At 38.6% G+C, this 144179-nt stretch overlaps 1 protein-coding gene across 1 annotated transcript; it reads left to right on the top strand.

The window, feature by feature from the left end:
* Positions 1 to 28661: 28661 nt before the first annotated feature.
* LOC129765671 (uncharacterized) lies at positions 28662 to 118640 on the top strand. Its single transcript, XM_055766080.1, has 4 exons — positions 28662 to 28722; positions 37238 to 37402; positions 42883 to 42986; positions 117309 to 118640. Exons 1-4 carry the CDS (start codon positions 28662 to 28664, stop codon positions 117762 to 117764), a joined length of 786 nt encoding a protein of 261 aa, XP_055622055.1. The 3' UTR covers positions 117765 to 118640.
* Positions 118641 to 144179: the final 25539 nt, after the last annotated feature.

Raw genomic sequence — 144179 nt, 5'->3', positions numbered from 1 at the left:
TCTAAATGCTTTTTGAGGAATGGATCATGCAGTTTGACGAAAAACTTCTAATGGAAATAGAAAGGATTTTCTGGAATTATGTGTTATGGTATAGTATCATACTTATATATATTTCTTCTCAGAGATGGTCATGTTCGTTGATAACTATACAGCGCACCCAAAATCTCTCCGACCATAGCTCAAATCGATAAGGTTACAATTTTTCCACAAATCTTTATTTCCGTAGCTCAGCAACTGGACTTCGACATAATCAAGAATCTGAATCAGTACTTTCGCCATCTTCGATTAATTAGTTCGATTAGTTAAACGAAGATTGCAAGAAATGAAGGATATTTGTCCTTTTCAACCTTCGCGTTATTCAGCATTCTTACTGTATTTCAATGTACTCTAGGACCCTTCAGATATACCGGTATTGGATGCAATTGAAATACATTCATGGCATAATTAATGCGTCGTGAGCTTGCTGATGTCGACAGTACAATACCGTTCGATTGCTCAATGTCTTTTAATGATTAATGCAAAAAGGACCAAAACCGTGATTTGCTGTGATTTGATGCCAGATACCGATATACTGGAAAGTGTTGAAAAAGCTGAGAAAAACGCTGAAGATTGTAGTTCTATTGAAATGAAGAATATTCAGGAAGGTTCAGATGATTGTGTCGCAATTACATTTTCGAACGTCAAATCAAACCTGAAGAATATGTCCGGAATATTGAAATCAACTGAAAATGTTCCTGTGAAGCTATTCGAACATTTATTTGTGATTGAACAGTTCCTGCGTGATCGTTACAATTTAGTTTGAATAACATACCTAATCCATATTTTCTTTATTAACCTAGTTCTTCATCCAGGTTGGACTCGATTATATATGATTCGATTATATACAGTTTGAAAAAAAAGTTTGTTTTATAATTCAAATATGAATAATTTCAAGAAAAAAATTTTCACCATAAAGAGAAAGTTAAGTGGCTTTTATAAGTACAGTGGGTTAAAAATCGCGATTTTTGATTGAATTTTCATAAGGAATTGTTTATATCGATATTGCAGCGAAATTAAGAGAGATATAAGTTGGGCGTCAAAAAACAAATTGTAGAGGGGTTAGAGAGCTTCAGTTTGATTGATAGAAACAATCAAGTTTTGTATGAATTTGGGATAAAATAAATAATTACAAATTGAAAAAAAAAATAACTTCAAAATTTTCCACTTCCAAAATGTTATTTTAATCCACTAGCTTAGATGTTCCACTACTATATCCTGTACTAATTTTTTTCATCTTTCAAATGAAAGCAACAGAATCGGATTACGTAGCGTACTTTTCAATGTAGATTCAGTTTGAGCCAACAGAGTCTGGAACAAAGAAAAAGTTCTACAACTCTGTCATCGTTGAAATTCGAACAAGAAGTATTAGAAGGATTTTTTTCGTGAAATATAACCGTTTGTCATCTCCTGAGAGATTCTGGAAATTTTTTTTTTTTATATGAGAAAGGTGTTTTTCCACTTTAAGGAAATGATTCAAAAATTCAATTTCATACCATAATTGGGACACTTACCCTAATATATAATAATTTGTGACATAAAAAAAAAAGTCACAGGATGCTTGTGTCCGAGACACGACCGCATAGTTGACGTAGGATTCCGTTAGGCTATCTGTTGATTTTGGATATGTTTGAAGAATTACATCTTTAAACTCTTTGATAATGATTTGGTGTCCCTGGAAAGAGTCATTTTATTAGGTTGTTGGGTATTGTTTATTCACTCCATCAGTGTTTACCGAGTGATGATGACAGAAGGATGGTAAACAGTCGTTGGATGGTTCGTATCAGATAAAAGATACTGAAGTGGAACGAGATATGATGAAAACCGCCCTCTGATATCCTAGACGAAATGCCTCCTGTGATATGTATGGATGAAATAAAGAAAAAAAAAACTCACCAATGTGATATAAGATAATTACCAATACCGAACACAATTATCATTTTTTCTCATCATAAAAACATGCTTCTTTAACATAGAGAAAACATATTTGGAATGGAAAAGGTAATTTTCTTTCATAATTTTTACTTTCTTCTATACTTTTACTTTATATGCGAATTTTAATTGGACTAACAGCACTTAACACTATATATAGACCATATGGGAAATAACTTTTTCTAATATTTCTTCACTTTTCCAATTTTTCAAGCCGTATAAACTTTCTTTGAGTGAAAATGAACACAACAAAACAGACAGCTCGTTCTCGAGCGGGAACACACCTTGTTTTTTATTTATGAAAATTGAAATAAATCGTTTCATATATCAAGTCATTTTTGACACAACTACTAACATATACAATTTTACACTTACACTTGTGCTAAATTTTTCACAATACACTATCGGTTATTGATATGAAATTTCACGAGGCAACCAACATTAAAGTTCCAAATTTAAATTTCATTTGCTAGAATTAATCTTATCACTCACCTTACTTGCAATACAAAAATGTCTCCGACTTGCATATATTTGCAATGCCGATTTCCCCCAGGCAGCTTGGTTTTGATGTCTCTGTTAGGGACCCGCCGCATGTGTCGTCAATTTCGACCAAACAGAAGTGGATATTGCCGTCAGGATAGGGGTTGAGATTTTTCAATTGTTCGATAGTTAGTTTCATGACATATATTATTTTCGTCAATATAAAAAATTGTTATGGAGTACCGCAATCGATTGACGCAAAAAAATTATCAATCCATCATGAAATGACCGAGCTATAAACGTTTGAATTTGGACAATTTTCACGATGTACTCGATTTTCGATTTTCAATTTGTACCCCAATATGTTCCCGAAAGACGTAATCCTACGTCAAAATATGAAAAAAATGTTCTGTATCTCGATACCTCCCTAACTCGATGGTCCCTTTGAATATCGAGTAAGGTAGAGTTGACTGTATTACGTTTACCGAGAGAAATTTCGTTTTTTTATGGTTCGATTATTCGGAGGATACGATTATCCGGAGTGAAGAAAAACAATACTCCGGATAATCGAGTCCGACCTGTATCAGTGTATTTATTAGTTTCACCATCATAGGAATCTATTAATGACAGTGAAAAAAAAAATGAAGACTGTCGAGTCCGCCCTGTATATATTTTCCGACATAGCGAATATTTTTGATGGTGCAAATTTTTGGTACAGTTTTTTGAAATAAAAAGTACAGATGAAATATATTTATCTCTGGAAAGTACTAATGAATGTGTGGCAATACTGTTCATTTCATCTTTTTCTTCTTCTTCTTTTTCTTAAATGTCACTAACGTTCCAAGAGGAACTTCGACGTATCAACGTAGTATTACTTGAGTCATTTTTATTAGTACTTAGTTGAAATTTCTATGCCAAATAACACGCCTTGAATGCATTCTGCGCGGCAAGCTCTAGGATACGCGTAACCACAGTGCAAGTCGGAGGATATTTTTTTTTACGAACTGAAATATAAATGATATATTTCAAAGCAAAACTTAACCGGGCAAACGTATGCCGTCCGACCTAACTAAAGGATCGTTGCCTATGTTTCAAACTAACCGGGCGATCGATGGAACACGGGTTTGTTTGCGAAAGGCCGCCGCTTCCGACGGCGGGTCGGCGGCCGACTCGGACTGCGCCACCTCAGCGACTTAGGGCCGCCTCTGTTCCCTATCCTCGATTGATGGGGGCTGCGTCCCCGTTACGTTGACCTCAGAATAAATTTAATTGAGAAAAATCAATTCATAATGAAATTTGCGCTCCGGTGGCGTTTATACTTAAATACCCCAAATCCCATAATACGCATTTTTGTAGCACTAAAAAATGACAAAACACTGCATACAACAAGGCAACAACAATACAAATAATATTTGAAAGCCAGTGCAAACAATAAAAATGCGCTCTATTGTATTTCGGCTCCGGTGACGCTAATACGAAAGTACCCAAAATCATCCGTGTCTAATTGTGCCATCCGTGTCTAAAGAAAAACCACGAACTCTTAATTCATCGCAGCATATGGTCAAGTGAAAGTATCAGCAGCACAATGTACATCGTATCATTGCACTTAGGTTCTAACCGTGTCGAACAGCTCGTGGCTGGCATCGAAGCAAACAAACAAATTATGTTTTCAGATACCACATGCCACCGAACCCGACCAGCATTAATGCCAATCAATGCCAGTTTCCTCTTTCCTACATTTCCACATATCCAAATTTGTCACATCACTCTCATTCCCACAGCCAGCGCACGTGTCGAAACACTTTCCTCTGTTTGTGACAATGTTGCATACGCTACATACACTCTGTCACGCGCTCTTCAACTCACCACAGCTAAGCTCTCAAGTCAAGGATATTCACCACTCCCTCGCTCACGGAAAATGGCGAGCCACGCTTTTGACGTTGTTTCTGTTTTGATCATGGTTTTCTCTTCCGTATTCTTCGCACGAAGGATTGATGTGTTGGTTGGGAACTCCATTGGTAGCTTGGTATTGGCTGTGAGACTGTGAGAATTCATTTTCGATACCCCGCGGTGAACTCCTCCGATTATGAGCGCTGTGCAACCGTTTACTCCACCCGTTCCTTACACGGCCGGAACCAGCGCCATTCAGCTACAGTGACTCAAACTCGTAATCGTACTCCACCATGCAGATCTCTTTTCCCTTCTTTTGAAAGTCGAGAACAAGCTTTCGGAACATTCTGTTTGGACAAAATTATAGTATCATATGAGAGTTAAAAGGTTTGCTATCTGTTTTCAGAATAATGTTTTTTTTCTCTAAAAATGGCGAATGTATGTGCTAATGTATGAAAGTTGACTCAAACTCATAATCGTACGCTAGTTGATATCTCTACTCCATTTCGAAGGCGTTGGTCAATTTCCGTATTCCATCATTAGTTTGGTATCTCTTGTTCATTGCAACTATCTTTAGCTCTCTTTAGCCTTATCTACGATTTTTTTGTGTATTCGGAAGGAATATTTATAAATTTTTTCATTGGGTGGTTTTTAAAATCGTAATTTTTTTTTTAAATTTAATGGTTTCTAAATTTCCTACACAGATAACTTCCTTAGTTTTTTACTGGAATTGATGTCGGAAGATTGTGGAGGAATATCAAAAACTTTTGACTGATTGTAATGTAACCATGTGCGAACTTCATATGTCTTGAGTTCTGGGTCAAAACTTGAATCTTCGATTCCATCTCATTTTGTTCACACTTTGCTACATACTACACCTTTAGGATGTTCAAGTGAACATTCTGATCCATTACACCATCGATAAAACCGAATTGAGCAAACAAAAAGTTTGTAATGAGCCTAGGAAGGGCAGCTTGAATGCCCGAGCACAGAGGGACAATCCGTTTCTCAGCAAAAAATTATGAGAGGTTGTGTCCAAGATACGACCGCATTGTTGACGTAGAACTACGCTGTTATTTTATATTAGTCGCTTGTTTATACCTTCGGATATTATTCTAAATGCTGTGAAACTTTAGAAACAACTGCATAGTAGATTGATTTCTGAAATGGTTTTTTCATTGTAGAATCAGTTGACGATAATTGATTGATGATTCATTCTTGCCCTCGCAAAACAATGCACTAGCTGATCGTATGTCGCAATTTATTTCTTGGTTTGCATTGGTGGCTTGAAACTACTAGGAATATAAACACTTCTAGCATTTTGCGTTATTCTCAAAAGAAATGCCTCTGTTAATATTACTGGCCTCGAAAAGAGTTACATAACTTTCTCATGCTCTTGAGAAGCGCAACTGTCACCCTTAGTGGAGGAAGTTTTGCTACTGGCAAGCAAAACCTAATCACATACAAAATTCCAGAACATTTGCTTTCTTGGTGACTAAACAAGCAAAATAAACTCTTTTTGTTAATAATAACCTCGAAAACAGTGTCAATGCTTCATTATTATCAATATTAGCGCAAATGCAATCCTAGTTGAAGGCATTTTTACGACTGGCACGCGAACCCAAATAACTTATAACATTCCAGTAAGACATTCAAGATGCTTGGTATTCCCCAAATATTTTTTTGGCGCACAACCTTAACGTCTGCTTCGACATAACGTCAGTTTAATGCATTGATGCATTCTCAAAGGCACCAACGAAGCCCTTATGATGACGGAAAACCAAATGTTAACTGCTTGGAAAAATACTGAATTATGACACACAGCTTGTACTCTGCTGTAACACCCATCGATGCGAATTCGTTGATGAGTTTGTCAAGAGCGACCGCCTTCACCACCAGCGGAGGAAGCTTGATTTTGATTGCTGCCTGGGTAACGGCGTTTACATTTTCGACCGACGCGCCGAAATCGCCTACTTCGATGTTGTTCGATGTGGTGTCACACTCGCGAAGGCTCGGTTCAGTGCGAGCACTTTTCACTGCACCAACATCGCGTGCATCCTTAGATGACGCTTGCCTCGAAATTTTATTGCCCCTGACAATGCGTTCGTTTTTTGCAGGGCTCGAGCCTGCCTTCCTCTTCTTCTTGCTCATCACACACTATGCGAAGCGTCCAATTTATGACGCGGAAAGAAAAGCACTCAATACGAATAACGCGAACAGAAAAACCAAACGACGATATCCAAGTTGGATTACCACTGGTGGGGTCCAATCTTAGATCGAAGCGCAGCGAAAGCAAAGTGAACTGGATTGCTCAACAGTCCGATGCCGAATGAGAGTTTGACTCGGCGAGATCCACTGTTTATACTCTAGGCAAGTTTTCCCCTTCATTCTTCTACTTTTCTTTTGTTCACGGAGACATTAAATCCTACGATTTCCCCTCCGTTGGTCGTCGATAAGTTGCTCGGTATTGACAGTTCTGTTCGAGAAAGCACACAAATAGACAGAACAAATGTATGGGAAAATGGAAACGCTTAAAGTATTCATGAATTTTAACCATTTACAAACCAGGGGATTCTAATGTATAGCATAATAAACAAATCTTACGGAATTTCCGATTCGTTTAGTATGTAAATCGCCAAAATCCGTTCGTGGCAAAAATTGTTATTAATGTTAACTTTATTTCATAAAAACGTGACCTGTTTTCTGATTTGGCACCCTTAATGAAAGACGTAGTTCTACGTCAAAAAGATCAGTAACTCCAATTTGATTATTTCAAACAGCATAAAACACATCAAAGTCTTACTGGTAAGATGTTATTTCCATAAATGGGTCCAAATTTGATATTTTTGACTTCGATGGCTATCGTTTCGTATGGAGGAAGCTTACGATGAATTAAATGTAAAAAAAAATATCTAAAAGCAATGTTTAAACATGGTGGTGGTGGGGGGATAATATGAGAGTGTATGTATGAGGAATTATTTGGTTTTCATCGACGGTGTATTGGGTCAGAATTTTTACTCGATCATCCTGAAGGAAAATATGAAGCAAAGTGTGAACAAAATGGGATAGAATTGAGGATTCAAGTTTTGCCAAGACAATGACCCAGAGCTCAAGACATATGAAGTTCGCACATGGTTACATTACAATTACTCAAAAGTTATTTATATTCCTCCATAATCTTCCGACATCAAGCCCAGTAAAAAGATAAGGAACTTATATGTGTAGGAGATTTAGAAACCATTAAATTTCTAAAAATAACGATTTTAAAAACCACCTTATGAAAAAAAATATAAATATACCTTCCGAATACACAAAAAACACTCGTTGATAAGGCTAAAGACAGCTTAAGATAGTCGCAATCAACAAGTGATACCATAATAACGATGGAATTAGGAAATTGGCCAACGCCTTCGAATTCAAGTAGAGATTTCAACCAGCGTACGATTATGAGTTTGAGTCAATTTTCATACATTAGCACATACATTCGCCATTTTTGGAGAAATAAACATTCGGAAAACAGATAGCAAACCTTTTAACTCTCATATGGTCGGTGTTAAGTCAGAGGGGACCAAGTCGCAAAATTGAAAATTTCGAGTTATTGATTACATTAGGTTAAGCATCTCGTTAACTACATACCACATTAATCAGATTTTGAAAATCACGCGCACAGAAGGAATAACGTATCGAAATTGTTTCGAATGCTCAATGAAAACCCCTTATAGCACCAAACTTCAAGCGCGTTTTTCTCGAAATCATAAAAATGTCACATGGCCCGGTCTGACTTAACACCGACCATATGGAACTATAATTTTATCTAAATAGAATGTTCCGAAAGCTTGTTTTCGACTTTCAAAAGAAAGGAAAAGAGATCTGCATGATGGAGGACGATTACGGATTTGAGTCACTGTACGGGTTCTCAAAATCGGATGGTAGAATTGATGTGTTCTAAACGAGAGGATGACTTAACATACGGATGCATTAAATCATAACATACTTAAGAGGATAGTCTGCTTTAGGAGCTTTGAAAAAAAAAATCTTCTGATACTTTAAAGGGAAATAATAACTGGCTGATATCAACAGATTCACATTCAATTCATAGAAAGGTGTATTGCAGCAGATTTCCAAAAACGTAAGGCAATTTTGTCTGTAGCAACTAATCGAATATAATATTAATTATCATATTTTTCTTCTCAAAAAAACTAAAAAAGACAAATGTTTAATGTCGTGAGCGAATACATATTATTAGAAACAAATTTCGATTTTATTACTACGAAACTCGTTAATTATGGTACAAGTAAAAGAATGCTTAACAATGTATGCTACTCCTATAATATCAAATGCACCATCACCCACACATTTCATGAACAAATTCATTCAAATTCCCCTTCCTGTATATAGATGTAATCATTTGAAACCATGAATAAGAGAATTCATGATTATTCATGAGATAAGTTCAGTTCAGCAAATTCACTCCGAATGACCTGAATCCCTAATATGAGTTCGAATCTGCTCGAAACGTTCACTCGATACAACCATCTCCTTCGGCTTCGTGATTTCATCACAAATAAATTCATCCCGTCCCGGTGAACGTGGATGGATTTCCCGGCTGTTCACTCAGGCTGCGCACATACCGATAGTACGAACAGGACCAATGCGAATTGAGACGTCGTTCGTTTGCGGCACTGATGTTTACAGCAACAGCATCAGCCAGTCTATCGCGTGAACTTTGAACAGATCGGATCGGTCTTCGAAAATTTGCGTTGTAAAATAACAACAACAACAATGTCAACACAGTTCTAGTCTCCTCGGTGCACATGGTTTCGTTGCTGCTGTGCCACATAGCTACATGCGCCAGTGCAGTTGCATTCCTTCCGGTCTCGTGCCGTTCGCTGTCAGTGGAGGGGAGCCGAGAGGCGCAGCAGCAGCGCTGGTGATTGATGACGATGTTTGTGAATCACTTGATTGTTGTTCGCATAATTTCCTCGTCTTACTGAGATGTAATCCAATGTCTACGATGAATGAAGTCTGCATGTAGAAGACGACAGACGCGAAGACTGCGCTTTTGTTTTGAACTTGAAGTTATTTAGGCAAACTTGAAGTTATTTAAGGAATCAGGAAACTATCGAAATCGTCGTGTCGTGTACGTGGAATAGATAGCCAAATAGTAAGAGAATGAAAAAGCTACAAAAAATAAGGAAAAAACTCCCCTCGAGTGGTCAGTTCTCTAATTTAGCAACTTCCGGGCGGAAAAAAAACTATTTTGAAGATCGCGAGAAAAAGCAAGAGAACTGGCGTTCAATATTCCCTAAACGTTGTCCTCATCGATAAGCCACATACATCCACTCGTGTATAGAAATTCTCCGGAATGAAAGCAAGTATCTTCATTGATGTAAAGTGGCAAAATCATAGAATTGAGAATTTCGTCCGGAATGCAAAAGATGGTCCGGTTGAAACGAGTAAACGAGGAAAGAGTGCTTCGAATTATGTGGATTAGGATAGCTCTAATTCAATTTGACTTGTTAAGATAGCGTCCGCACAACACTCACCCACAGATAGTAGGAGATGTTATGGAAATTGTGGATAAAATATGTGCTGTAGTTTTAAGCTACCACAAGCTGAACTGTTGCGAAGTTATCTAAGGTAAGCAATGCGGGGAAAGTTTTATGATAAATACATCCATACATTTACATAAACACAGGGATGTCGGAACATAATATATAGGGGAGACATTCACATTGCACATTCGGACACTTTTATTTCCTTAATTTTGAATATTTTTTGGAAACTTGAAAACAAATCCTGAACTCATCCTGGTTGTCATTTGGACATCAATGTATCATATGAGCGCATTAGAGGTGTGCGTTGATGCGATAACGAATAGTTTATTCGAATTTTTGAAGGTTGCCTGTTTGTCCGAATGTGCCCCATGTGTGGGGCAGTTTCGGACAGTCCTGGGGCACTTTCGGACAACGAAAATAAAAAAATTTTACGTTTTTCAACAATTATTTCCAATTCCTCTTATTTTCAGCATAGTCTGCATTTTAATGTTTATCAGTATTTGTCTGAAAGGAAACTGCTTGCTATGAGAGTCGCTAAAAATTCGTGATTTTGCTTTCTTCCGTTTTCGAGTGGTGGTTTTCCGCGGTGAATTTTTGGAAAAGGTTCAACATTTTCCGGGGACAAAGTTGCCAAAGTAAAATCTATATGTGCTGTAGACGCAATGTTTTGTAGCATTGTTGTATCACCCGATGAGTCAGTTGCTACCGTCGCTCCAGCAGGTGAAATCATTTGAGCCTTCAAAATCCTTGTCCGAAAAAACCTTTCTTGAGAATGGATGGCAACTTGTCATTTTGAATCCAGCCAGGATATTACTCAGATTAAAAGAAGCAGCATTAGCCGATGCAACTATACCTGAAAGGTTGTGTATAGAAATAGTTCTTCCAGGATGGTTGAGTAGCCAATCGTTCTGGGAAACTGAGAGCTTTTGCTTGAAAGGGCCCATGAGTGAAACATCCAGCGGTTGTAAGCGATTTGTGACATAAGGTGGAAAAGATACATGAATTGTGCAATTTTCTCGGCAATATCTAATTGTTTCCAAAGTGCAATGACTTTTTGATAGATTTTAGATTTTTTGAAATTGATTCGTTTACGTTTTTTTCTTGCTACCTTTTTCAAATGTTCCAGAACATTGAGAAACAGTTTTCCCGTTATGCAACCGTTAGTTGGGAAATTAGCAAAGACAATGGACCCAGTTGGACCACCTGAGAGCTAGAATCATGAAAACGTTCTATTCTAAATTAGTTCGATGGCTCTTGCCATCTCATCTTCGTTGATGCTGGTTCTATCGGTTTTCTTTTTGAAGTTTCGAACCATCGATGTTTTTTAGTGAACCACACACAATCATACACAAATTTTATGAGGTATTAAACAGTGTCCAAATGTGCCTCGCGAACGATGTCCGAATGTGCCCTGCCACCAGCCGAAGACAAATTATAATTTTATCTAATAAATAGACCTTCATTTCCCCGTTGTATGACGTTTTTTTCATTTCATATTAGTTACTAACTGAGATGGCGTACTTAAATTTCTAAATCGTTCACAAAGGAATTACGGAAATACTTACAAACTTCAAGCTCAAAAGTTTCGAAACGTGTATGAAAAAGGACACTGCGTTGTTTTCGTAAGTAATAAACGACCAGGAGATGTCAAACCATATGACAGCTGTTGGTGGAAGGGCTGTTAACTTACTTATATTTTTAATTTGGTTGAAAATTGTACCACTTCATTCTTACAAGCGTTGCCCGAAACTGCCCCCCTTTCTCCTATATAACAAACACATGCTGAACAGGACGATTGTCAGAGTAAAATTTACCATAAATACTAATTCGATTGCAAAATTAAAGAAAAACTTATTCACAATAGAAAATATGTGAGGCACAAACGTGAAATATGGTAGTCAAAATAAGAATTAAAACATACGACACATACTGCAGGGTCTTCCAGATTAAACGCTCACGCAAAAAAAAATCGAATAGCTCCATATAATTTTTTTTCGCTCCGTCGATGGTAACACTGCATTCCCCACTTCGGGACAATGATATTCGGCTACTCGTTCAGTCTGATCGGACGGTTTTTAGTGTCAAGATGTACAATTTACAAGAACGTGTATTTTTAATGAAATCGTGTTACTCGAGCAACCGTAGCCCTAATGAAACTTTGTCCTCTTACGGTAAGAATTTCAACATTTCTCGTCGTCGATTACTTCCTCTGGACTGAAGGACTGTTGCTATGTGAATAAGCCACAAAAATTGGAGGAACTTGAAGAAGAAATAACTCGAATTTTCAACAGCATCGAAGTCGTAATGTTAGAGTTGTGCATGAATAATTTAGCTCACCTTTTAAAACGCGTTATCGAAAAAGGGGTGGTCACATCGAAAATGTCCTAAAATACGCTTTGTTTTTGTTTTTTAAAAATAAAAATCGGTTCACTTTCGTTATTAAAATTTGTTGCGTGAGCGTTTAATCTGAAAGACCCTGTAGCATAGCACAAACATAAACATGTGTGAACAAACACGATGTTTATAATTCAAGAACATCATGTACGAACACACCACCCGTTGTCGCAGTATTCATTGCTTTCGTTTCATTTCTTTTCATGCACGGGAAAAAAATAATTCCTCCTAAAAAATTTCTTTGTAGAGTATTTTTTCACAGAAACTAACTATAAATTTAGTTCGTATTGCAAAAATTACATGAACTCAGAGGCTATGTATTCATGCACATTTTGCAAGTCTGATTGAATAATCCATAGCTATTTCCCGCGAAAAAAAAAACATTATCTGAATAGAAAGTAGCATTCTATGATTTTTTTCTTCTCCGTGCATGTTGCCAATTGAAGTTTCGGGAACCGAGTCTCCGAAAAATGTAACGTTTATTAAGAGTTTTCAAATGCATATTAAGCAGAATCGTTCTTACGATATATGTTTGAATATATACCATTAGACGCATTTTTTCGCCTGAGACATCAACAGTGGAAACAATGAAACAAGTGAGCAATTTAACAAATAAAAGAGGTATGTTTTGCAAGTGGATGCGAAGGTAAATAATGCATTATGCCTTCTTTCTTCCATCTTCGTTCCCATGAATGTTGTATGTAACACAAAATTGCGTGCAATAATTCGTTCTATCTAACAAATTAGCAAGCTGTTAAAGTAATCAGATGCAAAATTTCATGCATCACTCAAACTTCATGCAAGATTTCATCATACCAACGAGTAAAGTGTCACCTATACAGTGATCGATCATTAATTAGGAGGAGTCATTGAGATCGGCATATCATCGCAACACAAAAATGAAACGAAATGAAATATTAATATTTTCAATGACTCAATTCCTTCTATGATAAATTGAGCAGTAGAACTAATACGACTTGATTGTGATAGTCTGCAAACGAACATTATTTCACCGAAAAAGCTACTGCTCCCGATGCCTAATAATAAGAATAGACAATGAAAAGAAATCACAATACCAATGCTATCTATTAAAAATAAAGCAACTCCATGATTTCATGTGTATTTTACCTCAAAATATCACGAAACCGTGAGTTTTTTCAACTTGTTTTTCCGTTTCTTCCCCATAAATTTCATATTCAATGTAATCAATGACGATATATTTTTTTTTGTTTACCGTTTCACATATACTTAATCTACCATTTCATCCTGTTATGTGTCCCACTGATATTCATTAATCATTTTCAGTTAGACAGTTGAACGTCCTGCCAGAAGCTTATTGTCTTTCTTTGTTCTTTACAAACCGTTTGAAGGGCTACTATTTAGAGTTTCAAAAGAGTTAAACTAACAGATTTCTGAACAACGAAAAGAATTTCATTCAAAATAACCGAATGTTCTGAACAATCAAAGCCCTACGTCAAACTTCCGTCCATGCCCGTTGGCTCAGACCCTTCTACTTTTTTAACTTTTTCAAGTTTTCATAGTGTACTACCCCTTTAACGGACATAAAAAGACACATCGAATGCTTGTGAAGCTTAAACGATCGTATACAACACTGACTTCTTTTTTAAAATATAAGCATCATCATCAACGAATACGTCTCATCTTGTGAAAAAAACTTGGTTTCCCGGTGTAAAATTTACAAGTTGGAATGAGTTCAGATAAATCGCACTACAAAATAGATGGAGTACTTTTTTGTATTATTTTAAGAGCTGAAATTTACATGGACCAATCGATGCTTGAATAAAAATGAAATGTAAACCTTCGTCTATATGTTGCGCGAGACGAGGTGGGAAAAAATGAAAAGGTGTATGATTATGTGTGTCTAATGAAACGTGCAGCAAGGCCGATTCCAAAAAAAAAGATCCTTACTATAATTTTATACCTCGTTCGTTTGGCAGAGTGCCCCGCTTCACCGCACAATAGAAGAAAGTTTTCGAAAAAGTTCCTTATTCGGTCAAATTTATCAAAATTGAGATTACATTCTAAACACGTGAGTGAACATTTCGAAAATTCATTGAATTAGTTTGAGAGTTAATATAATCAGAACAGAAATATGTTGTCATGATATGTTCTTTCATCTACATAATGACGGCAAATTTTACCAAGAGAGAAATTTTCTGAAAAAAATCTGTATATCTGTATTTTGCGGCAAACACTCTGTATCAAAAAACTAACGGAAAACAAAGGATTTCTGCATTACTCGAAAACTAATCAAGCAAATGAAACCAAATTAGGCATATGGAGATTTTAAGGTGCAATAAATGTTCCTATGGTGGTTAGATACCCCACCCCTTCTCTAAGGGGGGGCTGCCATACAAATGAAACACAAGTTTCTGCATTACTCGGAAATTCTTAAGGCAAATGAAACCAAATCAGGCATATAGAGGTTTTAGGGTGCAATAAATGTTTCTATTGTGGTTCGACATTCTTCTCTCCTCTCTAAGGGGGACAAATGAAACACAAATTTCTGCATAACTCAAAAACTAGTCACTCAAATGGAGCCAAATTTGGCATGTCAAGGTTTTTGAATATGAGAAATGTTTCTATGATGGTATGACACCCCTCCCTCTTCTGAAATGGAGAGGAGATCCTGTAAAAATAAAGGGTGTGTCACATCAAATTGCATCACGGAAAAAACGCTGTAGAAATTCGCCCAGTAGACCGATTCTTTTGAAAATTTTAGACAGTAATATAAAAACTATTAAACAACTTTTGGCATTTTCTTTTTATTCATACTTCGAGCCCAAGCCCGTATGCTCGCACCTTCCTCTTTACCCCGTCCATAAGGTTCTGTACAACGTCAGGTTGTAGTTTTTTTTAACAGAAATCCATTTTCTCTTGGAGTCCGCCTCCGATTTGACAACTTTTGGGTTCTTCCGGAGGGCCTGCTTCATAATCGCCCAATATTTCTTTATTGGGCGAAGCTCCGGCGCGTTGGGCGGGTGCATTTCCTTTGGCACGAAGGTGACCCCGTTGGCTTCGTACCACTCCAACACGTCCTTTGAATATTGGCACGAAGCGAGATCCGGCCAGAAGATGGTCGGGCAAGCAGCATTCAATAGTGGTAGTAAGCGCTTCTGTAGGCACTCCTTAAGGTAAACCTGCCCGTTTACCGTGCCGGTCATCACGAAGGGGGCGCTCCGCTTTCCGCAAGAGCAGATCGCTTGCCACACCATGTACTTTTTGGCAAACTTGGATAGTTTCTGCTTGCGAATCTCCTCCGGAACACTGAATTTGTCCTCTGCGGAGGAGAACAACAGGCCCGGCAGCTGACGAAAGTCCGCTTTGACGTAGGTTTCATCGTCCATTACCGGGCAATGCGGCTTCGTCAGCATTTCGGTGTACAGCTTCCGGGCTCGCGTCTTCCTCACCATGTTTTGTCTTTCGTCGCGGTTAAGAGCCTTCTGAACCTTGTATGTACGCAGGCCCTCCCGCTGCTTGGTCCGCTGGACGAATGAACTTGACAAATTCAGCTTATTGGCGACATCCCGGACCGAACTTCTCGGATCACGTCTAAACTGCTTAACTACGCGCTTGTGATCTTTTTCACTGACGGAGCATCCATTTTTGCCGTTCTTCACCTTCCGGTCGATGGTTAGGTTCTCGAAGTATCGTTTTAGTACTCTGCTGACCGTGGATTGGACGATTCCCAGCATCTTACCGATGTCCCGATGTGACAACTCCGGATTCTCGAAATGAGTGCGCAGGATTAATACACGACGCTCTTTTTCGTTCGACGACATTTTTCCAAATTTACGAAAAATTGACAGTGAAGCATGGCCAACGTGTTCTATACACTCTTATCTGATTATAAGCGAAAGCTGAAGATATAATTCCTAAAAATTAAATTTCTACAGCGTTTTTTCCGTGATGCAATTTGATGTGACACACCCTTTAATACACATATTTCAACCAAATATGACAATCGATTTTTTTTTTAATGTGATAAAACGCACTCCTATATCTTCTTCTATCGATATAAATAAAAATGGATCACCGAATGTGTTGATAATAGCAAAACTAGAGAAAGGAATTGTCCGATTTAGGGCTGTCTTTATTCTATCATATTTTCTGTATCAAACATTTATTCCATGTAACGGAGAAACATGTTATTTGCAAGTGGTTGAAAAATCTCGAACGAGGATTGTGTCTGAAAATAATATGATATTATAATGACGAGTTTAGGAACTAGGAATTTTATAGTAAAAGGTAATTTTAAAGGGTAGATTTTCTAATCAATGAACAGCTCTGCGATTGGATCTATGAACGTGCGCTTAGTAAAAAATGGGTGTGTTATATCTATAATATAACCGCAAAGTTGACGTGGGACTAGCTCAGCTTAGCAATCATTTGTTTGTATTGATTAAATTTTTGATTGAATGAAACAATTACCGAATTCAATATATTTGCTTTGTGAGTAAAGAGATTGAATAAATTCCATGTAAGGTGAATTTATGCATTGTGATAGATTATGTTCTTCGTTTTTGACGTGGGACTACGTCTAACCGGAGTATATGGGGGTAAAATGAAAACCTAAACACAGAAAATGCAGGAGAAAATGAAAGATTCCGAATGCTTATAACTCGAACACTTCTTACTGGATCGGAAAGATGTTTGCATCAATTGATAGGGAATATTTCTACGTTTATATCGCAATTAATAAAGTTTTATTTTTCATTAAAGAAACAATTGAATAACTGTGTAATGTTAAGTGTTATCTAAACGCCCTAACTGCCTTGTTTTGATTGGCCCGATTTACGGTTGCCCCAAGACAGCCATCAAAACCAAGCAGTCTTGGGGAAATCTGCATTGCAAATACATGAAAGTTGGAGGTATTTTTTCCGACTGAAATCTGTTTCCCTAACACAGACTTCAAATCCATAAAGCGTGGGGAAATTGGCATTGCAAATACATGTAAGTCAGGGGCATTTTGTTCCGACTGAAATGTGTTTACCTAACAATGTCTTCAAAACCAAGATGCCATCATACCAAACGTAAAAGGATGACAGTCCTAAATATACTTGTAATGATGAACATATATCACAATGCATGAATTGACTTTACATGGTATCATACAATCTTTTAACTCACAAAGCAAATATATTAGATTCAATTGAATTCGGAAATTGTTTCATTCAATCAAAGATTTAATCAATACAAATATATGATTGCTAAGCTAAGGGTGTCCCACGTCAACCTTGTGGTTATATCTTAGATATAACCCAGCTATTTTTTACGTTTGGTATGATGCCTAGGACAAAATATGAGAACGGAAGAATTATCAAACGAATATTTTATTTTACATTTCCCTCTGAAGTTTGCATCTCTCAAGTACTTCTCGAACCGCGAATTTGTTTGATTTGATGAAATTCAGGTACTCAGTGCCAGAAATTCAGTGAATAGAAGATATGAAGGCATATCCTTCCATGCAATCTTGAATAACCGAGCCAAAGCGTTGTGTTAGTACCCGTTTTTGTAATCCGTTTTAGGAAAACACTTTTTGGAGTGCAAGAAAACATGCGGGTGCCCCCCCGACTTGCATGAATCAACAACTTCAACTTGTACCACGTTCAGGAAACATTCTAGCATGCACAAATGCAAGCGAGTACAAAAGTACTCGCAGTTTGCATTTATTTGCAAAACTGATTTCCCCAGACACCTTGGTTTTGAAGTTTGTGTTAGGCAAACATATTTCAGTCGGAACAAAAATACCCCCGACCTGCATGAATTTGCAGTTCCAATTCCCCCAGACACCTTGGTTCTAAAGTCTGTGTTGGGGAAAGTCGGAACAAAAATGCCCCCGACTTGCATAAATTTGCAATGCCAATTTCCCCACGCTCCATGGATTTGAAGTCTGTGTTGGGGAAACACAACAAAAATACCCTCGACTTACATGTATTTGCAATGCCAATTCCCCCACGCTCCTTGTAATTAAAGTCTGTGTTAGAGAAAACACATTTCAGTCGGAACAAAAATACCCCACACTTTCATGTATTTGCAATGCCGATTTCCCCAAGGCTGCTTGGTTATGATGGCTGTGTAGGGGAAACCGTAAATCGGGCCAATCAAAATGAGGTAGTTAGGGCGTTTAGATAACGCTTAACATTTCACAGGTATTCAATTGTTTATCTAATGATAAATAACATTTTATTAATTGCGATAGATGCGTAGAAATATTCCCTATCAATTGATGCAAACATCTTTCCGATACAGTAAGAAATGTTCGAGTTATAAGCATTTGGAATCTTTCATTTTTTCCTGCATGTTTTGCGTTTAGGTTTTCATTTTACCCCCTATATACTCCGGTTAGACGTAGTCCCACGTCAGAAAACGTGAATGTGATAACGAAAAATAATTTTTGGGCGGGACGAAGTTTGCTGGGTCAGCTAGTAAATCAGAGAAAGGTTTTCTTAAAATCCTCTAAATTGTATAATGTTTATTAAGGGTAGTAGCGAAAATGGTAATGTCAAATTTCAAACCGACCATGTACATTTTGTTTTTTTTATTGGTTTTTGTTGGTCCAAGAAAATGACCTATGTTCAGCTCAATCGGATATGATCTAGGGGTGTCTCAAAATGCCCAAAGTGTTGATTTTTTGAAATTAGGAAAATCGATAAAAATGTTTACGATGCCAAATGACTTCAAAATGCAAGAACGTACATGGTCGGTGCATGTCCCAGAAGGTCAATTTTCGGCCAAATTTTTGTTTCGAGATGACTCCAGATCTCGACATTTTATCAATTTTTCAGTCATTTGTCATCGAAATTTTGCATTGGTAATTTTTTGGACCAATAAACAAAATGTACATGGTCGGTTCTTTGAATTCGATGACGAATTTTTTTCCATACATCCATTACCACCTTTACCATTATACATGGTTTTGTTGAACTTTGCCTTCATGGTACAACATTCTACAAAAAAAAAAAAAAAAAAAATGGCACTGTAATAAATTTAATATTTCAAATTGATATTTTTTTAAAATCTGTAAAACAGGTATCTTTGCTGAAAATCTGTAATTCTGCATATACAGATCCTGTATCTAAAATTTTGAAAAAATCTGTAAAATACAGAAAATTCTGTATATGTGGCAACCCTGGGGAGAGGTAAGAATCAGGATTCACTGAGGTGAATGATGTGATTAGGAATTTATCCATTTCTTTCGTTGCATAATTACCATGAAAACAGCTATTAAAACCGTCCTCCTTAGGGGCTTTGGACCCTCTGCTATGGTTCTCAATGGTTTCAGGTTCTTTTTCGGACATGCTACTATAGAGATCCGTCACTCGCAGTTGGAGTTAAAACCAAACATTCTGTACATAACATATTTTTTGAAAATTCCACCATGATTGTAGAGTAAGCTTCATGACAATTGAATCGCCACTATAGGAACTAGGCCTCTTAGTTGAGGAACCCGATATATTGTTATATTAAGTCACGTTCTATCGATTACCTTAAAACAATGTATGGTTATATTGGCTAAACTCAATCATTCACATTTCATCATTTCTATATTGACATTTCCATTGTCGAAAAATTGTCGAAAAAAAAACAAAACAACAAAAAGTTCAAATGAATGTCTTCAAGAAAGATATGTCCTCAATGAGCATCACAATCAGTGTCGGTAGGAATTTCGCAACATCGCGACCGGCGACTTTAAAGAATTGATCTACATGTTCTCATGTTCTATCTCCCACTCCCTTTTCTCCATTCTGCGACATTTCCATTCAAATTCAACGCCATTTCAACGCTAAACGAACCAACCCAATTTCCACCAACAGTCTGCGTCATATCACGGAATCGCTTTCAGTTTTCCTCGCACGCCTTAAGTGTTGGCTTCCGAAGCCTTTTTCCCACATACTCTCCACTAGCTGCCATGAGGGAAACACCACATATCATCATCACCGTCGGAGCCGAGCGAAGACCAGACAGACCCCACCCGAAGGACTAATGACGGTTCTTCGGGAACAGACGCAGAACACAACCAACGCCAGCCCGAGTTCAAAGTTTCGTTTGGAAAACGTCGAATGCCTGACGGCGCTCTCTCGGTAAAAGCAATAGTCGTGCCGGCGTTGGCAATAAAACCAAATTATATCATTATGTGCCTCACGCCACCTGTGTTGGCGTTCTGTATGTATGTGTGTGTGCATTTCTGCTTGAAGTTTCAAGGAGAATCCCCTACCCCTTCAAAAATGGGATAATTTCCAACAACAGCGCCGAATGAAATACGTCTTTATATTTCGAAATTCCAAACGGTAATATCATAATCATCATTAGTAATCGCTTTGTGTGTTCTCTGTGCTCCGACTTCAACTTGTGCATATTTGGAAATTTGTCCGGAACGGTACATTTTTTGTTGTTGTACAATGCGTCTCGCCAACTTTATTCCAGTCCCCCGCATCCAATGGTGCGCTCAGAAAAGCGGGCAGATGAATGTGTTTCATATTCATATTCTGCACGATGACACGGGACCCCTTTTTTCGTATCATATCAAGCTTACGAGAGAACACGAGGTGCAGCTCGGGATAATTTATTCAAGTTTTGAAAAGCTGAAACGAGAAAACGAATTATTTCGCTACTCGGAGGAAGGTGTCTCGATTCCGAATGCTCTCGTCGCTCGGGACAAAGTTTTCTCTGTTCAGGATTTTAATTGAAATTTTCCTGAAACTTTGCAGATGACACGAAACGCAAAAGTATTGTGAGAAAGCATTTCGCTCGCGTCATGTTGGTTCCCATAGAGCGATTCTCCCTCGCACAAATAAAAACTAAATATTCACTTTAATTATAATCAACATAATCTTCTCCGGGTCGTCTTCAGCTGTTTCATGTCATCGCCGATAGTCTTTTTTTTTCTTTCCTCATCAAATTGTTATGTGCGTTATTTGTGGCTTGAAAGTGGCTGGAAGCAACCAAGAACAGAACCACTCTTCCTCGGCTTGGCAAATATCCATTTCTTTCACTTATCTTCGGTCGTTCAGAGAGTTTGTGTTAATTAAAATTAATTGAATAAATTAGCTCATACTTTTTCTCCAGCTTCATCTTGGGGTGGCTCTGCGCTCAGAAGACTGCCACTCTTCATCGTATTCAAAAAAGCTGAAAAGGTCATTCCCAACACTTTAAACAATCATTGTCCTCCTCCTCCTTTATCTGCGGAACGTCCTTGTCGACGATGAGAGATGAGTTTCGAGGTTCATTTTTTATTCAGCCAGCCATTTTTTGTTTTCTGTTTAAGAGAGCAAACTCACCCGCAATCATTTAGGCGAACTTCTTGATCACTGACTTGAATGATTGCAAGGTTGGAGAACGACGAAAGAAACAGTGGAAAACGGAACTCTGTGAAGATGTATCTTTTCTATCGTGGGAATGCTGTAGCTTTCCGCCCCCAAAGTTATCAAGGCCAAAAAAAGTTCAAAGCGAATTGTTTCATCGGTTCCAGGATAGTTTAACAATTATGCACACAGGATGACTGTTTCTCGAGGTTATGGTACGCGGCCGTTGTTGAACATCTATTAATAAATTATCAAATCAAAATTCAGCAGACGTCACATTTATACACCTTCAACCCCTGAAACTTAAACTAAATCTCAAATATTGATATATGTTTATCCAATGATCCATTCGTCATATTTTCAACCTTATTTGAAGTTTCATGTGTTATAGAAACCGAAAATCGTATTCAAGCGGAATCTATTGAGTAAAAAGGATCTTCAGAGAAACATCAAACCCAAGCGATTTCAAGAACCTTTTGAGCGAAAAACTGTTCTTCTGACATGCTTCCGTTGGGTTTTTTTTCTGTTCCTTCGAACAATAAAACCCAATACGGAGAATGCATTTTGGCAGTCGAAAAATATAAACAATTTTTCGTGAAATGTGATCAAACGATGGCAGAAGTGCGTTGTAGTCCATGGGGAATACTCTGGATGAAACGTAATTAATTCTGATAACTAAAATTGTATATTGAGTTGGATGAATTATATTCTAGGGAGTTTTTGCTTGAATATTCACCAGTAATTGTTTATATTTATATTGCAGCCAAATTAAGAAAGATAGAAGTTGGGTGTCAAAGAACAAATTGTAGAGCGGTTTGAGAGCTTTAATTTAATTGATAAAAACAATCTAGTTTAATATAAATGTTTAAGATGTAATTGATAATAAGACATTAAAATTGTTAACTCTTAAGTTTTTCACTTCCAAAATTTTATAAAAAACTACTAATTTAGATGTTCCACTACTATATCAGTAAAAAGAAATCAGAAATTGTATATAATCGAGTCCGCGCTGTATTACTATTACTATTACTATTACTATTACTATTACTATTACTATTACTATTACTATTACTATTACTATTACTATTACTATTACTATTACTATTACTATTACTATTACTATTACTATTACTATTACTATTACTATTACTATTACTATTACTATTACTATTACTATTACTATTACTATTACTATTACTATTACTATTACTATTACTATTACTATTACTATTACTATTACTATTACTATTACTATTACTATTACTATTACTATTACTATTACTATTACTATTACTATTACTATTACTATTACTATTACTATTACTATTACTATTACTATTACTATTACTATTACTATTACTATTACTATTACTATTACTATTACTATTACTATTACTATTACTATTACTATTACTATTACTATTACTATTACTATTACTATTACTATTACTATTACTATTACTATTACTATTACTATTACTATTACTATTACTATTACTATTACTATTACTATTACTATTACTATTACTATTACTATTACTATTACTATTACTATTACTATTACTATTACTATTACTACAGGTAAACTTCGATATAACGTACACATGATCAAAGTCTAAAAAAATATTTTTTTTAATATTTTTTTCCTGAAAGAACAATAGATTATCTGTATTTTGATACTAAAGCTTGTGTTGTAACTTTAACCAATCCCGAAATACTACTGTTTTGTGATTCCGGATTCTAAATGAATAAAACTTCAATCAACAGAACGAAGGGAAACATCATGAGAAAAGTTGGCTTCGTCTTCCTATTGATTTTATTCATCAACCTTACTCAAACAGCAACACAATAAAGTAATATAAGTTAGTAAGTTAGTAAAGTAATATAGAGTTCTTTATTATGCTTCGATATAACGTACATTTCGATACAACGTACAATTTTGAAAGTAAAATGTACGTTATATCGAAGTTACCCTGTATTACTATTGCTATTACTATTACTATTACTATTACTATTACTATTACTATTACTATTACTATTACTATTACTATTACTATTACTATTACTATTACTATTAATATTACTATTAATATTACTATTACTATTACTATTACTATTACTATTACTATTACTATTACTATTACTATTACTATTACTATTACTATTACTATTACTATTACTATTACTATTACTATTACTATTACTATTACTATTACTATTACTATTACTATTACTATTACTATTACTATTACTATTACTATTACTATTACTATTACTATTACTATTACTATTACTATTACTATTACTATTACTATTACTATTACTATTACTATTACTATTACTATTACTATTACTATTACTATTACTATTACTATTACTATTACTATTACTATTACTATTACTATTACTATTACTATTACTATTACTATTACTATTACTATTACTATTACTATTACTATTACTATTACTATTACTATTACTATTACTATTACTACTACTATTACTATTACTATTACTATTACTATTACTATTACTATTACTATTACTATTACTATTACTATTACTATTACTATTACTATTACTATTACTATTACTATTACTATTACTATTACTATTACTATTACTATTACTATTACTATTACTATTACTATTACTATTACTATTACTATTACTATTACTATTACTATTACTATTATTATTACTATTACTATTACTATTACTATTACTATTACTATTACTATTACTATTACTATTACTATTACTATTACTATTACTATTACTATTACTATTACTATTACTATTACTATTACTATTACTATTACTATTACTATTACTATTACTATTACTATTACTATTACTATTACTATTACTATTACTATTACTATTACTATTACTATTACTATTACTATTACTATTACTATTACTATTACTATTACTATTACTATTACTATTACTATTACTATTAATGTTACTAATATTAGTGCAAGCTGTATCTGTTGAGAGAAGTGGTTTTTAAAAACTATATGACATTAAATTGTCGAACGTTATAAGTGCATTTACTTTTGCTATCTCTTCTCCCGTAGGCCCAAATTCTCCTATTCTCTTCATTTAAACGAATTGTTTGCTCGATGCTGATATTCAAAGGATATGAAAGATTTACTGCAGGATTTAACAAAATTGTTAAGTTATAAGAGATAATATTGCATTGGAAATATGAGTATTATCAATAATTGGTTAGGCAAACTATGCGAATTAAAATATGAACATGTCAGAAAAAAAAGTCCGGCCTTCCGCTTGTTCTCCCGTTGATAGCTGTGTAAAAGAAGTTGTTGTAAGAGTAAGTTGTTAAATTTTGGTTTGATTTTTCCGAGAAAAAACGATGTTCGGAAGGGTTTCCCAAATATGGAGTATGGAAACTATAATATAATATCTGTGAAATGACTCTATTCTCTATTCTTTTGGCTAGTTCAAACTCTATTCGTTACGAAAGAGATGAGGGACATGAAATAACAATTTAGCTAAAGCTAAAGTCCACAATGTGGATGCACCATCATGCGAAATTCGACACAGATATAGACATAGATGTTCAAAACGAACAATGATATATAATTTCCAACTGAAAAATAAGGATATGTTAATTGAGATGAGCCAGCATATGGCTGAGAATCTATTTAATAAGAGGTATTCGAATCTAGAATCTAGAAAATATATACTTGAAAATAAATGTCTGAGGCTTTCGAAAATTTAAGAATTCGGATGCTTTAGAACATGTAAAACCATGCGAGAATCTACAGAATTTTAAAAACACTGTCAACTGTCATCGCGGATGCTCCTATAACTAATTTTGGGAAAAAAAACTCTTTATTAGAAAGTTTCGGTGATCCTGAAATGAGCCGATGGTTTGCTTAGTTTTGTAGAAATAGCTAAAGATAGCTGATACATGATACATGATAAAATAGCTAAAGATAGCTGATCTTGATTGCCCTCGCGTGAACAATACACAAGTTAGTCATATGGCTGTGTATTATAAATTGTAGAAGAAGTGTCAAAGAGGCTTTACACTTTTTCAGTTAATCCCCACAAGCCCGGTGACTTATCAATGCAGACTGACTGTGTATTTGAAAACAGGCTTATTTAACCCCGAAAAGATAAAAACGGGCGGAGCTTAAATTGCAATATTTTCCCTAAAACGAACGCTGCATTTATATTGCAAGTGATCAATTTATGCACAGCATATTCGCAGTAGTATATAAAAGTTTGGCTTCGCCACTGCATTAGTTGCTCGTTATTGGTAATACAGAAATGCACATAATAAATGTATGAGAAAAGCTTTTATTTTTGTAAGTTTTTATCATGTACGAATTATGACATCGTTATTTTCAGCATTTCAGACAAATGATCGATTCGAGCCCCAAAAACATCTCATAATCAGGACAAGCCCTGCTAAATCAGGTCAGATGGTATCCCTACATTTGATCAATCCGGTAATGGCCCTTCTTATGTTGAGCTACACAAATTTTATTGTAAATTTGTATGAGGATGGATATTTCGATCATTTTTTTCCAATTTTATACAACGTTGGGTTGTCCGGAATGTTCCTGTATATTTTTAGGAAAAAAACCAAAAGCGTTATTACATACATTTATTTACCTAACTATATTTGCACCGATTTGATAAACAATCTTCAACGTGGTTTTTAAAATCCATCCTCCCACAAAATGGTTGGTTTCTCGTCGAAAAAATGAGCAAGGGGCTGTTTAGCCCGTCCAAATAGCCGAAGATCTTGCTTTTAATTTTTTTTAAAAGAAGTTGCTTATAAAATTTGCATGGGCATGGACAAGTGATCATCTCAAGGTGTAATATTTGGTTAGTAGGGCGGGTGTGAAATCCCATCCTATACTCCAACAATTTGTGCCGGGCTGTAAAAGAGACATGAAGTCTGGCATTGCATGGATTTGTAGCCTATAATTCATTCAGTTGGGAGCAGTAAAAGTTGGTAAAAGTTCATGTTACAAAGTTCCAGGATAATCAGCGAAAATTCGCGACAAGGTTTGCGTAAAAGCGCTTAAAATTCGCGGCTGAATTCGACGTCGAAAACAAGAAGTATTCCGACAGTATTCTTTTAAAGGGAACGAGAAGCTATAAAAAGAACATGTTACGTGTTCAATTGGTTTATTCGAAGTGAAAGTATAATTTCTTTGTGGCTTTTGGTCAATCTCGGCAATTTATTATAGGTTTTGATAGTGCTAGACAAAGGTTGTTGATTTTGTATCGATTTGTGCAACTCGAGACAATATTTTTTTTGGGTGGTGCGCTGAATATTTATCATTTCATTTAATTTCAAATCGACTTTTATGTTTAATTCATGTTTTGAACGGTAGGTGTTCAACTCATCTTTGAAGGCGTGGATCTCTTTTTTGCAGTCACTGTATTTTCTAAGTATAATTATTTCGATTTAATATTTGTCTTCCAAATGTCACTTATAATTCTCAAAGTAAACACGATTCTGAGAAATTATCTATCGGATCAGTAAACCAACCTTCGTAAGCTCCTCATCCCCACACAGTGAAAAACAAATATCAAAAATGAAACACTACCGAAGCTATGTTTTCATTGACTTTGTATAACTCTTCCTTCCAACCGAACGCTCACTTATTTATCTTGGTCTAATGTTTTTTAAATTTATTTAATTTCTCTTCAGTCGGGGGTTTTCCCCTTTGTTTGTGTTGCTTGTTATCCACCAACTTCAATGGCATTGCGAACAATCCGTCCGGCAAAACTTTTTCAAGCCAAATACTGTTGCCGTTGTCGATTTTGCTGCTGGAAAGGATGACGTTGAGGTGGGAAGGGGGGCCGAGAAGATTCCAGTCGAAAAAGGGGTCGAATTAATTAGAAAAGTTTTCTGTTCCGCAAAATTGTCTCCCTTGAACTTGTATTTACACAGAGGTATCGATGTCGAGCATCGAAGAAATTGACATTCCAATGTTCGGTTCCATACACCAACTCACCGTATACACGTGCTGGGTCGCTGTGGGTCACGTGCCGAGCGACCGTGGGAACCTTGTCATCGTCATCGGATAATTTCGATAATTGCGGTATATATTCATAGGGAGTGTATTTTTTGTAGGGTCAAACGATTACGTTACGGAGAATATCAAATTTTGTTACCTGACAGGTTGTGCGTTTTGGATGCCGCCTAAAACATATTCATTGAGCAATGGATCCCTATCCAAATTCGATCCATTTCCGGTCACTGTCGCTTTTGTTTTCACCCCTTTAGAATTAGTTGACAATATTGGGCGGAAGCACCGAAGGGCTTCGTGTCCGTTGGAGAAAAGGGTCGAATAAAAATAAAGACCGGGATGCTACTTCTCCGGGATCAAGTGGTGAATTTTTATGCGGACCCAAAAGTCATTCCCGTCCGGGTCAATGATCGTCATCATCGTTGCGGCGGAAGACGACCATATGAAGCAGCGCTGTTGTACCCCAAAATAACTGATAACTCGCCCACAAAAGTCCGCCTTGGGAAACCCATAAAGTATCCGTCTTTCTCCGAACGCACTCGACCGGAAGTTACTACACAGCGGAGGGACAAATAGATGACAAACGGAGGAAGGATTCAAGATTAAATCAACGGATAATTTGTTCGGAATTGCTTGCTGATTCGTAAGCTACGACACGGCTTTGGGGTGGGGATGTAAAGTAAAACTTTTAGGATTACTCGTGAACCTATTTTTATAATCATAAACAGAGTGGGTAATAGACGCTGTAAATAATTTATCACTGAGTTAAGCGATATAATCTTACGCAATTATTCTGGGAATGAATCGTTGGAAAATTTTCACTAAAGATCCTTCCTATTTAATGGTTTTTCGTCCTTCTCCCATCTACTGATGGAATATTCCATCCGTCAGTTGGTGGTGCCATTCTCCCCGTCACGGGACGAACAAAATAAACACGAATGAACGTTGAATTTGTCATGTGGGCTGCAGCGGATGCGAATAGACGTATCAATTTGAAAAACATTTTCCTCCCGGGAGAAACGATGTGGAACCAGAATCAGATCGAAATCCGAGCCATCATCGGTGGTGACGTTGTCGCCAAAAGTAATTACTGCGCTTAATGAAGCGCGTCACCACGGTTCTGTTCGGAGGAAAACATCCGATATTATCGAATGAAGTTCGCAAAAATTAATGATGATGCGCACGGGATGGGGTGGGAGAGAAAAAAAATTGTTAACTTTTTCGACAATGAGCGAATCCCAATTGCTCGCCGGCATCGGTACACGTGACTGCTTGAGAATTAATTCAAGCGAATCCATTTGCTTGAGAGCATGTTTTTGATGGGGGTTGTCAACCACCCAGCGAACATCGATCTTCGCCCAAAAGCGCTTTTTATGCTCAACTTTAAGAACCTCATCGGATGCGCAATTCGAAGAATAAAATCAGGAAACATGGACGCAAAAAAAGTACCATGTTCACGTTGGTGCAGCGCTGCATAGTCGCAGGAAGTCCAATCAAATTGAAAGCCATTCGCTTGTGCAACGATGGCCCGAAAATGGACACACCAAAACTGACCGCTTTTATTTGATTTTCTGTTCGAAGCGATTCCTGCTGGCGTCCGCTGGAAGTGGCAGTAGCAGCATCCATAATGTGAGAGAAAAAAAAGCATTTTCAATCGTAAGAAAAAAAATCACCAAACGATACAACGCTCGGTAGAAGGGAGGTTGTTTTCCTCGATCCAAGCGATCCGAGCGTTCAATAGGAAAAACAAAAAAAACACCACTTAAAGCAAATCGCCGTTTGCTGTTCGGGAAAATGCTCAATATTGCTTGCTTTCAAACTTGGTTTTTCCGTCTTTTCTCGCACACACGCTCGGCCACTATTATTCACGTGATTGGAAGCATTTCTGACAAGCGACGAACAAATAATGCTTATTTATGATAGCTGGCTCATCAGCTTGCCACGTACGAACACAACAACGGAAAGATAAATACATAAACAGCCAAAGGGAACCCACTGCTCATTGCGAGGGAAACGGAATTTCCCAGGAGATCTTCACGTCGGAAGCTTTTTGAACTTTCGCTAATCGATAAAAGAGCATCGAGTGTAATAAATGTGGAAAATTTCAATGATCGCCAAAAGTACAGAGTTGACCGAATATTTAATTCATTAAGTTTTTGTGGGTATGACCTTACCTTACCTTACTTATGCATATTTGCAGTCTCTTCTCAATGTTTTTTTCAAACAATGGTGATGATGGTCCCACCTCATACCCCTACAATGGTTTGAGCCAGAGATCGAAATTCTCGCTCGGCTGCGCGATACATATTCATTCAATCAATCTAGTTTTCGATGAACCGTGTATTGTTGATATTTTCGTCTCTTCCTTTTCACCGAAATCTCTTTTTCAGAGAGAAAGAGATGTCGAAAATCTCTATCTCGGAAGTTCAACGAGAATGTTTTTTTGTCTCTCATTTGGTACTGAAAATATGGAGCTAAAAATCAAAGCTAACTTTACCAACACTAGTCTGTTAGAGCAGCGTCCAAACGATCTGCATTTGGACAGCATGTGAATTGTACAAATATTAATCCATCTCATATTCACTTCACGATGAAACCCAATATTGCCGCATGCTTTCAGCTGTACTGAAGAAGTGAAAAACCATTATCGGCATCAAGGAGTCACTGAAAACGAGACCATTTTTCGGCAATCATAACTCACCGAAAAATAAAAATCGGCTCTGCGTTTCTCGCGAGAATCGAAGTGAGCGTATAATATTCTCTCGCCTCCTATATTTTCAGCTATGTTTCTCTGTGGGTGAAAATGGATGTTTTTCGTCTCAAATCGGTGAGCATTTCGATCTCTGGTTTGAGCAGGACGATTTTTCATTAAGGTAATTTTTAAAATTTTTTAGCATTTGGTGATTAATCTACAACAGGGAAAAATTGTGAAAAAAGTAAAAGGGTAATCCTAGCGTTTTTATATACCTACTAGCTGACCCGGCGAACTTCGTCCTGCCCAAAATTTATTTTTCATTACCACATCCACGTCTTCTTACTAAGCGCACGTTCATGAGTCCAATCGCAGAACTGTTCTTTGATTGATCTTCTAATCTACCCTTTAAAATTATTTTTTACTATAAAATTTCAGTACTTCTGCCAAAACGAGACAATATAATATCAGATTATTTTCAGACAGAATTCTTGTGCAAAATTTTTCACCCACTGGCAAATAACATGTTTCTCCGTTACATAGAATAAATGTTTGACACAGAAAATATGCTAGAATCAAGACAGCTCTGAATCGGACAATTCCTTTCTCGAGTTTTGCTTTTGTCAACACTTTGGGCGATCCATTTTTATTTATATAGATAGTGCGTTTTATCACATTGAAACCCATTTCCACTTTCGAACGAAGATCAATTTCGTTACCGCAAACGTCAAATGGACTAACAATGCTTGCCAATATGTAATTGTAGAACACATGCGAATTAAATTTTTCGAATTTTCCAATTTTCCTTCAGAGTTTTCCGAAAAATTTCAATTGTCAACCATTCCAGAGAGGGAAGGGTGTCATACCATCATAGAAACATTTCTCGTACCCCGAAATCCTCACATCCCAAATTTGGCTCCATTTGCTTGATTTGTTCTCGAGTCATGGAGAAATTTGTGTTTCATCTTAGAGAGGGGGCGGAGTGTCTCACAAACAAAGAAACATTTATTGCACCCTAAAACCTTCACCTGCCAAATTTGGTTTTGTTTGCTTGATTATTTTTCGAGTTATACAGAAATTTGTGTTTCATTTGTATGGCAGCCCCCCTTTAGAGAGGGGAGAGGAGTGTCTATCCACCATAGAAACATTTATCGCTCCCTAAAACCTTGCTATTCCAAATTTGGTTCCATTTGCTTGAATGGTTTTTGAGTTATGCAGAAATTTGTGTTTCATTTGTATGACAGCCCCCTATTAGAGAGGGAGGCGGAGTGTCTTATTACCAAAGAAACATTTATTGTACCCTGAAACCTTCACATGCGAAATTTGGCTCCATTTGCTTGATTATTTTTCGAGTTATACAGAAATTTGTGTTTCATTTGTATGGCAGCCCCCCTTTAGAGAGAGAGGAGGAGTGTCTATCCACCATAGAAACATTTATGGCACCCTAAAATCTTGCTATGCCAAATTTGGTTTCATTTGCTTGATTAATTCTCGAGTAATGTAGAAATTTGTGTTTCACTTGTATGGTAGACCCCCCCCCCTTAGAGAGGGGGAAGAGGTCTCGAACTGTCATAAGATCCTTCCCCGACCCCAATAACCCCTACATACCACTTTTCATGTCGATCGGTTCAGTAGTTTCAGAGTCCATAAGAGTCCAGACAGAAATCCATTTATATAGATACTAGCTGACCCGGCAAACTTCGTCCCGCCCAACATTTGTTTTTTGCTATCAATACTTTCAAACATTCACGTTTACTTAATATGAGCAAGTTCATGGGTCCAATCGCAGAACTGTTCATTGATTGATCTTCTAATCGACTCCGTTGAATTTAGCTTTTACTATAAAATTCCTAAGTTTTCTAACAAAACTAATCATTATAATATCAGATTGAAGGGGGTCTCCGTAACCACATTGGTTGCGCGTTCGCTTAGTAAGCGATCGATCGTGAGTTCAAAACTCAGGGCCCTCATTGACCATCTTTGTGTTGTTACAGAATAGCTACGTCCACGCAACAATCATCAGCGATGGAGATCGATCCACGGTCGAAATAAGATCGATTCATCCATACAACAACTGCTCTGCTCTGCCAGACACATCGCGTTACTGTTCTATAAATAACTCAACAATGATCAATCAACTGTCTCCGCTGTCCGGTGGTCCAACTGTGGATAATGGAAGAACAGAAAGAAAATACTCTTACGCCTAAATGGCTACTGTGTGAATGTACCATATGTAATGATATAGAAGGAATACTGGCGAATGGCAACTGTGTAATGTGCTAATTATAGATATGATAACCATGTGACATGTACACGATTAAAATTCGGCTCTGTTACAGCTAAAATGCTAATGAGCCTAAAATAAATAAATGGGATAAAAAATATCAGATTGTTTTCAAACACAATTCTCGTTCAAGATTTTTCAACCACTTGAAAATAACATGTTTCTCCGTTACATGTAATGAATGTTTTATACAGAAAATATGATATAAAAAAGACAGCCCTAAATCGGACAATTTCTTTCTCGAGTTCTGCTCTTATTAACACACTCGGCGACACTTTTTATTGGTATATATAGAAGAAGATATAGAAAATGCGTTTCATCACCTGCAAATCCATTTCCAGTTTCGAACAAAGATCAATTTCGCTAGCGCAAACATCAAATGGACTAACAGCACTTGTCACTATGTAATTGTAGAACATATGTGAATTCAATTTTCCGAATTTCCCTTTTCTCCTTCAGAGATTTCCGAAAATTTTCAATTGTCATGTTTGGTTGGAATATTTTTGGTTGAAATATGTGTAATATTGATTAGTTCTTGAGTTATGCAGAAATTTGTGACCTAATTGGCCCATTCCATGAGGTTTTGCATCAACGAACGAAATTTCAAATCAAGTTTTAGGAGAAAATTGAAAACGTTATCTGAATAAGCACGAGTTACAACATAAATTCTTTGAATTGAATTTAATTTTTATGCACAAATCTCTGAGTATTTCAGGTTTCCACTATTTTTATGTCTCTTGAGGTAGGGAAACACAGCTCGGTTGGAACAAAAATACCCTCGATTTACATGTATATTTGTAAAGCGGATTTCCACAGGTACATCGATTTTGTCTGAGTTGGGGAAACAGTAAATCGGGCCAATCAAAACTTGGCAGTTAGAGCGTTTAGATAACGATTGACATTGTTCATCTCATGAAAAATATCATTTTATTAATTATGATAGACGCGTAGAAATGTTTCCTATCAATTAATGCAAACATCTTTCCGATCTATTAAGAAATGTTCGAGTTATAAGCATTCGAAATACGGGTAGGGTTAGCACACAAAACGGCAGATCATCGATCGATCGATCTTTTTCCTTCGATTTTTTCGATCTTAGAAATTCTTTTTAATGTGCATCGGCTTTAATGTCACTACCTTACAACTACCAGTGGCTTATATGATCACTGAACTGGAAGAAGAGACATTTCTCTTTCAGGGAAGATAATCTCAATGTTGAAAAATCTAAGAAAAGTATGTTGGAGGTTTATTTTTGATTTTTTTCGGAATAATATTACCTAATATGTATGATTTCAGAAAATTGATTCAATGTGTCCCACCACAGAACAAGTCAAATAATTGAAGGCGATGTTCCTGGTACAACAAAAACAGGAATTCATAGATATTCAATCGATGGATACACTTGGCATAGCTACTTTGATAGATCCTCGTTTTAAGATGGTCTATTCAAACTCATTAGCATATAGTTGAGACCGGAAACATAAAACCATCAACTGCTCCACAGACAACTTGTTTCTTGTTTGAATATTAAAGTATTCCACCACAACTTTCGCGACAATTTAAATTTTTTCGCAAATTTATTCCGAATACGAAAATTGAAACGAGCGATTACATTGAACATTTATTTGAACAAATTTTTGCTATACTACATTTATTCAATAAAACTACTAATTTTACTTAGACTACATTTAATTTTACATTACTGCAGAAACAGGACAATTACTACTTTTCACTTAGAATCTAGGATAAAGACTGGACTATAGGACATTCAAAAATACATAATTGGCCGTGATAAATGAACCTATTGTACGGTATCTTCTTCGCAGCATCACTTAAATAGTAGCGAGGGATTGGCCATCGTACCTTATGCTATAATCTACTTATTTAAAGTTTAGTACACGTTGCACGCAGGCAACACACTAACGCTCACTTCTACACTCTATTGGTTTTGAGTTCGCTTGTTCGTAATCACAACTTCAACGCCATTAGTGTTTGAACATCTTTGTGGGAGTACCATAATGAAATGGTACGTATTCCGTTTGATAATTCTTGAATTCAAAACTATTGTACTTATAAATACGCGAATCGTTGGATAATCAAGAATCTAATTCCTCAGGAGTTATTACCGGAGAACTTCAAACTTCCCTACTTCAGAAGATTGTAGATTGACACTAGATTCAAATCCTTTGACTATTTGGGATTCGACCCAAATTCGAGTTTAAGCAAAGCTATATGTACAATAAATGTAAATTATGAAATCCGTAGCCCACCCAGGATGTTTATCGTCATTGTTAGATTAGGAGTAAAAGTCCTGAATGTAAATGTAAGCCTGTAATCAAGCAAACCATTTGTCATGACAATTGTCATGCGAAAATGCGAAAACAGAATAGAAACTGAGAGAGGTTGGCGTCGACATCATGCCTCATACCGTATGTTTCTATTCTGTTTTCGCATTTACGCATGACAATTGTCATGACAAATGGTTTGCTTGCCTGTAATCGTTCATTTTATTTCATTAAGATTTCCCGTTAACGTGTTCCGAGGTAAATGTGCAAAGTTTTCTTAGGTGATTCTTTGTTTCCCAGATGGCCGTGTCGGTCTGGTGGATTGTTTGTTGAGCATTGCCTGTGATGAGAAAACCCTGTAGTGGTTTTCCGTCACATTCGGAGTGATTTTCGGTTGTTGGTAATTTTCCTGGAGTTCTCTACGCATGTCTTCTGTCAGCCTTCGCGAACTTGAATTGATACAGCTCGACCGTTCTCCAATCCTTGTAAAAGGACACAGATTGGGTCTGTGTGTCAGGCCTCTAGCTGGGCCACGAACGCGGCGATCAGTCCCTAAAAGAGGTGGCGCTTAAGCCAGTCGTTTAAGAGAGAACGGGTGGGAAAGCTAAGCCTTTAGCTTTCTTCGAGCTGACCGTAGGTTCCGGGTTGTCTTTGGAAACCCGGTCCGCTACAAGATAAATAGAAAAAAAATGACATTTTGAAGATCGATTCTTTGGCACCGATTCAATCAGTGAATCGATCCGAGAAGATCGATCTTAATTTAGTTGAAGCAATCAAGTTTAATATGAATTTCTGAGATAAAACTTATAATGACACATTGAATCCACTAATTCAGATGTTTCGCTAATATATTCTATACTAAATTTTCACAGCTTTCAAATGGAAGCATGGAAGAATCGACTTACGTAGCGTACTTTTTAATGAAGAGCCAGTCGAGGCAACAGAGTCCGAAAGAAAAAAAAAAGTTCTACAACTCTGTCATTGTTGAAATAAAAACATATGGGTACAAGGATCTTTTTCCACAAATATGATCGTCTATCTTCTCCTGAGAGATTCTGGATAAATTTATTTTTTTCATGTGAGAGTATTTTCTGACTTTAAGAATCAAAAATTAAAAATATACGTATAACAACGAATAAAACAATTTTTATTCGACTCGATTTCATACAGGATTCGATTATATACAGTGAAAAGAAATCCGAGAATCGAGTCCACCCTGTATATGTATATTTTGCGAATTTTCCGCGGTCAAAAATCTCTGGTCACGTCTTTCTTTTAGAAGGAAGGATCTTTATAGTGATCAAACACTTTAAATATTTATAAACCAATAATGTTTTTTCGCATAGAAACAACAATGCAATATTCCTACAAAAAGCGAAGAGAAACTTTTCATTCTCTCCAAATTTTGCTCTCGTATCGGGAAAATGCCCTCGTGCGAACGAACAAAATATGACAGCATCAGATATTGCTTATATTGAAAATAGCAAGAAGATTGAATTTGGCCGTTAGAGAAATTGATACATGACCTACACCATTTACGTTAGCTCAGTTCACATGATGTTCCTATTCTCATCATCCACATACAACAGCACACTGCAGATATCCTTTGATGCTATCCATGATTGTTTTTATTCCTTTCTGTTTTTATTTATGCTTTCGACAGGGAACACGCTATCTAGCTACAGATAGTTGCGAGTTGGGAAGGATTGCGGACTTTGGAAGGAAAATCGTGTCGGATTTGCTCGATGTTTTTAACGTGTTTCACTTTCTATCTGATTTAGGGAGATTTTTCTTGCCTTTTGGATAACTCATTGGGGCCACTAAAGTGTCGAAAAGCTTTGCTAGAATGTTGCCTAATTAGGAGAACAATTATAATATATAAGTTACGGACAGGTGTGTCAGAGAACCCTACAATAGATTATCAACAGCAGCTGCATTGCCGCCACCCATGGCGGTATCAAATTCGAACGGCATAATTGCCGCCAACAGATAAGCGCGCGAGGTGCAGATTCAGCGATCCCGGAGACTGGAAATGGGAACATAAACATCTCGACAGCATCGGTTCGCATCATCGGATAAACATAAACAACGGACGGACAACAACAACGGCATGGAATGCTGACGAAGTGTTTTGTGATTAATAAAAGCTTTTGGAAAATAAAATCTAGTTAGTTCTAGTTAGGACCTGGCGCAGTCAAGTGTTAGTTTTTTAAAAAAAACCCGAACGTTGCCCAGCAACTATAACTGGCGCGTGTCGGTAGTTGGTGTTAAAAGTTGTGTTTCCAGCGTTGCAGCTATTTTCGGCGGATTACCGAAAATTTGTGGAACAATAACAAGGCACCCGAGCCACGCTCTATCAGCCACCGCGACGACAGCATATCGCCAAAGTGAGCAGTGATTTCGTTGGAGCTATTTTCGGCGGCTTACCGAAAATTTGCTGGACAACAACGAAGCATCCGAGCTACGCTCTATCAGCCACCGAGACGACAGCATATCGTCAAGGTGAGCAGTAATTTGTAAGTCATTTATTAAGATTAGCTTATGTAAAAGTGCTAGTGTTAAGTTTTCTCCCAACCGAGTGAAAATTGGTTGTATTTTTTTTTGTGCAGAAATAATTGATTACTGATTGATTGATTTAGAGTGTTAGTTATTATTACCGAATTGTGTGAATTTTATCAATTTTCGAAGAAAAATGTTGCAGTTAATGTAATTAGTTGTGATTATTTTATTCAACGATTTTTTTGTGAACTTCGAGAATTATAACTAATCAATTCAAATTTTCCGGTGAATTTCGTGAACGGCATTAATTTTTTTTTAGTTGCTGAATGAAACATTATCTTTTTTTTTAAAAAAAGTGAATTCAATTAAATTTCCCTTGGTGAAAAAGTTTTATTCATTCTGAAATAAACCACATACGGTCTGTTTTTTTTTGTGTTGTTATTCAATAAAAGAAATTCAGTGGATTCCTCGAAGTTTTTTTTTTCGTTTGCTTTTACTCACCAGTGCATTGAATAGTGGGAATTTATCAATTTTGTTCTCCGCACGCAAACGTTCCAAAGCATTATTTGTACTGATATAAACAAAACTCCAATTTTGAAAAATGGATCCTTACCAGCTCCAACAACGTGTAGCTGAATTAGAAGCCGCGGTTCAGGACCGGGATGACCACATCCAGCAGCTTGAAATAGAAGCAGCAGGTGCCGCTCACGCTGTGCAAGCTGCTCGCGTAGGTCAAGCAGCAGCAGCAGCAGTACCTAACATTAATCAAGAATTATCTCCAGTGGAGAGGATTTTGAAATCCTTACAGACTCCACAGATAATTAGGGATTTGCCATGCTTTGATGGCAACCCAGTTAAACTTCATAGCTTTATTAAAGCAATTGATAATCTTATTCCTCTACTTGAAGCCGCTAGGAATATCCCCGTGTATAGGACCTGGAAAAAAAAAATATCATAAAAACTATTATAATATCAAACTTACTTCCTCGAACAACATTCTAATGTTTTTTTTATTTTATAGGCGACGATAATCATGGACATCAAGCTAATTTTATATCTTGTATTTTGTAGTAGCCCACTATGCGCAACCAAGATGGTTATCACGGATCTTAGCAACAATCCCGGATTGCTCATATTGGTAACAGGAAATAGCTTTTTAAAAGACGGCGATCACAAAATCTATCATATGATAGACTTAGAGGACTTTCGGCCAAGTTTCGATAAACTGCAAGTCATTATCGATGGACTCGCCTCGTTTAAAGACTATTCAGAACTTACGAATATTTTAAAAACTAAATTTAGTAATATTCAAAGTCTCTATTTCGGCCTTCTCCCAAGAAAACGTACCAAAAGAGGGTTACTAAATTTTGTAGGAACAGGAATAAAGGAAATCACAGGAAATATGAATCACGAGGACTTCATTGAAATCTCTAACGATTTGAATAAACTGAAATTCAACAACCCAGAATTAATCACAGAAAACAACAGGCAAATAAAAATCAATTTAAGGATGCAAGATAGAATAAACGACATTATAAAGCAATTGAAATATCAGCAGGCATTGATAACAAAAAATTTAGTAGGGAGTAGAAACGAAACAGGCTACAGTAGGGATTTGAAAGTACTCAAAGAAGTGCTCAATATCAATGTAAACCTCGATCATTTAAAATTCCATATTGAATGCATCATAGAATCGATTCATTTAGCAAAACAAAAAATAATATCAAAACACATTTTATATCCAGATGAATTAGAATTTGCTTTAGAAAAATTAGAAGAAAAGGGAGTTGCTATCAACAACTATGAACAAATTTATGATTTTCTAAATATCATCGCTTATTTTAATCAGTCAAAATTAACATTTGTTATAGAAATTCCAGTAATTGAAAAAGAACCTTATAGTTCTTTAATTTTAGAAACAATACCAAGAGATCACAAGACACTTAAGTTACCATCGAAGATTGCCATCATCAGCACAGGAAAGACATATTTCATCACGAAGGAATGCGAACAAGTCGAAGGAAACAAAATCTGTACTAAAAATAGCGTTTTGGACTTCAGCAAAGATAATTGCTTTTCGAAACTTCTACGTGGATTACCAGGTAACTGCACTTTTGAATCATGCAGCACGGACAATGTGATTAAATCCATAACAGATAATCATGTACTAATCAAACAAGAAACTTATTCACATGTGACATCCACCTGCGGAATTACTGGAAGAAACCTAACAGGAACGGCCTTTATCGAGTATCATAACTGTTCCATTCAAATAAACGACACTAAGTTCTCAAGCCTAGAAATTACGGAGAAAAATCAGCCATTCGTTTTACCTCTCCAAGGATTGCAAATTTCCGTACAAAAATTCGAAAAAACGAAAACGATAGATGACCTGCAAAATGAAAATAGACATTTTTTAGAAGATATAACACAATTTGTTTATTGAAAAACAATAATCTCAGAATCAGGATATTTACACAAAAATCCTCAAATAATAATCAGGAGCCACAACTCGATATGGAACTATTGAGTCAAACGCATCGGGACGTTGCGTCTCCAAGGGGGGGAGTAGTTACGGACAGGTGTGTCAGAGAACCCTACAATAGATTATCAACAGCAGCTGCATTGCCGCCACCCATGGCGGTATCAAATTCGAACGGCATAATTGCCGCATAAACAACGGACGGACAACAACAACGGCATGGAATGCTGACGAAGTGTTTTGTGATTAATAAAAGCTTTTGGAAAATAAAATCTAGTTAGTTCTAGTTAGGACCTGGCGCAGTCAAGTCAAGTTTTTTAAAAAAACCCGAACGTTGCCCAGCAACTATAACTTATATATATATATATATATATATATATATATATATATATATATATATATATATCTATATATATATATATATATATATATATATATATATATATATATATATATATATATCTATATATATATATATATATATATATATATATATAAACTAGCTGACCAGGCAAACGTTGTTCTGCCAAATAAATTATTTCTAGTGAATATTTTGGGTGTTGAATAAAACACACTAATGTATTGTAAGTGTGTTTGAATTTTTTAACGATCTTTAAAATAAATCGAATGTGACCGATTAAAAAAACGAATTAAATGATTTGAACGAAATATTATATGATGTTTCTTGGTGTATTTCATTAACGTAACTGACATGTTTGATCTCTTAAAAGTTAAACGTCAACTGAAAAAAAAATAAAATAAGTTTGTCGTAATGTAGAACAATTGAAATATAGAAAATCAATATTTATTGCTGTCTCCTTGTTAGAAAATACGTGCATGTGATTTTCAACATGGCTTAGTTTATAACAGCTTGGTCTCGTTCATAAATTGAAAAACAACGATACGCCAGCTAACTTCAATGGAGCTGATTAATCGGCCTGTTTGGAATTGCGTTATTTTATCGTTGTCATTCAATCGAGGAATATTCACATCGGTAATCTAAGTTTGAAACACAGCCATATTGCTTCCTTTATTCATGGATGTTTTTATTACTCTTCACCGATTTGTAGAACTCAATATTCATATATGCATATGAGTGATCGGATTTTACAATTCGATCGAAATCGACTTTTACACTCTTAAATTCGTTCGCCTTGTCGCGAAACAATGGTTAAAATAAGTCATCCGTATTTGTGGTTCAATTTACTCTCTATCTGATCGGCATAATTCCGGAAATAATTCTAAATTGTTGAGATTTTAATGAAAATTATTATTCGATTTCGTTTGGATGCTAAATTTGTTTTGAATGTGTTTGAATGCTAAATTTTGCGTGTTTATTCCACCCGAAAAATCATTACTATTTTTGCTTCATAGAAATGGAACATGGAGCCCAATGTTGTTTACGTCGAATTGCGTGGCAAGGTTGTCTCATTTGCTCAACTCGATTGGACTTGAGCTTGAACAGAATGCAAAATTGCGCTTTTTCCATTCAACAGAATACAACCAACAATATGTGGGGACGAATACGATCGAATTTCATTTTGTGTTTGAATACACGCGCAATGTCATGACAATGCATTGCGCTTTGGCCTGGCTATAACTAAAGCTGTGTCGGCGTTGCTCATGATAGTGTCTCGCAAGTGAATGTATTATTCCTCGCACCGCTTTTTTTGATTGTGTACTAAGAATTGCAGTCGTTCAATCTCTACCTTCGCGTATATGTCGACCATAAATTGTTGGCACAGCTTACGATATCTTGAATTGGCGTTTCTTGACCATGTCAAATCATGATATGATAAACATAAAAATCCTTCGAGCGCGCCCTCTGTTTCGTCGCATGTTCATAAATATTAAATCGAAATGAGAAATGATGTTCATAATGAATTAAGTATCTGTGACGGGGTCTCGTTGGTCTAATGTTTATGCAAGAGATTTTTCGTTAAAGAAACCCTTCTGACTTGCACTGTAGTCACGCGTATTTTAGAGCTTGCCACTCCAGAATACATTCATGGTGTATTGTTCGTCATAGAAATCTCAACTATTTACTAATAAAAATGACGCAAGTAGTACTACGTTGAGAAGGCAAACCTTGGGAACGTTAGTGCCATTGAAGGAGAGCATAGCGAGGATCGTATGAACGGTGTGTGTCAACGATGAATTCCAGATTATTGTTTTTTCTTCACATTAAATTTCTCGTGTCACCGTGCTATCATGATTCCAGCAGCGCTTGTGCTTTGGATCTACACACGTGCTCTCCAGCTGATGTTTTATCAGGGTTGATGGCAATAGCGTGATTGTCATTTTGAAGTCCGAGCAAATGTGATTTGAAGAATTTCGATAACTCATTGTGCTCATTCAAAAAGGGTTCCAGCTCGTCGGAGATGCTCCCTGCTTTAGATGAATTGATGTTACTTGTGTATTTGTAGATGGATGTTCAATGAAGCGGGCGTTACGCCATCAGTCATTGAACAACTTAAATGAATTCGTTCTGTTGAAAAAACGAACAACGTTTAAATTATTAGAATATTTTTGACACAAAAATAATAAATTCGCAATTGAAAATAGGAAATTGGGGTCAAAATTTAAGGTTATATGTATGGTATGAAGTCAAATTTTTGAATTTTTGGTGTAAATTTCATATATATATATATATATATATATATATATATATATATATATATATATATATATATATATATATATTGAAGGACGTATAAATGAAATTTACACCAAAAGAATCTAATCTTATAATTTTCACTCGATAGTACCAAAAATTGGGAGAATTTAAGTTACTCCTTTTTGCATTCCCTACATCTATTCTAATGAATTTTTACTTCGCTTCTCGCTGCCGTCCCTTCCTTTTAGGTATGTACCCCACTCTGCTCCACCGTCGGCACGCGAGCGAAAAAGTGGGAATGAAAGTCCACACCATATCAAGAGGAAACGGAGCTCAGCCAACCAACCAATCTTTTCATTAATTCAATTACACTTGCCCACACAGAAAAAAAAACATCTACACTCCGGTTTCCAGCATCCCGGTGGCCGCAGACACTGAGCGAGCTGCTCTCGTTTCCGGATGTTTTCATTCGGGAAAGGGTTAGAGAGGTAAGTTTTTATTTCGGAAGCGACCACTGCTTCTCAATCGAGGGATGCTGGGAGAGGGGATACACATACAGCTGGAAGATTAGGGAAATGAAAAATATTTTGGAAGTAAATTTATTCACTGTTTATTCAGCGTGGAATGGTAACTCTTCCGGTTCCATCTTTTTTGGGGGTCTCCCATTGGCTTCTCAATGTTTTTAGTTTGAACTGGTCGGTCTATTTTTCGTCAAATCGTTGAAATTTGATTTGCAGCAAAAACTTCGGATTATTTGTGCTATTAATAACATAAATGTGAAACCCTCATAACAACTCCTTCTTCTGTGCGGACCAACTGAACAATAGAATGAAAGGATTAAAAACCTGAAATTTTATTGTGATGTGTCAATGGACGTCTTATTCATCGAGGAAAACAAATATGCCTTGAATTTCAATTCATTTTCATTAAATTTGTTATGAATAAATCTCCGATGGAAACAATGGTTGGCAACGAAAACATAAATAATCAAATTGAAATCAACTATTCAATGAGCTAACGTTGTTCGTTCGACTTTTCTGCTGTACAAAATAAAAATTCCCCAACACCACTGGTCGAGCACATCTGACACAGCGTTTAAACCGTTTAAAAAACGGTCGCAAAACAAATTCTTCACGTCTTGAACAAAAAGTTCCCATTCGTTGTTTTATTCCCCAAATCAGACAATATTGTGAATCTGTAGCAAACGCGCCAAAATAACAAACTGGATGGCCGGTGGGAAAGTCTTTTCCCGTCCCCTCTCCGGCAACCATTCTTTAGTCGTTCAGTGCGGAAAAGTGTGAGAAAACTTTTCCCGGCCCATAACTTCACCAATAAAACTGCTAAGCGCTGCTTTTGCCGCTACCGTAGCCGTTGTTATTTTGCTGAGAGTTTATCCTACCTAATGTCTTCGTCCCCCACTTTTTCGCCACAGAAGAGTTTGCTCAGATTGCAGGCCCAGAAGACGAGTCTTCCGTGGCTTAGATCAGATTTGATTGGAGAACAACATTAGTTCACCAGCTAGCCAGTTAGCCAGTCGGGCAGCCTTGGACAGTGGTGAATTAAATTTGCTTCAATTGAATTTAATGGAATTTCTACTCTTTAGCAAATTCGGTTGAAAGGCAGCCGGTTTCATGAACAGAGATAGCTACCGTCCAACTCTTCTAAGGTGCCTGTTGGAAGCTTCGTTCTGCTCTGTCTGGTGAAGCTAGGGAAGAAAATTAATTGAAAATTTATTTAGTTACTAGCCACTGTATTATTGTGCATGCAATGGTTTGGATTTGTGTGGGAAGAATGGGGAAAAGCTAGTTAGGAAGCTAACCTTGTTTGGGATAACAGAGAATAAAACTGTGTCTGTAGTGTAGAGGTTGTCTCAAGGAAAAAGCTACAAATCTTGCAATTTAATTTACACTTTTGTTCAGCACTTAGCTTTACTCGGACTTCTCTGGTGAATTCATGAGAAACATTCGATGTTTATATTAGAAAATCTCTATAGGTGGCGCAGTTATATTAGATAACTTTAGAAGTACAAACAAATCGAACCGAAATAATGTAGAGAAATATTCAAGCAACACATTTTATGAATATTATAAAAGTGCTAGTCGTAAATGCATTCAAACGTAAAGCCATGAATAATAAACCGATCGGTTGAAATTAGTTTTGGAAACATTTGAAAAAAAAAAAAGATTCTAAAAATAGTTTATTGTGTTCGACGGGTTGAAATAACGATCAAATTAAATATTAGCTGATAAATTTAACGGCTATTCCGTAAATAGTATTCAACTGATAAACTAATGCATTGTAGAAATCAATAAACCTAAGGAATTAATACACTCTTAAGGAGTATATTATTTGTAGGATGGATTACTCGCTATTCATCACTTTTACTGAAATTGAAAATTTGTTATTTGTTGCTCAAATTGGCTGACATCGTCAATATCTAAGACAGAATAATGATGAAATCACGTCATTCCCCTGCAAAAGTTCAAACCAACACGCAAAGTAAAAGTAGAGAGAACATATGACGCTAAATATTTCATGACATATAAGGTGAATTCCCATTTAGAGAAAACCTTTGACCAATCGGGAATTGAATCCAATTCAGAAAGGGCCTGGCCGGGTAAGGGAGTAGAAACCAAATCACCAAATGTGTAGCGAATATTGTATAGGATATTAAATAAAGAATTTTGGCGGTTTCATTAAACCCCTATGTGGTTTAACATAGGATCTATAGTGAAAAACGTACTTTTCGTCCTCAAAAGCTTCGAGATAAAAATTAAAAAAAAAAAACTGAATGTGCATCTCACTACGGTGTATGTAGAAAAAATATAAAAAAATTTCATCAAATATTTAAGTACTAAAAAAATATTGAAATTTAGAAAATTTTCCTTTGGGATTTAGAGATTCAGTACTACTCTAATTCATATTTGAATGTGCTCCTACGGCTTTTCTAGATATGCGTGACTTTTTTCAGTGCGCAGTACAAAAAAATATTTTTTTATATTTCCAAAGGGTCTGGCTGGGTAAATGAGTAAAAAGTCCCTCCAAACCAAATCACCAGCTGTATGGAAAATATTGTATAGGGTAATAAATAAAACATTTTGGCATTAGTACCATATATTTGAGTCCTTATATGGTACACCATAAGATCTATGGTGAAAAATGAATTTCCGTTGTTTTCACACCATTCTCAATAGCTTTGAGACAATTTATTCTTAGAAAAAATGCTGAAAGTACATCTTACTAAGGTATATCATAAATATCTTTTTCATCAATAAATCTAATAATAAAAAAAATGAAATACGCAGTGCAAAAAACATTCCATGTTTTCTGGCATTTCGAAATTTTGAAAAAAAAATATAACTTTGAGACCCACTTCTACTCATTTTTTTTTAAATGCGTTCGTATGTGTCTTTCTTTCTACATGTGGCGTATTTTTTTCAACATTTTTAAGAGCATTGCGAGACACAAATATAATTTTCTTCATTATTATTTTTATTTTCTTGAAATCGATTATTTTATTGTATTCGTAGTTTTCGATTGTAAGATTAAAATAAAAAAATAATAATAATTTGAATTTTTTAAGTGTTGTTCTCATTAATCCGAATGATCTTTCCACATAGACTTTATTTTTTCTCACAGAGCACTATCGTACTGCTGACTCCTATGAATTTGGTAAACCATCTAAATCCAATGTAAAGATAATCTCATATATTTTAAGATACGAGAAAAAAATCTTCGTACAGCGCAATGCTCTCAAAATACCGACAAAATTTAGGCATATGAAAAACAAAATTTAAATAAATATATAGTAAAGCAGTTCTGGGTCTCTAAATTCTAAAAAATGCCAAAGTCCAAATTTGTTTTTACACATTCAACGCAAATTCAAGAAAAAAATTGCTACATGTGGAAAAAAATAACACAAACGAACGCATCTGAATAAAAATTCGAGCCAAAGTGAGTCTCAAAGCATTTTTTTTTCAAAATTTCGAAATGCCTAAACATATAGGGTAGAAGTACCTATCACCGCAATAGTACCGCACCACAATTATGGTAATACGAGTGCGTTCTTTATTAGCTTAGAAAGCATAAATTAATTTTAAAGGTGCTAATACGATTTTAAACATCAGAAATCTCTTCTTTATCGCTATAGATACATGATTCCATGCGAAACATTGTTCTTTTGTTGAAAAATCTACTTTGAAAATAGTGTGTCCCATTGATGCTTGCTTCTTAGCATTTTGCTAAGGAATATGTGATCAAAATAATGAGATTTTCATACTGTGAAGCGGCTGTTTTGATGCAAATACAGTGTAGACGCATACATTACAACCTTCTTGTTGTTGTGATTCGACCAATTTACACGATTTTATCGAAATAAACTTGTATTTTTGTATTACTATAATTGGTACAATTTGACATCTTCGTGCCAATTGTCGCAATATCGGAAGCTGCCCTGTTCCTATCATGGTTGAACGAAATCGCTGCAAAATTGAAAAGAAGAGCTGAAAAGCAGATCTGCTATGTTCCTATTATGGTTTTACGTTGTTATGTTATGATTGTAAACGCTCAGTAGTGTTGTGAAATAGCACTATGCGTGTCCGACCGAAGCATATTTGTTTAATCCACTCTGTTGATACTTAAAACTTAGATTAATGGGTTAATATCCTTCGTTCAGTTCCTGGAGAGAAGCGAAAACTGCGTCAAAACCCTCACTTCAGAGAGAGGTTTATCAACGAGGAGCAGGCAGTTATTTTCCGACCGGGAAGCACTCTACAACCGTCTATTCTAGAGATGAAACGAATATTCGGTAACTATCGGTATCCTGCCTATCCGGCCAACATTTGGTAGAAGAAACAATAATTTCTCATTAACAGAAGATAAATCACAACCGGAACTTGTAATGGTTGTTATTTTTTTTTTAATTGCAGTTCATTAAGTTTACCCTCCCTCAGATTCTTTTCTGAAGTTCTTAGTTGTTTAATCTTGAATATAAATAATTGGTTGATGTTCTTTGCATATTGAAACTATGTGGCACAAAATCCATGGTTATCGTAGGAGAAAGTCAATGGAGATAATTGTTCAAAGCAAAAGAAAAAAAAATAAGCAAAAATTTCCGAACAATGGATAATAATTAATGAGCCTTGTACAGAATTTATTGGAATTTTCCAAGCCGCCTTCTGATTTGGGGAATAATCGCATTATTAATTGATTATTCATTAGAAAAAGGGAAATTTTTCATTCTATCAAAACTTTTTCCTGTAGTAAAATAACCTACAGGAGCCTTCTTGGAATCAAATGAATGCTGATTGATAAGGATAATTGGAATAACTATTGACATGGGTAATAAAACGCTATGATGAAAAAAATTTTTTTTTTCTTTCCAATAATGTTGTTCTCTACACCTGCACACAAAAAGACATTCAAGTGTTACATCTCAAAACTCAAAATGAAGCTTCAAATGATGTGTATCCCATCTTCATGCGTTGGTTTTTCACGAAGTTACAGCATTTCTAAAACCTCTCAAAAATTCCGACTATTAACACTTTTCCCATGTTACACCGCTTATTACCATAATAGGTACACTTATTACGAAACTTCAGGAACACTATTACCATAATGGGTACATGGAAGTGACATTTTCAAACATGTTTTTTACACAATTTAGTCGATTAATCATTAAAATATCAGTGAGAATCTTCAAGAACAGAGCTCAAACTGCTAGAAATGAATTCAACTGAATTCAAATAGAGTATTTATTCGGAAATCCCTGAAAGTTGATGACATATTTCCTCCATAATTGGTACACTTACCCTATATATTTTTTTTTATACCGCGAAAAACACTCTAAAAATTCAGAAAAAAAATCACATATACCTAAAATTGATGTAGGATGAAATATGAATCCAAACTAGAGTAGTACTGAATCTCAAAATAAAAAAAAATTATTTGAAATAAAAATAAAAATTAATTTAAATTTTTTTTTAGTATTTGATTTTTTTGATGAAAAAGTTATTTGAGACTATTGATCGATACACCTTAGTGAGATGTACTTTCAGTATTATTTTTTCATATTTTTGTCTCAAAGCTATTGAGAATGGTGTGAAAAAAACGAAAAGGTGCATTTTTCACCATAGATCCTATTGTGTACCATATAAGTACTCAAATATATAGTACTACTGACAAAATGTTTTATTTAGTACCCTACACAATATTTTCCATACAGCTGGTGATTTGGTTTGGGGGCACTTTTTACTCCCTTACCCGGCCAGGCCCTTACATTGACCGAGATTTTACAGGGGAATTACTGCCTTACTTAGACCCCCGATAACGGCCTGATAGTGCAAACGTTCATGTAGAAAATTTTGTATGTTGAAAATTTTGCAAATTTTCCTACTGGGTTGGTTCGTCTCAGAGAAAACAAATATCTGATCGATCAGGGATTGAACTCAATACTTATATCAGTATTAGCCGTGAATTTACAAAGGAATTCCCGCTTACGAGTGGAACGAGTTGCAGGAAACTGATAAGGGTTTGTTATTTTTTGGTAAACAAAATTAAAAATGACTCTATACTCGAATTTCAATTATCAAGTAAAAAAAAATCTTCATAAAAGTTTACATCACTTCGTTCAAATTTTCAATATCGATTTATACAGAGCAACTCCCCACCCAATTAACAGGCCGCTATTCCGACCCTCGATTTGGGTTTTTATCAAACGAGCAGACCAGTTTAGAATGTCCTTGTCTCATGATTAATAAACCATGTCATGGTTGTCCGTTTTTTTTTTTTAATTAATGCGTTATTTTGTTGGATTACTCAAACATCACATCAATCATCATTTTAATGCAAACACAGCAGCAATTGATTCCAGAGTATGATGCCCTCCTGACTTTTTATCCTTCGGAAACTTCGATATAACGTACATTTCGCTTTCGAAATTGTGCGTTGCATCGAATTTTACGTTATATCGAAGCACAGTAAGGAACTCAGAAACATAGCTCATATTACTTTATTATGTTGCTGTTTGGGTGGAGTTAGTAAATAATGATGAAAAATCCAACTGGAAGATGAAGCCAACACTTTATGATGATTTCCTTCATACTGTTTATTGAGGTTAAGTAGATAAAATGACCACTTGATTATTGAAAAAAAAACATTTTCCTGGTAACAGTGCCCTTGCTCCGATGTATGGGAGACTTGTTGGTAGTTGTATGGACTATTCAGATAATTATCGTTCCGAATTTAAAAAAAAAAAATTTGAGAAATATTTCTTTCAATTTTTAAAATAATATTTTTCAGCGTGATTTTTATAATTTTTTTTCTTTTTTTTATATTTTTTTATTAAAGATTAAAACATTTCTTATATTTCTTTCTCTGACTAAAATTATGTTGGTCTAAATGTTTTTAAGTTATTTTTTTTAAAGTTTACAAAACATAAAATTAAAAAAAATACAACTCAAAAACTTTTTTTCGGAACTACAGGATTTTGATCAGCCAATGAAATATAAGAAGTTGTTCAAGTTTTTATTAAAAAGGCAAATAATTTTTCAAAACAGAAAATAAATTGAAAAATTAAAATTCGTTTTTCTCGAAAATTAATTTTTTGAAATTCTGAACGAAAATTATATGAATAGTTTGTATAACTACTAAAAAGTCTCATATACCCTGTTACTGTTTTTTATTTTTTGTTTTGAGAATTTATGAAAATACGTTTTTGAGAAGAATAAATTTAAATTTTTTAAATACTTTTTAGGCGTGATTTAAAAAAAATGGATTTTTTAATGTAAACTTAAAAGTTTCGTACATTTTATTTTTTGACCTAAATTTTGTTGGTATTATAGGTTTTGAGTTAGAAATTTTTGAAAATAAAATTGAGAAAGAAAATTTTGTCCTTTTCAAAATGTAGTCTTGTAGTTTTGAAGATTTCAAGTATGCACAGTTACTCAAATGACTAATGTCTTTACACCCACAACGTTTCCTGCGATCTGAGATGGCGCTTCCAACACGTCGGCATGAAATTCATCCCAATGAGGTACATATGAGGTGGAGCAGTAGGCAGAGTATATTTGGTTTGGTAAACAAAATATGGTGTCGTTATTATTTGCATTCAATATGTAGTGTATATGGAAGAAACAAAACAATGTTTAAATAACTCACAATTTGATGATGTCATGAGCCAAAATGTTCATGAAATCTTGTAACTGATTGTTTTTAATAGATGATAATTGTATTGTGTGAGAGAACAGTCGCATTCTCAGTTCTCGGAAATAGCAGATTTTCCAATGAAATGTTACTCAATTTTAAACTATTTTTCTCAAATCACATACACCGGTACTGGGAGTCTTCAAAATATCATCATAAATATCAACCAGAAAATAACGAAAGTTTGTTTGTTGACACACAAAAATATCACTTTAATTCACCTTTTCCTACATTATTTCACAAATATCTACTGCAAACTGTCACATTATGCGCATATTCAGTGGGAACACCACGGAAAGGTCTGTTTTTAATTGATAAGAAACTTGGCGAAAAAAAACGTTTTCACATGGATGTGGAAGGCAATTGAAAGTAAACACAAATACCGACGTCACAATGTGAAGAGTAGCAATGGCAGCGCATGCTATCACGCACACTACGCTCACAAATTCTGCAGTCGGCTCCACCTAATAATTCATCATTTGAAAATGTGTAAGTTATATCGTGGGTACGTTATAACGAGGGTACGTTATATCGAAGTTCCCCTGTATAAAGCCCAACCTAAACCATCAAACTTCCACCTTCAAAATTTCCATTGGTTCCATCAACGTATGTATAACTTGCGTCATTTGTATTAGTAGTAGGGATAGTGGGGGTAATGTGGTCACGTGGGGTAAAATGGTCACCTGCTTGTTTGGTAGTATAACTATTGACTATTGACATCGTATTGATAGTCATCTTATGTTTGAAGAAGATCATGACTTTTGAGTCACTCTGTACTGCAGTAGAGCTGTAGCATATCAAGAAATAAATAGAAACGAAAAACACTCTTCGGCCGTAGTTTAGTGCGTTTCGAATTTAAGGAATTTCTAGTGAAATTTAGTTTATTTGACCTGATATTTGCGACAAATCAACAGTTTAGACGACTGTTCACATATTCTAGGGGAGGTGAATTTTGTTCAATTTCAGCGATTATTTCGCATTTTTCGCATTTCGTTGTTTGGGGACCAAAGTGGTCAGTGGAGGATTACTACTGACAATGTTCTGTTTTCAAAAGCTGATATACCTTATCACCTTCTGCTCCTAAAGGGGTCCCTTTTGTGGTTTTGACACAGGAAAATATGCCACCCCAACCAAAAAACATTATATGTTTCCTACTACGTTTTTGTACTTATGGGAAAATTTCAATTACGACTCTAGGTGAATAGGCCTAGCTCATTCCATACATGTACCTACTATTTCAATAATGATTTGAACAAATTTGGCCAAGAAAATACGCAAAAATCTACCTCTTCTAGCGTGATATGTGCAAGTGACTACTTTACCTACTCATTAAAAAAAGGTTCGATTTTTCAACCTTTTTTTCTAATAATGAAAAATGTACTATTTTAATTCTTCATGATAAAAATCGCTTACTATCTTGAACTACAATAAGTTGAGCTTCAATATTATTCGACGAACGTGAATTTTAGTGGTATGTGGACACAGGAAAGCCCGTGGCCGAGTGGTTAGCGTCCCACATTATCATGCCGGGGGTTCGGGTTCGATTCCTGTTCTGGCCGGGTGATTTTTCGTCAAAGAAATTTCGTCCGACTTGCACTGTGGTCACGCGTATTCTAGAGCTTGCCACTCCAGAATACATTAAAGGCGTGTTTTCCGGCATATAAATCTCAATTAAATAATACTAATAAAAAAACGCAAGTAATACCTACGTTGAGAAGGCCAAAGTTCCACTGGTGCCTTAGTACCATCCAAGAAGAAGAAGAAGGACACAGGAAATCGCCCCCAGTTCCCCTACGACGGTCGTTCAAAAAATAAGTTTCAGTGCTTCAGAAATCACGGAAAAATAAAGTTAGGACAAAAAACAAGGTGATTTTCGTAATCTACGTTTCATTTTCAATTTTTCTACATAATCGCTGTAACGTTCGAGGCATTTCTCATAGCGTGGCACGAGTTTTTCTATTCCGAGCGCGAAGTGCGTAGCGTCCAACTTTTTCAAGTACGATGTATCTGCGTCACGAATTTTCTTCAGATCTGGAGAATACGGTGGATGCGGAAGCAATTCGAAGCTCAATTCATGCCATTTTACAATCAATACATGAAATTAGGATTTTTCCATTTTTTTTTTCACAATAACAAAAGTTGCTTCACTCTCAATGCTGTAAATCACGAACCAATTGACCGATTGCTGTCAAATTTTGACACGTTTTCATTGAAAGATGGTGCTTTGTGATAGTCGAGTAGATTTTTGCAAGAGGCGCCATCTATGCGTCAACCTTATGAACTTTTCAGTCGAACTGTTAGAATATATATTTGATACGGAGAAGTAAATTTCAATTAATAATTCTTATTTTCATTGTGTGTTCAATTAACCAATCCATTGTCATTATCCCTTTCCAATAACGAAGCACAAAGTCGAAACAAATAACGTTTATTCGTTTGAGTGACAATTCGGGTGTGTTTTGGTCGATCCGTAACTAGTAATACATTACAACATTTAGACGATTTGAATAGCGCGATGATGTCAAAATCGGTGAATTTAAAACAAATCGTTACTATTAATAAGGCTATCATTTCTATTCTCAAAACATGTAATAGAAAATTGAAACAAACGTAAAATTAGATTTAAGCGATAAATATAGGGAGGGGTATAAGGAATGTCCACGCTTGTCTACGGAGGGGGAGGGGAGTGTCTAAAATCATGCTTTTATTGTCCACGTGTTATGTGGACAGCCCCTAATTACTCTTTAGCTTCACAAGTTCTTCTTCTCAGTACGATTGCACATTTTCTTTCCTTTTTCGTTAAAAATTTTGTTGATTGTGATTTTATTTCAAAACTGGTCTCGAACAAAATTACATGTTATTTGTATTGCTAAAAAACTGTGTTCTCAGTGAGATCCAAAAATATTTTCTTGCACTTTTTTCGACCAATTATTCCTCTCTTCCCATTATTTTCAATATTCGACTCGTTTCAATAATGCGATGAATATGTGTACCTATTTGTTCGATAATTATTTCGTCAATTACTCGAACCATGTGTCGCACTCGGTGTGAAAAAATACCCTCATTGGCGGTATTTTATCAAATCAAATTGCACCCACCGAATGACACCTCCAACGTCCGGATTCAGTCACGGCAGCTGTGGCCAAGCGTACGCAACCAGACATTCCGCTTATGCTGCAAAGCATATGTTTACTTCCGCACAAACACACTGACACTCTATTTATGGAATCTGTGGCATATTGCATTGCCCTGGTTCCGTGTTTAATTTTGGCAGCAGCATTCATTCAAACAGGTCCACAGCAGCCGGCGGTATGCGCCCAGTGGACAGTGGAAGTGGAACACCCAAAAACGGAACTTGGGTTGACTTGGCGCCGTGTCCGCTCTCGCCACTCGTTTATACATACGCAGCATCGGGCATCAACGTCACGGCAGCGTAGTGTAGTTTGGCGCGAATAAATTTGCAAATTAATTTATATGAAATACGTGTGATACTATTTCGTTTCGGATCACATGCCATCCCGCGTCGCATAAGGTGGCATAATTTATAATCCTGCAGAGAGCACCTCTGCTCAGAGCGCGCAATTACTCAATGAGTGTGACTTGCAGGTGTCCCGGAGCGCGATATTGTTTTGTTCAGCGACCCAAACGAGCCTCGACAGTAAACAATTCATCCATCATAACAGCAGCTGAAACCCCATGGAACGGTTTTCTTTTGTGCCCAATTTTCCCCGGCGAAGTGAATACTTGTCGTTAACGCGGTCATAAAATTTTCACTTTTTTCATCTGCCTAGAAGAGAAAAACAAATCATTACACATCCATCCATCAAACAATCCATCGAGAAACCAAATTCTGAAAGAGGGAGCAATTTGAGAGGGAGGGAGGACCCTGGTGTCGGTCAAATTCAAGTTTACAAAACATAAAATTAAAAAAAATACAACTCAAAAACTTTTTTTCGGAACTACAGGATTTTGATCAGCCAATGAAATATAAGAAGTTGTTCAAGTTTTTATTAAAAAGGCAAATAATTTTTCAAAACAGAAAATAAATTGAAAAATTAAAATTCGTTTTTCTCGAAAATTAATTTTTTGAAATTCTGAACGAAAATTATATGAATAGTTTGTATAACTACTAAAAAGTCTCATATACCCTGTTACTGTTTTTTATTTTTTGTTTTGAGAATTTATGAGAATACGTTTTTGAGAAGAATAAATTTAAATTTTTTAAATACTTTTTAGGCGTGATTTAAAAAAAATGGATTTTTTAATGTAAACTTAAAAGTTTCGTACATTTTATTTTTTGACCTAAATTTTGTTGGTATTATAGGTTTTGAGTTAGAAATTTTTGAAAATAAAATTGGGAAAGAAAATTTTGTCCTTTTCAAAATGTAGTCTTGTAGTTTTGAAGATTTCAAGTATGCACAGTTACTCAAATGACTAATGTCTTTACACCCACAACGTTTCCTGCGATCTGAGATGGCGCTTCCAACACGTCGGCATGAAATTCATCCCAATGAGGTACATATGAGGTGGAGCAGTAGGCAGAGTATATTTGGTTTGGTAAACAAAATATGGTGTCGTTATTATGTGCATTCAATATGTAGTGTATATGGAAGAAACAAAACAATGTTTAAATAACTCACAATTTGATGATGTCATGAGCCAAAATGTTCATGAAATCTTGTAACTGATTGTTTTTAATAGATGATAATTGTATTGTGTGAGAGAACAGTCGCATTCTCAGTTCTCGGAAATAGCAGATTTTCCAATGAAATGTTACTCAATTTTAAACTATTTTTCTCAAATCACATACACCGGTACTGGGAGTCTTCAAAATATCATCATAAATATCAACCAGAAAATAACGAAAGTTTGTTTGTTGACACACAAAAATATCACTTTAATTCACCTTTTCCTACATTATTTCACAAATATCTACTGCAAACTGTCACATTATGCGCATATTCAGTGGGAACACCACGGAAAGGTCTGTTTTTAATTGATAAGAAACTTGGCGAAAAAAAACGTTTTCACATGGATGTGGAAGGCAATTGAAAGTAAACACAAATACCGACGTCACAATGTGAAGAGTAGCAATGGCAGCGCATGCTATCACGCACACTACGCTCACAAATTCTGCAGTCGGCTCCACCTAATAATTCATCATTTGAAAATGTGTAAGTTATATCGTGGGTACGTTATAACGAGGGTACGTTATATCGAAGTTCCCCTGTATAAAGCCCAACCTAAACCATCAAACTTCCACCTTCAAAATTTCCATTGGTTCCATCAACGTATGTATAACTTGCGTCATTTGTATTAGTAGTAGGGATAGTGGGGGTAATGTGGTCACGTGGGGTAAAATGGTCACCTGCTTGTTTGGTAGTATAACTATTGACTATTGACATCGTATTGATAGTCATCTTATGTTTGAAGAAGATCATGACTTTTGAGTCACTCTGTACTGCAGTAGAGCTGTAGCATATCAAGAAATAAATAGAAACGAAAAACACTCTTCGGCCGTAGTTTAGTGCGTTTCGAATTTAAGGAATTTCTAGTGAAATTTAGTTTATTTGACCTGATATTTGCGACAAATCAACAGTTTAGACGACTGTTCACATATTCTAGGGGAGGTGAATTTTGTTCAATTTCAGCGATTATTTCGCATTTTTCGCATTTCGTTGTTTGGGGACCAAAGTGGTCAGTGGAGGATTACTACTGACAATGTTCTGTTTTCAAAAGCTGATATACCTTATCACCTTCTGCTCCTAAAGGGGTCCCTTTTGTGGTTTTGACACAGGAAAATATGCCACCCCAACCAAAAAACATTATATGTTTCCTACTACGTTTTTGTACTTATGGGAAAATTTCAATTACGACTCTAGGTGAATAGGCCTAGCTCATTCCATACATGTACCTACTATTTCAATAATGATTTGAACAAATTTGGCCAAGAAAATACGCAAAAATCTACCTCTTCTAGCGTGATATGTGCAAGTGACTACTTTACCTACTCATTAAAAAAAGGTTCGATTTTTCAACCTTTTTTTCTAATAATGAAAAATGTACTATTTTAATTCTTCATGATAAAAATCGCTTACTATCTTGAACTACAATAAGTTGAGCTTCAATATTATTCGACGAACGTGAATTTTAGTGGTATGTGGACACAGGAAAGCCCGTGGCCGAGTGGTTAGCGTCCCACATTATCATGCCGGGGGTTCGGGTTCGATTCCTGTTCTGGCCGGGTGATTTTTCGTCAAAGAAATTTCGTCCGACTTGCACTGTGGTCACGCGTATTCTAGAGCTTGCCACTCCAGAATACATTAAAGGCGTGTTTTCCGGCATATAAATCTCAATTAAATAATACTAATAAAAAAACGCAAGTAATACCTACGTTGAGAAGGCCAAAGTTCCACTGGTGCCTTAGTACCATCCAAGAAGAAGAAGAAGGACACAGGAAATCGCCCCCAGTTCCCCTACGACGGTCGTTCAAAAAATAAGTTTCAGTGCTTCAGAAATCACGGAAAAATAAAGTTAGGACAAAAAACAAGGTGATTTTCGTAATCTACGTTTCATTTTCAATTTTTCTACATAATCGCTGTAACGTTCGAGGCATTTCTCATAGCGTGGCACGAGTTTTTCTATTCCGAGCGCGAAGTGCGTAGCGTCCAACTTTTTCAAGTACGATGTATCTGCGTCACGAATTTTCTTCAGATCTGGAGAATACGGTGGATGCGGAAGCAATTCGAAGCTCAATTCATGCCATTTTACAATCAATACATGAAATTAGGATTTTTCCATTTTTTTTTCACAATAACAAAAGTTGCTTCACTCTCAATGCTGTAAATCACGAACCAATTGACCGATTGCTGTCAAATTTTGACACGTTTTCATTGAAAGATGGTGCTTTGTGATAGTCGAGTAGATTTTTGCAAGAGGCGCCATCTATGCGTCAACCTTATGAACTTTTCAGTCGAACTGTTAGAATATATATTTGATACGGAGAAGTAAATTTCAATTAATAATTCTTATTTTCATTGTGTGTTCAATTAACCAATCCATTGTCATTATCCCTTTCCAATAACGAAGCACAAAGTCGAAACAAATAACGTTTATTCGTTTGAGTGACAATTCGGGTGTGTTTTGGTCGATCCGTAACTAGTAATACATTACAACATTTAGACGATTTGAATAGCGCGATGATGTCAAAATCGGTGAATTTAAAACAAATCGTTACTATTAATAAGGCTATCATTTCTATTCTCAAAACATGTAATAGAAAATTGAAACAAACGTAAAATTAGATTTAAGCGATAAATATAGGGAGGGGTATAAGGAATGTCCACGCTTGTCTACGGAGGGGGAGGGGAGTGTCTAAAATCATGCTTTTATTGTCCACGTGTTATGTGGACAGCCCCTAATTACTCTTTAGCTTCACAAGTTCTTCTTCTCAGTACGATTGCACATTTTCTTTCCTTTTTCGTTAAAAATTTTGTTGATTGTGATTTTATTTCAAAACTGGTCTCGAACAAAATTACATGTTATTTGTATTGCTAAAAAACTGTGTTCTCAGTGAGATCCAAAAATATTTTCTTGCACTTTTTTCGACCAATTATTCCTCTCTTCCCATTATTTTCAATATTCGACTCGTTTCAATAATGCGATGAATATGTGTACCTATTTGTTCGATAATTATTTCGTCAATTACTCGAACCATGTGTCGCACTCGGTGTGAAAAAATACCCTCATTGGCGGTATTTTATCAAATCAAATTGCACCCACCGAATGACACCTCCAACGTCCGGATTCAGTCACGGCAGCTGTGGCCAAGCGTACGCAACCAGACATTCCGCTTATGCTGCAAAGCATATGTTTACTTCCGCACAAACACACTGACACTCTATTTATGGAATCTGTGGCATATTGCATTGCCCTGGTTCCGTGTTTAATTTTGGCAGCAGCATTCATTCAAACAGGTCCACAGCAGCCGGCGGTATGCGCCCAGTGGACAGTGGAAGTGGAACACCCAAAAACGGAACTTGGGTTGACTTGGCGCCGTGTCCGCTCTCGCCGCTCGTTTATACATACGCAGCATCGGGCATCAACGTCACGGCAGCGTAGTGTAGTTTGGCGCGAATAAATTTGCAAATTAATTTATATGAAATACGTGTGATACTATTTCGTTTCGGATCACATGCCATCCCGCGTCGCATAAGGTGGCATAATTTATAATCCTGCAGAGAGCACCTCTGCTCAGAGCGCGCAATTACTCAATGAGTGTGACTTGCAGGTGTCCCGGAGCGCGATATTGTTTTGTTCAGCGACCCAAACGAGCCTCGACAGTAAACAATTCATCCATCATAACAGCAGCTGAAACCCCATGGAACGGTTTTCTTTTGTGCCCAATTTTCCCCGGCGAAGTGAATACTTGTCGTTAACGCGGTCATAAAATTTTCACTTTTTTCATCTGCCTAGAAGAGAAAAACAAATCATTACACATCCATCCATCAAACAATCCATCGAGAAACCAATTTCTGAAAGAGGGAGCAATTTGAGAGGGAGGGAGGACCCTGGTGTCGGTCAAATTCCCTGATTTTATGGTGGAGGCTTTGTGAATAATGACGTTTCATTGAAATCATAATTGTATAAATGGAGGCGTGAGGCCACTCCATTCAGAGCACTCCCACGTGGATAGTGTTGGAATTTAAGCATGAAATAAATGTGTCATATTCAACGCAAACAAACCTGTTTCGTTTTTTGAGTGAATCGACGCTGTTGTCATTATTATATCACTTCTCTGGCCACCATTTAAATCAATTCCAATGAGCGCTTTAATTAAAATTCATTTGTTTTAATTAAACAAATCAACGTCACCGAATACAGTTTTTTTTTCTGTTATTATACATTGACGTTTATGACAGCTTTAAATCTTCCATGTACTGAATCCATGTGTTCGAGTTCATTGTGTAATTTAATTGTGCAAAGATTTACCCAAAATTCAACGCTTCAATTTTGTTCAGATAAAAATATTTCAACTGCTGCCGAGAAGTACCCATATTTGGACCTGACACGCCCGTTACGAACTGAATTTAAGTAAATTACTTCATCGAGCTTGAAACTCACCTTTGGAAAAAACGAAAGTATCTGAGTACATTACCGTTGTTAAAGAAACTGATAAACAATTCTAATCTAATCGAAATATTGTCTTAGTTAGTTGCAACTGATTGCACTTGAAGATGGAAGTTTTTAGATCAACCTCTTATGGTTGCTATGAACTTCTCTAGATATTATTCACCAAATCAGTAGTAAAGGGTGTGTCACATCAAATTGCATCACGGAAAAAACGCTGTAGAAATTCGCCCAGTAGACCGATCCTTTTGAAAATTTTAGACAGTAAAATAAAAACTATTAAACAACTTTTGGCATTTTCTTTTTATTCATACTTCGAGCCCAAGCCCGTATGCTCGCACCTTCCTCTTTACCCCGTCCATAAGGTTCTGTACAACGTCAGGTTGTAGGTTTTTTTGAACAGAAATCCATTTTCTCTTGAAGTCCGCCTCCGATTTGACAACTTTTGGGTTCTTCTGGAGGGCCTGCTTCATAATCGCCCAATATTTCTCTATCGGGCGAAGCTCCGGCGCGTTGGGCGGGTTCATTTCCTTTGGCACGAAGGTGACCCCGTTGGCTTCGTACCACTCCAACACGTCCTTTGAATAGTGGCACGAAGCGAGATCCGGCCAGAAGATGGTCGGGCCCTCATGCTGCTTCAATAGTGGTAGTAAGCGCTTCTGTAGGCACTCCTTGAGGTAAACCTGCCTGTTTACCGTGCCGGTCATCACGAAGGGGGCGCTCCGCTTTCCGCAAGAGCAGATCGCTTGCCACACCATGTACTTTTTGGCAAACTTGGATAGTTTCTGCTTGCGAATCTCCTCCGGAACGCTGAATTTGTCCTCTGCGGAGAAGGACAACAGGCCCGGCAGCTGACGAAAGTCCGCTTTGACGTAGGTTTCGTCGTCCATTACCAGGCAACGCGGCTTCGTCAGTATTTCGGTGTACAGCTTCCGGGCTCGCGTCTTCCCCGTCTTGCCTTTCGTCGCGGTTAGGAGCCTTCTGAACCTTGTATGTACGCAGGCCCTCCCGCTGCTTGGTCCGCTGGACGAATGAACTTGACAAATTCAGCTTATTGGCGACATCCCGGACCGAACTTCTCGGATCACGTCTAAACTGCTTAACTACGCTTAACTACGCTTGTGATCTTTTTCACTGACGAAGCATCCATTTTTGCCGTTCTTCATCTTCCGGTTCATGGTTAGGTTCTCGAAGTATTGTTTTAGTACTCTGCTGACCGTGGATTGGACGATTCCCATCATCTTACCGATGTCCCGATGTGACAACTCCGTATTCTCGAAATGAGTGCGCAGGATTAATTCACGACGCTCTTTTTCGTTCGACGACATTTTTCCAAATTTACGAAAAATTGACAGTGAAGCATGGCCAACGTGATCTATACACTCTTATCTGATTATAAGCGAAAGCTGAAGATATAATTCCTAAAAATTAAATTTCTACAGCGTTTTTTCCGTGATGCAATTTGATGTGACACACCCTTTAGCTTCCACATTAGATTTTGAAGCCGCAGCTTTGGAGATATCATTTTTATGGTTTGGGGAGAATTTTCTCAAAAAAGCCTGGTCTAGGTAACTTCCCATCAACACGAATGAAAAGCAGAAGTGCAAATAATGTACTTCAGAATCATTTACTGCTGTTTTTACATCAAAAATATTGTGATAATTGGGCCATGGCATGGTTCAATGAATAGGGGCTTCAGCGTCTGGACTGGTCAGTTTATTTATCAGATCAAAACTCAATCAAGAACTTATGAGGAGTGATCGTACGAATGAGTATGAGTATGATTGATTTGAAAAGCTTAAACGAGCAGTATCCTCTGCATAGAACAAGATACACACCACAACATGCTTGGTAGCTTGGTCAAAACCACCCCGAACAGATTGAGAACTAAAGATTACCTACGAATCAGAAAGTTATTGTAATTCATGTGAAATTGACGTTAATTTTGTAAAGGAGTGAAAGTTTTTCTATCTAGTTCTATAGTTATGAAACACTGGAATTTTTGTTTTTTGAGTGTTTCGCTCCTGAACACAACAATATTGTTCAAATGGCCAGTCTTTTAAATGAAAATAGTTGTTATATACTACACTATATACTTCAATTCAACCGACTTCTTACATATCTCTGGAAACTCAAAAAAAAAGAGTGGTTCTATAGTTGTGAAACGCAGTGTATATTAATATAAAATTGAAATTTTCATGATTTTATGGATAGATTTTCACGAAATCTATTGAGTTTTCATTTATTCACGTTTAATGTTCCTCTCACAGACATCCGATCGGTAGAATTTCTGTGCCAATGATATCTGCTGCGTGAATGGGAATGCAACGAGTACATGTTGATTCTGAGAGTTAATTTGTCAATTTGCACAGATTGGCTATTTATCACTTTGTGAGTCGTTCGCGCGTTCAGTGCAAGCATTCATTCAGATACCCTTGTATGTGTTACTAAGTTTTTTTACTAGAGAAATCATTCTGAAATTGCTATAATGCATATCCTCGCTGACAATAATTTCGTAGTACTACGTCGACAACGCGGTCGAGTCCTATACATCACGCTTCTAATTTTTACAACCCTTCGGTTGTCAATCATATCCGCAAGATCTTGATTCCCTGGTGTAATGAGGAAGTATGGATTCTGGGTCATGAATTGAGATAGCCAAGTAGCTAAGGGAGGAAGTTTGAATCGAATCATGACAGCTCACTTCTTCATTGTAACATAAGTGAACGTTTCCGTGAAGGTGCGAAAATTTTGAGACAATCTTGGACTCATGAAGATACTATAACGGGAATCATCTTGAATATTCTGAAAATACAGTTGAAAATTAGACGGGTAGGCTCAATTAAAATAACATAGCACTATCAAAACATAATTTCAAACAATTTCACTAACAGTTTTACTTGAATCTTTTACTTTTACTTTTCTCGTATCATTGTTTCAGAAGTCAAATGAAGTACGAAGTCAAATTTGGTTAAAAATAAGTGATAATTCGTCAATCCATCTGACAATTGGGTCACTTTCAGAGCATTCGGATTATTTATATGTATCCAAGTATTCATAAGGTACTGCAAGTGTAAAGTTTTTCCATCTTCACATCACGCCAGAATCAACTGCGATGAGAGGAATTATCTCCCAAACCGAGTAGCCAAACAACCAATTAAACAAGTGCATCGGACGGGAACAAATTTCCAGTTCCTCGAAAGGCGAAAAGAAAAGCAAAGCTGAGCGGAAATAAAAGCAACCTCACAACCGAGATTCCTAGATATTTTATCCACGATCGTCGGTTGACGAGCATTTTGCCCAAAGAGGATAAGCTCGAAACGATGTTATCTGGAAGCAGAACAAACAAACAAATATCCGACGGAATAGATGATATCCCTGAGTTTTTTTCCCTCGCCAAAGCTCTACTGTTGACATATAATCGTCGGTTTCACCGCTCCGCCGCAAGGATACTTTGGTTCGGTGATGGAATGGTTTGATGCGTCTCAATTTGGAAAGAAAGGGTTGTCATCTGTATTTAGCTTGACTTCAGCAATAAAGTAATATCGCTTCGAATAACCTAAAACCTGCCACGTCGCATGGGTTGTTAAAGGATGGAATACAACGCACAATTATTTCCATTGCCTCCCAAAGGTAACAGCTCATCCGGTAAAAGCTACTGCAACATGTGATATTCAGCATGCATTCTCTTAACTTCAGCTCTCTGGGATTTCCACTTCATTAAATGGTACGGCTTGGCATCACTCAAACTGCTCCACAGAAGTGATTGGAAGTTTTGGCTGCCGTTTCCGCCGTTTTTTTTCTCCCTATCATGATCAAGCTGAGCCAGAACCATGTTCTGATCCAAGGCCTACCTTAGTCGAAACACGTTAGTGGCTGAGCGTTTGCCATATTATGATTGTGGGTTTCCAATGGTTACAACATTTCCAGCAATTGTACATTCATTCCTTCCCAAATTGCCAAAAATTTGATATGGGCCGATCCACACTCTCACAGGGAAGTCAATTGCAAAGGAGGCATTACGAAGCTGCTGAAAAAAAAAACCGAAAAACGATTCTACGCAAACGAAAAGCGTTTTGTTTCGAATTTGCGATCCTTCTCAGAGGCAGGAACTCGTTGGTGCTTCTGCTTCTTCATGAAGGAAATGAGCGGGCTTATCGCATACGGGCAGCAGCCCTTCAACCTCCGCCTCGTTGGGAAATTCTGCTTCGCCAAATGTTTCACAATCTTGGGATTTCCCGTAACGATTCCGTGAATAAACAGATCCGTTCTCTAGAAGTGGAAGCAAGCAATCGAAAGTATCGACCAGGAGAGGGAAAGCTGGAAACAAATACAGCGAATCCTTCCACGCTGGGGATGTGTGTTTAGCGATAAGAATGATTTTGCATGCCCAGATCAGAATTCGCACTACAGGTCGGACTCGATTATCCGGAGTATTTTATTTTTGATTTTCGGAAATTTTGAATAATTTGTATAATAATTCTATATTGAATAGCTTATATGGGTATCAAAAGAAAGAGCTTGACTAGTAGAATGCAGTTATTTATGAAAAATGCAAATCCAAGATGGCGGCCACTACAAAATGGCGGACTATATATTTTCTCAAAACCTTATTAATATGGGTATCAAATAAAAGAACTTGACTAATAGAATACGGTTATTTATGAAAAATATAAATCCAAGATGGCTGCCACTACAAAATAGCGGACTACATATTTTCTCAAAACCTCATTAATATGGGTATCAAGTGAAAAGGCTTGACTAGTAGAACACAGTTATTTATGAAAAATGCCAAAAATGTATCAAAAGAAAGTTCTCGACTAGTAGAACATAGTAGATAATGAAAAAATACAATTTCAAGATGCCCGCAGTTCCCAAACAACTGATTACTTTTTGAATGGTTTCATTCAGCTTGACTTGTTTCTATGTATGTTTGAATGTTTGTTGGGTTGTCCCACATTAATGGAAAATTGACCCCGTTCCTGTTGAATGATTGATCTGAAATTTGGAACATACATTTAATTCTACTGTCATTATAAAACTGCGTTCTCCATGATCTTGAAAAATTCAATTTGGCCGCCGCAAAAAAAATGGCTGAATGGCTTGATTTGGAGAATACACTACACTATGAATAACATAAATTCGCAAAGGTCGCCGCCACAAAATGGTCTACTATGTATTGACGTAGGACTACGTCTAACCGGAAGATATAGGGGGTGAAATGGAAATCTAGGCACTGAACAAGTAGGAAAAAATGCAAGATTTGGAACGCTTATAACTCGAGCATTTCTCAATAGATCGCAAAGGTTTTTGCATCAATTGATAGGAAATATATCTACGCATCTATCATAACGAATAACATTTCATTTTTCTTGAGATAAATAATTGAATAATTGTGAAATATCAAGCATTGTCAAAATGCACTATGTGCCCATTTTTGATTGGTCCATTTTGTGCTCCTCAAATCGTACTGACCAAAACGGGCAACCAGAGCAGCAGCGAAATAGAATGAAGCACGATTGGAAAGGAAAAAGAAAAAAATGAACGAAACATTGGTCGCAGTCTCACACATGCGTAATTCTCGAGCCAGCCAGTCAGCTTAAAAATCCCCGTTCCGCTGCCGTAACGATCATTCTCATTCAAACCGTACACCACATCGGTTCGCATCACAACACATCAACAAACCAACCCAAGCAGCCATGTCTGGACATGGTAAAGGAGGAAAAGTGAAGGGAAAGGCAAAATCCCGCTCGAACCGTGTTGATCTGGAGTTCCCCGCAAGGGTAGCTAGGCCGAGCGCGTTAGTACCAGTGCACCAGTCCACCTAGCCGGCGTTATATAGTTTCGGCCGCCGAAGTGATCGAGTTAGCTGGCAAAGCTGCTCGCAACGATAAGAAAACCCGCATTCGGAACAGAACACATTCGGTTCGGTGCACATCAAGACAACAGGCAGTTGCAGCGAGTGGCGAGTGGCAAACGCAATCGCAAAACGGCAGCTGGTAGCAGAAGAAAAAAGTTTGTTCTTTATACAAACTGCTTTGGTGGCAAATCTAGAACAAGGCGGCATCGAGGGCGTTCGAAATGGTTTTTTTTTTAAACCACGTGTACTAAGTTTTCTAAATTGGAACCATTCCATAAAACAAGGCGCTTTTCAGGGCCATTAAACCTTCCAAAAAAGAGTTTAGGAAATACAGTTCAATGCTTTCTAAAACATTATCCAAAATAATAATAAAACACAAATTGATTTTTTCATAATTTGTTTGCCAGGATCTGATGAGTATGTGAATTTGGCAGTTGTTCTGAGCTTATTGATAGTTGGGGACTTTCCTGATTATTCAATTTTCACCAATTCTTAAATTGTTTCCAGATTGAAATTACAGTAATTTACAATTAGTTCGACATTTAGCTAATTGGACGGACATGTAATGCGACTTATTATGACCCCACATTGAAAGTCGACACTGTACCACTGTCATCGCAAATGTTCAATTACAGGTTAAAATCGCCTCCAATGCGACACTGAGTGGCGCTTCGGCACGTCGCATTGAATGTAATTTACTGTACAACATGTCACATAGCTGGATGGGATGAAATTTTCCAACTGTGAAAGCTGTGGCGAGTGGCAAACGCAATCGCTAAACAGAAAGGTTTAGCCGAACAAGATGGGGATATCGAGTGATAACAATACAATAAACTCTTTAGATTGAAGATAATTTTGTGATCCTGAAAAGGACCCTTTTTAGCCTGCATGTGAATCCAACGAGCGAACAAATCGTAATGATTTTTTTTTGCCATCGCTCCCTTTTAACGCTCATTCGTTCGTCTCGTTGGACTCGCCCCTCTGGCTGAGTCTGCCGATTTGTCTCTATCCTGTGAGTGTGTACCGCTAGAGTATAAAACACGCGGACCCCAAAAAATATCTTATTTTCTTTCAAACCGTAAACCCGTGTGGTTGTACGGCATCGGCATCGTGGACGTAACAAAGGAGGACAAGTTAAGGGAAAGGCAAAGTCCCACTCGAACCGTGCAGGTCTCCATTTCCCTGTTGGTCGCAATCACTGATTGCTCCGCAAGGGTAACTAGGCCGAACGGATTGGTGCCGGAGCACCAGTATACCTAACAGCGATTATAGAGTTTGCGGCTTGGCTTGCAAAGCTGTGGCGAGTGGCAAACGCAATAGCTAAACAGGAAGGTTTAACCGAACAAGATGGGAATATCGAGTGATAACAAAAACACGACACCAAAGGTTCTTTTCAGAACCATCAACATGTTCATAAAGAGTAAACAGTAAACTAATCCATTTTTCACGTGGATAGATAGGTATTCACGTAGGAGAAGAAAATAAAACAATATATTTAAAATATATATTTAACAAAAGCTGTCCCTTTTGTATAGTCCTACGTCACTCCGGTTATGTCCCCGACATTACCCACCCGTCTTTTTTTTTGCAATCCCCTCAATATTGGTATCAAATGAAATTATTTGACTAATAGAATATAGTACAGGTCGTACAGGTTGGTTGGTAAATGACTGGACTAAGCGTACCATCGGTACTTCGCGTACCTGCAGGCATAAAATAGACCCCATTCGTGGTCCTTAGCTTCCTGTCCAGTAACTCCTATCCCTACCTCCCCGTGGTACCGGCTGGGGTACGAGTAACCATAGTGAAGATCGGGTAACCAACTCCGGTGGGATCTTGGTCGTATGCTGACAGGGAAGGGGGCCTATCCGAGCGTCTGTTCACCATGGAGGTGCGGCTCAAAACAGCGTCTGATCCCCATGTTAGGGGCGGCTGATCACTGTCTTCGTGCCAGCGGGGACTCTAAAAAGAGCTGTGCACGACGGTCCTCCGGCGAGACAGGGGGTTGGTGCAGGCCCTGCAAGCCATCCGTAAAAATAAAACGCACAGGAAAATCCACAAAGAAATTCGAGACAGGACAATCGGACTAGACCTACGCAGAGAACACGGACTAGAGATTGGAAACTCGGAACATGGAACTGCAAGTCTCTCAATTTTCTTGCGAGTACCCGAATTCTTTCGGAAATATTGAGAGCCCGCAATTTCAACATCGTAGCGCTGCAGGAGGTGTGCTGGAAAGGTTCGATGGTGCGATCGTTCCATGGTGGATATACCATCTATCAGAGCTGCGGCAACACACACGAGCTGGGTACAGCTTTCATCGTGATGGGGGAGATGCAAAAACGGGTGATTGGTTGGTGGCCGATCAATGAAAGAATGTGCAGATTGAGGATGAGAGGCCACTTCTTCAATATCAGCATTATCAACGTCCACAGCCCCCATCTAGCTAGCACCGATGACGATAAAGAAGAATTCTACGCGCAGCTAGAGCGTGAATACGATCGCTGCCCAAAACACGACATCAAAATCGTCATCGGTGATTTGAACGCTCAGGTCGGCCAGGAGGAGGAATTCAGACCGGTAATTGGTAGGTTCAGCGCCCATCAGCGAACCAACGAAAACGGCCTAAGACTTATCGACTTCGCTGCCTCCAAGAACATGGCCATACGTAGCACCTTCTTCCAGCACAGCCTCCAATACCGTTACACCTGGAGATCACCACAGCAAACAGAAACACAAATTGACCACGTTTTGATCGACGGTCGGCACTTCTCGGATATTGTAGCATACTCACAATTCTTCTTTTCATCAAAACTCACGATGAATCAAAATCCCTTCAACATTTCAAATCCCAAACCAATGAGTAACTTAGTCATAAATAAACTCAAAATCTTCAGAGTAAACATTCCCATATGACTAACTCATCAATACCATCTTTTTCATTATTCCAAATAACGTCTTCTACATTTTTATTACTCAACAAAAAGTCCAGAGCTAGCACGCTTTTCACGGCAATAAAAACTAGCTCACTCATTATTATTATATAATAAATCTAGCACGCGCGAGCCCGTGGTTCAAGTGCATTTGTTTTATGCCAACCACCCAAGCGCTGCTCGACCAAAACAAAACCCATTTTCCTTCCTATGAATCAAGCGCTGTGTGAAGTTAAACGATGACACATAGCGCTAGCCCCAATTTATTACGCTGCCAAGCGAGAGCGCTGGTAAGCATAATAGAAGCATAATAGAATGACCCCATTCACAGCGATCGATTGTACTCGATCGCTGACTGAAAGTGTTTATGTTTTTGTTCTGGTTTTCTTTCTCGATGAGGAAATTAGAATTAATAAAAGACCCGCTGCCGGGTGCTAGAGTCAGCAGTGTTCATTCAGTTACTCAGTAAAGTTAAGTTAGCTCGTAAGTCAGTTTTTTCTAGTGCGTTTTTATCAGTCAGTTGTTCAGCTGATAAGTTAGAGTTTTCTCAAGTTGACTTCAGTATAAGCAGTCAGTTATCAGGCATCAGTTCTCAGTAGGAATGCCAGTCCGGGAAAAAAGTGTAACGATTAAGGAAAATTAGCGTCGAGCCCGAATGCTCGTTCGAGAAAGTGAAAGAATGTAAAGTGTTTCAAGTCTAAATAAAATTTACATCCAATGAATTCAAAAGTGTTGTTATTTGTTTTTTTTGTTCGTTGTGGCAAAATGAATCGAATATCTTACATGGCCAACAAACCTATCAAAGAAAACTTATTCAATATGTGATAACTATTATATGGCAACCGTGGATGTAATAAATATTATAATATCATCGACGTCAGAACCTATCGTGGCGCTAACATCGATTCAGACCACTACCTGGTGATGGTCAAACTGCGTTTCAAACTGTCAGTCGTCAATAACATAAGACACCAGCACTCACCACGGACCACCTACGACGACTACAGGAGCCGAACGTTGCTGCAACATATTCGCAGCGTCTTGAAGCTGCGTTACCGGGGGTAGACGAACTGGATGCTGTTCCCCTCGATGAACGCTGGAACTCCTTAAAATCAGCAATTAGCAGCACAGCAGAGACCGTCATCGGGTATGAACAACGAGGACAACGGAACGAATGGTTTGACGACGAGTGCCGAGCGCTCCTGAACGAGAAGGATGCAGCACGCGCAGCCATGCTGCAACGAGCGACTCGACAAAACGTGGAACGATACAGACTGAAACGAAGGCAGCAAACACATCTCTTTCGGGAAAAAAAAGCGCCGCCTGGAAGAGAAAGAGTGTGAGGAGATGGAGCTGCTTTATCGTTCTCGAGAATCGCGGAAGTTCTTCAAGAAACTAAACGCCTCGCACAAAGGCTTTGTGCCGCGGGCCGAAATGTGCAGAAACAAGGAAGGAGGCATCTTGACGAACGAACGCGAGGTGATCGAAAGGTGGAGGCAGCACTACGATGAACACCTGAACAGCGCGCAGACAGGAGACCTAGACGGCGTTGAGGAGGACTACACCGGTGCAATGAACAACGACGACGTACCACCCCCGACGATGGGTGAAGTTAAGGAGGCCATTAATCAGCTCAAGAACCACAAAGCAGCTGGTAAGGATGGCCTCGTAGCGGAGCTCTTCAAGGGAGGTCCGAGAAAACTTGTAGAGTGTATGCACCGGTTGATAGTCAGGATCTGGGACACAGAACAGCTACCGGAGGAGTGGAAGGACGGGGTAATCTGCCCCATCTATAAAAAAGGCGACAAGTTAGATTGTGGGAACTATCGTGCCATCACAATCCTGAATGGTGCCTACAAAATTTTGTCTCAGATCCTCTTCCGCCGCCTATCGCCAATAGTAAGTAGATTTGTGGGAAGCTATCAGGCCGGATTCATGCCCGGTTGCTCGACGACGGACCAGATTTTTACACTGCGGCAGATCCTCCAAAAGTGCCGCGAGTATCAGGTCCCTACACACCACATCTTCGTCGACTTCAAGGCCGCATATGATACAATCGACCGACGACAGCTATGGAGGATCATGGACGAACACGGCTTTCCCCGAAAGCTGACAAGACTGATTCAGGCAACGATGAACGGTGTGCGGTGCAGTGTGCGGATCTCAGGTGAGCTGTCGGAATCATTTGAGACTCACAGGGGACTTCGACAAGGCGATGGAATCTCCTGTCTGCTCTTCAACGTGGCGCTGGAAGGTGTTATGCGGAGAGCGGGCTTCAACATGCGGGGCACGATTTTCAACAAGTCTAGTCAGTTTATCTGCTTCGCCGACGACGTGGACATAATCGGAAGAACACATGCGACGGTAGCCGACTTGTATACCCGACTGAAACACGAAGCAGGGCTGATTGGGCTTGGGATCAATGCGTCTAAGTCTAAATACATGCTAGCTGGAGGGACTGATCGCAACAGAGTTCTTCTTGGTAGTAGTGTTGTGATCGACGGCGACGAGCTCGAGGTGGTAGAGGAATTTGTCTACCTTGGCTCGTTGATAACAACTGACAACAACAACAGCCGTGAAATTCGAAGACGCATTGTCAATGGAAGTCGTGCCTACTATGGGCTCCGCAAATCCTTGAGGTCCAACAAACTCCGACCCCGTACGAAGTGTACCATGTACAAATCCCTAATTCGACCGGTTGTTCTCTATGGGCACGAAGCATGGACGATGCTTGAAGAGGACTCACAAGCGCTTGGAGTTTTCGAACGCCGAGTGCTCAGAACAATATACGGTGGTGTACAGGAAAGCGTAGTATGGAGAAGGAGAATGAACCACGAACTGGCGCAACTCTACGGCGAACCCAGCATTCAGAAAGTCGCCAAGGCTGGACGAGTGCGATGGGCAGGGCATGTTGCAAGATTGCCGGACAGCAGCCCTGCAAAGATGGTGTTCGCATCGAATCCGGTAGGAACAAGAAGGAGAGGAGCCCAGCGAGCGAGGTGGTTGGACCAGGTGGAGCAGGACTTGGCAAGAATCGGTGCAGCCGGGAGTTGGAGAACTGCAGCCATGGATCGGGACTATTGGCGAAAAATTGTGAAGAAGATCTAATCTCTCAATGGGATGTAGTATCATTATAAATAAATAAAAACAGGTCGTACTCGATTATATACAATTTAGGACTCGATTATATTCAGTTTGGGAAAAAAAAATTTATATTTCAAATATGGCTTATTTCATGAAGAAATATAACCTTTCAACGTTAAGTTAAGGCTATTACATGTACAGTAGAGTAAAATCGAGATTTTTGAAGATTTTGCTTGAATTTTCACCAGGAATTATTTATATCGATATTGCAGCCAAATTAAGAAAGATAGAAGTTGTGCGTCAAAGAACAAATTGTGGAGCGGTTAGAGAACTTCATTTTAATTGATAGAAACAATATAGTTTAATATAAATTTTTAGGATAAAACTAATAATAACACATTAAAACTTATTAATTTTCAAGTGTTTCGCTTCCACAATGTTATTGAAAATCACTAATTTAGTTGTTTCACTATTATATCCTGTACTAAGTTTTCTCATCTTTCAAATGAAACCATCAGAATCGTAATCCGTAGCGTACTTTTTAATGTGGAGCCAGTTTGAAGCAACAGAGTCCGAAACAAAAAAAAGTTCTATAACTCTGTCATTGTTGAAATTCGAACATATACGTAGGAGGATTTTTTTCATCAAATATGATCGTCTATCACCTCCTGAGAGAATCTGGATAAATTTATTTTTTTCATGTGAGAAAGGTGTTTTCTGACTTTGAGGGGATGAATCAAAAATCAAATTCCTCTTTTATTTTCAAAAAACGAAAAATACATGCAAAAAAAAATAAAGAAAAAAAATTGTTTTGGCTCGATCATCAGGAGGATTCGATTATCTGGAGTGAAAAAAAAATTATAGAAGGTTGTGTTCAAGACACGACCGCATTGTTGACGTAGAACTACGCTGTGGTTAAATTCAAGTCGCTTGTTTATAACTGCGGATATTATTTTATAATGCTACGATAAGTATGAAATAACCATTCTACCAGTTTGATCGCCCTGAATTTTTTTTTTATTGTAGAACCATTTGACGATAATTGTTTGATGATTCATTCTTGTGCTCGCAGAACAATACATGCTCGAGATAAGCGCAGCTGTCATCCTCAGTGGAGAAAGTTTTGCTACTGGCAAGCGAAGCAAATCACATACAAAATTTCAGAACGACATTTACTTTCTTGGTGACTAAATAAACGAAATAAACTCTATCTGTTAATTTCAACAACCTTGAAAAAAGTAGCACTGCTTCATTATGATTAAGATTAGCGCAAATGCAATCCTAGTTGAAAGCAGTTTTGCGACTGGCACGCGAGCCCAAATAACTTAATAACTTAATATAACTTATTGAATAACTATTGGTATTCCCCAAATATTTTTTGGTGCACAACCTAAACACCTGCTCCACCATAGCGTCAGTTGCATTGCATTGAGGACAGAAAACAAACAATGTTAACTGCTTGGAAAAAGGCTGAATATTTGTCTCAGCAGAGATTCATTACTAATACCCTAGCATAAATATTTCCCTCCCGCTATCTCCCCTCCTTGTTAATGTTTATCATTGCGGCTGCATAATTTGCAACACCAAACAATCGTCAATCATAGCATAAAAAAATTAAGCGATGGTTACATCGTTACAGGGCCAATGCACACGAGAGCAGATACAAATGGAGTTTCAGCGTAGCGAAGATGCACTATTTTTTACGTACGGGTTAAGAAGCACACACGTACGCACACAAATATCCATATATCGATGGCTTGAAACTAAATATACACACACTTATCTCCGTCCTGCGCTCTTCTAAAAAAAAGCCCATTCTGTTCATATTGCCAGTCTAGATTACCTCAGCTGTTATCTTTTATAGAGAGAGTTTTTCTACCGTCATGTGAGTTTTTCTACCGTCCAGTTCATTCGTCTCTAACCTTCAAAAAGGTCCTTGGAAAACTTTACTTCATCCATCATATTACTCCTCCACTCCCATTGCCTTGAGAAAGGCATTCGATCCCTCGCCGTCCAGCTCGCCCAGCAACGATGTTATTCAGTCGATTTCCTCACGAAGAATGAAAGTTTGTCTGACTGACTGATGATGAATTAGAGAGGTTTTAAACTTTTCAGTTCATTCGCCTCTAAATGTTTGCCTCAGCGAGATCCACTGTTTATACTCTAGGCAAATATTCCCCTTCGTTCTTCTTCCTTGCCTTTGTTCACGGAGACTTTAAATCTTACGATTTCCCCTTCGATGCTCGTCGATAAGTTGCTCGTTATTGACAGCTATGTTCGGGAAAGCACACAAATGTGTGAGGAATTGGGAATGCTTCCAATTTTCATCAATTTAAACCATATACAGACTATGGGATTGTAATGTATAGCATATCAAACAAATCTTAGGGAATTTCCGATTCGTTTGGTATGTAAACCGCCAAAATCCGTTCGCGACAAAAATAGTTATTATAGTTAACTTTATTTCATAAAAACGTGACCTGTTTTCTGATTTGGCACCCTTATTGAAAGACGTAGTTCTACGTCAAAAAATCAACACTCCGGATAATCGAGTCCGACCTGTATTTGCAATGATTGTAACTATATGAATTGTCTTGGTAGGTCGATGTCGTCTTTTCAGTCGGCTTCGGTTTCTCAAAAATCTCTAGAGAAGTAAACGTAAAACACCCTAAAACCCCTGCTAGTCAGGAGGTGTGCCACAAAAATGTTGGTACAAAACGAAGGAAGCATAACAGCAGCACCCAGGAAACGGAGCAATTATTTCATTCAATAGCATTCAAGTTGGTTAATGTCGAATGGTGACGCGAGCAGCACCTCGAATTGCTTCCTTGACGCGGCACATTTCTCCGAGGTTTCCGAGGCGGCGATCCGTTCAGCAGTACACTTTTAACCGCACAGCGACAGCACTCAACCCTCAAGCTCATCTCTCATCGTAGTTTATGATATTAATTTCGTCGAAAGGAATGTATATGGTTGTGACGACGATGGGGACAACTATTTCCCCGACAACTAGTCAAGCGATCGCTTCAGGTTAGGGTTGCTCGGGGAGCCAACCATACGAAATAGGACTGCCATTCAACTATGAGCCCCTCTCTAGAGTAAGCATCGGACTGCAAGCCTTCGCCTGTTCACCAACGCTCTTGAAAAGATTAAATTGAATAGCTTTATCTGTGTCGGTTAGTATCTATCCCCTTTTTTTCCTTCACCGCTGAGGGTTTGCATATGAAACGAAAATCCTTACTCAGTAGGGAATGAAGGACTTATGCAAAAAAGTGCTCTATAAGCTGTCGCATTTTTTGTGCAAACTGTGCAAACCGACAACACTCTCAAAAAAGCTTCAAATTACACTCGGAATGGGAAGATAATCCCATCGGAGATAATTACTTTTTTATTGCGGAGATGCTTCCTCCGTTCGCAGCTCGCAGAGATAACCAACCGTTGATGATTCAAATCTTGTTGATTGAATCGCATCGCACCCGCATTCAGCGCATGAAACGCATACTCGAATCGCATTTGAGAATGCGCGGAATGTGTGCATACAATTGCTTTTGCATCCTTTCGAATCCATTGTGAACATTGCGTCTCGTTTGTTTATCCTCCGCTTTTTTGTGCTAGAAGAGGAAGGTTTTTGGGGAGTTCAAAATCGTTCATTCACAACATCATGGTTTAGCGATTGCTCTGAACAAAGTATTAGAGACTGGATATCAAATCAAACACAGTGATCGGGTTAATCCTTTCTTCACTCAAAACCAGAAAGGTCACTTGAATGCAAAGGGGGACCAACTGACCAATCCTAACATATCCTCACCTGGGAACGTTCCCAAAAGATTACAACTGACCCCATTTTTCCAGTTCACATATAATTTCACAAACCGAACATGACTGTCGGTTGTCCATCGGGGGGAAGACCCAACTTCCTCCCCCGCATTGACTGGGTATAACATTTTCAACAGGGACCACGTTTCCAGCCTGACATAATGAATAGAAGGAAATGTCAATCCTTTTCCGACTAGACATGTGTTGGATGAAGGTATCAGGAGGAGCGGTCCCTAGTCTTTTCAAACCCTCCCATCCCCTAGCAGAAAAAGCAAAGCGAAGAAAATGTGTCAACACGCTGAGCATGTGTGTATGTGGGTGTGTGGGTATATGGACAATTTGTGTTATGCAAATCCTTTATCAAGAAAGCTAGCCAAATGGCAGTTTCTGACATTTTTTCCCCCCGATGATGTGAATAATTGATTGCATCGATGGGGACAAAACGGAGCAATTTGAATAGTGTCCTAGGAAGGAGACACTGTTAGAAACTGGCCAGCTGCTTACCATCCATTGTTTCAGCTTGTGGGGCGAGACAAGACCCCATTGGGACAAATGGTGTCGAGGAAACCCCTTAGCTGTTCGGTTTATGAGTAATTCAATATTGAACTGCGTGAATATTTTACAGGACAATTTTCAGTTGTGTCATAAAAAGAATTTCATTAAGGGAATATTCTAGTGTAGAGGCTCGGATTTCGAATGTTATTTAGCTCGTCTCGGACAGAAATATTCGAAATATGTCATGGTGCTCCTTATGCTGTTATTATTAAGGGGGTAGTAAACTATGGAAACTTGAAATAATCTTAAAAAAATATTTCTTGCTTAAAATGTTCTCTGGGATGTCTACGTTACTGCAGTTTTTGTCCCAGGTTTGCCCGATGCTCCGTTCCGAAGTTACAACCCAATTAGTGGACCTAAGTCTTTGCGTAAGGAGCGCGTGAAGAATGCGCGCAACGCATACATTATTTGCTTACGGGAATCGATATTCCCCTGGCTACCAATGGCTACCATTGGGTACTACACATGGTATCAAACAATATAATGGACGAATATATCTAGATTGATTCTTGAATTGGTCATATGTGTATCTCATTTGTCGTTCAAAGATTCGAACATCTTGATTTGCTTACTATCGCGACCAGAGCGGTGTACTTGCACTATTGCTGCATGCAACCAAAAGTCGAAAGTTTTGGAAATCACAGCAAATATAGCAACCTGTAACTTCAACGGCGTTTTGGAAACAATGAAAGAACTTAATCTTGAAATTGGACCGGAGTGCAACAATTTCTGCGGAAAATCGGATAAAGAACGAATCGATCGAGCAGAGGTGCCATTGTCAGAAGCAGCTAGAGAAGCCCGTAAGTCTAATTTGGCAACAAAAAATTTACAGGAAGAACACCTTTTAAGCTTTGAATGACAGTTTTATGGTTGAAGGGTTTCAGACTGAGGATACGATGTAAAATTAAGGAAATAAATATGTTCAAAATATAAAACGCGTTTTCTCGAAACCATGCTTTGCAAACTGGTGGGAGTTCTACCTCCGGAACGGTCCATCCGATTTTGATGAAATATTTTTTTTTTATCTGTATTATAGTGATTTTCAACTCATTTGGCTGGTTCGTCACTTTTACTTCCATTTTTGGAAGAATGTCGGGAGTGAGAATTGAACTCGTGACCTTCAGCGTGAGAGGCATGGATGTTACCACTACGCCAGATCGTCTCCTTTGATGAAATAGTTCTTCCCATATTCTCCACTAAATTTCCTGTCATCCTACGTAGGATTTTTTTGATATTTTGAAAAATACAATTTTGGTGAATGTTTTTGTCTCGATTTTTGAGGGAAAAACTCAATACTTTTACAAAAATGTCGCCATTTCGTCAAAAATCAATATTTTGAAAAAATCATACGTACGATGACAGGGAATATATCCAAGATCACTTAAAAAAAGTCACAGGAGGGTTGTGTCCGAGACACGACCCCATAGATGACATAGGATTCCGTTAGGCTATCTGTTGATTTTGGATATGTTTGAAGAATGACATCGTTAAACACTTTGATAATGATTTGGTGGCCCTGAGAAGGGCAATTTTGTTTGGTAGTTAGGTATTGTTTGTTCACTCCACCAGTGTTTACCGAGTGATGATGACAGAAATATGAAAATCAGTCGTTAGGTGGTGCGTATCAGATAGAAGATGCCGAAGTGGAATAAGATATGATGAAAACCGCCCTCTGGGACCCTAGACGAGATGCCTGTGTTATTTATGCATGAAATAAAGAAAAAAAACTCACCAATGTAATATAAGATAATCACCAATACCGAACACAATTATAAATTTTTCTCATCAGTACAAACATGTTACTTTAATAAAGAAAAAACATATTTGAAATGGAAAGGTAGTTTTGTTTTATAATTTTTACTTTCTGAGCGTTTATTCAACCCAATGCGAATTTTAATTGAACTAACAACACCTAATACTATATGTAGAGCATACGGGAAATTACTTTCTCGAATATTTCTTTACTTTTCCAATTTTTTCTCGCCGCATGAACTTTCCTTGGGCGAAAATAAACACAACAAAACAGACAACTTAAACTGAACGATCCGTTCTCGAGCGGGAACACACCTTGGATTTTATTTATGAAAATTGAAATAAATCGTTTCAGATATCAAGTCATTTTTAACACAACTGCTACCATATACAATTTTACAATTACACTTGTGTTAATTTTTCACAAAACACGATTGGTCATTGATATGAAATTTCACAAACATTGAAGTTCCAAATTTAAATTTTGTTTGCTAAAATTAATCGAACCACTCACCCTACTTGCAATATGAAAATGCCCCCGACTTGCATGTATTTGCAATGCCGATTTCCCTCGGGCATCTTGGTTTTGATGTCTCTGTTAGGGAACGCATTCCGGTGGGAACAAAAGCTCCCCCTACTTTCATGTATTTGCAATGTCGATTTCCCCCAGGCATCTTGGTTTTGATGTCTCTGTTAGGGAACCGCCGCATATGTCATCAATTTCGACCAATCAGATGTGGGTGCTTCCATCAGGATAGGGGTTGAGATTTTTCAATTTTTCGATAGATAGTTTCAGGACATATATTATTTTATGCAATCTAAAAAATTGTTATGGAGTACCGAAATCGATTGACGCAAAAATTTCATCAATCCATCATGAAATGACTGAGCAATAGGCGTTTGAAATTGGACAATTTTCAAGATGTGCTCGATTTTCGATTTTCAATTTGTACCACAATATGTTCCCGAACGACGTAGGGGAAAAGGGGGGAATTTGGACCACCTAAGCAAATCGCCTAATATTTCCAAACCAATACGGTCTAAATCAAAAATGTCACATTGTATACTGAGCTACACTTGTTTTCTCTCAATCAATAATGTTTAATCATTATATCAAGCTCCAAACTACCAAACATATCATAAAATAAAAGGGATAATTTTTGGACATTAAAATTTGATGCGGGGTGATTTGGACCATCTGTGGGGTAATTTGGTCCAGTGTGTGTTTCATTGAAAAAAAAAACATACTTATGTTAAGTATTTTGGAATAGTGTTACAATCAATAACAGCAGTGTTTGGATTTCGATCAAAATCGAATGATACACAATGTGTCATGCAAGTAAACTCTCGCGAACATATAACCAAATATGAGAGGATCATTCAGATACTTGTATGAATGTCAGTAATCACTTGTGTAATATTTAGTGATTAAACTAAGAGAGGAACGAAGACTGTTGATTGCATATCCGATCTGTATCAAACATCGCATACCATTTTCGAAGCCTGCATACAAGTTTGAACCGCATATATCGTCCCATTTTACTATAGCGAAACCCACTGCACAGAAAAGTGCAAAGCAATAAATGATACAAAAAAAAAATAGTCACAGGAGGGTTGTGCCGGAGACACGACCGCATAGTTGACGTAGGATTCCGTTAGGTGATCAGTTGATTTTGGATATGTTTGAAGAATTACATCGTTAAACTCTTTGATAATGATTCGGTGGCCCTGAAAAGGGCCGTTTTGTTTGGTTGTTGGGTATTGTTCGTTCACTCCACCAGTGTTTACCGAGTGATGATGACAGAAGGATGGTAAACAGACGTTGGATGGTGCGTATCAGATAAAAGATACCGAAGTGGAACGAGGTATGATGAAAACCGCCCTCTGTGATCCTAAACGAGATGCCTCCTGTGTTATGTATGGATGAAATAAAGAGAAAAAACTCACCAATGTAATATAGATAATTATCAATACCGAACACAATTATCAATTTTTCTCATCAGTCAAAACATGTTACTTCAATATAGAGAAAACATATTTGAAATGGAAAAATTTCATTTTCTTTTATAATTTTTACTTTCTGAGTGTTTATTCAACCCAATGCGAATTTTAATTGTACTGACAACACCTAATACTATATGTAGAGCATATGCGAAATCACTTTTTCTAATATTTTTTCCAATCTTTTTCGCTGTATAAACTTTCCTTGGGTGAAAATGAACACAGCAAAACAGACAACTTGAACCAAACGACCCGTTCTCGAGCGGGAACACACCTTGGTTTTTATTTATGAAAATTGAAATAAATCATTTCATATTTCAAGTCATTTTTAACACAACTGCTACCATATCATTGTTATGAATTTTCACGAAGCAACCAACATTCAAGTTCCAAATTAAAATTTTATTTGCTAGAATTAATCGTCTCACTCACCTTACTTGCAATATAAAAATGTCCCCGACTTTCATGTATCTGAAATGTCGATTTCCTACAACCACTTGGTTTTAATGTCTCTGTTAGGGAACACATTTCGATAGGAACAAAAGTTCCCCCTACTTCATGTATTTTCAATGTCGATTTCCCCTAGGCAGCTTGGTTTTGATGTCTCTGTTAGGGACCCGCCGTATGTGTCGTCAATCAAACAATCAGAAGTGGGTATTTCCGTTAGGATAGGGGTTGAGATTTCTCAATTGTTCGATAGTTAGTTACATGATATATATTATTTTATTCAAGGTGAAAAATTGTTATAGAGTGCCGAAATCTTTTGATGCAAAAATCTCATCAATCCATGATGAAATGACTGAGCAATAAGCGTTTGAAATTGGACATTTTTCACGATGCGATCGATTTTCGTTTTTCAAATTGTACCCCCATATGTTCCCGAAAGACGTTATCCTACGTCAAAAAAAAAACGTCATCATTTAGTCACCATTTGCGGAGAGCAGCGAATGGGAAAAGAGATAAAACGCGAGAGTTTTTGCTTCTCACTGGAGCGGTGTTGCTAGTAAAACTATGCGGTCTATATGAATATACATATTTCAAGGGAAAGCGGCTTTAAAAATGGAAAATATAATCTGACTACCCTCCCTTAGCCTCTATCGAGCTAAATAATCATATAGTTTGCACGCTCTGAGACTTAAAAATCAGGATCTGCTACATTAGCTGAATATGAATCTTTCGCTTTGCGTGGTCCGTACGATCCTGCTGTTTCATGATGTATGGAGAGGTCGATATGCATATGTTAGAGGCAAAGAAGAAAATAAGCTTTCTGACCAAAAGCGTATATGATAGCTTTGCTTGCATGCTGGTGTGCAATAAAGTACGAGCCGATGCAGAGTTGTCTCGTTCTCTTTTGTGTCGTGATTTGCAACACATAACAACAAAAGAATACCGCTGGGGGAAATGCTTCCTGAAAGATCATATTTGAACGAACGAAAGCGATTTTTTCAATGAGTGGATCATTTGGCAAACACTGAGTAACAGTGTTCTGGGATCGATACCAGGAGTCTTGGCTAGATTCCAGATCAGAAAAATTGGATTGAGGCTATCTCGGAATCTGCATGGATTTTGACGTAGGACTACGTCTTTCATTTCTATACCGGGGTGTAAAATCAAAGTTTCGTAAACGAAAGCGTTACGCCGGAGATCGAGATTTTGAGCGTTTATAGCTCCTAAACAACTGAACGAAATGGTATGATAAACACTTCATTCGAAAGATAAAATGTCTACGCGTTCTATACTTGTTACTTTTTGATCCAAAAACTTGTTTCAATAGCCTTAAAATTGCTTTCAAAACAGGCTATTGAAATCACCAATCGCTATATAAGCGAGCGCCGCTCGGAAATCCACTCAGTTCTAATTGAACAGCGATTGGAGTATGTTGTCGCTGTTGTGGTGAAGCTCTTTGTTTATCATGAAAGCGCGGATGAACGGTGTCACCAAGAGCCTGTTTGTGCACCTTAGGCCAGAAGGGAATCCATCAGGAGGAGAGTGATGCCACAATCGGTTCCCCGGGAAGATATCGAAGCAGCCGCTACACACACACACATACACGCGCGGAATTCTTTCCGTTTGGATGCCATTCAGCATCGAGAAAGATCCGGAAAATAATCTGCCAGTTCCTCTGGGAATTTAAAAATACATTCATGTGAAAGAGTTTATTTGAATGTTTTCTATCCATGTAACACTGTGACCAAATACATTTAGTTTTGTGATTTTTCAATAAATCGCAATTAACAGGATAGCTTCTGAAGATTATTCTTCCCCATCAGTAGGATATTTGCGTATCCAATATTGTATGCGCCCGCAATCGATTATTGCTCAGTCACCGAAAGTTCCGAGCTCAGAGAGTTCATTCCCCTCTAGTTTGCCTTTCAAATTGTCATCGTAAACCACGCCTTCTCTCGATTCAATCACGCACAAAAAGCATACTTAAGCGATATTCTGGTGGTGAGACGCATTCATTAATCTTGAGGACATCGACAAGACAACATCGTTGCTGAGGATGCTGGACGGCGAAAGATCGAGATCTGCCCTGAAACGCAAGCAGTTTGTTTGAAACTGTGAGGGAGCACAGAGAAGCCGATTCTTCAGGAGAAGAGAAGGTGACCATCGAAGCAACCGCTACACATACACATACACGCACGGAATTCTTTCTGTTTGGATGCCATTCAGCATCGAGAAAGATCCGGAAAATAATCTGCTAGTTCTTCTGGGAATTTAAAATTACACTCATGTGAAAGAGTTTATTTTGATGTTTTCTATGGTGACCGGAATAAATCGCCACAGTAAACAACTGCAACAGAAACAACCGCTTAGAAAAAGTGTAGTAGGCTAGAAATATTTGGCGCGGGAAAAACATCATGTGCCTCACATTTCTATTATAAATTTATTCTCTTGTTCTCGTTTTTCGAAATTTATTCTGAGGACAATGTAATGGGGACGAAGTCCCCATTTGGCGAGGATAAGGAATCGAGGCGGCCCATGCCGCCAAGATGACGCAATCCGAGTCCACCGCCGACCCGCCGTCGGAAGCGGCGGTGTCTCGCACGCAAACCTGGGATCCACTGATTGCCCGGTTAGTTTGAAACATAGGATACGATCCTTTAGCAATGTCCGACCGAGCTCTAGCGAGCGTCGGACGGTATACGTCTGCCCGGGGCGTTACGTTTGCCTGGGGCGATACGTTTGCCCGGTTAATTCTTGTTTTGAAATACAATACCGCGCCACAATATTTATAGCCTACTACACATTTTATAAGCGGTGGTTTCTGTTGCAGTCGTTTTCTGTGGCGATTTATTCCGGGAACCGTTTTCTATCCATGTAACACTATGACCAAATATGTTTCAATCAAGTGCTATTAACTAGTGGTTATCGAATTAGCATAAACCACTGGTGGGCTTCCAGTATTGAGGAAAATGTGGAAATATCTAATCGTTACTGAAAATAATCTGCCAGTTCCTCTGGGAATTTAAAAATACATTCATGAGAAAGAGTTTATTTGAATGTTTTCTATCCATGTAACACTGTGACCAAATACATTTGGTTTTGTGATTTTTCAATAAATCGCAATTAACAGGATAGCTTCTGAAGATTATTCTTCCCCATCAGTAGGATATTTTCGTATCCAATATTGGATGCATAAAACCTTCTACCTCCAACGTAACGCTCTCGTTTTCGAAGTCCCCCAAATATTCATTTATTCATTCATTCAGAATGGATTCAGATTCAACTTCAAACAAAGAATCACTGAATCAACGATAGTCCTACGTCACCATTGCGGTTATACCATACATATAACCCACTTTCTGTTTTTTCACTGTAGTTCGAGCATTTTCAAACACTTTCGATGCTTGGTCAAAGAAAATCCGTCCTTGATGGCCTGCGTTGCTCTTTCAAGCTCCTCCTTCTTCCAACGTTGTCTGCCCATCCTCTTTTTGTAATTCCGTGACATCTGGAATCAATTAGATCAAAGAAAAGCCTCAAACCTGTAGGACCAATTTACCCCACAGAAACATGTCACCCCACACAGCATGCAAAAATTAAAATACAATTAATTTCATTTATTGTTATCAAACTTACAGTTTCGCTGCATCAAATTGTTCCTCTTCTGTAGACGAACAGAACTTTACAAAGTTATCAAGTTTGTTTAATCAGCGGGAAAACCATTAAAACCACGATCGGAAAACTCACATTTTTTGACAATCAAAGTGCATGTTGTGTTCTTGCTATCGTTTCCTTCCACCTGTCGAATTTTATCAAAGTTTTTTTACGTTAGCTACATACGGTTCAATACTAAAAGAAAAATGACATTATAAAAAATCCAAGTTGAGCCGTACTTTTTGAGATAAAGGGGTGGTCCAAATCACCCCGTATGTCCAACTCACCCCGTGTTACCCTAATCCTACGTCAAAACAATTGGTTGAAATCAGTTCACTACAAAAACTTGCAGGACTCCCATCACTTTACATGGTTTTGGCTGCAAGGATTCAACAAACTGCAATATCGATATAAACAATTCCTGATGAAAATTCAATCAAAATCTTCAAAAATAGTGATTTTTAACCCACTGTACTTATAAAAGCCACTTAAGTTTCATTTTAATGTTTAGAGGTTGATTTTTTTTCTTGGTATTATTCATATTTGAATTATTAAAAACACGTTTTTTTTTTCAAACTGTATATAATCGAGTCCTAAATTTTACATAATCGAATCATATATAATCGAGTCCGACCTGCGTGAGGAACTAGGTTAACGAAGAAAATATTGATTACGTATGTTATTCAAACTAAATTGTAACGATCACGCAGGAACTGTTCAATCACAAAGAAATGTTCGAATAGATTCACAGGAACATTTTCAGTTGATTTCAATATTCGGGACATATTCTTCAGGTTTGATTTAACGTTCGAAGATGTAATTTCGACACAATCATCTGAACCTTCCTGTCAGCAACGGTAGTTTATCGCTCCCGTCCATGTTGGTTGTGCTTTAAAGTTGGGAATTCCCAGTTTCTGGACAAATTCGCAAGCCATATCCCGAAGAATAGAACCTGAGAGAGGTAAATTATTCTCTCTGGCTTGATAAAACAAAAATCCATTGACCGCTCCAGCTTTTCGATTCCGACCAACCTTATATGCTTTTGGCCTAGATTCAATTTTCCGTTCCGATTCCATTTTTACTTTAGTTTGAATAGTGTTGATCCTAGTTCTACTCAAAGTTATTGATGTTTTTTTACCCAAAACCCATGATTTCAAATTTAGTATGAAAATTTCAGATTATGTAGAGTAAAATCTGACCTTTCAAATGCCGCCAATTAACATTCCTTGATGTTTGAGGAAAAATAACAATAACTTTGAGTAAGGGAAAGGGGAACAGCTTCGGACAAGGCTTGTAAAAATTAAGTGGTACAATTTTCAACCAAATTAAAAATATAAGTAAGTTAACAGCCCTTCCACCAACAGCTGTCATATGGTTTGACATCTCCTGGTCGTTTATTACTTACGAAAACAACGCAGTGCAAGTATTAGTATTTCCCTAATTCTTTTGTGAACGATTTAGAAATTTGAGTACATTACCTCATTTAGTAGCTAATATGAAATGAAAAAAAACGTGCACGCAACGGGGAAATAAAGGTCTATTTATTAGATAAAATTAATATTTGTCTTCGGATGGTGGGGAAGGGGGGGGGGCACATTCGGACACTGTTTAATATAATATCTCATAAAATTTGTGTCTGATTGTTGTTTACTAACAGACATCAATTTAGTCTGAGATGGAAAGAGCTATCGAACTAGTTTCGAATAGAACGTTTTCATGATTCTAGCTCATAGGTGGTCCAACTAGGTCCATTGTCTTTGCTAATTTCCCAACTAACGTTTGCATAACGGGAAAACAGTTTCTCAATGTTCTGGAATATTTGGAAAAGGTAACAAAAAGCAAAAGTAGCAATCTTTTCCACCTTATGTAACAAATCGCTTACAACCGCTGGATGTTTCAGTTATGGGCCCTTTCAAGCAAGTTTTCCAGAGCGATTAGCTACTCAACCATCCTGGAAAAAACTATTTCTATACACGACCTTTCAGGTATAGTCAGGTATAGATTTCAGTATACTGAACAACGTACTTGGTGATGTTGACTGGGAAGTGCTACTGCAGGTTGGATCATCAGACGTAATAGTGGCGACGTTGTACGACCAACTGCAGAGAACAATTAATGATCATGTACCTAGAAGAAGACCATCGACTTGCTCATGTTTCAACAAACCATGGTGGACACCGGACTTGCGTAATCTGCACAACAACCTCAGAAAATCCCGCAAACGATTTTTTCTGTCACGATCTGACGTCGACAGAGGCAATCTTCGTCAATTGAAAGCATCCTACAAAGTATTACTCCAATCAACCCACGAGAATTATGTGTCAAGGATCCAAGCAAGTGTTGAGCAAGACTCCCCACGTTTCTGGGATTTCGTCAAGCAACAAAATTCAAATAACCGCATCCCACATCACGTCAGCTACGATGGAGTAAATGCTCACAACAACACAGAGGCAGCAGCCCTCTTCGCTACGTTCTTTGAAAGTGTATTCAGCAAAGGATACCCGGTACAACGCCACGATCGTTACGCTCATCTGGTGTCTTATGATATCGACCTTCCTGATCATTTTTCCACATCTGAAGTTCTAAAGGCTCTTGAGGATCTCGACGTTAAGAAAGGTTCTGGTTCGGATGGCATTCTGCCATTGCTCTTGAAGAAATGTAGTGCTACACTCGCAGCACCAATTTCGTATATATTCAATCGCTACAAGATCGTATATTTCCATCAACACGGAAAATGGCAATCATTGTACAAATCCACAAAACTGGCAACTGTAAGCGCGTTACAAACTATCGAGCTGTTTCTTTACTTGGCAGCCTCTACAAAGTTTTTGAAAAATTGGTGCACAACGTTCTCTATAACGAAGTCTCGTCATTCATCTCTGAAAACCAGCATGGTTTCATGAAGCACCGGTCAGCAACTACAAACTTGATGTGTTACGTATCCACCCTGACTCGCGAGATGGAATCAAGAAAACAGACAAAACTTACGATTTTGCTAAAGCATTCGATACTATACCACACATCCTCGTTGTTGACATGGGCTTCCCGAGATGGATCACGGAGTGGATCTATTCGTATTTGACGGATCGTTCCGCTTCTATAATGATTAATTCTGCCTACTCTCGATCATTGTGCATTTCTTCCGGCGTACCTCAAGGCAGTGTTCTTGGCCACTGATTTTCAACATATTTGTGAACGACCTGGGAATCCTGCTGTCATCATTCAACCTCTCTTTCGCGGATGATTTGAAACTGTTTCGTATCGTCTTATCTTCCATGGACTCCACAGCCTTACAGAACGAGTGAAAAGTGATATTAACATGGTGTGACAATAATGGTATGCGGGTTAATAAGTAACAAATGTAAGGTGATAACCTTTCACTCGTGGCACCAATCCGCTCAATTGTCGTTACTTGCTGGGGCTTGATCCTGTTGAACGAGTGCAGACAGTGTGTGATCTGGGCGTTTAATTCGATCCCAAGCTTAGTTTTAATGAACATAGTTTTTAGGTACAATCACTGCCGAAGCATTTTCGGTATTGGGATTCGTTCGCCGACATGCCTCTAGCTTCACTGACATTTATGCTCTCAAGACGTTTTATTGCTCGTTGGTACGTAGTATATTGGAATATGCCGCTCCGATTTGGTGTCCGTAACAGGTAACGCATATTCTCGCGATTGAAAGGATACAAAAAAAATTATCAGATTTGCTTTGCGGCAGCTACCCATGGAGGGATCCAAAGAAACATTATTCAGATCGGTGTCAGCTTATTAGTTTAGAGACTCTGTCTGCCAGACGTATAAATCAGCGACGATTGAATTTCGTTCTACGTTCCTCACAGACGACTACGTTACTCACCGTTATTGGCTATCCCTTCCCACAGAACTAACTACAGTCATGATAGTCCTTTCGACTCGTGTCTCCACGTGTTCAATGAAGTAGGGAAAGATTCTGATCTAACAATGTAGAAACATGAATTTGTTAGTAGAATTAGGAGATAAAATAAGAAATACTCATATCAGTCTGTACGAATTAAGCGAAGACGATGTAAATAAATTAAATAGTTGCATCGGATTATAATGCTTCTTTCAATCTGAGTAATATCCTACTGATGGTGAAGAATAATCTTCAGAAGCTATCCTGTTAATTGCGATTGATTGAAAAATCACAAAACCAAATGTGTTAATCTAGGGAATGTCAAAATTCCCTAGATGCTAGTAATTTGACTAGCTGGTTCGGATTCTACTCACAAAGAAAACGCTTCTTCCGTGGACGAATCGAGAGTAGTTTATTTCTGTGATTTCTACAGTTTTTATACTAAAACTATCTCCCCAGTTCTTACTTCTACCCTCACCACACATAGCGATAAGCTACCTGAACATCTTATCACAATAATAACTGCCTGTTGGTGCGCAAGGGTATTCATTACTTCTCTTTTTGCCTTGGTGCCAAACTCCTTTTGCCTGCGTCATTTCAGTTATTCCTGCCATGTGTTCTACCTGCTTATCCGGCAATCTCTTTTTGCCTGCGTCATTCTAAGTACCTATTTTCTAGTTGTTTTCTCCCTTTCTCGCTCCTTTACGAGATACGGGAAAAACATGTGTTTCATAATTCAGTTTCTCCTATTCTCGCCGTTGCTCGAGATAGGGAAACACATATTTCTTTTATTATCCCTAGATCGTAAACAAATTTTACCACCGGCCCTGATTTGACATTTCCGTCCGTAACATTCCGGCCCTGATAAATCAAGTAGATTTATAAAACCTGATACGGACGGTACATTCATATGAGTGCAATTTTCTTTGTTATGGCAACCTGCTTCTATTCTATCTTTCATTCCTGATTTCTAATGGTATTTAATTGTATCGTATTATCTCTATGGTCCTTGTTTGGCACTAAAATTTTAAGATGTATTTTTTGTTTTTATCAAGGCTTATATCTAATGAAATTTATTCATTTTTTTTTTCTTATAAATGGCTCCTACGTGTCATTTTGTTCTTCTTGATTTTCATATATTTTTTCCGTAAGAGTTCCTTATAACCTTCAACAGCCCTACTTTTTCCATTATTTATTTCAACTTGGTTTGTTGCATTAAATGACTCAATACATTATATTGTGGTTTGATTATGAAATACAAATTATTGGCCATCATTACAGTGCCATTTTCCCATATAAATTTATATTCATTTAAAATCAAAATATTAATTATTCATTTCCTCCTACGAAAGCCCACTCACCTTACATTTCCTTTCCGGGTCATCGCTTGTTGTCATACTGGAAATCCAAGTAGCTTCATTGCTGCACAAATCGGTTGGTAATCACCTTTCATGCGTCGTCGGTGATAATAGTAACGAGGGGTGTGGTAGTGGTCCGGATTTCCAATGGCGCCTTTGTATACCGGATGTAACTCAGACTCAGTCAGCAGCATTCCACATGTGCTGCTCATTTTTTGGATCATCTTTGTCGGCTTGCATTCAAGCTGCTCGGAAATTTCTTCATTTGATTCAGTCAGTGGCATTTGTTCAACTTCAGCTTTCTGTGCAGCGATTGGTGTTGCAATAGAGCTTTTGTTTTCAGCAACCGAATTTTCGACTGGGAGATCCGGTTCTGTTTGCTCACTTTCCCCACATGCGCGATTTTCTTTTACCACAATTCCATTACCAGATGATTCGCTCGGTGCCTTCACTGTATCGCACTTAACAGCAGATTCTGGATCTTTGCACTCAGCTGTCTCAGTAGCTAATGCATTCCTGGCGGGTTGTAATGGTTCCTTCACTCGATACATTCTGATCTGAGGAAGCTGTATACCATGGGCCGCTGCTATGTTGTTGATGGAAGCCTTGTATCTGGAGCTTCGTTCTTCGAGTTCTTCCAGTTTTGCGATCTCTCGTGTTTCCACTTCGGCTTCCCACTTATCATCTTCGGCCGTCCATTCTCGCTCAATTCTTGCCGCAAACTCTTTGTCATGCAGTTCCCAGCTGGCATACAGAGCGACCTTTTCGGCTTGACACTCGTTATCCAGAAGTCTCAGGAGTTCGATGGATGAACGAGCTAGTTCAACGGATAAACATATTTTAATTTCATTGGATGCCATTTTTGTTACCTTAATTCTTGATGAGGCGCCTGGATGCCTTCGTCCCCTTCGAGTGTGGCACCTAGTTGCCTACGCCTATCTGACCGGCCCTGGTGCCGGGTTTTTAATTATTGGCGAGACGCCTGGTTGTCTCCGCCGCTATATGATTTTATTGCTCAACTTGGTATTTGTCCGTCTTGCAGGACCAATTACTTTTATGTGTTGCCTTTCCTGGCGATCTGTCCGTCTTGCAGGACCGATCTACTGTTTTCTGAGATATGCGCTATTATGCCTCTTGGCTTTTAGGTGGTGTCCTCATGACAGCCTCACCTTGTTCGTCTTTACAATACCGAACCACTCCGTACTCCGATGGGCGCAAATCAAATTTAAACAGGACTGCTCAGATTCGTTCAGAAAGTTCATCTTCAATGTGAGTAAGTTGCGTGAGTTCAATTGTTCCTCTCTGGAGCCACCATTGTTAATCTAGGGAATGTCAAAATTCCCTAGATGCTAGTAATTTGACTAGCTGGTTCGGATTCTACTCACAAAGAAAACGCTTCTTCCGTGGACGAATCGAGAGTAGTTTATTTCTGTGATTTCTACAGTTTTTATACTAAAACTATCTCCCCAGTTCTTAATTCTACCCTCACCACACATAGCGATAAGCTACCTGAACATCTTATCACAATAATAACTGCCTGTTGGTGCGCAAGGGTATTCATTACTTCTCTTTTTGCCTTGGTGCCAAACTCCTTTTGCCTGCGTCATTTCAGTTATTCCTGCCATGTGTTCTACCTGCTTATCCGGCAATCTCTTTTTGCCTGCGTCATTCTAAGTACCTATTTTCTAGTTGTTTTCTCCCTTTCTCGCTCCTATACGAGATACGGGAAAAACATGTGTTTCATAATTCAGTTTCTCCTATTCTCACCGTTGCTCGAGATAGGGAAACACATATTTCTTTTATTATTCCTAGATCGTAAACAAATTTTACCACCGGCCCTGATTTGACATTTCCGTCCGTAACAAAATGTATTTGGTCACAGTGTTTGATGGATAGAAAACATTAAAATAAACTCTTTCACATGAATGTAATTTTAAATTCCCAGAGGAACTGGCAGATTATTTTCAGTGACGATTGGATATTTCCACATTTTCCTCGATACTGGAAGCCCACCAGTGGTTTATGCTAACTCGATAACCATCTGTTAATAGCACTTGATTGAAACATAGTTGGTCACAGTGTTACATGGATAGAAAACATTCAAATAAACTCTTTCACATGGATGTATTTTTAAATTCCCAGAGGAACTGGCAGATTATTTTCCGGATCTTTCTTTCTTTGGCATCCAAACGGAATGAATTCCGCAAGTATATGTGTGTGTGTGTGTGTGTGTGTGTGTGTGTGTGTTTTTTTTTTTTTTTTTTTTTTTTTTTAAAGAGGTGAGGAACGCTCTACCAGCCTTACCTGGGAAGGGTTAACCCAGACGTCGAGTGGGGATCGCACCCACAAAAACCAAGCCCTCTACTCGTTGCCTTATTCCCCCTGGGACCACATCTAGGCGACTACTTCAGGGGGCGGCTGTGCTCATGCACTTCTCGAGTTTTCAACGCAAACTAGCGTTGTCCTTCCCTTTTTCTCAATATTTTTTTCTTTCCATTCGTTATTAATTCCACTGCGCTGATGTCCTCTTCGCAGGCATTTTGAATTTACCCGTCGAGACGTGAACCGATTAGGAATTGCCCTCCAACTTGACGCGCAACCCGTCACAGCCACCCTCGCGGGGTTTCTCACCTGTCGAGACGTGAACCGATTAGGAAGCGCCCTCCAACTTGACGCGCGCCCCGTCACAGTCACCCTCGCAGGATTTCTCTTCCCAACGGAGCGCCGATTAGGCAGTGCCCTCCAACCTGACGCGCACTCCGTCACAGCTACTCTCGTGGGGTATTCACCATTTTGATCGTGGCTTCATCCTTGATGCTCGTTCCTTCGAAATGTTCGCGGTGTTCCTCCATCCAGGCCACGATCAGGCGTTGTCAGGTAGGCCTTTTGCTGTTCTCCGCGGCAGTATCCGTTTACCTGTCGAGACGTGCACCGATTAGGAAGCGCCCTCCAACTTGACGCGCGCCCCGTCACAGTCACCCTCGCAGGATTTCTCTTCCCAGCGGAGAGCCGATTAGGTGGTGCCCTCCAACACAACGCGCACCCCGTCACAGCTACTCTCGTGAGGTACCATCTCTTGCAACAGCCGTCGCCGTTGTTCACCTTTCACCGTCGGACGTTGTCAGCACTTTGGTCAGCCCTCCACCTTCGCTGCAGCTCCGACATGATTTGTGTGATTGCACTGCTCACGGCATTCCAGATCATCTCGTCGCGACACATCTCCTCCACAATATTCTCGACATGAAGTGCAGGCAGCCCCTCGCGCCTTTCGATGAACCTGGGACAGACAAAAACGACGTGCTCCGGTGTTTCCTCCATATCTCCACACTCCGGACAGAGGGGTGAAACTGCGTGCCCGAACCGGTGTAGATATTGCCTGAAACAGCCATGCCCAGACAGAAACTGCGTCAAGTAAAAGTTAACTTCACCGTGTTTCCTGTTCAACCAGGTCGAAAGTACCGGTATCAGCCTGTACGTCCATCTACCATTTTCTGCCGTATCCCATTCATACTGCCATTTGTCCAACGACTCCGCTCTCATCAATTTCCGGATACCTCTGCTTTCCCGTCGCTTGTAGCACTCGCTATCTTCCGCCAGAGTGATGCAGATGGGAATCATTCCGGCGATTACACACACAGCTTCTGTCGAAATGGTCCTATAAGCACTTACGACTCGCATGGCCATGAGTCGGAATGTGCTGTTCAGCTTCCTCCGATTTCGGTGGGTTTCCAGAGCCGCCAACCAGGCAGGGCCACCATACCTCAGTATCGACGAAGATACACTTGCCAAGAGACGCCTCTTGCTGCTGCTTGGGCCAAAGCTATTTGGCATGATCCTCGCCACCACGTTGATGGCCTTTGACGGCTTCCCACATGCATAGTCGACGTGCTGGTTGAAGTTCAGCCGGTCGTCGATCATGACTCCGAGGTACTTCACCGCCCGCTTCGAAACGATGGTATGTCCTCCGACCGATACCTCTGCCCGCAGCACTGCCTTACAATTGCTCACTAACAGCACCTCGGTTTTGTGATGTGCCATCTGGAGCTTTACGCTGTCCATCCAACTACCGATCATGTCTACAGCCTCAGTCGCCAACATTTCCACCTCCTGAAGCGTCTCGCCGATTACCGTTGTTACGATGTCGTCCGCGAAGCCCACGATCTCCACACCTCTGGGTAGCTTCAGCCTTAGAACACCGTCGTACATCGTGTTCCAAAGCGTAGGACCTAGGATGGAGCCTTGTGGAACTCCCGCCGAGATATTCTTCACTATCTGTCCCCTGTCTGTGTTGTATACCAGGATCCGATTCTGGAAATAACTCCTCAGTATCCTGTACAGGTAGCTAGGGACCTTCAATCTGTGTAGCGCCTCGGCGATGGCCTCCCAGCTGGCACTATTGAAGGCGTTCTTCACGTCAATCAAAATCACCGCGCAGTAACGGTCGCCTCTTCGTTTTTGTTTAAGCGAGACCTGAGCTTTCTCGATAACTGTCCGAATAGCGTCCACTGTCGACTTTCCTTTCCGGAACCCGAACTGCATTTTCGACAATCCGTGGTCATCCTCCGTGCATTTCACCAGTCTGTTGAGAATAACCCTTTCCAAGAGCTTTCCCAAAGTATCCAACAAACAAATAGGCCTATACGACGCTGGATCTCCAGGTGGCTTTCCTGGTTTCGGGAGCAGCACCAACTTTTGTATCTTCCATTCCGCAGGGAAGAGACCGTCATCCAGGCATTTCTGCAGCACCACCCTGAACATGTCGGGGAAAGCAAGGATCGCCGATTTCAGGGCCACATTGGGGATTCCGTCGGGGCCGGGTGCTTTTTTCAACTTTAGACCTTTTGCCACCGCGATGAGTTCTTCGTTGGTGACTTGTGCGTTCTCTGCTTCGTCCTCACCGTACAGTGTGGGTGGCCACGTCGGTGGGTCGTGCTGCGGAAAGAGTCCATTCACAATGACCTCGAGTTTTTCCGGACATAATTCCATGGGAGTCGTTGAACTACGGAATTTCGCCATCACGATTCGATATGCTTCACCCCAAGGATTTGCGTCGACGTCTCGACACAGCTCCCTATAGCAGTTCGATTTGCTCCTACGTATCTCTCGTTTCAAGGCGGCTCTGGTCGCTCGGAAAGACGCGCGGTGCTCCTCTCTCTCTACATCGGTTCGTGCCCTCTGGACTCTTCTTCTGGCTCGTAGACAGTTAGCGCGGAGGATGCTGAATGTCTCGTTCCACCAGTAGGCTGGACGTCGTTCATTCGTCGGGTTCAGTCTTCTCGGCATCGCTGTATCGCATGCCCTCACCAATGTTCCTGTCAGCCCGTCGGCGCTCAGATTAAGAGTTCTGCTGTCTATGCGTAGTGCTTCGACGAAAAGCTCCTTGTCAAAAACCTTTGTCCTCCACTTCCGCTCAAAGATTTTTGTATTCCGTACCGCTGCGGGATTCCGTTGGCCGACACTATACAGGATTGCCTGGTGGTCGCTGTGTGTGTATCCCTCCGACACTCTCCACTTCGTATTAGCCGCCAGTGATGGACTGCAGAAAGTTACATCGATGATGGATTCGCGGCCGTCCCTTCGAAAGGTGCTGCTAGTGCCTTCGTTCAGAAGTGTGACGTCTAGTTTTGCGAAGGCTTCTAGTAGGCTGTACCCCCTGGCGTTGGTGCATCTGCTTCCCCACTCCTCAGCCCAGGCGTTGAAGTCTCCTCCGATGATGACTGGTTTGCGGCCGCTGACCTTATCCGTGAGTACGTCCAACATCTCGTGAAACTGCTCCGCTGACCATCTTGGGGGTGCATAGCAACTACACATGAAGATTCCGTTGATTTTGACGATCACGAAACCTTCCTGTGAGCTTTCCACCACTTCTTGGATGGGGTACCTTCCCATCACTAGTATTGCAGCCATCCCTGCTTTATCCACCACCCATTTTCCGTTATCGCGAGGAACTCGGTACGGTTCTGCGATCATTGCAACGTCGCATTTAGTTTCAGTTGTTGACTGCCACAACAATTGCTGTGCTATGTCGCAATGATTGAGGTTGAGCTGGGTAACCTCCATTACTGCGAACCCGCAATCGCCTTTTTGTACGCCGGACATTTGAAGCTACCTGTGACGTGGTCGTTTCCGTCCTCCTCCTTGCACAACATGCACCTCGGTTGCTTGGTGCAGTCTCTAGCAACGTGACCTTCCGTCCCGCACTTCCTGCACAATTTCGATCTGTCAGGACCACCGCAGTTTTTCGCCTGGTGACCGAAGCCCATGCATTGAAAGCATCTCTCCATTTGCTTGGCCATACGAGGGGGAGCTTTCATCGGGCACACGGACCACCCCACTTTTATTTTACCCTTCTCCACCAGTTTATTCGCAGCTTGTTTCGAGAGCCGTATCGAGGCCGTTTGTGTCCCACCGTATGCCTACGTGTTGTGTGTTTTTTTTTTTTTTTTTTTTTTTTTATAGAGGTGAGGAACGCTCTTCCAGCCTTATCTGGGAAGGGATAACCCAGACGTCGAGTGGGGATCGCACCCACAAAAACCAAGCCCTCTACTCGTAGCCTCATTCCCCCCGGGACCACATCTAGGCGACTACTTCAGGGGGCGGCTGTGCTCATGCACTTCACGAGTTTTCAACGCTAACTAGCGTTGATCCTTCCCTTTTTCTCTATACATCTCATTTACGTTTCCGTTGTACTCCGCCACGCACATCCGCAGCACAGGCTTCCTTTTACCCGTCGAGACGTGTACCGATTAGGAATTGCCCTCCAACTTGACGCGCAACCCGTCACAGTCACCCTCGCGGGGTTTCTCACCTGTCGAGACGTGAACCGATTAGGAAGCGCCCTCCATCTTGACGCGCGCCCCGTCACAGCCACCCTCGCAGGATTTCTCTTCCCAACGGAGCGCCGATTAGGCAGTGCCCTCCAACATAACGCGCACTCCGTCACAGCAACTCTCGTGGGGGTACCCACCGATTTGATGATGCTCTCCTAGGCTCTCGCTCCGCCGAAACGACCCTCGCAATGTTCCTCTCTCAATCCACCAACAGGCATTGCCAGCATTTTCTTGACCCTGCTCTCCAGATTCCGCTTATCCGTCGAGACGTGTACCGATTAGGAATTGCCCTCCAGCTTGACGCGCAACCCGTCACAGTCACCCTCGCGGGGTTTCTCACCTGTCGAGACGTGAACCGATTAGGAAGCGCCCTCCAACTTGACGCGCGCCCCGTCACAGCCACCCTCGCAGGATTTCTCTTCCCAACGGAGCGCCGATTAGGCAGTGCCCTCCAACATAACGCGCACTCCGTCACAACGACTCTCGTGGGGTACTACACTTTGCAACAGCCCTCGCATTTGTTCCTCTTCTATGGTCAGGGGTTATTACTACGCTGGTCGGCCCTCCACTTCCGCTGTAGCTCGGACATGATGTGTATGATTACACTGTTCACAGCGTTCCAGGTGCCCTCGTCGCGACACATTTTCTCTACTATGTTCCCGGCATGAAGGGCAGGCAGCCCCTCGCGTCTTGCGGTGAACCTGGGACACACAAATACCACGTGTTCTGGTGTTTCCTCCACATCTTCACACTCCGGACAGAGTGGCGACGTTGCGTGCCCGAACCGGTGCAAATATTGCCTGAAGCAGCCATGTCCAGACAGGAACTGTGTCAGATGAAAATTCACCTCCCCGTGCTTCCTGTTCAGCCAGGTCGATAGTACCGGTATGAGCCCATACGTCCACCTGCCTTTCTCCGCCGTGTCCCATTCCTGCTGCCACTTCAAGAGTGATTCTACTCTCGCTGTTTTCCGGATACCCCTGATTTCCTTTCGTCTGTAGCACTCTCTGTCTTCCGCCAGAGTGATGCCAATAGGGATCATGCCGGCGATAACGCAGACTGCCTCCAACGAGATCGTCCTATACGCGCTCGCAACTCTCATCGCCATGAGCCGAAACGTACGGTCCAGTTTTCTACGATTCCGGTGGGTTTCGAGAGCCGCCGACCAGGCTGGTGCTCCGTACCGCAGTATGGACGAGGATACAGCAGCCAGGAGACGCCTTTTGCTACTGCAAGGTCCTGCGTTATTCGGCATTATTCTCGCTATCGCGCTAATGGACTTCTCTGCTTTCTCGCAGACGTAGTCGACGTGGTTGTTGAAATTCAGCCGGTCGTCGATCATAACTCCCAAGTATTTCAACCTACGCTTAGAAGTTATCACGTGTTCCCCGACTGTGATTTCCGCTCGCTGCACGGCTTTGCAGTTACTCACCAACAATACTTCCGTTTTATTATGAGCAATCTGCAGTTTCGCTGCTTGCATCCAGTTCTCTACTGAGACGATGGACTCGATTGCAAGCATCTTCACCTCTTCGAGTGTCTCGCCTGCCACTGTGAGAGCGATATCATCCGCGAAGCCCACGATCTCCACGCCTTTGGGAAGCTTCAGATTCAGTACTCCGTTATACATTACGTTCCAGAGCGTTGGGCCCAGGATAGAGCCTTGTGGTACTCCGGCCGTTATATTCAACGTTGTCTGCCCCGTGCTCGTCTCGTAGACTAGGACGCGGTTCTGGAAGTAGCTTCCTAGAATTCTGCACAGGTACCCAGGAACCTTCATACGGTGTAGGGACTCGGCAATGGCTTCCCAGCTAGCGCTGTTGAAAGCATTCCTCACGTCGATCGTTACTATAGCACAATGTCGGTCGCCCCTCCGCTTTTGCTGTGACGCCTTCTCTGCCTTTTCAACCACTGTCCGGATAGCATCAACGGTGGACCTACCTTTCCGGAATCCAAACTGCATCTTTGACAGACCATGGTCACTCTCCGTACATTTCGTCAGTCTGTTGAGGATAATCCTTTCCAAGAGTTTCCCAAGAGTATCCAGCAGGCATATAGGCCTATAGGATGTTGGTACCCCCGGGGGCTTTCCTGGTTTTGGCAGCAACACTAACTTTTGGATCTTCCATTTCTTAGGAAAGTGACCATCATCCAAGCATTTCTGTAGCACTATCCTGAAAATGTCCGGGAACGCCTGAATCGCCGTTTTCAAGGCCGCGTTGGGGATTCCGTCGGGGCCGGGCGCTTTGTTTACCTGCAGTCTCTTCGCCACTGCTACCAGTTCTTCACTGGAAACTTGAGAACGTTCGGTAGCTATTTCGGCGTACGGTGTCGGTGGCCATATCGTAGGATCATGCATCGGAAATAAACCCTCCACAATGACCTTCAGCTTCTCGGGACACGATTCGACGGGCGTCACAGGTCCTCTGATCTTCGCCATCACGACTCGATACGCGTTGCCCCATGGGTTGGCATCTGCATCTCGGCACAGCTCCTTGAAACAGTTCGCTTTGCTCAGTGTAATTCCCCGTTTCAAGGCGGCTCTAGCTGCTCGGTACACCGTATTTCGTTCCTCTCTATCAGCGCTATTTCGTGCTCTCTGAACGCGTCTTCTGGCTTGAAGACAGCTAGCGCGAAGGTTGCGAAGAGAGTCGTTCCACCAGTAAGCTGGGCGTCTTCCATTTTTTGGTACAACTTTCCTCGGCATGGTAGTGTCGCATGCTCTCACCAGTAGATCTGTCAACTTTTCTGCGTTCCAATCTGAAGCTCCGCCTGCTAGACGAAGTGCTTCGACGAAAAGGTCATTGTCGAAAGCATTCGTCTTCCACTTCCGCTCACCGCTTGTTGTCCTCCGAACTAGCACGTGGTTTCGTTGACCGATTCTGTACCGGATCGCCTGGTGATCACTGTGCGTATACGACTCGCACACTTTCCACTCCGTACTCGCCAACAGCGACGGACTGCAAAAAGTAACGTCTATGATGGATTCGCGCCCATCTTTCCGGAAAGTGCTAGTGGTACCTTCGTTTAGTAACGTTACTTCCAGCTTTGCTAGAGCTTCCAGTAGACTGTACCCTCTGATGTTGGTGCATCTACTTCCCCACTCCACCGCCCACGCGTTGAAGTCGCCTCCAATGACGATCGGTGTTCTGCCGATTAGTTCCTCGGTCATTGCGTCTAGCATCTGGTGGAATTGCTCAGTTGTCCATCTCGGGGGTGCGTAGCAACTACACATGAAGATTCCATTAATTTTGGCGATTACGAAACCTTCATGTGAACCTCCAACCACTTCCTGGATAGGATATCTGCCCATCACCTGTATTGCAGCAATCCCTAAGCTATCCGTCGCCCAGCTGCCATTATCACGGGGTACTCGGTACGGCTCCGCTATGATTGCAACGTCGCATTTTGTCTCTGTTGTCGACTGCCACAACAGTTGCTGAGCTGTGTTGCAATGGTTCAGATTGATCTGAATTATCTCCGTTACTGCGATTCTGCTAACGCCTTCTTATACGAGGGACACTTGAAGCTTCCTGTCGCATGGTCGCTGCCGTTCTCTGGTTTGCAGAGCAGGCATTTCGGTTGCTTCGTGCAGTCTCTCGCAACGTGCCCTTTCTCACCGCATCTCCTGCACAGTTCAGACCTGTCGGGGCCTGTGCAGCTTCTTGCCTGATGTCCAAAGCCCATGCACTGGAAGCATCGCTCCATCCGCTTGGTCACCCGGGGCACCATCTTCAGCGAGCAAACCGACCAGCCAACTTTTATTTTGGTCGTTTCTACCATCTTATTGGCTGCGACTGTTGAGAGCCGTATCGACGCCGTCTGCGTGCCACCATACGCCTTCCTCATACGGATCGTCATTGGTGTATTGTCCAGCTTACACTGTTCTATTAACTCGCGCCTTAACTCCTCGTCTGTCGTGATTTCGTCGAGATTTCTGCATTCGACCACTGATTCCTGGGATAGAGCCCTCACCTTCGCCTCCTCACCGAGCGACTTCGCAACCAGTTCCTTGAAGGCTGAACTTTTGACCGCCGGATCCCTCTTGAGCTCGAAGAGCATCTCTCCTTTCTGGGTGCGCCTGGTTTTCACCACATTCTCTCCCAGTTCTTTCAACTCCGGATCGTCTCTCACTTTCCGCAGGAGTGATGCGTAAGTCACTCCTTCCTTCACCTCGACGATCAGAGCATCTCCCTTACTTCGCTCGCGTCTGGGCCTGGTTTTTTTTTTGTCTCCTGCACACCTTTCTTCTTTTCTTCTTTCTTCTTCCGTTTCTCCGTCTGTTTTTCGACAGTTCGCCATCCACTGCCTTCACCTTCCTTTTTGTTTTCCAGGTTGTCATTTTTAACCTTCTTCAGGTCTTCTTCATCCCCTGGGGTATCCCTCTTCCTTTTGTCCGATCGTGGGTTTCGTGGCGTCTTAGGCGTCTCCTGTATCTCGACGGACATCTTCTCCCTTGCTTCAGCGAGTGCTTTTTCAACAACCTCTGCTCGCGTGATCATCTCCTTCTGTTCGCGGTCAGCAGCCGTAACGGCGGATTTGATGCTTGTGACTAAATGTTTGATCTTAGTATGGACATTGTTTTTGTCCTTAATGAACTCGTAGAGCTCGTTCACTTTTTTCTTGACCTCCATCAAGCTTGACCTCCCGACCTGCAGCCCTTCTAAAGAAGTGGTGGTGTTGGCTTTATGCACTTGTATCAGGCTAGTCTCTCCTTGTTGTGGATGCTGTTGGTGTCCTATAGGATTCGCTATGGTTGTCTGGTTGCGAATTGGTGATCTCTGGAGCTTACCGCTCCTTGCGAACACGCTCGCCTCTCCCGTTGGTGTGTCTTCATTACCGTCGTTTCGTCTGTTGAATTGTTCGATGATATTCATGTCTGTTGGGTCCCAACTTCGGGCCGCTATCTCCGCTCGTTGTACATAGTCGCTATCAGTGATCCCATGGTTGTCTATGCAAGCAGTGAGGCCATGCAGGGGTTGACACGGTCCTTCATAGGGACCGTGTTCAGAGCCAGATCAGCGCAAGTCAGGAATGTGACATCTGACGCCTAGTACCTAGTGCCTGAGCCTAGACGAGCATTGAACGTACCCGAAGACTTGCCAAGTTATTACCGGGACGGGGGCAATCGCACTATTAGCCTACACGCCGTTTCAGGAAGGTGTCACCCTTCCTTACTCAGGGAACAGGATAGCACGACTGTCAGCCTTTAGCGTCGTGTTGAAATCGTTTCCGTATCGTGTCCGTTTTCTATGTCGTAACCAGTATGTCGTAATCAGGATCTTACTGGCGTCAATCCTGATGTGCTTGGCACTCCTTTCGTGGCTCCTGTACACGGTATTTCCCCCGTGCAATCTCCAATAGGCTTTACCGCGCCCTTACTCGCGTTGTCACCCGATTAGTCTACGTGTTGTGTGTGTGTGTGTGTGTGTGTGTGTGTGTGTGTGTGTGTGTGTGTGTGTGTGTGTGTGTGGCGGCTGCTTCGAGATTTTTCCCGGGGAACCGTTTGTGGCATCACTCTCCTCCTGATGGATTCCCTTCTGGCCTAAGGTGCACAAACTGGCTATTGGTGACACCGTTCATCCTTGCTTTCATGATAAATGAAGAGCTTCACCACAACAGCGACAACATGCTCCAATCGCTGTTCAATTAGAAATGAGTGGATTTCCGAGCGGCGCTCGCTTGTATACCGATTGGTGATTTCAATAGCCTGTTTTGAAAGCAAATTTAAGACTATTGAAACAAGTTTTTGGATCAGAAAGTAACAAGTATAGAACGCGTAGATATTTTATCTTTCGAATGAAGTGTTTATCATACCATTTCGTTCAGTTGTTTAGGAGCTATTAACACTCAAAATCTCGGTCTTCGGCGTAACGCTTTCGTTTTCGAAACTTTGATTTTACACCCCGGTATAGAAATGAAAGACGTAGTCCTACGTCAAAAAGTGTCTGAATATGTCCCCCTCTCCCCTAGACTTTATGCTGTAAATATCACTATTAGGACAAAGATCCAAAAAGTTTTTATATTTTTACACCACTTTCTTTGATTCTGAAGGTTAACTTGACACGTAAGCTATTAGTTTCAAAGGAAGGCAACTCCCGATTTCACATTACTGAATAGTGTACAAGGGAATCTCGAGGCCTCACGTGGCTGCCAGTGATGCCATTTACATTGTAACTCGTTTACTACGGCGACCACAACAGCGAACAATTAATCACACAACCGAAATCCTTCCCCATTCCACCCAGCACCCGGCTCTGTGTCGAACAATTATCCTTTGATGGAGTGTTCTTCTTTTTATTATTTGTTACGCTCCAGCTGCCGATTGTTCACCATTACGACACTTCGTGGCAGACCCCGGAGCCAAAAGGCCACGACCGGGGAAGCAGACAAGGAGACGGAGGACAAAAGGGTGCTAACAAGATGATGAAATGCTTCGTTGACTCAATTTGTAACGCAATGCTTCTGTGGACCAACTAGTTTGGAGGAAGGAAAACAGACAAATAAAAAGGTTGTGTCCTAGGTCAATGAAGGCCGACATTGTTCTGATAGCTTTAACAACGAATTATGTTGCAAAAAACGGCGATTTTTACGATTGAGATAAAAGAAAAATGCTGTGATGCTAAAGTCCGAAGAACTAAGAAAATAAGGTTCCCAAGCGCGAGTAACTGATTATCTCTACTCAGCTGTGAAATTGAAATAAAATGCAAATTTTCAGAGCATAGTTTTATAACAGTTCTTTTTTGTCACTTTGTCGTGAATCTGAAACGGAGGGTATGACTAACCCAACCGGGACTCCTCTTCTGCCAGTTGCCACATAATGACGAATGCCATTATGTGGAGTGTGCGATAGCAAGAGTGTTCCAACATAGTTCGCTCAATTATTCCCGTTTCCCACTTTTTCGGGATGACGGTGCAGTAAAAGTGGGAAAGTCATACATTTTAGCGGTTTCTCCTTTATCCCTTTTTTTTTGTTATCCGCTACGGATTCTTATCTTACGGGGTTGTAAGTTTCTTTCAAAAATTGGATACCTAATTCGGCAAGCGGGATTTGCAGCTGCGATAGTTGCAATGATTTATGCGATTCGCGAAATTTGTCTGCAGAAAGCAATTTGCTGAGTGGAGTAGATCACGGAAGATGACACAAGAATCTTTCTTTCGTATTTCATTTGAAATAAATGAAAAAAACGAGAATGTAAAATTTACTAACTACGATAATTTGGATTGAATCCAGTTCGTTGAGGATTGCGAGTTTGTCTCTCTAACCACAGCCAAAGCCGACACTGTCTGAAGATATAAAATGACAGCAAATGAAAATTGTGAACGAAATTAACGTTTCTTGAATGCTAACTCAAGCATCCACGAGACCTCACAAACAACAACACCACCTTCAACAAAAAAAAGATCTCCAACTCCGAGGAAGCAAAACATTACCATGCAAAAAAAAAACTGTGAGCCGCACAACCGTAATCAAGCGGGGCAATATACGTCTCGAAAACTCGATATAACACTCAGGCCACATTACCGTCAATTACCGACGCACGTGTATCCGTATCGACACAGTTGGGCGTCGACACGCGCTTCCTTCTTGGCACAAAACAAGCAGGATTCAAATTTGTCATTCCTTTTTCCTTCTCTCGGCTTCCCTAATCGCTTTCGTGGCTCGGGGTGAAGGACTTCAAAAAATGATACACTGAAAGAAATATCCTTTGCTGGTACATTGCGAGCTTCCTTTAGTTCAGTTGATTATAATTTTCCCACGCTAATTTTTTTTTTGCTCTGTGTTCACCAACACCAAGTCTACGCAGAGAGGGAAGGAAAATTGATTTCCATGCTTTATCGGCTCTCATTATCCTTCCAACTTTCGCTTCTAGGGCGGAGGAAAAAGTCTCACCAAATATTACCAAGCACTGAACGGTGCTGAAACGAGATAAAGAATACGGAAAATAATAAAAGTGACAACAGCAGCGTCACTTCGGGCCGAAAGAAGGGTATATTTCTTTGGGTGAGGGAGGCGGTAAGCGAATGTTGATTATTTTATATTTCGTTTTTTTTCTTCTCCCTCATGATCGAGGAAGAGCGGAGTGCTTCCGAAGGATTCATTTTCATAAAGCTTTTCGGTTATATTTCGGTACGAAGGACGACGTGGTGTGCTTTATGCTATCATTTTCCTCGCATCTTTTCACACAAGTTTTGTGATTGGGTTTCCTTATTTTTTCCCCTGCTGTCGATTGCGGGGAAAAGTTTCATCATTCTTTCCCCATTTGGGGCTACGGAGAGACGAGCGTCTCGCCCTGGTGTTATTTAATCTTTTCGACAACTTGATACATTTTGCCGGTAAATAATACGACAGCGGACAGCTGAGCCGATATGAGGTTTTGGTTGGAGATTTTTTGACGTAGGATTACGTCTTTCGGGAACATATTGAGGTACAAATTGAAAATCGAAAATCGAGCGCACCGAGAAAATTGTCCAATTTCAAATGCTTATTGCTAAGTCATTTCATGATGGATTGGTGAAATTTTTGCGTCAATCAATTTCGACACTTCATAACAATTTTTCACATTGAATAAAATAATATATGTCATGAAACTAACTATCGAACAATTGAAAAATCTCAACCCCTATCCTGATGGAAGTACCCGCTTCTGAATGGTCAAATTGACGACACATGCGGCGGGTCCCTAACAGAGACTTCAGAACCAAGCTGCCTGAGGGAAATCGGCATTGCAGATACATGAAAGAAGGGGGAGCTTTTTTTCCCCACCGACATGTATTCCCTAACAGAGATTTCTAATCCAAGGTGTCGGGGGGAAATCCGCATGTTAATACCCTCGTGGTCGATAGTTTAACTAACGACGCGCACAAATGAATAGTGCTCATTGTAACTAGCGTGGACATTGCTGATTGCATACGTGCTGGCGAATAAGTTTGGAGCGATGAACGAGTGTTTTGACGTGGGACTACGTCTAACTGGAATATATGGGGGGGGTAACATGAAAACATAAACACTGAACATGCAGTAAAAAATGCAAGATTTCGAATGCTTATAACTCGAACATTTTCTACTGAATCGGAAAGATGTTTGCATCAATTGATAGGAAATATTTTTACGCATCTATCGCACTTAATAAAGTGTTATTTTCCATTAGGTAATTAATTGAATAACTGTAAAATGTTAAGCGTTATCTAAACGCCCTTACTGCCTCGTTTTGATTGGCCCGCTTTACGGTTTCCCCAACACAGACTTCAAAACCAAGCAGCCTTGGGGAAATCGGAAATGCAAATACATGAAAGTAGGGGGAGCTTTTGTTCCCCCTACTGAAATTTCATATTAATGACCGATCATTTATTGTGAAACTTTTAGCACAACTGTAAGTGTAAAATTGTATATGGTAGCTATTGTTTTAATATGACTTGCAATTTGAAACGCTATTTTTTCTCCAAGGATAATTCATGCGATGAGCAAAATTGGAAAAATGAAGGAGTATTCGAAAAAGTGATTTCACATATGCTCTACATATGGCATATGAGGCATGTAGCATCGTGTTCCGTTGGGTTTAAAGCGAGAAGGAAATGGATTGAATAAACATCCAGAAAATACAAAATTATAAATGAAATTACCTTTTTCATTTCAAATATATTTTCTCTATACTAAAGTAACCCTTTTTTTCTGGTGAGAAAACTTGTGTTCGATAATGATAATTATCTTATATTACATTGATGAGCCTTTTTTCCTTTATTTCATCCATACATAACACAGGAGCCATCTCGTCCAGAACAAAAGAGGGCGGCTTTGGTACGTGATATGCACCATCTAATGACTATTCACTATCCTTCTATCACTATCACTCGGTTATGGACACTGGTGGAGTGAACAAACAATACCTAACAACCAGACAAAACAGACCCAAATTATTATCGAAGAGTTTAACAATGTAATTCTTCATACATATCCAAAATCAGCATGCAGCAGATAGCCTAACGGAATCCTACGTCAACTCTGCGGTCGTGTCTTAAACACAACCCTCCTGTAACTTTTTTGGCTACAAATAGAGATAGCTTTCTATGCGCTTGGTTGGAAGAATATATGATAGTCAACGTTCTTTCTGTTCAGTGTTGCCAACTTTCCGGTAGTAATATACCGTTTTGTCTCATATTCCGAACACTTCATTCATAAATGTAAATTTACTGAAATTTTATGTTATGAATAATTGAATGATGGAAACACAGACATTCTTTAAGGTACAGGCGTTATCTTGACATCATTGACAGGTATCGATACAACTTATCTATGCATATAAAAATGGATTTCTGTCTGTCTGTCTGATTCTTATGGACTCGGAAACTACTGAACCGATCGATATGAAAATTGGTGTGTAGGGGTTTTTGGGGTTTTGGGGATTTTCTCTGTATCAAACATTTATTCTATGTAATGGAGAAACATGTTATTTGCAAGTGGTTGGAAAATCAGGAACGAGAATTGTGTTTCAGACTTTAATGTTATAAATAATTGAATAATCATAACCCTGGAATTCTTTGGGTTATAGCCTTCATTTTAACATCATTTACAGGTATCGATACAGCATATAGTTTATAATATGAGGCATTTGCAAAAAAAGTGACAGCCAAAACCATTGATAAAATGTTTGCGTTTGAAAATTCATTAAAAAAACAAGCATTGTTTCATTGGTTGGAAAATCTGGAACGAGAATTGTGTTTGAAAATAATCTGATATTATAATGATGAGTTTTGGTAGAAGTACTAGCAATTTTTTAGTAAAAGGTAAATCGATTGGAAGATCAATCAATGAACAGTTCTACGATTGGACTCATGAACTTGCGCTTAGTAAGAAAACGTGAATGTTTGAAGGTATTGATAACAAAAAAAAATATTTTGGGCGGGACGAAATTTGCCGGGTCAGCTAGTAACTTATAATATTACACATTTGCAAAAAAGTGACAGTCAAACAAGCATTTTTCAGTTTTTGTAGTTGTTTCAACTACAGCGCAGACTCGATTATATATAGTTTCTGATTTCTTTTCACTTTATATAATCGAATCCTGTATATAATCGAATCAAATATTTTTTATTCGTTTTTTTTGCATGTATTTTTCTTTTTTTTTTTTAATATAAAAGAGGAATTTGATTTTTTGATCATCCCCTTAAAGTCAGAAAATACCTTTCTCACATGAAAAAAAAACTATCCAGATTCTCTCAGAGGGTGATAGACGATCATATTTGATGGAAAAAATCCTTCTACACATATGTTCGAATTTCAACAATGACAGAGTTATAGAACTATTTTTTTGTTTCGGACTCTGTTGCCTCGAACTGGCTCTACATTACAGAGTACGCTACGGAAGACGATTCTTTTGCTCTCATTTGAAAGATGAGAAAATTTGATACAGGATATAGTAGTGGAACATTTTAATTAATGGATTTTAATAAAATTTTGGAAGTGAAAAACTTTAAAGTTAGTAATTGTTAATGTAGGGTAAATGATCTTGGTTTGTCCAGTCGAAAATATGATCATGGTTTGCCCACTTTTTTGAATGCTCTAATTCAGCGCTCCTGTGTCAAATAAGGCCTTCGAATGTTTCGAAACATATAAATGAAATTGCCTTTTACATGATTTATAGTAGTTTGATAGTATATTTTTACGAAATCACATTAAAACATGTGATTTCGTGAAAATTAGGATTATAAAATACACCTTCTATTTGTATCAATGCGCCCCTCATTCGAGCTAACTTTTAATCGATCACCAGATGATTATTTGGCACGTATTCAGACCTTTTCTAGATTACAACACTTATAAATATTGTAAACATCATGCTTGCTCACCATTTGTATCGGATTTACATAGCTAAACCATTAAATTAACGCATTTTGATGAACTCAATTCAGATCATGAGTTGTCCAATTCAATAATGTTGTTTTGTCCACATGATTTCTATGGCAACCGTTTGGCGCACTGCAGTTTGTTTATGTTTGTTTATGGTGTGCTTCGCGCATAGCAGAAATATGGTTTTTCTGTGTTGATTGTGTTGAGGTGAACACTTCTAAAATGCCCAAGAAAAGGCAATATTCTGAAGAAAGCCTAAATTATGAATGAATCAATATGATGACAGTAAAATCAAGCAATGATAAATGCAACATCTAATTGTGAATTCGAATGTTTTCATTCAAAAATGGAGATTTCTTAAACCGGACAAACCATGAAAATGATTGGGCAAATCATGATCAGAGGTGGTCAAACCATGATCATAATTCTTCTTTAAGGAAAATCGTTAAAAAACATAAACATTTGAATAATTTCAACACCTTATGGTAGTATTAGCAACTAGAGACTTGGGGCTGTTCAACAAACCCAAACTCGTATCGATTATGTGTGATTTTCATGAAGAAAAATCGATTTGCATTTACTAGTTGCGTAAAAACACCCCAAATTTGAAAAACCAAGATCATTTACCATATTATTGTTAATGTCATCCTGATTTTTTTTTTAAGCTGGATTGTTTCTATCAATCAAATTGAAGCTCTCTAAGCGCTCTACAATTTGTTCTTTGACACCCAACTTCTATCTATCTTAATTTGGCTGCAATATCGATAGAATTAATTCTTGGTGAAAATTCAAGCAAAATCTTCAAAAATCACGATTTTTACCCCACTGTATATGAATTAATCACTTAAATTACACCTTAACGTTGAAAGGTTACATTTGTTCTTGAAATGAGTCATATTTGAAACATAAAAAAATATTTATTTTTTTCAAACTGTATATAATCGAGTCCAAAATTGTACATAATCGAATCACATATAATCGAGTCTGTATATAATCGAGTCCGACCTGTATTTTGTTTGTTGTTCCCATGTAAAGTGCTAGAGAATATATGAACCTACAATAAATGGGTGAAAAAAATTATATTTTATGCAGAAATCTTCATTAAAATTAATATTGAAGTAGTGTTCGGAATATGAATCAAGTTTCTACGCATGATTCAAATTCCGAACACTTCATTTTCAAATGTAAATTTACTGAACTTTAATGTTATAAATAATTGAATAATCATAACCCTGGAATTCTTTGGGTTATAGCCTTTATTTTAACATCATTTACAGGTATCGATACAGCCTATAGTTTATAATTTCAAGCATTTGCAAATAAGTGACAGTCAAGACCAATGAAAAAATGTTTGCGTTAGCAAATTCTGTAAAAAACAAGCATCATCAATTTTTCAGTTTTTGTAGTTTTCTCAACTATTTTGTTTGTTGTTTTTATGTTAAGTGCTACAAATGGTAAGAGTACACAATAAATGGATGAAAATATGATATTTTATGCAGGAATCTTCATTAAAATTAGTGTTCGGAATATGAATCATGTTTCTACGCATGGTTCGAACTTCATTTTTAAATGCGAATTTATTGAACTTTAATGTAATAATTTAATTTTCAAAACCCTGACATTCTTTGGATTATAGACTTCATTTTAACATCATTTACAGGTATCAATACCGATATAGCGCCCTTGGTCCCGAAACAATGTAAACTAAAAGAAACAAATACAATCAATAATTACAAAAGCAAAATCCAATTTTTCATTTTTATGAATGAAATGATGAAATTTATATTTTATATCTACCCCCTTGAATTCATCAATTGAAATTAGATTGAATACACCAACATATATTTGTAACACATCCAAAAGGCTTCTAGATCTCCCTTAAAAGTTTCTTCAGCCAGAATCTCCAGATCAGCTTTTATGGGAGATGGTGCAACATGAATCGAATTTCCCAAATGATTATCAGTTGATGAGTATGTCATCATAGGATTGCAAACAGCGTGCATGTTTTCATAATGTTGCAATCTGTGCAAATCTTACTAAAACAATCCAAATAAAAGTTCAAAAGATATGCTTTGCACGTACCGTCGATGGGGGTGAAATTGGGTCAAAAATGGAGAAAGTTACTATTAGTAATATCTTGACAATTATTGCAAATATTTTTGAAAGCTATGAGCCGTTTAATATGAGACATATTTCCACAACTTCCAATGGATAATACTCAACTGTGGTACAAATAGTTATTATTTAATACTTAATCAAAGTTTGATTTGTGAATAGCCATCAAATAACACACCAGAAAAAATCATAAAAAAAATCATGCATTATACAAAACTGCTAAAGTTGTAAATATTGGATAGAATTATTCTTTAAAGTTTTGCCAGATGAGTCATTACTGATTTTGAACATCATAATTTGTTTTCCATTCGAAATTTAAATATTTTCGAAATAATCTCTTATTTACACTGAGTGGGGTGAGAATGGGTCAAGCACAAAATTGAATTCCATGCCAAACCGATATAGTGATTGTCAGATTTTCATGAAAATTGGTAGTTTTATTCCTCATCGTAAAATATTAGACCCGTATTTTTTTATTCACAGGGTGGCCATTTCTATTTTATGGTGGTCCGAAAAATAAACTTTTCGCCTTTTTTTTTCCAAAAATGACCTTTGACTGACCTTTCAATAATTCTTAACTTTTGAACTACTGATCCCATTTAGATGATCAATATATCAAATTAAAGCCAATGTACTTGTTTGAGAAACATTACACTTGGAAAAAAACAGATTTTGTTCTCGTAATTATTGATTCTAATTGTTTTTCATAGCTTTCGGAAATAAGGTCACCATATTTTTTATATTCTTTCTTGAAAGCTGAGTTTTTTTTTTACATAACATATCCGAATATCAGAGAGGTGTTTTTTTAGTTTTCGAGTGATTTTGCAAAGTTATTATGTTTTCAGTTTTCGTTTAATATTCCTATGAGACTGGATAACTTCTAGTAAATAATCTAATTTTGATTTCATGTGGCTTCGAATTGGTATATCGATCATCTGAATCGGTAGTTTAAAAGTTATGAATTAAAAAAAGCCCCTTTAAAAAAAAAAGAGAAAAATGATTTCCTGATATACTTGATAAACTTCTCTACAATAAAACCATTCTTTTAACGTAGGATTACGTCTTTCGGGAACATATTGGGGTACAAATTGAAAATCGAAAATCGAGCACATTGTGAAAATTGTCTAATTTCAAACGCTTATTGCTCAGTCATTTCATGATGTATTGATGAAATTTTTGCGTCAATCAATTTCGGCACTCCATAACAATTTTTCACATTGAATAAAATAATATATGTCATGAAACTCATTATCGTACAATTGAAAAATCTCAACCCCTATCCTAACAGAAACATCCACTTCTGATTGGTCGAAATTGACGACACAAGCGGGCGGTTCCCTAACAAGAACATCAAAACCAAGCTCCCTGGGTGAAATCGGCATTGCCAATACATGAAAGTAGGGGGATTTTTGTTTCCATCGAAATGTGTTCTCTAACAGTGACATCAAAATCAAGGTTCCTGGAGGAAATCGGCATTGTACATACGTGAAAGTAGAGGGAACTTTTGTTCCTACCGAAATGTATTCCCTAACAGAGACTTCGAAACCAAGCTGCCTGGGGGAAATCAACATTGCATACATGATGACACTTTGTATTCTTCTGCATAATTGAATAAACAGAAGAAAAGGATAGTAATAATTTTGATGGTATTTTTGTGTACATCTTGAACAGAATATGGTTACGGATTCTACCACGTTATCTCATCTAACCCGTTAAAGGATACAGTTAAAGTTCATACAGGAAACGGTTTTTTTCAGTGTTTCCATTTGATGTATCAAAAGAAAAAAAAATCACAGATTTTAAACAATGAAAAAACTTAATTCAAATGTAATTACTACACACAATTACAGTCCTATGTCAAGATCTCGATCTAAAATCAACAGATAGCCCAACGGAATCCTACCTCAACTACGCGGTTGTGTCTCGGACACAACCCTCCTGTGACTTTTTTTTTTTATTTTTATTTCTTACCTAATTTTCTTCGGAATATTTTGATGACGTACTGTATTCTATTAGTCAAACCATTTAATTCGATACCGATATTGAGGGGATTACAAAAAAATACTTTTGGAATTTATGTTGTTCATAGTGTAGTGTGTTCTCCAAGTCAAGCCATTCCGCCATTTCTTACCGGTGGCCAAATTGGATTTTTCAAGATAATGGAAAACACAGTATTATAATGACAGCATAGGTAAAGATTTGTTCCAAATTTTAGATCAATAAGTCTAAAGGAACGGGGTCAAATTTTTATTCATGTGGGACAACCCTACAAACACACAAACATATGTACAAATAGGTCAAGTTGAATGAAACCGTTTGAAAAACAGGAAGTGGGTTATATCTATGGTATAACCGCAAGGGTGACGTAGGACTATCGTTGATTTAGAGATCATTTGTTTGAAGTTGAATCTGAATGAATGAATATTTGGGGGACTTCGAAAACGAGAGCGTTACGTTGGGGGCACAAGGTTTTATGCATCCAATATTGGATACGGAAATATTCTACTGATGGGGAAGAATAATCTTCAGAAGCTATCCTGTTAATTGCGATTGATTGAAAAATCATAAAACCAAATGTATTTGGTCACCGTGTTACATGGATAGAAAACATTCAAATAACTCTTTCACATGAATGTATTTGTAAATTCCCAGAGGAGCTGGCAGATAATTTTCCGGATCTTTCTCGATGCTGAATGGCATCCAAACGGAAAGAATTCCGTGCGTGTATGTGTGTGTGTAGCGGCTGCTTCGATGGTCACCTTCTCTTCTCCTGAAGGATCGGCTTCTCTGTGCTCCCTCACAGTTTCAAACAAACTGCTTGCGTTTCAGGGCAGATCTCGATCCTTCGCCGTCCAGCACCCTCAGCAACGATGTTGTCTTGTCGATGTCCTCACGAAAAATGAATGCATCTCACCACCAGAATATCGCTTAAGTATGCTTTTTGTGCGTGATTGAATCGAGAGAAGGCGTGGTTTACGATGGCAATTTGGAAGGCAAACTAGAGGGGAATGAACTCTCTGAGCTCGGAACTTTCGGCGACTGAGCAATAATCGATTGCGGGCGCATACAATATTGGATACGGAAATATCCTACTGATGGGGAAGAATAATCTTCAGAAGCTGTTCGGTTAATTGCGATTGATTGAAAAATCACAAAACCAAATGTATTTGATCACAGTGTTACATGGATAGAAAATATTCAAATAAACTCACATGAATGTATTTTTAAATTCCCAGAGGAACTGGCAGATTATTTTCCGGATCTTTCTCGATGCTGAACATCCAAACATCCAAACGCCAGGAAAGAAATCCAGGCATCCAAACGGAAAGAATTCCGCGCGTGTATGTGTGTGTGTAGCGGCTGCTTCGAGATCTTCCCGGGGAACCGTTTGTGGCATCACTCTCCTCCTGATGGATTCCCTTCTGGCCTAAGGTGCACAAACAGGCTCTTGGTGACACCGTTCATTCGCGCTTTCATGATAAACGAAGAGCTTCACCACAACAGCGACAACATGCTCCATTCGCTGTTCAATTAGAACTGAGTGGATTTCCGAGCGGCCCTCGCTTATATAGCGATTGGTGATTTCAATAGCCTGTTTTGAAAGCAATTTTAAGGCTATTGAAACAAGTTTTTGGATCAGAAAGTAACAAGTATAGAACGCGTAGACATTTTATCTTTCGAATGAAGTGTTTATCATACCATTTCGTTCAGTTGTTTAGGAGCTATTAACGCTCAAAATCTCGGTCTCCGGCGTAACGCTTTCGTTTTCGAAACTTTAATTCACACCCCGGTATAGAAATGAAAGACGTAGTCCTACGTCAAAAGTAATTGGCTATTTTGTTACGGTGGCCTTCTTGGATTTGAATTTCCCATAAATAGCTGTGATCTACTGGTCAATCCCCTTCACTTGATACCCACTTTGATGGGGTTTGTTGTGAGAAAATATCTAATCTAAAATTGTGGTATAACTGTGTTCTACTAGTTAAATTCTTTTATTTGATACCCATATTGATGAGGTTTTGAGAGTGTATGTAATCCGCCATTTTGTGGTGGCGACCATTTTGGATTTGCATTTTTCGTAAATAAGTGTTCTACTAGTCAATCGCTTTTATTCGATATCCGTATTGATGGGGTTTTGAGAAAATATCTAATCCGCCATTTTATGCTAGCGGCCATTTTGGATTTGCATTCCTCATGAATAAAGGCTGATTTAGACGATGCCAGTCAGCGCTCTAGTTGAAGTATCTAGTGAACAGAGAACAGACACTCTGTTCAAGTTACTTGTACCAATATCGAACAAGTAATTGGCCTCTAACTTAAACAGAGTGTCTGTTCTCTATTCACTGGATACTTCAACTTGAGCGCTGACTGGCATCGTCTAAATCAGCCTTAACTGTGCTCTACTAATCAAGCCCTTTCATTTCATACCCATATTGATGAGGTTGATGAAAACCCCATATTGATGAAGCATTGAGAAAATATGTAATCCGCCATTTTGTAGCGGTCGCCATCTTGGATTTTAAAAATCATGAAATACGCAGTATTTTAACGACTGTAGAGATAAAGGTGTGTTCCAAATTTCAGATCAATCGGTCAACAGGAAGGGGGACAAATTTCTATTAATGTGGGACAGTGCTACAGACAAACATGTTACAAACATACAAACATACAAACATACAAATTACAGGGCAAGCTAAATAAAACCGTTTAAAAAGGGGAATTTCGATTTATCATTTCTCAACTTCAATGAGTCTGATAAAATCGAATAGAAAAATGAGTGGGTTATATCTATGATATAACCGCAAGGTTCACGTGGAACTACCTTAGCTTAGCAATCATTCGTTTGTATTGATTAAATTCTTGATTGAATGAAACAGTTTTCAAATTCAATTGAGTTCAATATATTTGCTCTGTGAGTGAAAAAAATGAACAAATGCCGTGTAAAGTCAATTCATTTATTGTGATTGATTGTTCTTCGTTACAAGTAAATTTAATGACGGACCTTTTACGTTTGGTATGATGACTAGAACAAAATATATGTACGGAAGAATTATCAAACGTTTGATGAACCAGCCTAAAGCCGGGTTCAGACGGTGCGAGTAAGCATACGAGTCGGTCTAGTCAGTTACTGCAGTGCAGCTACTCACACCGTGTGAACACATCATGCCAGTTAGTGTCATGAGTAATCCGGCGTGCGAGCTACTTCAAAGTTTTTTGATTTTACTCGCACTCGCATCCCTAAAAACGTCAAAAACAGCATTTAGCGCTCGAATCGGGGATGCCAAACGTAAAGAAATGTCTCCATTTTGAAGATATTTCAAAATATTAACAAACTCGAAAATTCTTGGAAAACAAATAAAACCCACATAGTTTCTAAATAAAATCGTTGTTATTTTGTTTTATACTCTTTCTTTTTGAGATAGTTTTCTTGAAAACAAAAACATAAGCCATCCATGAGTGAAGACATCAGATGATAATTCCATATGCCGTGCAAGGATATTTGAGAAAGATACCTGGCATCCCTAATCAAAGATAGAATATCTATATTAAATGGCGGCATCCGTGTTTGTGAGGCAAATTTCTCTATCAGATTAGTATACTTGAAGGCAGTTTTAAACCGTTAAAATTTGAATGAAAATTTCATACATACATTATTTGACCATTTAAAGCACGTGACCCTGATCCTCAATAAACTATTTTCCTATATATTTTTTTTATATTTCCACCAAAACTTATCATTATAGTATAAAGTTATCATCAGACACAATTTTCGTTCAAGATTCACTCACTACTTGCAGAAAAAGTATTGTTCTATTAAACAGAATACATATTCGATTTGAAAAAGTTCATTTTCATTCATAATTTCAATTTTTGACGCGTATTTATTCCACCTGTAAATCAACTATCATTTTCACTTCACAAATCGGCACAAGAAGCTGCTGTCAAGGCGAAATACGAAGAGATAGTAGTCCGTGTGCATTCTGTTTGTTTGCATGTTTTTTCGTGTTAGCAGCAGCAGTTAAAAGCAAAAAAATGACGCAAAGATGGAATTCGGAACAAAATGAACACTTTGTGGAATTATATAAAGAACAAACCATTTTGTGGAACTGTATGGATCCCAATTATAAAAACAGAGATTTGCGTAAAGCCTCGCTTGAATACATTCGTTCAGAAGTGGGGTTATCGGATACGAAAGAAGTTACAAAAAAAATAAAAAATTTACGTTCTACATACAACCAGGAGAAATTAAAAATTGAGAAAAGCAAACGAAGCGGATGTGGTACTGATGAGATATATAAACCTTCCGTCCAATGGTTCGATGCCATGGATTACATCATGAATATTATTCATCTGAAGGAAAAACAAACAATAAGTAATCTAGTAAGTTATTTTCTTCTATTATATAATGCACTATAACACTAAATATATATATACATTACTAAATGATTCGATATTATACTATACTGCAACTATACTACACTATATTATACTGTATTCTCTAATTAATAAATCATATTATTTTGCCAAGTAACCGCTCCCTCGCTATTAAAGTAATGTTTATATTTATCTCTCATTTTCTCTGCAATAGCCTTTGATCTATTATTCATCCGTGAGCGTTGAATGCTTCGTAAACCCTCAATCTCTGACCTCCACTGCCCTAAATTAATTTCAAAATTTATTATGTCTTCATAGTCAATTGTTCCTGGTGGAGTATACGTTTTCGATGCAGACATACGCAACCAGTTGTGTAAAGTACATGCACATAAAACTATCTTCATTGCGGTATCCTCTCTAACCTGGATTGGTTTTCCCAAAATACGAAAACGAGATGCTAAAATGCCAAATCCATTTTCAACTATTCTCCTTGCTCTGCTCAATCTGTAGTTAAAAATCTTTTCTTCTTTAGTCGGTGTATTTTTATAGGGCTTCAATAAATACGGCTTTAATGGAAACGCATCATCACCTACTAAAACGCCATTTTCAGGCAATAGAATATTGTTTTCTAGATGAGAATATAAAGAGCATTTTTGAAATATCCCACCATCTGCGTTACGACCGTATGAGCCTATATCAACATATCTAAAACAATAATCGTGATCCACGATTGCCATTAACACTATGCTATTCGTTCCCTTATAGTTGTAATATTCACTACCACAATTAGGTGGTGCTTGAATTGTGATGTGCTTCCCATCAATAGCTCCATAGCAACCTGGGAAGTTCCACCTTGAATGGAATCCTACTCCTATATCTTGCCATTCTTCCTTATTCGGCATCTGAAAAATTAAAATATAATTGTTAGTTATGATTTCAATTAGAATAGTGTCATAAAATAAAATATTTTCAATTTCAGGAACCATTTCATGCATCAACATCTGGGAGCGATTTTGCTGAAGAAATTACAATAATCGATGAGGAGTACCTCGATGCTACTGATGAAAACAACGCTGATGAAATCCTACCAAAGAAGCCATCGAACAGAAGATCGAAGAAGAAATTGTCAACTGAGCAGTCTACAATACAAGCGGCCGTGAATGAACTGAAGGAACTGAATAATAATTTAACAGTGTCTGCCTCGAGTATGGGAGAACCAGAAGATGAATGTGAGGCAATTGGAAGACATGTTATAATGCAGCTCAGACAGTTATCCCCAATTGATAGAATTGATGCGACAGATGAAATACATGCAATTCTTTCTAGATACCGTAAGAATGCCCTCTGCGTCAGTAGAATGCAATACACATATTCTGATCACGAATATACTGAAACATCACAGGCGACTGTAGGTTTTCCACCAAGATCACCCTAACGTCCTACATCTTCACAATCAAATCAACAGTCGCAAATACTATAACCAAGTCATGCAATATTGTACTATTTTTAAGGATCACTTTCCATACAATAGAACTTAGATAATAAAAAAAGCTACTTACTTTAATAAAATCTTTTAGACTGAAATTTATAGCGTCACATACTTCCGGAATTATCTTAGCTATGGATGCCTTCGAGATTCTAAAAAATATCGACAATAATCTGAACGATATTCCAGAGGAGAGGTACACCAAAGTAATTTCTAATTTCACTCTTGCAGGTATAGCACCCCTCATAAGTGTATCTTGGCGTTGTATTTTTGGAGCAATTAAATCCAATAGTGTTTCCACTTGTTCTGGTGTTACTCTCAACACTGCTCTGTACTCTCGGGGATCATTATCGTAGAGTTCGTTCAGTATTGTATTTGTTGCTCCTTTTTTTTGCATCCAATTCCTGGCCCAAATCCTTTTGCCTTTCTGCTTTTTCCGAATAGTACCTTCAGCTCGAAGTAATTCAGCACAAAGTATTTTTGTAACCGCTTTTGTCACGGTACGAACTACAGTCAGCCGTGTTTTGCTGGACAACATTGTATACGGTATAAACTACGGTTAGCGTGTATTTCGGGATCAAATTGTGTGATAATAAATGCAACTGAAAACCTGAGATAAAAACTGCCAATAGAGATGTCGATTTCGGATCAATTATCTGTCAAATTCTGATCTGATTCCTGTTTCTCATTATTTGATGTACATTTGAAAAATCACCTGGCATCCCTGGTAAACCCGTGCTGTTGTATCTAGTTACATGCCAACAACTCACACTGTGTGAACAGACAAGGCGAGTCAACCGATTGTCAAGCGAGTCCACCGGGTCAGTAGCTGCTCACTGTCAAGTCAGCTACTAGCAACGTATAAATGGGCCTTAAGGCTGAAAATCTTTCCAATAAAGACAAAAAAAAATTATCAAACGATTATTTTATTTTACATTTCCCTCTGAAGTTTACATCCCAAAAGTGTACATACTTCTCGAATCTCGAATTTGCTTGAAACTGGGAAGTTCATTCGCTTCTAGTGGCTGCACGATTTTCCCAGGTTCCTAAGTTTAGAAGATCATGTTAGGACAGACATATTCCACTCTGAACAAAGGCAAGCGAGGACAAAAGTACTCGCAGTTTGCATTTATTTGCAGAGCCGATTTCCCCAGAAACCTCGGTTTTGAAGTCTGTGTTAGGGAAACACATTTCAATCGGAACAAAAATACCCCCGATTTGTATGAATTCGCAATGCCGATTTCCCCACGCTTCATGGATTTGAAGTCTGTGTTAGGGAAACACATTCCAGTCGGAACAAAAATACCCCCGACTTGCATGAATTTGAAATACCGATTTCTCCAGGCACCTTGGTTTAGAAATCTCTATTAGGGAACACATTTCGGTGGGAACAAAAGCTCCCCCTACTTTCGTGTGTTCTTTTTCTTCATTTTGGCTTTAAGAGGGTTTAAACTTTTCAGTTCACTCGCCTCTAGGCTCTTTCGTGTGTTTGCAATGCCGATTTCGCTGCTTGGTTTTAAAGTCTGTGTTAGGGAACATTTTTCGATGAGAACAAAAGTCCCCCTACTTTCATGTATTTGCAATGCCGATTTCCCCAAGGCTGCTTGGTTTTGATGGCTGTGTTAGGGAAACCGTAAATCGGGCCAATCAAAACGATGCAGTTAGGGCGTTTAGATAACGCCTAATATTTTACAGTTATTCAATTGTTTATCTAATGAAAAACATCATTTTGTTAGTTGCGATAGATGCGTAGAAATATCCCCTATCAAGTGATGCCAACATCTCTCCTATCCAGTACGAAATGTTCGAGCTATAAGCATTCGAAATTTTTCATTTTTTCCTGCATGTTCTGTGTTTAGGTTTTCATTTTACCCTCCATATATTCCGGTTAGACGTAGTCCCACGTCAAAAAAAATCACGATCAAAACCAGAAGATTTTTCTTCTAATACCATGGCAGCACTGCGGAGTGCATACAATCACCGGACTCCATGAATATCTTTCAATCACGTAGTGGACATTTTTTATTTTTACGAATATTTCCATAAGCAGTGATTTGTGTGTAGCAACTTTTTTTTTTGGCTTCTCAACGCCAACTGCGTTTCCTTCCGGGAAGCCTCACTCTCTGCAGTTGGAAAGTCTTTTTGCAGCAGATCGTGTGCACTATCTGCGCACTCGGGAAAAAGTGGAAAAAAGAACGAAAAAATGTCTCCACAGCTTGCAGCTTGATGGTCGAGATTTTGCTCCGTGCGATTCGTGGAAAAATCATTGAGTTGAACTTTTATATTTTATTTATTTTTGTTTCTTCTCGCGTGTCGTATAATTCCGCAGTATGGTTCCGGCAATAGAGATCGAAATGACATTTGCATTTTCTCCCACCATCCATTGCAGGGCGTTTGCTTGTTCCGGTTGAACGGTAGGGAGAGGGGAAGGATGTTAAAAATTGCACTGTCATGTGGGTCTGTCAGACTGTCTGTATCTGAGTCATTGCTCGCAACAAAGTTTCTCGGTGAAATGATGCAGATTTGCGGATTCTCTCTCTGCGAAGTTTAATATTTTTACCGGATTCGAATCTACGCAATGAATTGTGAAATCTCTTGCAGTCGTTAATTACACCAATCAATGATTCTCACTGATTCAATGATAAATTCTCCTGTTGGTGGGAGGAAAATTGAGGAAATATAGTAATGGTTCAGCTTTCAATCACTGGCTGGCTGTCGATAAAATTAAAACTGGATATGAACTCATTGTGGATCAATTTTAGAACTAAGCGAAAGGATAATCAACCACAAACCTCGCTCAATTGCGGGAGAAATATTTATTGCACAGATGAAAGTTTGTGAGATCAAAACTGGTGGATTAATGGTAAAGGCGAAACTTTGTGATGATGTGTCATTTTATAATACAGGGCGGACTCGATTATATACAGTTTTTGACGTGGGACTACGTCTAACCGGAGTATATGGGGGGTGAAATGAAAACCTAAACACTGAACATGCCCGAAAAAATGAAAGATTTCGAATGCTTATAACTCGAACGTTTCTTACTGGGTCGAAAAGATGTTTGCATCAATTGATAGGAAATATTTCTATGCTTCTATCGCAATTAATAAAATGTTATTTTTCATTAGATAAATAATTGAATAACTGTAAAATGTTGAGCGTTATCTAAACGCTCTAACTGCCTCGTTTTGATTTGCCCGATTTACGGTTTCCCCAACACATCCATCAAAACCAAGCAGCCTTGTGGAAATCGGCATTGCAAATACATGAAAGTATGGGGACTTTTGTTTTGTTTTGGAGAAATTGGCATTGTAAATTCATGCAGGTCGGGGGTATTTTTGTTCCGACTTCCCTATCACAGACTTCAAATCCAAGGAGCGTGAGGAAATTGGCATTGCAAATACATGCAAACAGCGAGTACTTTTGTCTCTTGCCTTTGTGCAGACTAGAATATGTTTCCTTAACACGGTCTCCTAAACTTAGGAACATGGTAAAATCGTGCTGACACTAGAGGCGAATGAAATTTCAAGTTTAAATCCTCTATAGTATAAAAAGTAGAGGTTGGAGTTGTTGATTCATGCAAGCGGATTGCGAAATCGGGTACGAACACAACGCTTCGGCTCGGTTATTCAAGATTGCATTGAAGGATATGCCTTCATATCTTCTGCTCACTGAATTTCTACGCATACCATTTGATTATTAGGCAAAATGTTGGTAACCATTTGCTGCTATAACACCTAGTGATTAAACAGTATGAGTTCGATGTACATGTTAAAATCGAAACTGAGTACCTGAACTGAGTATCAAATCAAGCAAACTCGCGGTTCGAGAAGTACGTACACTCGAGAGATGCAAACTTCAGAGGGAAATGTAAAATAAAATAATCGTTTGATAATTCTTCCGTCCACATATTGTGTCCTAAGCATCATTCCAAACGTAAAAGGACTATCATTAAATTTAATTGTAACGAAGCACATAATCTATCACAATGCATGAATTGACCTTACATGACATTATACAATCTTTTTACTCACAAAGCAAATATATTGAATCCAATTTGGTTTCGGAAATTGTTTCATTCAATCAAAAATTTGATCAATACAAAAAAAAAGTTACAGGAGGGTTGTGTCCGAGACACGACCGCGTAGTTGACGTAGGATTCCGTTAGGCTATCTAGTGATTTTGGATATGTTTGAAGAATTACATCGTTAAACTCGTTGGTAAAGATTTGGTGGCCCTGAAAAAGGCAATTTTGTTTGGTTGTTGGGTATTGTTTGTTCACTCCACCAGTGTTCACAGAGTGATTATGACAGAAGTATGAAAAACAGTCGTTGGGTGGTATCAGATAGAAGATGCCGAAGTGGAATGAGATATGATGAAAACCGCCCTCTGTGATCCTAGATGAGATGCCTCCTGTTATGTATGGTTGAAATAAAGAAAAAAAACTCACCAATGTAATATAATATAATTACCAATACTGAACACAATTATCAACTTTTCTTATCAGTAAAAACATGTTATTTTAATATAGAGAAAACATGTTTGAATTGGAAAAGGTAATTTTGTTTTATATTTTTTGCTTTCTGAGTGTTAATTCAACCCAATGCGATCGTTATTTGGACTAACAACGCCTAATACTATATGTAGAGCATATGAGAAATCATTTTTCCGAGTATTTCTTAACTTTTCCAATTTTTTCTAGCCGCATGAACTTTTCTTCGGTGAAAATTAACACAACAAAACAGACAGCTTAAGCCAAACGACCCGTTCCCGTTCCCGCTCGAGACACCTTGATTTTTATTTATGGAAATTGAAATAAATCGTTTCATATATCAAATCACTTTTAACACAACTGCTACCGTATACAATTTTACAATTACACTTGTGCTAAATTTTTCACAATACACGATCGGTCATTGATATGAATTTTCACTAGGCAACCATCATTAACGTTCCAAATTTAAATTTTATTTGCAAGAATTAATCGTATCATTAACCCTACTTGCAATGTAAAAAGGCCCCCGATTTGCATATATTTGCAATGCCGATTTTCCTCGGCACCTTGGTTTTGATGTCTCTGTTAGGGAACAAATTTCGGTGGGAACAAAAGTTCTCCCTACTTTCATGTATTTGTAATGTCGATTTCCCCCAGGCAGCTTGTTTTTGATGTCTCTGTTAGGGAATACGTTTCGGTAGGAACAAAAGTTCCCTCTACTTTCATGTATTTGCAATGCCGATTTCCCCCAGGCTGCTTGGTTTTGAAGTCTATGTTAGAGAACCGCCGCATGTGTCGTCAATTTTGACCAATTAGAAGTGGATATTTGCGTTAGGATAGAGGCTAAGATTTTCCAATTGTTCGATAATGAGTTTCATGACATATATTATTTTATTCAATATAAAAAATTGTTATGAAGTGCCGAAATTTAATGACGCAAAAATTTCATCAATCCATCATGAAATGACTGTGCAATAAGCGTTTGAAATTGGACAATTTTCACGATTTGCTCGATTTTCGATTTTCAATTTGTACCCCAATATGTTCCCGAAAGACGTAATCCGTAATACGTAATACGTAATACGTCGTAACGTAATACGTTAAAAGATTGCTAAGCTAAGGTGGTCATACGTCAATCTTGCGGTTATATCATAGATATAACCCGCCCATTTTTGATTTATTTTCACTGTATATACACTAGAGTCGCTTTTTACGCGGGGGATACGTGCCGCGTAAACAAAAACCGCATAAATTTCAAAATCCGCGTAAAAAAAATCGCGTAAATTCCTAAATCCGCGTAAAAAAACCGCGCAAATTCCAAAATTCGCGTAAAAATAAATTGGGTGTTTTCAAAATCCGTGTAAAAATCTAACAAACAGTGAATTGTTAGTTTAAAATACAACCCATACTCTAACAACTGATTACCTCAATTTTTTGGCATGCTACAATCATGCTATCTGTACCTTCTTTTAATTCTCAGTTACTAATCAGTGATACAATTCAAACTTATTTCGTGAAATGTCACATCAGTTAGCATATCAATTAGCATATTGAATTTTTTGCGGTTAATGCGAGCCGCGTTGAAAAAAACGCGTAAATTTCGAAATCCGCGTAAAAAAACCGCGTAAATTCCGAAATCCGCGTAAAAATAAACCGCGTAAATTCCAAAAACCGCGTATAAAAAAACCGCGTAAATTCCGAAATGCACGTAAAAATAAAACGCGTAAATTCCAAAAACAGCGTAAAAAAAGCCGCGTAAAATAAAACCGCGTATAAAAAACCGCGTAAAAAGCGACTTCAGTAATTGAATCCTGTATATAATCGAGTCAAAAAAAACTTTTTTTATTCGTTTTTTTGCATGTATTTTTCTGTTTTTGAATAGAAAGAGGAATTTGATTTTTGATTCATCCCCTTAAAGTCGGTAAACACCTTTCTCACATGAAAAAAATAAATTTATCCAGATTCTCTCAGGAGGTGATAGACGTTCATATTTTATGAAAAAATCCTTCGACGCATATGTTCGAATTTCAACAATGAAAGAGTTATAGAACTTTTTTTTTGTCTCGGCTCTGTTGCCTCAAACTGACTCTACATTAGAAAGTACGCTACAGAAGACGATTATGTTGCTTTCATTTAAAAGATGAGAAAATTTAGTGCAGGATATAGTAGTGGAACTGCTAATTTAGTGAATTTTAATAAAATTTTGGGAGTGAAATCATTTTTAATGTGTTATTATTAATTTTATCCTAAAAAATTGTATTACAATTGATTGTTTCTACCAATTAAATTAAAGCTCTCTAACCGCTCTACAATTTGTTTTTTTACACCCAACTTCTATCTTTCTGAATTTCGCTGCAATATCGATATAAACAATTCCTGGTGAAAATTCAAACAAAATCTTCAAAAATCACCATTTTTACCCCACTGTACGTGTAATATACACTTAAATTTTACCTTACGATTGAAGGGTATATTTCTTCTTGAAATATTTGAAATATAAAAAAAAATCCCTAACTGTATATAATCGAGTCCAAAATTGTAAGTAATCGAATCACATATAATCGAGTCCGACCTGTACCATCCACAGTCGAAATGATGTTGACTAAAGTTATCAGCTATGAAGATGCAGTCACGCGGAAGTTAACCAATAATTCTGTTTCTGACCGGTAATTTTTGGGGAGGGAAGTTTTTTGTTTTGAGTATCATTTTGTGTACTGTCCGTTTGCGCCGATCATTTTTTTGATTTTCATGATTATATAAATGTATTTCACTTGTGATGCTGATTGGGATTGACGTGACAATCTAACGAAAGATATGCATGCAAAATCGATATGTATTATGTTTGTATGTGGTTCGTTTGAATTTGGCTGATAGGAGAGTAAGCAATGAAGCGAGCTTCCGGCTCGATGCGATACGCATGGTCATGGAGAAAAATTCCTATATTCACAATGGATAAAATTTTATTTTTGACGTAGGACTACGTCTTAAATTTCTGTACCGCGGTGTAAGTTCAAAGTTTCGGAAACGAGAGAGTGACGCTGGACTGCAAGGTTTTGAACGTAAATACCTCTTTACCGGCTGAATGGAGTGGTATAATAATCACTTCATCCGATGAATAAAATGTCAACGAGTTATGTGATTGTCACTCAATTGTTTCAATAGCTTAAAAATTGCTTTGAAAGCAAACCATTAAAATCATAACTAGCTCATTTATGTTGATTGGTGATCGCACGAACGAAAAATCTAGGTACCTGGAGAAACGGTCATAGCGAATACATGCAAGCTGTGATTTCTTTTGCTCGCTTGCATTAGTGTTTGGGAAACCATAACGGACACATGCAAGGCGTGAGTAATTTTACTCGCTTCAGTTTCAGTTCTGCTTTCGCATGGAACAGTCATGAAAAATTGTTTGCGTGTGAATGCGTCCGAACGAAGGACTATTCGCATCCATTTACGCATTTGACTTGGTGTTCCCGTGATACAATCTGATTTCTGGCGCCCTCAGTTTCTATTCTGCGCATGGAGTGATCATGAAAAATCTCGAATGAATCATGTATCAAACATCTTCAGTTTCTTTTTTAAGGAAAGAGTTGAATTTTATGTTAATAACAATTCCATGTACTCATCCACCCACACACTAACAAGAAAAACTTTCAACAATCTTTCAAAATATTCATTCATTCATTCATTCATTCATTAATAATTGATTCAGATGCAATTTCAAACAAATGATTACCGAGGCAACGGTAGTCCTACGTCTACCTTGCAGTTATAACCTACTTCTTGTTTTCTTGTGATAAACATATGAATAATTGTAAAATTCCAAGCTCTAAATCCTACGTTTTAATTGGCCCGAATTGTGCTTCTCAAATTGTACCGATCATAAGGAAGCCGAAAGCCGGGGGTACTTTTGTACTCGCATGCATTTTCGCTCGCCGGAATGTGTCTTCCTAACACGGACTACAAAAGCGAGTACGAACAAAACACTTTGGCTCGGTTGTTACGAGACGACATTGAAATATATCCTTTCATACCATAAGCTCACTAAATTTCTGTGCATACCATTTGATGATTAGGCAAAATGTTGATAATCATTTGCTGCGATAACGTTGTTTGATTCAACAATATGCGTCAGACATGCAATGAAGAACGGTAATTTTTTCAGTTCAGCAAGCATTCGATACCCTCGATACCCTCATACAACGTGTTGTCACATCAGTGACCCGGGATCATTTTTGTTGAATATAAACCGACCACTGAAATTGAGCCTGAATTTATCGTTTAATAGTTCAGTTCCCATAAGCCATCAATAAGTTTTCAATAGATAATTAATAGTCAATAATCATCCTTTCAATGATGCTTTGTGATAAGTGTTGATCGAAGGATTGACAGTGTTTTGCTCCCAGAGAATCAGATCTTGGTGGGTTTCTGATCTTTTTTCAATGTTTCATTCGCTTACATTGGCTTTTGGAACCAGTTAGACCATAGAGCTGTATGACTATTTCATAAATGTCCATTTAATCTCAAACAGCATGCAATTTTTTGCAATCAAAAATGATCGCTACGTAAATGAAATTGTCCTGAAAATGCAGATTTTGGAGACAAACATTTTGACGTAGGACTACGTCTAACCGGAAGATATAGGGGGTGAAATGGAAATCTAGGCACTGAACAAGTAGGAAAAAATGCAAGATTTGGAACGCTTATAACTCGAGCATTTCTCAATAGATCGCAAAGGTTTTTGCATCAATTGATAGGAAATATATCTACGCATCTATCATTACGAATAACATTTCATTTTTCTTGAGATAAATAATTGAATAATTGTGAAATATCAAGCATTGTCAAAATGCACTATGTGCCCATTTTTGAATGGTCCATTTTGTGCTCCTCAAATCGTACCGACCAAATCGGGCAACCAGCGGCAGCAGCGAAATAGAATGAAGCACGATAGGAAAGGAAGAAGAGAAAAATGAACGAAACATTGGTCGCAGTCTCACACATGCGTAATTCTCGAGCCAGCTTAAAAATTCCCGCTCCGCTGCCGTAACGATCATTCTTTGTGTGGACACCGACTGGACAAAATCGTTGCTGGACGAGCTGGACGGCGAGGGATCGAGTGCCTTTCTCAAGGCAAGAGGGCGGAGGTGGTAGCGCTGGAGTAGAGTAATAGAGTAGAGTAGAGTTTTCAAAGGGCATTTCTCAAGGCTAGAGACGAATGAACTGCAAAAGTTTAAAGTCTCTATAATACAAGACCTTCCTTCCTTCCTTCCGTAACGATCATTCTCATTCAAACCGTACACCACATCGGTAACCAACACAAGCAGCCATGTCTGGACATGGTAAAGGAGGAAAAGTGAAGGGAAAGGCAAAATCCCGCTCGAACCGTGTTGATCTGAAGTTCCCCGCAAGGGTAGCTAGGCCGAGCGCGTTAGTACCAGTGCACCAGTCCACCTAGCCGGCGTTATATAGTTTCGGCCGCCGAAGTGATCGAGTTAGCTGGTAAAGCTGCTCGCGACGATAAGAAAACCCGCATTCGGAACAGAACACATTCGGTTCGGTGGACATCAAGACAACAGGCAGTTTCAGCGAGTGGCGAGTGGCAAACGCAATCGCAAAACGGCATCAGGTAGCAGAAGAAAAAAGTTTGTTCTTTATACGCACTGCTTTGGTGGCAAATCCAGAACAAGGCGGCATCGAGGGCGTTCGAAATGTTTTTTTTTCAAAACCACGAGTACTAAATTTTCTAAATTGGAACCATTCCATAAAACAAGGCGCTTTTCAGGGCCATTAAACCTTCCAAAAAAGAGTTTAGGAAATACAGTTCAATGCTTTCTAAAACAATATCCAAAATAATAATAAAACACAAATTGATTTTTTCATAATTTGTTTGCCAGGATATGATGAGTATGTGAATTTGGCAGTTGTTCTGAGCTTATTGATTTTCACCAATTCTTAAATTGCTTCTAGATTGAAAGTACAGTAATTTACACTTATCTCGACATTTAGCTAATTGGACGGACCAGTAATGCGACATATTTAGTTGGACATTTTCGTAAACATAGAGTTCGGGGTCCAAATTATGACCCCACATTGAAGGTCGACACTGTACCACTGTCATCGCAAATGTTCAATTACAGGTTAAAATTACCTCCAATCCGATACTGAGTGGTGGTAGTGCGACGTGCCATTGAATGTAATATACTGTAAAATATGTCACAAGCTGGATAGGAAGAAATTTTCCAACTGTGAAAGCTGTGGCTAGTGGCAAATGCAATCGCTAAACAGCAAGGTTTAGCCGAACAAGATGGGGTTATCGAGTGATAACAAAACAATAAACTCTTTAGATTGAAAATAATTTTGTGATCCTGAAAAGGACCCTTTTTAGCCTGCATGTGAATCCAACGAGCGAACAAATCGTAATGAATGTATTTTTTTGCCATCACTCCCTTTTAACGCTCATTCGTTCGTCTCGTTGGACTCGCCCCTCTGGCTGAGTCTGCCGATTTGTCTCTATCCTGTGAGTGTGTACCGCTAGAGTATAAAACACGCGGACCCCAAAAAAATATCTTATTTTCTTTCAAACCGTAAACCCGTGTGGTTGTACGGCATCGGCATCGTGGACGTAACAAAGGAGGACAAGTTTAGGGAAAGGCAAGGTCTCACTCGAACCGTGTTCCCAGTTCCCTGTTGGTCGCATTCACTGATTGCTCCGCAAGGGTAACTAGGCCGAACGGATTGGTGCCGGAGCACCAGTATTCCTAACAGCGATTATAGAGTTTCGGCCGTCGGAGTGCTCGAGTTGGCTTGCAAAGCTGCTCACGACAATCAGGAAACCCGCATCAAGAACAAAGCAGCTTCGGTTCGGCGCTCATCAAGGCAACAATTAGTTTCAGTGAGTGGCAAAGTGTTTCTCCGGCACGTCGCATCAAATGTAATTTACTGAACAACATGTCACAAGCTGGATGGGAAGAAATTTTCCAACTGTGAAAGCTGTGGCGAGTGGCAAACGCAATAGCTAAACAGGAAGGTTTAACCGAACAAGATGGGAATATCGAGTGATAACAAAAACACAACACCAAAGGTTCTTTTCAGAACCATCAACATATTCATGAAGAGTAAACAGTAAACTAATCCATTTTTAAGGTAGATAGGTAGGTATTCACGTAGGAGAAGAAAATAAAACAATATATTTAAAATATATATTTAACAAAAGCTGTCCCCTTTGTATAGTCCTACGTCACTTCGGTTATGTCCCCGACATTACCCACCCGTCTTTTTTTTATTTGGATGAAAGTTGTTATTTTTTTTACAATCACTTACTATCAATTAAGTCTCAAAAGAAATAGTTATGTTTGGTATTTTTGAAATAAACTCACTTTGATTCCACGTTTTCCCTTTTGATCATTCTTTTTGACATTTAGTTTTCTTTCTATTCTTTCTCCATTTTCTCTTTATTATTTACCATCGTGACCCATCTAAATGAACGACTGCTCTCTTAAGTCGTACCGAAATTGTGTCTGAAAAGAGTTCTAGAGAATTGGTGTTTAAATAAGCAACAAAATACACTATTTTTTAATATTTTTCATATTTTTTGCATGAAAAATAGAAGCTATTTACGGAGTTTCAAAAATTAATGTTAGATGATTAATTATGTTTGACAAACTATATAGAACAATGATTTTTTTTATGAATTCTAATCTAAATCTAATTTCTTTTACAATTTTTCATTTTTACCACAAGTTATAAATTCTGGTGTAATTCAAAACAAAAATGTCTTTCTAGATGTAAAATTCTTCTCGAGATGTTTATAAATGTGCTTCTAATCTATTGTCTTTTTGGAGTAAATAGACCCTTTTTAAATGTTTGTTGTGTTACACTATCACGTTCACGAAATTCAATCTTTTCAATCTCAATCATGAAAAATACATCATTATGATAAAAATATTTTTCTATTTTTAGGAATAAAATAAAATAAAAACTATATATTCTAGATATTGCTAATTCATTATCTTTTTCGTAAGTCAAAAAAGTACTTTTTTTCTCAATGTATAATTTCACACTGAAGCACTTTCTAAGACTCCATTTCGGTACGACTCATAATTTTTGAGATAGAATTGTTCAAGTATGTATTCAATGTTCTTGCATAGAGTAAATAATCTTGGTTTGTCCGATATTTTGTTTTTTAACGATTTTCCTCAAAGAGAAATTTTGATCATCTAATCATGGTTTGTCTGAAAAATTATCATGGTTTGTCCGGTTTCTAAGCATTTTTCGAATGAAGGAAATCGAATTTTCAAGTAGATGTTGCATTTTTCATTGCTTGAGTTTACTGTCATCATACTGATCCATGCATAATTTAGACTTTCTTCAGAATATTGCCCTTTCTTGGGCATTTTAAAAGTGTTCACCTCAACACACTCAACACAGAGAAACTTTGTTTCTGCTATACACGAAGGACACCGTAAACCAAACAAACATAGAAATCATGTGGACAAACCAACATTAGTGAATCGGACAACTCATGATCAAAATTGAAATCATCGAAATGCATGAATTACATGATTTGGCTATATAAATCTGATACAAATAGTGTGCAAGCATGATGTTCGCAATATTTGTAAGTGCCATACAAATGAAATATACAAATTTCTGCATTACGCTAGAATTAATCAAGCAAATGAAACCAAATTAGGCATATGGAGGTTTTAGTGTGCAATATATGTTTCTATGGTGGTTAGACACTCCACCCCCCTCTTTTAGGGGGGGCTGCCATACAAAGGAAACAGAAATTTTTGCATTACTCGAGAATTAATTAAGCAAATGAAACCTAAATTTGCATATGAAGAGATTTTAGGCAGCAATAAATGTTTCTATGGTGGTTCGACACACCTACCCCCTCTCTAAGGGCAAGAGGGCTGCCATGAAACAACACAATGAAACAATGAAACACAAACTTCTACATAACTCGAGAACTAGTCAAGCAAATGGAGTCAAATTTCGGATGTGAGGGTTTTTGGGTACAAGAACTGTTTCTATGGTGGTATGACACCCCTCCCTCCTTTGGAATGGAGAGGGGGTCCCATAAAAATAATACATATTGTTGGATACACTGCGATTTTATGGAGACGGATTCCTCTGACATGATCAGTTTTGCGGCATCACTGAGAAATGAAATGGGAAAGTGTGAACAATAGAAAAGAAAGGAAATTATTGAAAACCCCAAGATTAAGGAGAATAGTTGGATAGTCATTGAGAGGAGAAATTTACCAAATTACAAAGAATTAAGAGTTAGGAGATTGCTGTAAATAGTATTGTAGAATATAGTTTTGGAGAGTGAAATTACGTTTTGATAAAAAATAAAGTGTTTCCATACCAAAAATATTGGAATTCGTTGTTTGCGAAAAGAAAGTGGGCCGAAAATCCAAGTGCGAATATCGTTGATATATCGCAATCCAGGAGAACCACACCGAGAGCAAGGGCCCGATATCCAGAAAAACATTGGTCCTTCGAACCGGATCCGTACAAAAGGATTTTGCAACCAACGGAATCGCCATCACGCTCACACAAAACTTTACTGCCATCTGCTAATTCACATCGAGGCACACAATAAACTGCAAAAGGATTCACACCGTATTAAATTGGGCAAATTATCTTGACCCGTCCAGGTAAACAACTAATAATTATATGTCCTGCTGTTGCTGGGCAAATCAGGACCACTACACACATTTTCGATTTTACTTCTTCTATCCGCCTTCACAATCCACGGAGACAAATCGAAATATCATTCGAGACCGAACTTGAAGCGATACCATACCGACACGTCAAACCATTTTATCACGGCATACATTTCATCAATCAATCGGAGAAACAACAGTGGGAATCCTACGAAGTTTACGCACACCACTAAACACAATCGATTTATGCTGATACCATATCGTCATCACATTGAGCCAAGGTCAACGACGAGTTGAAACAATTCATTCACTGCTATTGCTGCCACAACACTCTTGTTTTCAAACCGGAATATTTTCCTGGTTTGTCCAGGTAAATATACACAAGTTTATGTCCAGCCGCTGCCGAGACGTTTTGGTCGGATCTACACCGTTTGTTTACATTTCTATTCCACGGTAAAAACACCCACACAACCGAAGTCGAACCGATATATGCACCGGGTCGTACCACAATATTGGCATCATTGAGGAACAGAAGACTAATTGCTAACTGAATTGAGCATCGCACCGCACATTATGGCTACCATTACACGTTTGACTATTGAGGAGCCGCAGATGTGATTCCGATGTTCAGCCGGCACACTGTTATTGATTATTAGAAGTTTATTCGACGTTAGCGTATACAATTAAGAAACGCTTCTTTTTGTGAAGGTCAGTGGTACTATTGTATATGTCTAGTCGAAGTTAGGCCATTGGCGGATTTTACACAAATTTATTTCTCCCATATCTCAAACCCAATTGGAATTTGGAATCATGCCACCAACTACGAGGAACAATTCACTCAAGGCGCTGCTGGCGAAACTAAAGGCACTGGAGGGTATGTTCAACGATATTTGCCGTTTCGTCAATTCGATGAATGATGACACTCTAACGACTGAAGCGACAGTTCGTTTGGATAAACTTGACGAACTGTGGGAACAAATCAGCGAAGCAACGATGGACATCGAGATGCACGAAGATTTCGAGGAAGTTGACGATACCTACCCCACGAAACGATCGGAATTCGGCGATAGATAAAATCGTTGCTACTAGAGAAGGTGAAGGACCCGGAGGTGAAGTCGAACCCTTCAATTCGCGGAATAGAACAAAATCAACATTCAACTTATGAACGCGTTAGGCTCCCACAAATCAAACTGCAAACATTCGATGGTAATATTGGTGAGTGGTTGAGTTTTAGGGATCTCTATATATCGTTAATTCACTGTAAATCCGACTTGCCCGAAGTAGAGAAATTCCACTATCTTAAAGGTTGCTTAGTAGGAGAGGCTAGGTCATTGGTAGACTCACTTGCTATCACCAAGGCGAATTATAAGATTGCGTGGGAGGCGGTGATGAAGCGGTATAATGACAGTAAATTACTGAAGCGTAGACAGGTGCAAGCATTGTTCAACCTACCTAACGTCGCAAAGGAGTCGGTCGTGGAACTTCAGTCGCTGCTAGAGGCTTTTGAGCGCATTCTTCAAACGCTGGATCAATTGATACAGCCAGCCGAGTACAAGGATTTGTTACTGCTGGATTTGCTGTGTTCGCGATTGGACCCAACCCACCCACAGCAGAAGCTGAGAAGAGCATTCTGCAACAATAGATCAGGACACAGTGAAGGATCTAACAGATTTTCTTCAGAAGAGAATAAGGGTGCTAAGCTCGCTGCCAACCAAATCCATCGAACCAAAGTTGAATTATGTCCCTCAACCGAAAGCGTGTCCAGGTAGCCACTTATTATACCAATGCCCGAAATTTCAATCCATGCCTGTATTAGCTCGCGATAAACTATTGCGAAGTCTAGCTTTATGTCGTAATTGCTTCCGGCGTGGGCATCAAGCCACGGAATGCAATTCTCGATATGTGTGTCGGAATTGCAAGGGAAAGCATCATACCTTAGTATGCTTCCGGCCGGAAGGAGTCCAACCAGCTAAGCGTACGTCGGAGATAAGGGTCTCTACGGAAAGCAGCAGCAAGGGACTTCAACACAATGTGGAGGATAACACACCAAGCACATCAGCAGACACCACTGTAGTAACCTCAAATACAGCATCCAAGGGAACATCGTCCGTATTACTTGCTACAGCGGTAGTCTTAGTGGTGTGTAAAAATGGAATTACGTATCCAGCCAGAGCACTACTTGATTCGGGGTCGGAGTGTAATTTTATGTCAGACCAATTTTCACAACTCTTGCGAATCAAACGTAATCGAGCTGAGGTAGCAGTATCAGGTGTCGGTCAGGTCAATACGAGAGTGACGCATTCGGTCAAGGCAGAGGTCAGATCCAGGGTAGGGGGGTATTCATGTAACTTGGAATTCCTAATTCTCCCTAAAGTCACGGGAAATCTTCCATCTACGTGCATCGACACCACAAATTGGAAAATACCACACGGCATAACCCTAGCAGATCCAGCATTCGCTATTTCGAAATCCGTAGATTTAATTCTCGGAATCCAGCAATTCTTCACCTTTTTCAAACCAGGAAAGGAAATCCATCTAGGGGATGGACTACCCAAGCTCTCGGAAACGGTATTTGGATGGGTGGTAGCGGGAACAGTAATCTCTTCGAGCATCGCGTCATATCACTGTAACGTCGCGTCTACGGTTAATCTTGAATAACTGTTGACAAGATTTTGGTCGTGTGAAGAAGTGGACATTCCAAATAATTATTCTCCAGAGGAAACGCTGTGTGAAGAGCAGTTCGTTCGGACGGTTAGGAGAGATTCAAATGGAAGATATAAGGTCTCTCTTCCAAAGGATGCGAATGTCATGGATAAAATTGGTGAATCTGGGGACATAGCACTACGGCGTTTTCAATGGTTGGAACGCAGACTTTTAAGGGACGCGGAGCTACGTTGTCAATATACTCAATTTATGGAGGAATATATACACCTGGGGCACATGCGTAAGGTACGCGTGAACCAAGATAATCTGATTAAACGATGTTACCTTCCACATCATTCAGTAATCAAACAAACAAGTACGACGACGAAACTTAGAGTGGTGTTCGACGCATCCTGCAAGACTTCGAGTGGAATTGCTCTGAACGATGCATTATTGGCGGGACCGGTATTCCAAGAAGATCTTCGATCGATAATTCTCCGTTGTCGCACAAAACGGATAATGTTGGTAGCAGACGTCGAGAAGATGTTTCGTCAAATCATCATGGATGTAGGAGATCAGCCGCTACAGAGTATCCTATGGCGAACCGACACCGAGCAAGAAATTGGAACGTACGAGCTGTCCACCGTAACATACGGGACGAAACCCGCACCGTTTTTGGCTACACGGACGCTCAAACAGCTAGCGGATGATGAGCAAACCAACTTTCCCCAAGCAGCCAAGGCAATAAACGAGGATGTGTACATGGATGATGTATTGACGGGAACGAATAATGTGAAGGAGGCGGTAGATTTGAGGGTTCAGCTTGAAGCATTAATGAGAAATGGAGGTTTCAAGCTACGGAAATGGGTTTCCAACTGCGAGGAAGTTCTTCATGGTGTACCAGAGGAAGATTTAGCGTTGGGAAGACAGGATCATGTTGAACTTGATCCAGACCCAGCAGTGCGAATGTTAGGCTTGACGTGGCTACCAAAAATCGACGGACTGAAACTACAGTTTTCAGTTCCGGAGCAACACCCAACAGATACGCTATCAAAAATAAGGGTATTATCTATTATCGCAGGACTGTTCGATCCTCTAGGACTAGTTGGCGCAGTTATCACAGTGGGGAAACTTTTTATGCAACGACTGTGGAAATTTGAAGATGCGAATGGAAGGAAATTGGATTGGGATAGTCCAATTCCCTCAAGACCAAGAGATGAATGGCGGAAATTTCACAGACAACTCCCCATTTTGAACACTATCTCCATAAAACGTTGTGTTTTGGTACCGGATCCAATCATCATTGAGCTGCACGTATTTTCAGATGCTTCGGAGAAAGCATACGGAGCGTGTGCTTACCTGAAAAGTTGCAATTTGATGAGAACAACTCACATCGCACATTTCAACAAAACATGACAATTGAAAATTTTCGGAAATCTCTGAAGCAAAATGGGAAAATTAGAAAAATTCAATTCGCACATGTTCTACAATTACATATTGCGTTGTTAGTCCATTTGATGTTTGCGCTAACGAGATTGATCTCCGCTCGAAAGTGGATATGGATTATAATGTGATAAAACGTACTCCTATATTTTCTTCTATCTATATAAATAAAAATGGATCGCCGAATGTGTTGATAAGAGCAATTGTCCGATTTAGGACTGTCTTCATTCTATAATATTTTCTGTATCAATTATTTATTCCATGTAACGGACAAATCCTGCACGAGAATTGTGTCTGAAAATAATCTGATATTGTAATGTCGAGTTTTGGTAGAAGTACTGAAGTTTCATAGTAAAAAATAATTTTAATGGATGGATTAGAAGATCAATCAAGGAACAGTTCTGCGGTTGGACCCATGAACGTGCGCTTAGTAAGAAAAAGTGAATGTGATAACGAAAAATAAATTCTGGGCGAGACGAAGTTTGCCGGGTCAGCTAGTATACTATAGAACTACTGTAAATCATGAAAATGACAAATTTATTTATATACCTCGAAACATTTGAATACCTGATTTTACACAGGTGTGGTGAACTAGAGCATTCAAAATAGTGGACAAACTATGATCATATTTTCGACTGGACAAACCAAGATCATTTACCTCACTTTCTTTTTTTTTCGCATCACAGTGTCATTCAAAGCTAAACATGACATTTTCACATTATTTTTCTTTAATCCCCACGCGTGTCACTGAAAAAAGAGGAACATTTTCCGAAAAATGCGAATGATTTCTCGAACCATTCATCTCGACGTTCATTAGCTTTTACGGAAAAACATTCCTCCATCGCAAAAACAAAACAACGAAAAAAAAAACCAAATACAATTATGCTCACTTCTTCCCATTAGGAATGCAAATTCCGACAATCATGTAAATGCCAATCATTGCCCTGTCCCGGCTCAGAGCTTTTTCGCGAAGCGAAATTATTTTTCAATGTTTGTGCTCACAAAGCCGAAACAAAAAGTAAATCCGCTGCGTTACATCATCAGCCTACAGAGCAGGTTTCAAAATTCCCAACATATCTCGGGCGATGTTTTGTTTTTTTTCTCTCTCTCGCTTCGACTCGGGCGCCAAAAGTTTGCCGAAAAAGTTCCCCTGTGGAGGGGTAATTCTAATAAAAATGCAACATCAATGATCTCATGAACAAGCATTTTTCGCACCGAGGAGCAACAACAACAACAACAACAGAAGCGTCCATCATGCGGGGTCAGGAAAAAGTCGGGAAACGTCAAACACAGCATCCCTCAGTCAGAGCAGGATTCCGAAGAGGAACGAGATCCATGCGGTGGGGAAGGCATGACGATAGGAATTACTTCAATTTCATGCTTCTGTGCGTTCTGGTCCAGAAACAATCTCATATTTTACACCGATTACGTGTTATTTTCAGCGTTTTTTTTTTCAGTAGCGAATATCTTCACACTCTCAAAATTGGATGAATTTTCATTATGGGAGTTTGTTCTACAAGACATAAGTCGAAGCGGAAACATTATTGGATTCACACGAAGTAACAAACTGCTTGAAGCTCATTTTTTCGTGATTTGTATTGGATGGCAGATAATGAATCGCTGATTTTCGGGCACAATCAAAATCGGGCCATATTTTTCTATTGTTTCACGCTGGGAGAAAGTCAGGACATGATTTGATCTGTCCCACTCCGATAAAGATGCTCCAGGGCCACTATCAATTAGGATAAATTTTACATTCAACAAAACACACTCCATTGCAGCGCAAAGTGCGAAATGCACCCGGAAATGGATGCCTTCTGCGAATTGCATGGAAAAATTAATTCCACTAGATTACGGGTGAATTTTCCAATTAAAACGTTTACCATCCGTCCGAGCACCCACCCCTCGGGGGGTCTGGAGAGCCTGGGCTGATCTCGCTATTTATTCCAGTATTGCACTTTGGCAAAAAGTTTCACTTGCCAGTTGAAGGGCGTTGTATCGTGTTTTCCGGAAAAACGGGATGAGAAAAATAGAAGTAATTTCGCTAATAGCTTAAGTTGGTTTCGCTCCAAATTGGAGCCCTAATTGAATTGTAGCAGTCCGAAGGCTGTCCCTCCCACTCCTCTGGGTTTCCATAAGCTTCAAATGCTTCGGGTTTAGGTGACCTACAACGGTTCTATTTGAATGCGGAGAGTTTTCCTCTGGCAGTCGATATGCTTGTATGTGTTGGCATGTTGTTTTTCATTCATAACTTTTAATGGTCACCAATTACCCAGCAGTTTTATTCTGGTTTGTTAGGTTGCTTGTGAAACTAAATCATTGTGAATCGATTAAGGATGCTTTGCGTCAGATGCAATTTTTCCTCTCATAATTTTGATTTGAATGAAAATGGCTAAAAGGTTATTTTATACTGGTTGGTCGTTATTCTCTAGTAAATTTGTGGATATTTTGACGAAAAAAAGATTTTAGATTTTGAATAAGATTGAATAAGATAAATCTAAGACTAGGCCGTGGTTATAATCTGTATTTGGAAGGTTCAAGAAGTCTTTGCCCATGAACTTCCAGAAAGGAGCAACCCGTCTGAGGATCAGGCCAGTATCCACAGTCGAATAATCTAAAACAGGTAAAACACATCATTAGTCTTCAATGTATGACCACGGAAGCCACGAGTAGTGTTGCCACATTTTAATCTGTACCAGAGAAGTTAAAAATCTTACTCATCTGCACTTTTGACGTAGGATTACGTCTCTCGGGAACATATTGGGGTACAAATTGAAATCGAGTACATCGTGAAAATTGTACAATTTTAAACGCTTATCGCTCAGTCATTTCATAATGGATTTATGAAATGTTTGCGTCAATCGATTTCGGCACACCATAACAATTTTTTATATTGAAGGAAATAATATATGTCATAAAATTAACTATAGAACAATTTTTTTTTTTTTTTTATCTGTATTTTAGTGACTTTCAACACATTTGGCTGGTTCGTCACTTTGCTTCCATTTTTGGAAGAATGTCGGGAGTGAGAATTGAACTCGTGACCTTTAGCGTGAGAGGTATGAATGTTACCACTACGCCAGATCGCCTCCTATAGAACAATTGAAAAATCTCAACCTCTATCATAACGGAAATACCCAATTCTGATTGGTCGAAATCGACGACACTTGCGGCGGGTCCCTAACAGAGACATCAAAACCAAGCTGCCTGGGCGAAATCGGCATTGCAAATATATGCAAGTCGGGAGCATTTTTGTATTGCAAGTAAGGTGAGTGATAGGATTAATTTAGCAAATGAAATTTAAATTTGGAACTTTAATGTTGGTTGCTTCGTGAAATTTCATATCAATGATAAGGAAATGTATTGTGTATTGTGAAAAATTTTGCACAAGTGAAAGTGTAAAATTGTATATGGTAGCAGTTGTGTTAAAAATTACTTGATATATGAAACGATTCATTCCAATTTTCATAAATAAAAACCAAGGTGTGTTCCTGCTCGAGAACGGATCGTTTGGTTTAAGCTGTCTGTTTTGTTGTGTTCATTTTCACCCAAGGAAAGTTTATACTGCGAGAAAAATTGGAAAAGTGAAAAAATATTAGAAAAAGTGATTATAGTACATATAGTATTAGGTGTTGTTAGTCCAATTAAAATTCGTATTGGGTTGAATAAACACTCAGTAAGTAAAAATTATGAAAGAAAATTACTAATCCATTTCAAATATGTCTTCTCTATATTAAAGTAACATATTTTGACTGATGAATATTTTTTCGATGGTACAGATTTTTGGTACAAATTTTTGGAAGAAAAAGTCACAGAAGGGTTGTGTCCGAGACACGACCGCATAGTTGACGTAGGATTCCGTTGGGCTATATGTTGATTTTGGATATGTTTGAAGAATTACATCGTTAAACTCTTTGATACTGATTTGATGGCTCTGAAAAGGGCAATTTTGTTTGATTGTTGGATATTGTTAGTTCACTCCACCAGTGTTTACCGCGTAGTGATGACAGAAGGATGGTAAACAGTCGTTGGATGGTGCTTATCAGATACCGAAGTGGATCGAGATATGATGAAAACTCTGTGATCCTAGACGAGATGCCTCCTATGTTATGTATGGATGAAATATGAAAAAAACTCACTCACTTTCCACTTTTCAGGTATCGATCACCAACACTTTTGCTCCTATATTCCGCTTGATGTGGAACCCCGCTACATGCAACAGTAAGATTTTCCTACGGGGATTTGAAAGCATACTTCCAGGAAATATACGTTGTATCTAAATAAATACAGTGTATTTCTATATTGCATGTATTTTCACAGCGGATTCCCTCAGGCACATAAATTTAGAAGTTCGTGTTAGGGAAACACAGCTCGGTGGGAACAAAAATAACCCCGACTTGCATGTATATTTTCAAAGCATATTTCCACAGGTACATCGATTTTGAAGTCTGTGTTGGGGAAACCGTAAATCGGGCCAATCAAAACTTGGCAGTTAGGACGTTTAGATAACGCTTGACATTTTACTGTTTTTCAATTGTTCATCTCATGAAAAATAATATTTTATTAATTGTGATATACACGTTGAAGTATTTCCTATCAATTGATGCAAACATCTCTTCGATCTGTTAAAAAATGTTCGAGTTATAAGCATTCGAAATACGGGTAGGGTTAGCACACAAAACGGCAGAACAAATGTATGGGAGAAGGGAAATTCTTTCAGTTTTCATGAATTTAAACCGTTTAGAGATTAGCGAATTGTAATGTATAGCATATCAAACAAATCTTAGAGAATTTTCGATTCGATTGGTATGTAAATGATCAGAATTCGTTCACAGTGAAAATAGTTACTAACGTTAACTTTATTCAATAAAAACGTGACCTGTTTTCTGACTTGGCACCCTTCTTAAAAGACTAGTTCTACGACAAAAAAAACAAATTGACTCATCGTTCGGTGCAACAAAATACCCGTTCCGCTCCGAATGCAATAGAGTTAATGCACCATCTTATAATGAACCACATCAAACTCGATTGTCGGAATACATTTCTCCCTTGGTTATTTGTACTACTCAACAGCCGACCAAAAGCCAATTTACTTTAATAGACTTTCATACGGGAACCCGTTCTTCAGCGAGGACACACGAGGAGTATATATACCGTACCGAAAATCTATTAAACTGGTCAACCCCTTAATGTAATAAAACTGAAATTTTTTCTCGCTCCCGAATCATAATAACCCCATATCTTATTTTGAGAGTGTTTTTTTTTTCAGGGCTCGCTCACCCTACTTTAAAAACACCACCCAAAATATCGGGAAAAGGTATCCTTCCCAAACTGGATTTAAACTCTCCCCTAAAAAAAAGAAGAAAAAAGAGATTGCCATTGTCGGTTCGTGTGCGTTATTATTTCCAGTGACTGTGCGGCACAAGGGCCCAGGTCCGGGCCGGTAAGCCGCTGTTCGTTCCGCTATGAAATATGACACCTCTGGCCCTAACCGGTATCAAAAAGTCGTACATTACAATCTCGAATCGGGCGCTTAGTCAGCTGTTTTTGTCGCTTGCTTCTTGGGCACGCGGTTTGAGAAAGTTTGGAAAGTGGTTAAAATTTTACCGGCCAAAGCCAAACCAATAACTGTGTGCAATCTGCTTCATGGGCTCTCTGCTCTCAGGGTGCGCGGGAGCGGGAGCGGGAACGGGTGAATTATGATCGTCTTTCACCTCAACGATGGCGGAAAAAATGGAAAAGAAGTGATAAAAATCGCCGGTGGTCCTCTAACAGCGGTCCCCAAGGGAAGCATGCTTTTGGAAGTTATAAGTACGATGTTATCCTTCGGAAATGGTTGCTTTTCGAAATTCAAGTGGCGCATTCTAGTCAACGAGGTCCATAATCGAGCTGTTACAGTGGTGCTCAATGCTGGAATGGATTGTCAATTTTCGAATCGACTGCACATTACTTATATATTATATTCAATTATTAAATTAATACAATTTGCCTCGCCTTGATCATTACAGAAGAATGCTAATATCAAAAACACATAACTGATGGTGTCCTTCCCGAGTAAGCCGCTCCAGCGTCTATCACCGTCTCGTCTTAACCCACTCCGATATCCTGTCGCACACACAGGAAACAAATTACTATAATTTGTACGCCATCAATCCCAAACTCGGACAACAACAAACACATGCTTTCGTCCTTCCAGGAGGCGATAAAACGTTTTCATAGTTCCATTGTTCCAAGAATTGCTACGATCGTTTTGTGTCACGATTCGGATCGGAGCCTACAGAGGATTGATTAGGGCGGAAGGGGGAGTCGAATTGTGCGAATGTATTCATCTCCCGCTCCTGTGTTCACATTCACTTTTCGTCGCAGTGTGTGTGTGTGCGCGGGAGTTCCGTTTGGATATCCGTTCGATTGAAAAAGTAATAACGAAAAATCGCGATTGTTTATTCCTTTATCTATCGCGTTTTTCCTTCACCTCGGAGAAGTGGTTCTAGACAAAGCTGGTTCATTGACCCTCGGAATCATGGGACTGATGAAGTCGATATTATAAAAATTTGCTAATGTAAAAAAAATACAATTCAAATATTTTGGCTTAAGCATTGAATGATAGGGAAACCCGAGGCAAGAGTGCCATACGGGGCAAAAGTGCCCATCACCTTTCTTGTTTTAAATCAAATATATAAAAATATATATATATATTAAAGAAAAAATAATATTTTTAAATATTTCGAGAATGGCTACATTTAGAAGGAGATTGATAATAACCTTTTTTTGTTTTAAATCGCATCAGAATTCATAATTTGTGGCTAAAAATGATTGTTAACATACAAAAACTCGAATTTTCGAAAATTCCTAAAAATTCGATGTTCCACAAAGTTTGTTAAAAATAGTTTTACCATCTTGGGCCCATTTTTTAAGTTTTCTGCATGACTTCTATTTTGTATGAAAAAAATTAAAAAAAAATAATTTTTTTTTACTATTTTTTTTCCTCTGTGTACATTTTTTTCATATTTAACCATCAATACTCTATAACTCTTTCTAAGACACTATTTCGGTACAACTCTTAGTTTTTGAGATATAAATTATCAAAGATTTCTCTTACTCAAATCGATACGCCCTTTTCAAAAGTTACGCTTGAGTCAAAAAATTCCCAATTGCTGTGGAAAACTCATATTTCCTCTAACCCAAACGGAATACACTGTTTCATTCGAATCAAAAATACTCATGTTTTGTCATTTGTCGATTTCATTTGGAATTGCTGTATTTCCATCTCTTACAATTGTTTAACTACAGAACTTTGTTTTATACAGATACTGCATATATCTCACATATTATCAGCCAGAACCTTAAATATTTTTTATTGGAGAACAGATAAAAACTAACTGAGCTTCTTACAACTTCAATCCATATAAGAACGCACAGGCGCAAATTAACGAAATACCCTCAGTTTCTATTTGTTTGCATGACTCCACCCATAAATACAAATAGAGTAAATAATCATTTTCCTTCAACTTACTGTGTGAACTAATTTCAATCGTACGCATTTATTTCAATAAAAAATAAATTTGTTATCTCTCAACTTCCGGGGCAAAAGGGGCCATTATTACCGGGGTAAAAATACCATAATCGTAACCTCGAATTCGATCTGTCAAACGCAAATAGTGTAATCGTGGTTGTGTTTGTTGTGGTCAAGGATGGAAAACAAGGGAGCATGATGTGATTTACGATTAATCGCAAACTGCACAGATCGTAATCTGTGCAAACTGCGACTAACTATTAATCCTCACCCATCATAATCAAATGATTTTCTCTTGGTAACTCTGAGTTGACCAAAGCATTACTAGACTGAAACTAGTCTGAATAATTGAGTTACTCTCCTTCCTCGTTTTGCTTTCAACTCCTAACAAGAATTTGCTCCATGGGAATGAGTGTCTCTATGACGTACGATTCTCGCTCTCTCATCCGGGCGTTCAATTTTCCTTTCCGAGCGCGTTTACTTCGATGAAACTGGGTAAAATAAAAAAAAATGCGCTACAGCAGATAGGACGACTTTAATGTTTCATGTTTCACGGAGGATTTCTCAGATGGTGTTTAAATTAATCAAGAGAC

Source organism: Toxorhynchites rutilus, chromosome 2, assembly GCF_029784135.1.
Source record: "Toxorhynchites rutilus septentrionalis strain SRP chromosome 2, ASM2978413v1, whole genome shotgun sequence".
NCBI lineage: Eukaryota > Metazoa > Arthropoda > Insecta > Diptera > Culicidae > Toxorhynchites > Toxorhynchites rutilus.
This window is presented reverse-complemented; position numbering and strand designations above follow the sequence as displayed.

Bases quoted from the DNA above. Each gene is read 5' to 3' on its own strand.
- LOC129765671 (XM_055766080.1), top strand. From the start codon at position 28,662: ATGTGGAACCAGAATCAGATCGAAATCCGAGCCATCATCGGTGGTGAC. The intron at 37,403-42,882 runs GTGAGCAGTAAT...TTGCCCACACAG, and splicing joins GACGACAGCATATCGTCAAG to AAAAAAAAACATCTACACTC. The intron at 42,987-117,308 runs GTAAGTTTTTAT...TTTCAATTTCAG, and splicing joins TTCGGGAAAGGGTTAGAGAG to GAACCATTTCATGCATCAAC.